General features: G+C 37.6%; 12 protein-coding genes and 1 pseudogene across 19 annotated transcripts; 5 read left to right on the forward strand and 8 right to left on the reverse strand.

Annotated features, from left to right (window-relative positions):
• Positions 1–2,519: 2,519 nt before the first annotated feature.
• LOC116192102 (uncharacterized protein KIAA0930 homolog) lies at positions 2,520–8,544 on the reverse strand. 5 transcript variants are annotated; one of them, XM_031520538.1, is made up of 12 exons: positions 8,330–8,544; positions 7,707–7,896; positions 7,500–7,568; positions 6,552–6,658; positions 6,173–6,233; positions 5,441–5,500; positions 5,283–5,357; positions 5,048–5,200; positions 4,611–4,665; positions 3,566–3,688; positions 3,107–3,339; positions 2,520–2,946 (listed from the first exon to the last, which is right to left on the reverse strand). In XM_031520538.1, exons 1-12 carry the CDS (start codon positions 8,359–8,361, stop codon positions 2,923–2,925), a joined length of 1,182 nt encoding a protein of 393 aa, XP_031376398.1. In that variant the 5' UTR covers positions 8,362–8,544; the 3' UTR covers positions 2,520–2,922. The 5 variants fall into 5 exon arrangements, with proteins under 5 accessions (XP_031376398.1, XP_031376399.1, XP_031376400.1 ...); XM_031520539.1 differs by lacking the exon at positions 5,441–5,500; XM_031520540.1 differs by lacking the exon at positions 5,283–5,357.
• Positions 8,545–9,568: 1,024 nt separating this feature from the next.
• LOC116192632 (protein PHLOEM PROTEIN 2-LIKE A10) lies at positions 9,569–11,930 on the reverse strand. Its single transcript, XM_031521228.1, has 2 exons — positions 11,731–11,930; positions 9,569–11,317 (listed from the first exon to the last, which is right to left on the reverse strand). The coding sequence occupies exon 2, from the start codon at positions 11,291–11,293 to the stop codon at positions 10,025–10,027; it is 1,269 nt and encodes a 422-aa protein (XP_031377088.1). The 5' UTR covers positions 11,294–11,317; positions 11,731–11,930; the 3' UTR covers positions 9,569–10,024.
• A 4,229-nt stretch (positions 11,931–16,159) lies between these two features.
• On the reverse strand, positions 16,160–18,457 carry LOC116193202 (lecithin-cholesterol acyltransferase-like 1). The gene is made up of 3 exons (XM_031521999.1): positions 17,992–18,457; positions 16,945–17,538; positions 16,160–16,822 (listed from the first exon to the last, which is right to left on the reverse strand). The coding sequence occupies exons 1-3, from the start codon at positions 18,378–18,380 to the stop codon at positions 16,495–16,497; spliced, it is 1,311 nt and encodes a 436-aa protein (XP_031377859.1). The 5' UTR covers positions 18,381–18,457; the 3' UTR covers positions 16,160–16,494.
• Positions 18,458–25,932: 7,475 nt separating this feature from the next.
• LOC116192404 lies at positions 25,933–26,737 on the forward strand. Its single transcript, XM_031520950.1, has one exon. It carries the CDS (start codon positions 26,026–26,028, stop codon positions 26,515–26,517), a length of 492 nt encoding a protein of 163 aa, XP_031376810.1. The 5' UTR covers positions 25,933–26,025; the 3' UTR covers positions 26,518–26,737.
• A 611-nt stretch (positions 26,738–27,348) lies between these two features.
• LOC116192402 lies at positions 27,349–32,452 on the forward strand (annotated as a pseudogene).
• Positions 32,453–32,920: 468 nt separating this feature from the next.
• LOC116192403 (serine carboxypeptidase-like 7) lies at positions 32,921–37,507 on the forward strand. Its single transcript, XM_031520949.1, has 14 exons — positions 32,921–33,169; positions 33,665–33,816; positions 34,042–34,121; positions 34,218–34,340; positions 34,647–34,749; positions 34,914–34,951; positions 35,080–35,181; positions 35,272–35,358; positions 35,513–35,677; positions 35,778–35,849; positions 36,532–36,650; positions 36,816–36,929; positions 37,034–37,079; positions 37,223–37,507. The coding sequence occupies exons 1-14, from the start codon at positions 33,012–33,014 to the stop codon at positions 37,304–37,306; spliced, it is 1,443 nt and encodes a 480-aa protein (XP_031376809.1). The 5' UTR covers positions 32,921–33,011; the 3' UTR covers positions 37,307–37,507.
• Positions 37,508–37,628: 121 nt separating this feature from the next.
• On the reverse strand, positions 37,629–55,601 carry LOC116192401 (calcium-transporting ATPase 3, endoplasmic reticulum-type). 4 transcript variants are annotated; one of them, XM_031520945.1, is made up of 34 exons: positions 55,363–55,598; positions 54,976–55,026; positions 54,798–54,831; positions 53,842–53,859; positions 53,248–53,384; positions 52,461–52,535; positions 51,194–51,239; positions 50,182–50,241; positions 50,003–50,083; positions 49,530–49,615; positions 48,973–49,074; positions 48,300–48,353; positions 47,706–47,807; positions 47,366–47,424; positions 46,687–46,831; positions 46,140–46,247; positions 45,218–45,370; positions 45,012–45,116; positions 44,255–44,451; positions 43,713–43,824; positions 42,980–43,078; positions 42,742–42,887; positions 42,494–42,551; positions 41,744–41,836; positions 41,414–41,464; positions 41,162–41,293; positions 40,846–40,947; positions 40,267–40,321; positions 39,736–39,821; positions 39,175–39,323; positions 38,807–38,912; positions 38,643–38,696; positions 38,361–38,409; positions 37,629–38,022 (listed from the first exon to the last, which is right to left on the reverse strand). In XM_031520945.1, exons 1-34 carry the CDS (start codon positions 55,393–55,395, stop codon positions 37,955–37,957), a joined length of 3,006 nt encoding a protein of 1,001 aa, XP_031376805.1. In that variant the 5' UTR covers positions 55,396–55,598; the 3' UTR covers positions 37,629–37,954. The 4 variants fall into 4 exon arrangements, 3 of the variants coding, with proteins under 3 accessions (XP_031376805.1, XP_031376806.1, XP_031376807.1); XM_031520946.1 differs by having other exon boundaries at positions 53,838–53,859; XR_004154057.1 differs by lacking the exons at positions 37,629–38,022; positions 38,361–38,409; positions 38,643–38,696; positions 38,807–38,912 and having other exon boundaries at positions 39,183–39,323; positions 40,277–40,321; positions 55,363–55,601.
• Positions 55,602–63,907: 8,306 nt separating this feature from the next.
• Positions 63,908–64,927, forward strand: LOC116202944 (uncharacterized protein At2g29880-like). Its single transcript, XM_031534587.1, has 3 exons — positions 63,908–64,264; positions 64,350–64,610; positions 64,706–64,927. The coding sequence occupies exons 1-3, from the start codon at positions 63,908–63,910 to the stop codon at positions 64,925–64,927; spliced, it is 840 nt and encodes a 279-aa protein (XP_031390447.1).
• Positions 64,928–67,143: 2,216 nt separating this feature from the next.
• On the forward strand, positions 67,144–73,110 carry LOC116210173 (WD repeat-containing protein PCN). Its single transcript, XM_031543997.1, has 11 exons — positions 67,144–67,576; positions 67,676–67,798; positions 68,248–68,554; positions 68,642–68,705; positions 68,841–68,954; positions 69,076–69,238; positions 69,891–70,041; positions 70,242–70,840; positions 71,302–71,483; positions 71,826–72,086; positions 72,472–73,110. Exons 1-11 carry the CDS (start codon positions 67,409–67,411, stop codon positions 72,782–72,784), a joined length of 2,445 nt encoding a protein of 814 aa, XP_031399857.1. The 5' UTR covers positions 67,144–67,408; the 3' UTR covers positions 72,785–73,110.
• A 403-nt stretch (positions 73,111–73,513) lies between these two features.
• LOC116210182 lies at positions 73,514–74,636 on the reverse strand. The gene is made up of 3 exons (XM_031544009.1): positions 74,033–74,636; positions 73,864–73,939; positions 73,514–73,781 (listed from the first exon to the last, which is right to left on the reverse strand). Exons 1-3 carry the CDS (start codon positions 74,381–74,383, stop codon positions 73,756–73,758), a joined length of 453 nt encoding a protein of 150 aa, XP_031399869.1. The 5' UTR covers positions 74,384–74,636; the 3' UTR covers positions 73,514–73,755.
• Positions 74,637–75,149: 513 nt separating this feature from the next.
• Positions 75,150–79,968, reverse strand: LOC116210189 (putative nucleobase-ascorbate transporter 10). The gene is made up of 14 exons (XM_031544020.1): positions 79,660–79,968; positions 79,395–79,492; positions 79,063–79,239; positions 78,809–78,909; positions 78,587–78,662; positions 78,260–78,319; positions 77,660–77,844; positions 77,472–77,568; positions 77,026–77,112; positions 76,881–76,939; positions 76,669–76,760; positions 76,435–76,512; positions 76,155–76,315; positions 75,150–75,774 (listed from the first exon to the last, which is right to left on the reverse strand). The coding sequence occupies exons 1-14, from the start codon at positions 79,859–79,861 to the stop codon at positions 75,556–75,558; spliced, it is 1,692 nt and encodes a 563-aa protein (XP_031399880.1). The 5' UTR covers positions 79,862–79,968; the 3' UTR covers positions 75,150–75,555.
• A 982-nt stretch (positions 79,969–80,950) lies between these two features.
• On the reverse strand, positions 80,951–84,721 carry LOC116192013. The gene is made up of 2 exons (XM_031520401.1): positions 82,893–84,721; positions 80,951–81,221 (listed from the first exon to the last, which is right to left on the reverse strand). The coding sequence occupies exon 1, from the start codon at positions 84,534–84,536 to the stop codon at positions 82,908–82,910; it is 1,629 nt and encodes a 542-aa protein (XP_031376261.1). The 5' UTR covers positions 84,537–84,721; the 3' UTR covers positions 80,951–81,221; positions 82,893–82,907.
• A 13,315-nt stretch (positions 84,722–98,036) lies between these two features.
• LOC116206467 lies at positions 98,037–99,749 on the reverse strand. The gene has a single exon (XM_031539339.1). It carries the CDS (start codon positions 99,618–99,620, stop codon positions 98,424–98,426), a length of 1,197 nt encoding a protein of 398 aa, XP_031395199.1. The 5' UTR covers positions 99,621–99,749; the 3' UTR covers positions 98,037–98,423.
• Positions 99,750–108,178: the final 8,429 nt, after the last annotated feature.

The raw sequence follows: 108,178 nt of genomic DNA on the forward strand, positions 1-108,178 counted from the left end.
AGCAATCAGACCCAAAATGACATCGTACTAATTTATTTTTAAAAATATATTTTTAAACTATTACAAAAAAGAAAAAAAAAAAAAGGAGAATGGGGGATCTCCGATGGGGCTCCCCCGCCGTGGGGGAGGTGGCCAGTTGGGAGCGATATCCGGGAACTAAAATTTATCATTGAATTAGGTGTGATATTTGTATTAGAGAGAATCGTTATGCATCTCTTTGAAAAGAGAGAGGGCATCACAAATATGCATCAATCGAGTAGAAACATGTCAATGTGATATTAACATATAACTCAATTGATAGAATATAAAGGCATCTGATAAAGGAGAAATTGAATTAATGGGGATCACACATACTATTCCTTAGCATTAGAACTAAAAGATTACTAAGAAAAGGATTATTCCTTGGCAGTTTTCTTTGTTAACATTTGGGTGGCAGTTTTCTTGAATTGGCAGTTAGTTTTCTTTCACTTTTCCTCAAAGTTGCTGAGAGAGAGCCAGCCACACTATAGTGGAGCCTAACATGCCTGCAATTACAAAGCATGCATATACCTATTTATTTTATTTAGTTTTTTTCCCTTAAAAAAATATCTTTCTACTGAAAAAATGACTTCTTTTTTTTCCTTTGTTGGGTTTGTTTCAGTTATGGATCCAGACGAACAGAGAAGTTAATAAAAAAAAAAAACTGTTTCACCTTTTATTGTGTTAATACTGGGAAAGTAGGCTTCATGTGCTGCTATATATATTTTAATAACATTTAGTCTTATTTGACATAATCAGGTCAGATGCCCTCTTGTTCTCTTGTTTGATTTAAGTGGTCACCACCTGCCCTTACCGGAAAAACTGACAAAAAGAAGATATATATATATATATAACGTCTTGCCAATTAGATCATTAATAAACAAAATCACGGGTCCCACGTAATCTAGCGACAACGATTATATTTTTTTTGCTAAGTAAAAAAATATCGCCTTATGTCACGTTGCCACGTCATCGAAATTGTAAGGTCTCTCATACCGTCATATTAATATCTTTATATTTCCAAAATTTTTAAGAATTTTTAATGATATACAAATTAAATATACATGTATCTTCTACTTCATTACGCCAATAATTGAAAAATTAATTTGCACCAGCGAAAAAAGTCAGTTTAAATGGTATCATATACAAGAGATAACAAAATTAATCTATTTAAATACCTAGCTGATATTGAACTCTTGATATACAAATTTTTTTTGTCAATGAAAATATATATGAAATTAAATGAGGTAAAAAATATGAAGTTAGATGAGTATATCAAATACATGAAGATAAAAAAAACATTTAAATGAGCCATATTGTCTAGCTCATGGATTTATAATATTTTTCTCCACCAAAATAGTTAAAAGATATATTTGTCAGCTATGCATGGGTATCAATATAATTTTATATTATAGAGATTATAATATTATTTTTAATTAAATATTACTATGAATAAACATAATAATGAAAAAAATAAAAGGCAAGGATTGTAGAAAAAAGGAAAATGTAAAGAGGGAAAAGAGCAAAAATGGAAGAAAGAGACTAGAATGTGGAAGCAATGGATAATTAATTATATAATTCACTAATATTTGATGGCTCATATAAATCAAATTATATGTAATATGCATATTTTTTTTAAAAAAAATTATATTAAAGGAGCCTTTTCCATTCATAATAGATAGATTTGATGCACCTAAATTTGCTGACTGGGGAAGTGCAATCAACTGGAAGTATGAGTTCGTGCACACATATGACGTTCTATCCATTAGTTCGACCAATGGCCTAACAGACGATGCTCTCGTTTGGTTTCATATCATACTTTTTTTTTTCCTTTTTATGAGTATGATATGATATGTCATTTAATTGAGTTGTTGTTCTTAGGTTAGTTCACTTCATGCCAAACTAGACATACGGGTTGGCCGACTGTTGAGTTCAGATGCTTTCAAGTGTTAACTGAACCCAAAATTTAGTGTTTCTCCATACTAGATGCTGACCCGTGTTACGCATGGACATTAACAATTAAACTAAAATAAAAAGAGTATTTCATTTCTATTTATTTGTGTACTTTCTCGTAACATTAATTATAATGCGAAAATAAAAACACATGCAATGATAACGTAAAATTACAAAAACAAATCTTTTTCCGGCGGGCTTAGAATATTTAGAGACGGCAATGGTAGAAAAACGGGAAGCCAATGGTGGAGAGAGCTTGAGGAAGAAAGATGAAGTAGCGCCTACTTTTTTTTTTTTTTTCGCCATAGTAATGTGTAGTTATTAGAATGATTTTACTAATGTAACCTCATTTTAGTGGCTCAGAAGAGTTGGAATGTATCACATATGGATATTAGTTAAAAGTTACATTAGAGGACTTTTATTTCCCTTTCCAAAATAAATACAATCGACTACAAAATACAGGAGCTAAGGGTTTTAAGGTGCTCGGTTAAGCAGTCGACTATATTCATTTAGCCATCCGGACAGTACAGGTCGAGACCGGATAATAGTATAGATAAAACGCCATATTTCCCGATCGCTGACCATAAACAAGAGTGCTACGGAAAAGCAATTAAATTACGTGTTAACCATTAAGAGAATAGGAAAAACAAAAAAACAAATACAACAAAACTCTCCCCGCAGACCTATCATCATACAGAATCGAGCAAAACATATACAAAAGAAACGTTTTCACCAAAAAAAAAAAAACAAAAAAAAGAAGCAATTTTGGCGACCACAGGTCAGCATGGATACACTTTCGAGACCAGCAGGTGATGATAAAACAATAGACGATGGACAGTCATCGACTAAACCTACAAACAGCCTCAGAGCAGGTTTTATGTGGATCTTATGTGCCTTTAAACTTTTCCTATGCTTATGAAGAAGTTCACTCGTCATGTGCACGAAAAAGGCTCATATGTTCACTGGTGGATTTCCCTGCACGAATAATCCCAGTAATTGCACCAGCATCATTTTACAGAACAGAAACAGAAGTAAAACAAGGGCTATATCCATCTGAAGGCATCAGAAAAGCTGCTAACCAAGCAGGCATATTTTTAAGCTCAGAGATTTTCCATAATTAACCAGAAAATCTTACCTTAAACAAGAGGTCATAAGCAATGTGTTCCCAAGGCAAAGATACAGACATTAAGCAGCACTTGAGGGGTATCATCTCCTCCTCGTGGTTTGTGGCTGCAGATGCTGCTGCATATGCGTGCTTTGCTGCCACAGATGCAACAGTTGCTGCCTTCTGGAAGATGGAACCAATCCCAAAGCCCCGTCTAGACACAGAGACAGGTGAAAAAGGACCCGCATCCTCATGACTTTGATCTGAGATAGATTATAAGATCAAGTTTCAGAAAATGCTCAAGAAATCTACTGCATACTTCACTTTACTCATCAGCATATATGTTTTCCCTGGAATAAAGGCATCCACGTAGCACATACCCAGAAGTCCAAATCGAATGAGCAGCAATTATATATAAACTAAAACTAAACGATATATAAAATTATTTGATGAGGAATTGAACATATATAAAGAAGTCATTACACTAACCAACAACCCCAGAAACAGCGACTTCAACTTCTCCGCGTCCTCCAGGACCTTTCATGAAAAGCCTGTCCGTTTTTCCAGGAGAATGCCCAAGCGAGAGGAGGCTCCCGAACTGAGACTTCCCAGCTGAACAAAGAAAAAGAGATCATTAAGGGTTATATTCAGCATAGCTCAGAAGCAAGATGCATTGTACAAGCTCTAATATTGTTATTCACAGAATTAATCAGAGCAACTAATAATTTACATAATTGAGTGATCTCATCTCATACTTCCCATCAACTTTTTTTCAGTCTTGATCTAATTTGGAATCAACTGAATCATTTCAAACGCATATGTCTACATTAATCCTTTTCACATTTTCAGTCTTGCCATATTAAGTATCCTATCAAAGGACAACACTACGGTGGTGGCAGCATTATGTGGAGGTCTAAGTGAGCCAAGCAGTGTTGAGTATTGGCAAGCAAAAGCGTGGCTCAGGGGAGATACTTGAAGAAGAGAGCTATATGCAATATCCTTCAGAAAAACTATGAAGATTAATACTATTAATTGTTCTCAAATGGCACAGCCTTCACCAATAATTCATTTGACAGTGCAGTTTCAAATTGCCACATGGACCAAAACCTGGTGAGATGAGACATAAAAGGCCAAGAGAGGCCTAGCTAGGATTCTGTATTGCTGAATCACGATGATAATACTTGTGCCAGGATCGTAATAAATCAAGCACAAGCCGCAAAAGCCATGCTTGACTTTCTTTTTCTTCCCTCACTTGAACCATAGGGAATGCATGAATTACCCCACAGACCATTCGATCAGTTATAGACTTGGTACTTATTAGAAGGATACTGCACAATTTGGATGCTACAAATCACATTAATTCTTTTCTATTATATTAGTGCTTCAAATGTATGTTCACAATATCCCGTCCTCCGTTCTTTCCCAATTTTCTCCTTCCCAACACTTTAACATCCTTTTACCACTTTTAACAAGTTTTACTAATGTTGTCTACTTGGCCTTCGCATAGACACAGAGCAACTGGTAGGAAACATACCATTATATGCTTCGAGAACCATTTGATAGCTTACAAATCCTGAGAAAAGAGTGATCTGCAATCATAGCTTAACCAGTCAACATGTTTATACACAATTAACTCCATAAAACAAAAAATAATATTTGATATGGTTATTACCAAGAGACAACAATTACCCAACAAATTCATTTCAACATTTGAACATGAAGTCAGGGTGCACAGAACAAAATATATCAGCCAATGGCATGGCCAAATAAATTAAAATTTTTAATTCAAACCAATTACAAAAAATAAGATAATGAGAAAAACTAAAAGCACCAGATTACCTTAAAGCAAGTCAATAGAAATACAATTTATAGAACAAGAGGAAGGAAGAAAGGAATTGGGGACCCTAAGCAGTGACATGCATATTTCAAAGGGAAAGAGCTCAGAAAGTTTAATTTAGATAGTGATGAAACCTTCTTGCTATTGGAGCTTCCTGGATTTGTCTCGACTTTTCCAGGAGGCGCATTACTAGAACTACCATCACTCAGCTCCTTCACGGATGGAAATGCGGCTCCATCATGTGCATTTAGTAATACACAATAGCAATGATCTGTCGATGACAAGACCTACATTTAATTGGAAAACTGTCATCTACACTTATAATTGGAAGTCCATAGCAAATAAGGATAAACATTATCACATGCTTACCACTGCATCAAATGTAGAATCAAAATCATCAACTGCAAAGCATATATCTGGATATGCAGGAGATGTCTCTACTTCCTAGATATATGGTAGTGACAGTGTCAAATGAAATGAAGCTCAAATACAGCAAAATCAATTATCGAGTAGCATAAAAGCATTGCCTTCTTCGCGTCCAAATGGAAAGTAATACGACTTGGAGATGCATAAACAATCTTCACAACCTACAGAGCAGACCCATGTTTCAGCCAGCAAGAGGAAATTTTCAATGAAATGACTCAATTTCAGTACGGAAAACAGATACAGAGTTCCTGTTTGGAATTAGAATCAACAGACAGAACTAGCCTTTTCTCTTATCAGTAAGAACCTATAATGCATTAAACCAGCAATTACCATCTCACTCACACACAATTCCATGATCTGGTCTCTTTGATAATGGCAAGGACCACTACAAAGATAAGTAGTGAATAGTACTGAATTTCTGAGGAGTAATCTTTGGGTATCTACCAGGACCTTTTGGTTGGCCAAAGAAAAGAAAAGAAAAGAAAAGAGGGGGGAAAGAGAGAGAGAGAGAGAGAGAGGACCTTCTGGTCCTCAGCAGGCTGAAGAAACCCCCTTTATCCAAAATTGCAGAAGTAGTTTAAAGGAGTACATTTTCGTACTACTTAAGGGAAATATTCACTCATATGACATCCAGGGGAGGGGAACAAATGTATACAAACACGCAATACTCATAGATAAAGAGGATAAATATGAAGGCAAATACAAAGAAGAAATTAAGAAATTGACTAAATATTCTGGACACGCTACTTAGAAGATATAATCCGACACTAGTTGCATAAAAAGCTCCAGAGATCCTGACATTTAGTGATAAATTTCTGTGTTGAGCAGCTTACCTTGTATATAGGAGAAAGTTGTGTATCCTGTCCTGCTTGATGATTACGAAGGTCCTGATGGCTGGAAGAAACACCAGAAGAATAGTAATTGACATTTTAATCATTATTGTTTTTTATTTGATGAAACTACCTTCAGGTACAAAAGAAAACAAACACAAATTGGCATATGAACTAGTAATATAGCACAAACAAGAACTAGTACTCTCTCTCTCTCTCTCTCTCTCTGTCTATATATATATATATATGTATGTATCAAAGTTTTTTTTAAAATAAATATGTATTAAGTTAAATGTCTCGCAATTATCGGAGCATCCATATCAAAGTATTAAAGTGATCTAAAAAAAAGTACATAACAACAAAAAAGGAAACCAGAGGTTACCTGCAAATTGCCACAGTAATAGTATATGAAGTGTGTGCAATCAAGTTCAAGTAAAATGAGCGTCTCCAATCAACATCAGCTGAAATGTCACCGACTAGTTTTTCCATCTGGTACACCAAAAACATAACAATTATACCACCAATTGGTAGAGATAAAACTGAATGCAAAGTCTTTGTTTAGTTTAAATAATCTAAAGCATTTTTCTGTCTTGTAATCTCATTGGAATATGTAAAACTTTTCTTTTAGTCTTATCTATTACCACAGGAGTAAAACATACAATTTAATGATGTAAGACATGATCAGTTTGTTGGCTTAAGAACCTTTGATTTTCCGACACAAGTGTTAATTGATAAAATTAATATTTCACGAGCCTCAGCACTAACAAGAGAAACATAATTTATCAACTTGAATTTTCAAGTGAAATTAATATGCAAAAAACATTAACATGAAGCAGGAAAATCCTATTGTAAATCAATTGATCCTACTAGATGCCTATAAATATCAGTAGGGTAAGAGCTGAACCAAGTCATGCATTAATTGAAACTTTTAGCACAGAGAAATTATTCATGGTATTACCAATTATGCAAAACAGAAGAAAGTGCAGTGATCAAAACTTAGAATCATCAAGGTGTTTTAAGACTTAAAATCATCGAGGTGTTTTAGACAGCACCTAGTTCTCTAGTATTCTTGATAACCTTTCAAAACTGCCAGTACACAAGGGATAAGATTAGAAGAGAAAGGTGTAGTAATGCCTCGAAGCTCACACTAAAACCAACTTTCATTCGATTAATCAACAGAATAACAAGACCTTCCGGCTTCTTTCAATGAAAAAACACAATTATTTAACACTGATGTTTTAGTCAACCAACCAGAAGCTCTCAGTACAGCTTAGAGTAGATCAATGCTCAAAAGAGCAAGGCTCAGACATTGTCATATGCTAACTTTTACCTTAGAGGCCCACCTGCGAACAAAGAAGGGAGAGGTGCCCTCTGGATTATCACGATAAGCCTGCGAACTCTGTCAAAACATAACTTTATGAGTAAAGCCTTCCACAACAATCAACAGGGAAAAAACATATCGAATGCATGGTACCGAGTGATTGAAAACATCATGCCATGCATGGAAAAGAATTCAGCAGAAAGCGGAAAGAAGTACCATTTTCCGGACAAGAAATATAAGATCATCGTCCTGTCTTCCCCTGGACTCCTTGCCGCGGACAAAGTACAGATCGAAAACATCATGCCAGAACTGCGAATCCATTTCGACATCAGAAGCATCCTGTTCTTCCACCACGGTTTTACCTATCAGATTCGAGTGCTTCTTCACCATACTCAACAATTCACGCCTGCAAACAATAGTGCATGGATCAATCACTACGATGCCGTTGAGATCACGCACTTGAGTAGTTCAAGTAGAAATTTCATCACAAATTTGAGATGAACAGCAAAATCAAGCATCAAATGGAGTTTGAGCAGCGTAGCTTCAAGCTCAGAGATGTAGTAAACAGCCAGTCAACAATGTAAATAACGCAAGAGGAAGCTTCAGCAATCAACGACCGACTCAACGCGCTTCACTCATATTTCCGACTGAGAGGCAATACAGAGAGAGCTCGCTCTGCCCGGCCGGAGCTCAGCTCAACGGCCAATTCAGTGAGACTCCAAAGATGAGTGATTACTCTCAGACATGCAACTATAGCTTAAAGAAGTTGTCAGACTCAAAAACCGATCGAATCAGCAAACAATTGAGTATCCGAGAGACGAATTCCGATGTACACGGACCTCGAGGGAGTCTCTCCACCATCTCCGATCATTTCTTCTCAGATTTCCGGCGAAATCTATCCTCCTCCCGTTCTGGTGAGTTTGGACTTAACTGAACTCCGTCGGCCTCATTGGAATCAACGATTTCAAGCTTTGCGCGTAGGATCTCGAGAAGGAGGAGGAGGAGGTGGCACTGCCCGATCCGACCCGAGTAACGACGACCGACCCGAGTAGTGCGAGAAATCATGGTTATAAATATAGCAAGAAAAAAATTAAAAATTCTCAAAAATTGAATTTTTTTAGTTTATATATTTCTAAATTACAATATTTGTTAGAGTCTTTATATATGTCGATTTTAAGGAAAAAGGTTTGATTTATTCAGCAGTGCAATTTTCCAAATAAATTTGCAAAGAGTTAATTCTTTTTCCTTTTTTTCTTTTTTGGCTTTGCAATGACAATTGTCGGAAAACAACGTGTTGTTCCATATGTGCACCTACCAATCAACTCATCATTGATTCATTCGTCTACCACTGAGAAACAGGTGCATTTTCGTGGTACTCATACTTGTCTATGATTAAGAGCTTTCGACTTCGATTATTACCAGTCAAACTTCTTATAAACAATTTATGGTATTCTGTCTATCATTTATCGGCTCATAAAATTTTCTCATAATAGAAGAAAAAATAAAAAGTTCATGTTGCATCTTTTATCCGTATAGCATGTAAATGAACATTTGGCGTAAACATTAAAGTGCGTTTCGTCAAGTCGTAACAAATGATAGCATTTTGGTTCTAGTTGAAAATTGATTTCAGCATCACTTTAGCTACTCAAGATTTTAAAAGAGCGACGGTCTGCCTCTCCTATAACCGGGCCCATGTTCAATTTAAGGGGAAGTGAGCATGTACAAGTTACGTAAGTTCAAACATGAGTCAATTCCTTCTCTCCTCGCCAATTTTCACCATCATCCTTCCATCTCCACTTCCCAACCATTATCGGCAAATAGTCGATGCTCGTTAAGTTCATAGTACCATGCTAAGCTGTTTACAGCCTAAGACAATCCCTTCCGTTTCTGCTCGATGATACTTCCAAAAGGACCTGCAACTCATTCCTCAGCTTCAGAACAGAGAGATCCAGTGATGTTAGCATATCGCATCGAGTTAGAAAGAGCTGCTAGTGAAATATTCGGACATGGAAATTGCATAGGAGTTCATGTACATCAGGTTTAGCATTTTCTTGAAGGAATATAGAGAAGAAAGAACATCGAAATAAATGGCATTTGCATTGATCTCGCTGAGAATAATACTTACTCGAACAGCAGCATGGTAATAGGGCCATCTGAAAGCAATCAATTGCCAAATCAAAGAAGCCATCCCATCCAATTTTACTGATTCCAAAGGTTCCTTACTATAACATTCTGAAGTACAGAGATGACAGATCCACTGGACTAATTGCGTGGAACCAAAGAAGAAAACTATCCCCCCATCCTTCCCCGTTCAATTTTGAAAGTAATCAGGATACAATAAATGACCTAAATACTACCTTCTGAGCAGGAGGGACCGATTTGGGGTTGAACAAGAGAGCATTTCACTATACTTGATATACTCCTAAAACTACTGCCACTGAACTAGGCTATGGATAATCTACTATAGTATATTTTTGGGGCAGCTAAAGCACAATTGCATTCGTACAAACAATTTGAGACACGATACCCTAGCTTTAAGCTGTAAGGACAACTCTTGTACCTCCAAGAACATGAAGATATAACGCGAGGCACAGGGTGAAAATAATAGAAGACTTGGCACTGATAAATCTCACTACTTCAAGCCCCCTAAGAATAACCTCCTCGTGCACTGTACCGAGACTCATCCTGATGCCCTCTGATAGTTTCCATGACAGAAACAGCAGAATAGACCGGATGGTCTCGAAGGTCACTCTCCCAGTGACATCAAGCACAAAGCGTCTGTTGCTCGGCACAGCTAAGGTGGATGAAACCTTGTTGGCCCACCCACTGTCTTGTACTTTGGAAACTGAGCTCGGCACCTGATACTTTGAAGGGACTTCTAGCTCAACGGACTTGTCTCCAACAACACTGAGGTCTTCAGTCTGATCAACGATCGAACAGGAAGATTTTGCACCAGAGTCTGGACTTGTCAACACTCGATGAGATGTCCTTATTAGTGTCTCGATAGCACTGTTACAGACTGAAACGAGAATGTCCTGGACCTTGTCCTGATGCTTCGGGTTGGTCAACCCAGCGAGGATCTCGTCATAGGTATTGATGCTCATGGTCTTGTCGAGATAAACAGCAACAGCAGTGCTCACAAACTTCTGTATACAATCACCTATGAGCTCTTTGCACTTGTCATCACAAGCAACATTCAACCACCTCAGCATCCCTGATGACTGAGACAAACATTCCTCACCGTTCGCCTTTAAACGATCCACTGATTCACTACTGGAGTAGAAGCCCAAAACCAAGTTCCTAGCAAAACTACCCACAACCACTGAAGCAAAACCAGTCCCGGCTGAAGAAAGAAGCCTATCCATGACCTTATCAGCGTAATTAGAACTCCGGATGCCTACTTCTGACCCAGTTTTGACACATGAATCTGTCTTATAACCACGAATAATTCCAACAGTAAAGGCCTTCGTCACCCTGCTAACAGATTGGGAGAACTCCTGCGATCTCGCAATCTTTGAGATTTGCTTCAAACTTCTGGGAATCTCATCCGTGTCTGACTGTAGAAACTCCTTCAAGTCGTTGGAGACAAGGCTGATGGTTTCTGCCGAATCAGAGGCCATCTCCAACACAGAAACCAGGGCACCTAACAGCTTCACCAGCCTCTTCCTCTTCCTCGTCACGGACGGCAAATGATAAACCCTGTAGGCAGCATAGCTCGAAATCCCAAACGCGGCGAGCAAGCCAATCCACTTCTTCCTCCTCCTGGCGAAGCCTAGAGACCTCTTCACAAGCTCATGATCCATACGATCAGAAACCCAGCCCTAGAGCTACAAAATTCCAAACCCACCAATCACAAAACTTAATCACAGCTCCAGGGTCCAAGTAAACAAACCTTACAAGATACCACAAAATGAACTACAAGAGAGTGGAAATATACCAAAAAAAGCTAGGGTTTCCATTTCAATTCAGCAGGGTAGTCAGGAAAATGGTCAGCGGAGCACAAATTATCACAATTGGGATTGTGGGCACAAGTGATGGGCAAGGATGAGCAGAACTACAGCACTAGAGTCTTGAATTATTCATTGATTGAAGAAATTCAAAAAACCCTTTTTCCAATTCTGACCATCTAAGAGACAGGCAGCTGAAATTATCCAGCGTTTGGCAAAATTCACTTTAGATGATTCGAAAATAAGAGCAGGAGGCCCTGAGCTCGGTTGCAAGGAGGGAGAGGGAGACTAACCTGGGAAAGAGAAGGGAGGAGATGATGATGATGATGATGATGATGATGATAATGATACCGAGGCGCTGCAGAGCAGAGAGAGATGGAGGATTCCTCGCAATTTAATGAAACGGCCAATTGCTGTTATTCGCGCCCAGAGGCAGCACAGAAAGAGAGAGAGAGAGAGAGAGAGAGAGAGGGAGATGGGCGTTAGTTGGCTACGATTGAAGGCGGGGAGTGGACCTGGAAATATATATATATATATAACTGCCAAAAATTAGGGAAGATATTAAGAAGAGTTGCTTTCATTTTGATCCCTGAAGTTTGCTTCTCGTCTCAGTTTGCCTCCGGGACAAATTCATTTCGTTCCGGCGAAGCCATGACAGCTATTGAACCTTGCATGGGTGTGGGTTGACTTGGAATACCGATCACGAGGTGCTTCCAATGGGCAAAGCACAGGCACTCGGTATGGGAGGATGGCATAATGGATTCTCATTTAAATAGACCATAATATAGAAAAGTCACGTTACATCATTGCTTGATTTAGAAACATTATGAGTATAATTTACGTGACTTAAATCTTTCATAAGTTATAACTCTTCTCGGCAAATCTCCTTAAAGAGTTTGATTATATACTATTTTCGATTGATCGAATATAAGATTAAATTATAAGAGGACAAGCGGGTTCTAGTTCAATCAAACCATATTACTTAAAACCTACTGGGTATCATTGCTCAACTTATTTAATATTTCGATTATAATTTATGTTTGTTTTTACAGCTCTCGTAAAAGAGTTAGCTGCAGTCTTCACTTCCTTGTATGATGGTAAAATCGATTTATTTTTGTCGATAAATTAATATCGGTATTCTAGAAAGCCGAGCCATAGTAAGACGGATCAACAGACCTTGGGACCAGTTCAAGACATAATTGAAGCTCTTGGGGGCAAACTGAGCAATAGTAGTTACTGTCAAGGGGGCATGTTGTAATTATGACAAGTACGGGGGCGAGTAATCACTGTGGAATCGGACCTTTCGGGGAGTGGCGCCAACAGAACTCGCAATCCCCGGCCTTTCTTGTATGCCCCAAACCTCGCTTACCTCGGCTCACATATTAATGAAGGTTCGTTAATGGACGGTGCGATATCAAGCGACCGTGCCATGGGATATCTAATGACCTGCTAAGCAAATATATATGGCGCTTTAATGATGTTATAGAATTTACATATTTATGTCCCGCGATCATTGAAGAAAATCAAATATAATATGAGAGGAGAGAGAGGTAATATCGAAACGTGGTGGCCATAAGCCAAAGCTACAGAAGTTTATTACTTAGACCGACTCATCGAATATATAGAATTACTAGCTTATTTATAGGTTCAGGAAGTAGTCGGACTATGATAGAAATAATATCAAAATACTATTATAAAATCTAAATGCGATACTAGTAAATCATAATGATATCAGTTAACCTAATTGATTGATACAATCTTATTCAAATATTATATTTTCTAATGTGATAAACTAACATCTCCAATAATCATAAACATAATGCATGTAGCCTTTTGAAGTATCGTGACCTGTCTGGTCCATAAAGAATGTCTAAGTAGACGTCCCTCGCGGTAGTTCAAATTCGTGCATCTTGTACTATCGGTTCGAAATACATTTCTCTGAGCTCGTTGACTCACGCAGACCGTGCATGCATGTCATGTTAATGTATATAAAAATCGAGTATCCTTTTTAGCCTTTCTCAATTGGATCTCCTAATAATTTTACAGTGATGAACCAACATGATCTACGTGCATAGTGAACCTATCTTTTGTGGGTAATTATTTTGTAATGTGGGAAGAACTGAACTCCCCCCGCCCCCCTTTCTGAATGGGAGGAATTGAACCTATCTTTTATGGTTAGGACGCAAAAGCAGCATGCAATTATCGAGCCCTTTCTCAGACAATATAATATTATTTCCGACCAATAAAAGATAATCTACACCTCGGTATGGAATTTGATGATTATAACGTTGACGGCCGACTAGCTCCAAGCAATGCGAGCGTGTAACATGAGCTTGTTTTAAATGTTGGGTCAAGGTCAATGTTCATATACAAGGTAATTTCGTGCAATTAATATTGCATCTCTGTAAATTACGAGGAAATCATTCATCAGAGATTCAGACTACATATACAGGGTGTAAGTATGCAGATGTGAGGACAAACAAATCCAACAAATGTGAAAAAAGGATAAGAAAGAGATAAGGAGAGTTCATAAAAGGAAAATTCTAGCATAATAGTATCTTAGAGCGACATAATAATTGATATTTTAGTTTTAGTGTTTAGTATTTAAGTTCAAATATGTAATTGGTACTTTTACTATTTATAATGACACTTGAATTGGAATACTAAATACTTAAATTAAAAATAAAAATAAATAATACTTGTACTAAAAGCAGGAACACTATAACTGAAGTATTTAAATTGAAATATTAAATAATGGAAATGAAAATACCAAATTTATTACTGTGAGTGGCGTAAAAGGGAAATTTTACCATGATTGGTTGCAAAAAAAATTATCATGATGATTTTATTTAGCCATTGGATTGGATTACTTAAGACCCAAGCCGTTTACATGTTCAAATTCCTTTTACTTAAAGATTCACTTCTCAATCTTTGATTTTCGATATTTTTAACCACGCATATTCTCAGTGAGCAGTGAGCGAATCAAATCCGGTTCGATATTAAAACGAACAACAATTTACTGATTCAATTAAATAAACAACAATTTCATTCATTAAAAAAATAATAATAAAACACCAATTCCGATGCTTATCTTTTTTATTAAAAATTATGGACCCTGCTGATGTTTTGCTGATGGGGAAGGTGAAGCGTCCCATGAACTTCCACCGCGAGATGAGAACAACCTCAAGGCAAGCATATACGAGTCTGATTACGATAAATGGGCATCGCTTATGTGTGTTCTTCCATTTACATATGTTCCTAATCTCTTTAATTTATATCTCAAAGTCAATAATCGCAGCTTAATGTTGGAGAGAGTCGAGCATTGTCAGTTGAGTCTTCGAGAATATCGTTTTAATTTGGTTCAAAATTGAACTGGATTTGACTCGTTCATGGACGCGACTGGGCATCGTTGAGAAAATGCATGGTAAAAATAACGAAAGTTAAAAGATTGATGGGTGAATCTTTGAATAAAAGAATTTGGACATATGTACGGTTTAGATCTTACTTAATCCTATCCAATGGCTAAAAAAAGAACAACCACAGTGATTTTTTTAATCAACTGTGGTGGCATCACCCAATGTAAAATCAAATGTGCTTGGTATTAGAGTTGACTTAAGTTGAGTTTTGATTTTAATTGGTTTGTAATGATTGTGTTGTTGAATTATAAGAAAAAGTGTGAAAAAGTAATGAATAGTTGAGATAAAATAATGATTAAGTAATGATTGTGTTGTTGAATTGTAAAAAAAGTAATGAATAATTGATGGAATTTAGTATTAAAAATTGAATTGAATGGTTAAATTTTTTTTTTAAAAAAGTAATAATTGTGTTATTAAATTGAAGATAAGTGGAGTTGAGTTGAGTTAAAATAATTTCTAAATCCAAACACACCTTACGGACTCTTTCCACATAAAAAAGGGAATCTTTTGTTGCAATAGAAGCATAAGTGATGTTGATTATTCCAGAATCGAAGTGGATTTGCTTTTATAAAAAGAAGATATTAATAAACTTCTATGAAGGTTTCAAGTGTATAAAAAGAAGATTTTAATGAACTTCCATGAAGGTTTCAAGGGATTCAACCAATTGCCTTGATCGTGGAATACATTGAGAAATAGGAATAAGAAGATTTCCTGCAATTATTTCTAATATGGAATAAGTCAATCATCCACTTTGGTATCTTACTGAGCAAAAATGGTGATATTGTACCTCCATTGATCAATAATTTCGATTTTTGCGAAGTATCATGATCGTCCAATAATAATGGTTTCAATTTTGTCAAATGAACAATTTGAAGACCTATTGATTCTAAAAACCGATTGTCAAGTTGATCATTTGAACCTTTCCATTCATAGTCGTGGATCTCAGATCTATGAATGGGGATATTCTCGAAACTCACAAAGAAAAAAGGAAGTGAGTTAAAAAAAAAGAAGAAATTTGGATAAAAAAGAGAAATAATTTTGACAAAACGAAACGAAGTGATTGTCATATTAAACGAGCCCTCAATTCAAAAGTTTACCAAAAGTGATCTGATGTTAAATAAAAGAATCAAAAGGGCCTATGCAACTGTCCAAATACCTTCTCGTCACCCCCTCCGTTCATTCATATTATTATCAAAAACTCGTTATATGTTATCATTGTACAGTATCATCAATGGATAAAGGCTTAATCAGTTAGAAAAGTAACATCTTTGTACATTTTTCTAAATATATCATGACATTTAAAAAATAATACACAAAGGTATGACATTTAGATTTAGTTGCAATTGTAGCACATTAAAAAAGAAGATCGTGCCTGAAGACCTTGCATTCCTATGCTAGTTTTTAAATGTCGTGATATATTTAAGAAAATATACAAAGTTCGTGCATTTCCATAATACTATTAAAAGTTGTGCTATAATAATAAAAAAAAAACAAAAGCAGTGTCTTTTCGTACTATTTTCTAAAAGTCATGTTATATTCAAAAAAAAAATACAAAGATCGTATTTTTCTATGTAATTAACTCATCGATAAAAATGATTTTTTTTCCCCTTTTACAGAAGAGCGATTACATCTGTATGACTTTTAAGAGGATGCAATAGCTTTTTTATCGTGGAAATTCAAATAAGATATCTCTTCCATTATCTTTTCGAGCGCACCTCGTTCCTTGAGTATGGATGTATGAGAAACCTCGGGGAGCTTTATAACCTTCAATTCCTGGCCCGTCTCGTCCTTCCACAGTCTTTCTAGGCCCAGCAAGCTCACCATGTTGACCGTCCCATCTCCGTCCCCATAGACCACCTCCGGCTGCCCGTTGAACCCTCTATCCTGGTCATAAAACAGTGTCTCGGGCGTCCTCACCCCGGACCCAACTATGCAAGTCACAGGCACTCCCGGCGCGGCCATACTCAACCTGTTATTAGATTAGAGGATGAAACGCATGTTAGATATGGACTCATGTGCTCATTAGTTACTCGATGTACGTCTATGCAGCCGTAATTAATATTATGTTTTTGAAATTTTTGGACAAACAACCTTTCGGTTAAAGGAACTATTCGGGATTTGTACGGACCGACGCCTTCAGGGAATCCGATGTCGGTGAGGAACTGTGACATGTCTTTCGCGGTGTAAGAAACATTACTCGAAGAGATCACGAGCGGCCTCGTACTTTCGAACACGACAGGATTTGGGAGGAGCCATAAGTTGCTCTCGGAGCTCCGTTGCTCGCCTCGAACAATGAGCGGATCCACCAGGGGCACCCCGAGGGTGTACCCAGAGGCAAAAGTAAGCATCTCCTCCACAGAACCACCCCATGGGGCGGAGAGGGCTATGAAGTGCCTGACGTACTTCCGCCGCCACGAGGGTGGGTTCCGACGGAGGAACTCGAGGACAAAGAGCCCGCCTAGGCTGTGAGAGAGGAGGATCACCGGCATCCCTCCATTGGAGGCGCTGGCTCTCTCAACAAGGTCCCGGAGGTCACCAAGGAACTTGGTACCCACGCGCGACGGGTGGCCATCGGCTGCAAGGCCATACCGGAAGTCGTAAGGGGCACCGAAGAGGGTTTGCCCGTCCACATAGCCAATCCGACAGAGAGAATCCACCAACGGTCCCATGTAAGCCGTAACATGCCTGTCAACATATACATAGTTCAACTGATCAAAATGATACCCAAAAATAAAACTAAAAATGATTGATCAAAACAATTTCAGCACGCGGAGAGGAATTTCCTCACCTTTCGTGCACAATGAGTTTATTATAGTGTGTTTGAGATTACTCAATGTGCCAGAAAAACAAAGTTCTCTAGCTGCCATCTATTAAAACTAATCGATTCCGAGGAAGGGCAGTGCAGTTTTATAAGTGATCGACTTGATTTTCAATTTGGTTCTCGTTAACAAAACTTTTATATGCATTTAATTATTCACTTTCTCTATTCTTTAAACGAACATATATAATAAAAAATTACTGATATCTAAAAAAGAAAAAAACTGATTCCTCTATCATTATTTCGCTTTTCTTATTATTGTTAGGTACATAAATCTCCCTAATAATCGGAAAATAAACATGAGTTTTAAGAAAGATTACTTGAGATGAGGATCCATATATAGAAGCGACCGGGTGGACCCAAAGTGCGGGACCCGGGTCTCGACCCCAGGGGCATTGTAGTAATCATCCTTCTCCGGGTCGTAGTGCAGTGTCATCCGGTGAGCGAAACACTTCGTGAACGGAGCCAAGAGCACGCTCGGGTCGAACCATAGGCGGAACCACCCGCGGCCGCAACACCCGGGTGCCACCTCCCGGCTGCATAGCCAGCTGGGCGGCTTGTACTTCGCCGTTAGCCGCCCCTCCAGCTGGTTCCCGCCGCTCCCGGGGACCAGGATCACCGGGTGGAGGGCGGCTCCGCCGCTTTGGCAGGCGCAGAAGCAGAGCATCGCAGCCGTCGTAATCGTCAGGACGAGTGGGCTCTTCCCCATATCGTCTTCAGTTGATTGAAGAGGCGGGGAGGGGCGACAGGGGAGTGAGGATTTGGCGATTTCTCCATTATCGTGGGATGGGACAGCAATTGTGTGGCGGAGAAAGTGCGACGACGCCGATGGTCCGATTCTCTCAGTCGGGTCGGGTGGGTACTCTGGATAATCGGACACTAATAATTTCGAAATAGTAAACGGGCCGGCCCAATAAGAGCCCATTAAAATAAGTAATGGGCCCAAGGGCTAGCCATTTGGAACTCTCCGAGGTTACGGTGGCCAGGCCGATCCCGTCGACCATCAAAATATTTGTTGCCCTCGTAGGTCGTACACCTCGCAGATAGTTTATTACCCAAATACTGAAATTTGTGGCATTTCCCGTCAACCTGCATGGCTTATGGAGGCAAGAAAATATTATAATTATATGAAAGAAGGATATGTGTCATCTAACATGATACTGAATCACGGTAACACATTTAGTATTTTCAATTCAAATGTCCGATACTTTATTTTACTTATACTTTTAGTTCAAGTAGTACAAGTGTTTTATACTTATACTTTCAGTTCAAGTATTTAATATATTGATTTAAGTATTTTATATTTTGTACGGTCCATCACAAATAGTAAAAGTACTTAAAACTTGAGCTAAAATACTAAATATTTAAATTGTAAATTCCCAATATGTCACACTAATACCATATGAAGTTAGAATTTCAATGAAAGAGACAGAGAAGGCCGAGAATTTCTTTCATAAAATCAAATGTTGTCGATTAAGAATGTCTTTATATATATATATATATATATATATATATATATATATGAAGGACCATGAATCTAAGTATAATAAAATAGAATTCGTAATAGTTAATAAAATGGTATGCATAATTCTATTGAGTATATAATCTGAAAATTTTAAATTATTTTGAAAACATATATTACTGAGCTACACCGTTTTGGTACTGAGAATGTTTTTGTTAATGTAAGCATGCTGCCATTTCTTGAAATTTGTCTCGGCCTTTGAACCACCTTCTTGACAACTGATCAACAACTCCTTTTGTCTCGCAACTTTTCATCATCAAAGAATACTCACCGGTCTACTTGCAGTCCAACACAAGGCTGCTGATCAATCTCACTGCAACCTGCTTATCTAAAGGTTGAAATATAACTTCACTTTTTTACTTTTTCTTTTTTTCTTTCCTTTGCTCCAATGGGTCGATTTCTTTGAAAGAGTTGGACAGGGTCTAAATATTGCGCTCCAATACCACAGGCAAGAAAAGTCAGTTTTACCGATTAACGGTTCGAAATTAAACAATGGCGATAATACGTTGTTGTCTCCAACTCTTTCATCAATTTCAATCAAATCGTAAGGATCTCCTCTCCTTGTTGTATATACGAATTGATTGTCGATCAAATTGTTGTATACGGGGACTCCAATTTTCTGTGCCCCTTCTAGACCTGGTGCTTCCGCATATTATGATTGTCGTTAGCCGATGGTCAAGGCTGAGTCAGCTTTTGAAAAATCTATTCAACCCACGACATTGCAAAAGATTGGACCACGTGGAATCGATATAGAATTTTCCTTGCTCTTCTTCATTTCTTTTCTCATCTCAACAGTTAACTATCTCCAGTCCAGTCTTTATGATAATAATAAAATCGCAGAAATTCTAGCATGCAGTCGTGGATGGCTCAGCCGGCCAAATGATAAGTGCGAATTTTCAGAGAAGTTCTGTATAAGTACGACACAGTTTAGCATTTAAAGAATAACATTCCGTGTATGTGTGAGGTCTGTACAAAACATTATTCTTCCTCTGAAAACTTTTTGGACAACAAAAATAATGTTTTATGAGAATTTCTTCTGTACTAAATGAAAGGACAGTTGTGCAAAAAATTTTCACACTTTAGTTCAAATATTTCATAAAAAAAAATTCAGAACGAAACATTATTTTTTTTTATGCGGAAACTTGTTGGACAAAAATAATGTTTCGTAAACAACATTTTCTCTTGTACAATATGTTGCTCGTCAACCAATTCTTATAGTGTTTCTTCTTCTTGGTAGAGTAGCTGCAATTTATGTCTCTCGAGGAACACTTGATGTATAGCTCTGGCTTTCCACGCGCTTGATCCATAGCTTTGTCTCCCTTCACGTACTCTATGAGCTACTTTTTCCTGCAGATGTCATCGAGAGCTAAGTGAACTTTCTGCTGAATTTCATTGACTGTGTAGTTGATGACTCTTCTTCTCCTATCTTACAAAGCTCGTTCAGTACCCCTTGATAGAGGAGCTAGGATATTGGAGAGGAAGGCTTTCTTCAGGGAGATATCTGCGCCGAGCTCTTATACCAATTCTAGATGAGGCTAAGGAAGTGCAATAGGACTGACAACCTAAGGCTAGAAGAAGCCGATACCAAGCTCTTTGGCGAGCTCCACAGCCTTCTCTTGACAAATGCCCAAGCAAAAGCTCCTTATCATCTTCCCAGGCCCTAGATAATTAGTACTATTGATTCCCTAGAATTACCTCGGATCACATCTAAGTAACTTGTTTTCCGATGTGCATGATCCGCATAAGAGGCTCGTACATAACATACTTAGGTAACTCCTAGTATTGAAGAATCACTAGAATCCTAAGCCCCCAGCCCAAAACGAGAGAATTCAAAAGATCATATTGAGAGAGTGTGTATTGAAAATTTTCTCTGATTTCCTCATGTTGATCAATTACAGAGCGGAGCTACCTGTTATAAAGGTGAAGCTCAATCAAGGTGACAACAAGATATTTTAATGCTTAACTTCCTCAACCGCAACCTCCCAGATATGGAGATGTTCAGTTATCCCACTAAAGATAGGAACTCGGATACTCATTTGTCAAGTTCTTAGAATGATTTTGATCAATCTATCAGTGCAAACAGCTCTTTAAGGAAGCAGTCAAGAGAGTGCCCTTTCATCCTCAGCTGCATAAACACACCATTATTCTGTTCAAGCAACTTTGGAGTATGGTTCCTAGACTTGGAAGATCACCCCGAGCACAGGGAAAACCAGCGGGGTTTCAACTAACCTATTCCTCTGAGGTGTGGAAAACTTTCACCACAAATATCCTAGATCTCGAAAACCAATACCGATAATTCTAGAGGATAATTAGTGAAAAGAATGGAGTAGTTCCCTAGGTCATCAAGCCATCTGCAACCGTCCAAGTCCCTTTGGACTATCCAGGTGACTATCTACTAACCGAGCCCATAATTCAAGGGGCCCTTAAAGATTACAGCAAAGATAACCCGGTTACTCCATTGGACTCCTAAGATCCAAACTCCCTAAATTCAGAGGCCTTCATGTAGCTGGACTTGAATCCACCAGCTGACACCACGACTCAACCACCAGCTCCCGCTTATGACCAACTAGGACCTAATTCTCGCAATAATGATATGCGAGACTCAGCCAACTGACTTCAACCAACAATGTCTGAAGAAAACTGGTGGAAAGATGTGACTAAAGAAGACCTAAACATGAAAGAATAGTGGCCTTGGGAAAAGCTGTGGTGGTACTCACTTGAAGATGACCCTAACCCCGACATGTCACCATTTTATGAGTCGTTTCGAAAATAATGGAGATTCCCCGTTATCTCCACTGACTATTTGAGCTTTGTATTATCAGGCTAATAGAATTATTAATGTCGGCCATTGTATCAAGCCAATAATATCAATCATGTAAAGTCGGCCTCAATCATAATGATAGGCCATGGTATCTGCTGCATTAAAATATCTTGCTATCATTTTGTTCAAGCTTTGCCTATATAACGGTAGCTCGACTCTATAATTGATAAACAAGAGGAAATCAGATAATATTTCTAATACACTCTATCTCAATACAATCTTCTAAATTCTCTTGTTCGGGGCTAAGGGCTTGAGATTCTAAGTAGTTCTGCAATAACATGAGCTGACTTAAGTATGCTTTGTGCTTGTCTCTTATGAGGATCTTGTACATCAGAAAACACGTTGCTTAAATGTGATCCAAGGTAATTCTGAGAAATCAATAGTACTTATTATCTAGGGCCTGGGAAGACAATATAAAGCTCGTGCTTGAGTATTTGCCGAAGGAAAACTGTGGAGCTCGCTAAAGAGCATGGTATCGACTTCTTCTAGCCCTAGGTTGTTAGTCATATTGCACTTCCTTAGCCGCACCTAGAATTGGTATCAGAGCCTAGTTGCTATTAATACTACTAAAACATTCCTTTCCTGATGCCCAGACCCTACTAAAACTCCTCAAACTACCGATGCTACACTCTCCGTTGAGACCCGTTCCAAAAGTTCTTTGGACATAAGTTAGACGCCCTCTATAAGGTTTCCTATCTCAGTGAGGACGATAAGATTTCTACGACTGATCTACCCCTCATAAACCTATACACCGCCTTTTTTTTAAACCGACTGTTTTCTCTTTCATAGGAAGCATTCAACATCTAATCAGTCAATCCCCTCACCGTGTAAAAGAGTACGTTCAATCGACGAGGTTTAATTAGCACCCGATTCAAGCTTCTGAGGCTGAATAATTCATTTCCTTACAGATCCCACCAGAGTTCCCTCGACAACGGATCTTTGAAGGTTACACTCACCTCTACTTCGACGCAATCAGACTTGCTCTCAGCTACCATGGCAGGAAGGGCTTGCTCGTTGTTACCCAAATGGCCCTGCTAGACACCAGGATTTAGGAATACAACACTCACGTATAGGGACAATAGAGACTACCCTCAACACGAAGACAGTCTTTGTCACCCTTTTCCCGAACTTCAACATGGTGCTCTCGGATCCAAGACTACTTGCAGCCCTTAAGGTCAAGCTCCCGATCACTGGAGCCCTACAGGTTCAAGATTCGGTCTCAGCCACCCTCCACTACTAGATGGCCTACTGAGTTCAGAACCATGCTCAGGATCTCTCTGTTCCAGGGTTTGAAGAGGCTCTCATGATTTGGATGGACTCTATGAACGCACCCACGTGTGTCCACGTCACCCGCCAGATCTCCAAATAGGACCTAGTCAAACTGCTCCCAGATAAATGGATAACCAACTACGAGTGTTTTCACCAAAAATGCTCAACCCATCTAGTCATCGAACCCAAGTTCCGCCGTAAAACTAATGGAAATGTTAGGATCACATTTGACCACAAACCTATCCAAAGCCCGAAGCCGTCTACCCCTCATATGTTCCAAACAATGATGATGATGCAGCCAGAAGAAGAAGAGCTTTGGATTCTACATAGTTCTTCAATATAGGAGCTGACCTAAGTATGCATTATGCTTGCCTCTTATGAGGATCCTGCATATCAGAAAACAAGTTGCTCAGATGCGATCCGAGGTAATTCTAAGAAGTCCGTGGTACTAATTTATCTAGGGCCTAGGAAGACGATACGGAGCTCATGCTTGAGCATTTGCCGAGGGAAGGCTATGGAGCTCGCTAAAGAGCATGGTATCGGCTTCTTCTAGCCCAAGGTTATTAGTCCTATTGCACTTCCGTAACCTCACTTAAAATTGGTAAGAAGAATAATGTTTTGTACTGATTTTTTACACTAATGCGAAACACTATTCTTTAAGTGCAAATTTTTTTTTGCATGTGTACGAAATTTAAGCCAAAACTTTTGGCGCTTGTATAAAAAGTTGTTCTCCAAGTGCGCAGAGCTTTGACACTCCGCCGACTGATATTTTCGTGACTAAATGCTAGAATTTCCGATAAAATCATCGAAAAATCATGAGATGTGGTACGGGGCGTAGTGTAGTTGATAAAACTATATTGACAGTGAATTAACCTATAATATAAGGATTTCAAACCCACTGAAAAAGCAAATAGTGACTGATAAATTGATGTGCGGAGAGAAATTAGTTCAACAATATATTGGACGAGGAATTAAACCAACGGAGTCTCACCGAAAATAATAATCATCGTAATTGATCATGACCAAGAAGCGTCCAGGTCGCTTTCGGGGCAAATTATTAATGAATTATTGCTTAATCAACTAATTAGTCTATCTAACAGCATGACCAAATTAAACCCTTTTCTACTAGTACTACGTACCACAATTTTTAATTTTGAGATGTCTCTTTTACCTTAAGTCACACCTTCCCCATTAATTATTGTTATTTCTCTGAGTACTTATATGTGGAAATTGATAATCATAATATTATATGACAGCAAACAGTTTAAGAACATAAGATTTACTCAGTCGAGATTTCTAGCTAGCATGATTATGTAACCTAACAAACTGGGGAGAGTCGAAAACTCATGTTCAGGATCAATCAACTCTTACTTCATGATAACAAAAGTTCTTATCGTTCATGAAATATATACCGTGGCATATCGGTGCAAATGAGAACATTAATGAAAGCTAGCAGGGGGTTATTTATGCAAACCGCGGACAACAAAGTTAGCTGTCGAAAGTTATTATGATCACTCAGTTCATCCTATGAACCAGCAAAACGGGCCAAAGCCGAAACCTCAAATCGGGTATCATAGAGTTACAACACCCATGTCTAACGAGCTGCTCAAGTTGGTTTTCAAATAACCGATCGATTGAATGCTTAAATATGCAGGGCAAAAAAGAATTACCATTTCTATGTACTACGGAAATTCTTCTTGTACATACGATATGAATTTTAACAAGGTCGGTGTAGGGCTGGTGGCTCCTTTGAGATCGCATACGGGCACTAATTAATTGAGGTGGCTTTAAAGTATATAGAATGCTAATTACTACTCAAGCAACTATACTCACACGAAGGATCATTTCTTCCCAAATTTCGGCTGTGTCCTTAATTGCAAAATAATGCTGGAAATATATATATATATATATATATATATATATCACTGTTCTTTGTTCTTATCTTCTCCATATGCTCAGTTTCATGTCGTAAATGGTTTTTTTCTAAACCAACGGGCTTCCGAAGAGAGTCCAAAACCGCACATCGCTTTTGTTCACTCCCCCACTCAATTACTCACCAAACCTTCCTTTGCCCTTTCTAACCCGTACGTCCCATCAATTTCGCTTACCAAACCCTTCCCCCTGATTAGAGATACCTGTATACCATCTAGTATAAGCATACGATTCAACACGACACGCTAACTCGATATGTGTTGTCTGACTTTCCGGATTCAATTAATCATGTTCATTTCTTTTGAGATGTTAACCATTATTATCCAATTAGGTTTTATTTAAATGTAGATTTTTGAACTCATCATAATGGTCACAAGTGATTCGTGTGAAAGTTGAGAGCAATATTGAACCTCGTTTTTCAATACCACTCGATTTTTAAGTTGTCGTATTACATCACCGGTGGTCAATATTTTAAGCAGCCCAATTGTCGAGAAAGTTTTATATGTAACGAGTGTACTATGTGATAATATCACGAGTCAAATAGTATTATTTAATTTCTTTCAATTTTTAGTAGCTCACCATAAAAATGATTGTTGATAAAAATAAATTTTTTATATGTTTGCTGACACAGCACACGTGGTACGTTAAGCATAATACTTTGTATTTTCTTGTATACATCTTTATATATATATATATATATATATGGACATATATAACATTCCCATATTTCCTCTCAAAATATTTCTTCCATATAAAGCACATTACTTCCCCCAAATCCAAGAAAGTAATCACCAAATCAATGCAGGAAGAATGAGACCCAACAAGAACCATCAGAGCATGTTCCTAAGGATCATCAAGGTGCCTGTCAGGGCTCTGTGCAGGGCGCGCGACCTCTATGTCCGGAGCATGGGCAGCTGCGCGGCCTCAATCGGGCATGGAAACGTGGGCTGCCCTGGCGGCCACTACGATGCCCTCCCGAGGAGCTTCAGCATGGGCTCTGGGAGGCTCGACGACACCGACGACTTCAAGGAGCTCCTCAGGGCCGCCTCCATGAAGAGCCTGGGAAGCGATCGGATCGATCTGGATACGTTGCTGAAGGGATCGAAGTTGGACAAGCCGGGGTCGACGATGAGCAAGAGTTGCAGCGTGGGCATGGGACGGATCGACGAGGAGAAGGCCTCCGAGTTCGGCGAAGAAGGGAGCTACGAGGACAGCTTGAAGCCTGCCGAGCTCAATACGTACGCGAGGAGGAGCAGGAGCTATGCTGATGCAGCTAGTCGTAGTAGCACTGCTGTCTTCTGAGTCACCTGGAAGGTGATGATTGTTAAGTCGGGATGCAGTTGGGATTTCGGGTCGAGGTAGTGGCAATTTTTCCCATTCAGCCCTGAGTGGCGGGGTGCCTCGGCCTTGTCCGAGCCAGTCTCCTCTTATCGGGCCGATGTGTTTTGTCTTGATAATTCATGATCTTTCTAAGTGTACTCTTATTAATGATATCAAATTATCATTGATCGCTTCGTACATGCACTCACTTGCCTAAGCCTTAACGGGACGAGGATCCGACCAGTGTTGGGTGCGAGATCACGGTATGGAAATGACACGGCACTAGTGTAACTCAATCGGGTCTATCTCGGTTCGTCATCGAGGAAATATAGCTCCTTATGTGATAAATGTATGCCGTCTGTTTAATCATATCTCTGTAGTATGTTAAGATCGATATCTTGATACCATCTGTGAATCCTAAATACGTAGGTTAACTGATGAATCTTCGTCACTGCCGTCGGCTAAGAATTCATTTGGCTTTCGTGGCAATCCTATCCGATCAAAAGGACATAAATTTTGTAGCTTGAAGTCTATTTTCGGCAGCTCCAAGTGGTAATCTTCTTTGGTCAGAGTTTTCATCCACACAGTTGACTTTTATCTTATCCACCCCACGCCAAATGTCACAGTCTTTCTTACTACCTAATACCAACCGAACATTATGGATAGTAACTCGTTTGAAACTACGATGACTCCCACTTTGTCACCGTCAATATCAGTTTTGACTGACACCGAACATGTCACTCGAACATGACCTCAGAGGTCTCGAAATGAAAATTTCATCGCTTGAAATGATCATAAAAGCTCCCCGTTCCGGTTTATCTGTTAATTTCTTGTCCGATTTTATATGGCCGAAGACAACCGATGCGCGGTCGGTGCCTGGTTGCTACAGTGTGGGCATGGGCCGATCTTTCTCCTTTGGGCTAAATGGGCTTAGTGGGCTTTCTGAACTGTCCGGAAGGTATGTCCCCCAATGTCCAAATTACCAAAACCCCCAAACGATTTCGACAATATTACGATTATACCCTACCGCCACATCATTGATTCGTGGCCCGACCGCTGAGCTTCCCACTTTCAGTGAGCACTCCGATCAGTTCGTCCGAGTCTCAGATTCTCAGCTGAGCTCTCAAAACCCACATTTCTCGATCAAGAAAGCTCGGAATCTTCGTTCTACCAGCTGCGTTGAGTTATGGCGGCGGCTTCGTCGGTGGCGGTGAAAGGGGGCCGCCTGCCAGAGTTGGAAGACGACGATGAGCTGGACGAAGAGCCGGGCGAGGTGATCGAGTCGGCGCCGCCTCTCAAGGTCGGCGAGGAGAGAGAGCTGAGAGGCAGCGGCCTCCGGAAGAAGCTCCTCAGGCGAGGCCGCGGTTGGGAGACCCCCGAGTTTGGAGACGAAGTCACTGGTATAATTTATTTATTTTTGGTCGGAAAATGTATGACTTGCTAATGGTGTGGTCTGGAAGGAGGCTTGACGTGTAGCTTGTTTACATGTCCGTTGTGTTTGGCATGTGAATTTTATGATGTACGTTTGATTCTCGAGATTCATGTGGCTTAACGTTCCCATTTTCGGGAATGTGGTTGTTTGGTTTTACGCAGTGCATCTTGTGGGAACTCTACTTGATGGAACCAGGTTCGATTCTATGAGAGATAGAGATGAACCTTTGACATTTAAGCTTGGCCATGGTAAGAAGAGATCATGCCATTCTGCAAATGTTCCGAAAATTGGTCTTTTATCAGCTCTGAACATTTGGTCATCACCTGCCAAATGGACAGTGTGGTGTCATTTGTTGCATTGGAACAACTAGGGGTACCATTTGTGAAAAGGGAGCTTGTAGGATGTTTAATTAAGTGGCTTGAGAAGTAGTAATGTCTGATTTTACTTCTCCCGTCTTAGCTGTTGCGATGTTTTTATGTTAGGTCAGGTAGTATCGGGACTGGATCATGGTATTATAACAATGAACAAGGGAGAACATGCACTGTTTACAGTGCCTCCAGAATTGGGTTATGGAGCCGCTGGCCGTGACAATGTCCCACCTAATGTTGCTCTACAGTTTGAAGTGGAGCTTGTTTCATGGATTACAGTTGTGGATATATGCAAAGATGGTGGGATTATAAAGAAAATCGTCGACAGGGGAACGAGGGATGAGCAGCCCACTGATCTTGATGAAGTTCTTGGTACAATGTCTGATATACACTCTAATCAGATGCCATCACGTGAATCTCCTTCTGTGTCGTTGTAACAGGGGCACTACCATGTGCCTGAGTAAATTGGATTTCTTGGTAAAATGCAGTTAAATATCAAGCAAGGTTGCTGGATGGTACCATTGTTTGGGAAACACCTGAAGAAGGGATTGAGTTTTATGTAAAGGATGGTGAGTTCATACTTGATATTGGATGATTTGTGGAGTCAATTGGTCTTTTACACGCATGATGCATCTCTGAGTCATTCCTGCACTAATGTTGTGACCTGCTTCTTTCAGGTCATCTTTGTCCTGCACTGTCCAAGGCAATCATGACAATGAAAAGAGGAGAGAAGGTTATATTGACGGTTCAACCTCAGTGTATGTTGCCAAATCTTTTACTCATAGCTCTACTATTTTATATGCTCCAGGATTCTATGTACTCTGTCATTAGGTGGTTTTTTTCCTTTATTGAGGATCGAGTTCTTTTGATGTGCTTATGAACAGGTTTTGATGACAGAAACAATTTGTGTTTCCTCTCTTCAGAATGCAATGAATTTCATGATCTAATCTATGGTTTTTATCATTCCAACTTGAATGACAGATGCTTTCGGTGGGGAGAACAACTGTCTAAGTGGTGCACCTCACAATGTCCCATCAAATTCTGCCCTCTGCATTGATTTGCAATTGGTGTCTTTTAAATCTGTCATAGACATTACTGGGGATGCGAAGGTGTTGAAGAAGATACTGAAAGAAGGAGAAGGGGCAGTTACAGCAAATGAAGGTGCATCAGTAACTGGTAAGTATTCTAACATTAATTTAATTGATTTTAAAAACTGTCAAATTGGATGCTAGACAACATCTAACTTGGTAAGGAGCTAAGGAAATGGAATGCGTCGCGTGATCTTATCGCCCGGGGGGGGGGGGGAGGGAATGCTTGATCATTTTCTTGAGCTTGGGCAACTCTCTGTATGTTTTTTCTACTCATTTGAGTATTTATCTTCCCACCTTCTTTGCATTTTTCAGTGAAAGCTTCTTCTTACCATAATTAAGATGTCATGCCAAAAAGCATGTTAAGGCAGACAACCAGTTATGCAGATAATTTGACTTGTCAATTCTACCAGAATTGTCCATGAGCTCATTTTAGCAGGTTTCAAGCTACCAAAACTGGGACTCATCAAAAATATATAATGATGAAATATTTACGGCATCGCATCATATCATAGGCCGTCTCTTCTGTAATGTTTTGAATTCCTGCAGTTAGGTATGTTGCTCAGCTCGAGGATGGCACTGTATACGAAAGGAAAGGATTTGATGGGGAGCAGCCTCTAAACTTTGTCACAGATGAAGGTCAACTTCTATCTATTACGTCCATAATCCTTTCAAATGCTTTTGTAATGTTATCTTAAGATAATTCTCTTATTGATGGTCTATGTTGCTACCTATAGAACAAGTGATCGCAGGTTTGGACCGGGCAGCAGCTACCATGAAGAAGGGGGAGCATGCAATAGTCAGTGTCAATCATGAATATGGATTTGGTACTCTGGAAGCACAGCAAGATCTTGCCATTGTCCTTCCATGTTCAAACCTAGTGTACGAAGTAGAAATGCTGGACTTCATAAAGGTAGTCAAAAGATATAATATGACATATCTGTGATTCATGCAATTTCAAGGATAGACCTCTGATTAAATTTAGTAACTCGTAATCAAATCTGTGGCTAGACTAGAAGATGCTGCTGCTGCATTGCATGCTTATTTAAAAAATAGCCAAAAATTATAGTTTCTGCCAGTACTATATAAAATCTGGTTCATCACTTTTTTTTAAAGTCGTAACTTTATGGCTGTTTCTTGTTGCATGAAAATTCTCTGAAGTTGGTCTCTCAATGTTAAAGCCTTTACATAAAGATTCTCAAACTTGTAGGATGCGTATTTACTATATTTTTTGTTCTTGGTGAAAAGGAGAAAGCCCCCTGGGAGATGACTGATACTGAGAGAATTGAGGCAGCAGGAAGAAAAAAGGAAGAAGGCAATGTGCTTTTTAAAGCTGGGAAGTATCAAAGAGCTGCAAAGAAATATGATAAGGTCGGTTTTTTGCATCTTCATGATATTGAAGCCTGCTAATTAACCATTTCTAAACTTCAAATCTGGTCAGATATTATTCTACTTCACATGCAGGCTGCAGACTACGTTGGTGAAGATGGTAATTTTGGGGATGGCGACCAGAAGCTTGTAAAGCATTGAGAGTTTATTGCTGGCTAAATGGTGCAGCTTGTAGCCTTAAACTGAATGACTTCAAGGAAGCAATCAATCTGTGTTCAAAGGTGAAGTGCAAAGAACTCCCTCATAAGCCTGTGCGATGCACAATGATATTTTCTCTCCAGCCATATCAAAAGGAAAAAAAAAAATTAATGCGTGTAAAATCATATATGTTCTGTACTGTAAAAGAAAATTTTGTTTGAGATGAAAATTACTAAGCTGTTAGCACCGGAATATCTAGTAAAGAAAATTTTGGTGCTCCTTATGTTTTGTTTGAGTAATTTGGACATTTGTGCGTGATCGAATACAATGTGGAATCAAGTAAAGGGAGTTACATCATTGTATATCTTTCCTTTTCTTCTTTCTTCTTTCCCTTCTTTTTTGGTAGATTTCGTTATATACTTTCATTCCTGTGATTTTCGGTTTTCTGTTTCTCCTGGCAAAAGAGCATTTTTTAAATTTTTAATTTTTTTCGTTTATAATGATTTTCAGGTACTAGATATTGAGTTCCAAAATGTGAAAGCCTTGTACAGGAGAGCACAAGCCTACATGGAAACTGCAGACTTGCTTTTGGCTGAAGTGGACATAAAGAAAGCTCTTGAAGTTGATCCTGCTAATAGGTAAGAGAAGGCCTACATAATCCATCAAAATTCAGATATTCATATAATATCCGGTGATCACGAAATGAAGGTTACTAAAAAGAAATAAACAGTTACAATTATCCCAAAATGGGATTTCTGTTGTGCTCTGACAATTGCCGATAATCGTTGTCTGTAAAGGGAGTTGAAATTGCTTCATAGGAACTTGCAACAACTTCAAGCTGAGAGCAACAGGAGAGATGCTAAGATTTTTGCCAACATGTTTACTTGGACATCGAAGGATTCATCTGCACCATCAAAAGTAAGTTTTTTTAAACTGTATGCGGTCATGGGATAGGTTGGTTTGAGCACACCACTCAATCTTACAAGATCTTTGTATAACCTTTAGTAGTCGAATTCTGTCTGTTCGAATCATAGTGTCTCAAACATCCTAAAAGCAGGTTGTCTCTGAGCCACAACACAGAGTAGCTTAGGGTAGTAAAACCAATTCATCTCTTTCTACGATTTGCTCATTCTGAATGTGAAAAAGGCTGATGGGGAGGCACATTGTTGATTGTTATGTGCCAGAAACTGAAGGTCGAAAATGCATGCAGCAAGGAGGAAGAGGGTGTGCCTGTGGAGATCGAGCGGACTGCTGATAGCTCTGTGCCTGTTGGCAAGGGAACTGCTCCCAATTCCACCTGACATATTTAATAGCTGGAGATACCGAACACAGTTATAGCATCTTTCTTGGTATAGGTAGCATAGCGCAAGTGAGCTCCTCCATATCGATAGTACCTGATAAAAAGGAAATGCTGTATCTAGATAAGATAATCCCCGTGTCTGAAACGTACTTTGTAGAAATTGCATGACCATACCTGATAAAGAAAAAGTTTTTCTGGGCAAGTCTGATGTTCTTACCTTCACTTCCAATTTTTTCCCCGTGTTGTCCCGAGCAAGACCGATGTGTACGAAAGCAGGAATTGCACCCACAAATTTGCCTTCATCACTAATTTTGGCAGTATAGCCATAAGTTAGCCCAACTGCTTGTGAATCACATCTCGTAATGAAGAAAAAGTCGAAGAACAAAGTTCCAAAAGACAAATACAAAGCTGTACAGCCCAAATAGCTATCACTTTCTTTGAACCACTCGTTTCAACTTCCTATCTCAGCAAAATGTCTCTCGTCCTTCTGTTAGTTGCATGCCTCCTTCCCTTTGTCACGTTGCGGTCCTCGTGTGAAAATCTTTGATGGTCCTACCTCGTCACGTGGTGTAAAGAAACACCAATAAGAGTATAAAAAACGTATGAATGAGCTCACTAGTACGTGAACAATGGGCCATAAATTTATATAGAGAATATTCATTTAAAAATTTCTTCCACAACCATACAACGATACGACTCTCTCTCTCTCTGCAATATATGGTTAAAACAGAAGCAGAAGCCCATTACTGAAGGAGGGAATTATGGCTATTGGTAGTCGGGGCAGTGGTACATCAATGCCTGCTTTGCTGCTTCTGCTGCTTCTTCTTCTTCCTCTTGTTCTTCTGCAGGTCGTCTCCCGATCGACAGTTGAGTTTCTTCCTGGGTTTGATGGGCCTCTACCCTTCCACCTCGAGACCGGGTGAGTCATCGTCTTCGTCTCAGAATTAGTTAAAAACCGAACATCTTCTAGACATGTTTTCCAACTGCTAGATACATATGGTTCCTTATGTTTTTGTAACATATTCTTCAATGCCACTCAGCTACGTCCGGATAGAAGAAAAAAAATAAAACGAAAAAAAAAAGAAAGAAAGAAAAACATGGTATAATTTCTTTTGAATCGGGTTGCTTTTGGAAGAGTTTCTCTTAAAACTGATCAAGCGTAATTCGACCATGCTCACTGAATAGTTAGTCGGTTGTCGGTGTTTATCGGTTCTTTTCAAATTTTCGTGATTATAAAAGTTGAATCATCTGCAGATGTTCCTTGTATATATTCATATTTATGTAAATTATTTACTAGCGGATAAATTTATTATAAAGTTGCACAAAAAATTATTTGGTTTAAGAAAGAACAGCGAATTAAAATACAAAATTGAGAATTAATTAATTAACTGGAAATTAAAATGGGAACAAACAGGTATGTGGGAGTGGGAGTGGGAGAAAGAGAGGAGATACAACTATTTTACTACTTCATCAAGTCGGAGAGGAATGCAGAAGAAGACCCTCTCATGGTTTGGCTCACCGGCGGCCCCGGCTGTTCCGCCTTCTCCGGTCTTGCCTACGAAATTGGTAAATATCGATCAGCCGCCATTGAACATTATCGCTGCTCGCCCCTCATGTCTTTGCTTGCTTCTATTAGGAGCAGCAGTTTGTATTGCCGTCTCAGATTCGTATCACTTCTCGAGTTAGCTGAAATGAGTCCACTAATTAGTACAAATTCTTAAGATTGTTTTTTAATGAAAGTTTAGATCATATCTTTGTCTCACCCTGTGGTTTTCAATTTTCGGTTTGCAGGTCCATTAAATTTCAAGATTAAGGAATACATCAATGATAGCTTGCCCGAGTTAGTATATAATCCATATTCATGGACAAAGGTTAAGTATATTTTTGTATCATTGACACATTAGAAGATATAAATACAGTTTACAAAAATTTTAATTGCTTCTTGAATTGGATTTGGAATCTCTTAGGCATCAAGCATTATATTTGTGGATGCACCCGTCGGTACGGGTTTCTCTTATGCCACGAAAGCGTCTGCTTATCGGACCGGTGATTTCGAACAAGTTCGTGACCTTAATAACTTCATAAGGAAGGTAGACGCTATGTTTTCTCTCTGTATTGTAGAGACATTTTACTTTTAGTTATTAAATTTTCTAAAGTTCAATTAAGAAGAAAACTAATTAGATTATATAAATAACTTTATGTCGCGATTAACGGTAACTATTATAAGTCACCCCATGAACTGAATAATAGCAAGAAAAGTCTGAAAAAATCCATGCGTAGCGCGAAATGGCGTCTAATATTGTATAATATAATATACAATTTCTGGTTGATAATTGATATAACTAATCAACACAATCGATTAATCAATTAATTAATTATTTAAACAACACTGGCAGTGGTTGATTCGACACCCGAAGTTCATGTCGAGTCCTCTCTACGTCGGGGGTGACTCCTACTCAGGCTTTACTGTCCCAGCTCTCGTTCAAGCCATTATCAATGGTATTGCTTTATATTACTTGTATGCGTTTGTATATATTATATATATACACATACATATATTCATCACATTGGCCCAAAAGATTTATTCATTTTCTTTCTCAGCAAACAATCGTCAATTTTATGTTACTTTAAAAACTGATTCGTCTTACAATGGCGTGTTTCAGGAAATGAAGAAGGCCGGAAGCCATACGTGAATATCAAGGTTAGTAATTCGATCTTTAGACAAGGTCGGTCAGAAATTGCACCGATTGATCGTTGATCCATTATGGTTAGCGGCTGTGGTTGAATCAGTTTTAAGTTTCGAAAGTACACACATAATTTGTTTTGCAGGGATACTTGCTGGGGAACCCAGTGACGGACCCTGTCATCGACGGTAACTCTCCGATACCATACGCCCACGGGATGGGACTCATTTCTGATGAGCTCTACGAGGTACAGTTGCACTACCCGTCGATCGATCGTATCTTTCATATCGTGAGGCCCATCACAATCAGATCGTGAGAATTTTGTATGTACTCTCAGGCATTGCAGAAAAGTTGCAAAGGGCAGTACAGATTCTTCGATCCAAGCAACGTAGACTGCTTAAGAAACATCCAGTCTTACTATCAGGCAAGGCATTAATTTTATAAAATTTTATCCATATTCTATTTGGCGATAAATATTGCCCGGGCTCACGTCGGATCGAATCCGGTCTTAGTGATTAAATTTGAAGTGTGGTAAACTAGGAATATAATCGGTGTTTGTATCGTCCTTCGCCTTGCAGTGCATTATTGGGCTCCAGACCGCTCAAATTTTGGAACCTCTGTGCGGATTTGCATCCCCGAAGCCACCCGTGCAGGGAGAAGCGCTCGGTAAAGTCAGATTTCTTATTGAGCAAGTCTTCCGCGACAACCCCCCTGCACCGGTTGTTCCCGACTTAGGATGCCGGGTAACTCCGCATCTTATAAGCCATGTTGGGCTCAGGAGGCCCGTCGTTGGTCTTTACATAGGTTGGTTTGAGTCCTTACGTTCCATGTAACGTTTTGCAGGCTTACGGTTACACTCTTGCACCTAAATGGACCAACGATGAGAATGTGCGGAAGGCCCTTCATATAAGAAAGGTACTTATGGATGATGACAACTTCAACTACATACATACATACATATACATACATACAGACATATATATATATATATATATATATATACACTTCGACATGTCATGACATGACAGTGACATTATAGTAAACTAGATGATTGGCTCGTACAAAGCGCTGGCTAGTAACAATAGTATCATAACGAAGTGCGATATTTTTAAAAAATTCAAATTTTTATCCTTAGTGAATATAAAATAATATCAAAATGCCTTAATGTTAATATAATATCGATAATTTTAAATATGATTCTTCGTGTGAAACAATAAAAAATCTACTGACCCGACTAATATTTTACGTGAAGTCTTCTCTTCTATGTATTTTCTCTCACTCAACTTTAAAGAAGGAAACTGAATAGGAAGAATATGAAGATGGATATAACTTTTTACACATTTTAAAAATGTTGTTCCATATTTCAAAACTGATATAAATAATTACAAACGAATTTAAAAAGTTTATGCAAATTAATAGCAGGTTAAAAGTAGACTCTTGGAATTCTACGATGAAGTGGTACCATAACATTTCACCATTTGTTGCATTTTCATTGATCATCAATTTAAAAGTCACTCAACATAATGTAAGCTTCGTCCTACGCAGCGCCTGGGTTAGGCTTTGTAATTTTATATAGGTGGGATTTGTACTATTGCAGGGAAGTGTAGGGACATGGCAAAGGTGTGCTTTTGGGCTGCCCTACACAAGCGAAATCACAAGCAGCTTGCAGTACCATGCTAACCTGAGTAAGCAAGGATGCCGTTCTCTCATATACAGGTGAGATTATTTCGTCTTACGGAGAAATCATTCTCGGTTCGGAACGATTCCCGTCCGAAATAACTTTCTGGCATTTTCAAATGGTGTTTGATGCGAAAAATACCTTGGAAAGGTAGAAAGATAATTTCCTTGAAACGAGTGTGTCCTTGATCATTTTGTCAACAGCGGAGATCACGATATGATCGTCCCATTCCTGGGGACTCAAGCATGGATAAGATCTCTGAACTACTCCATTGTCGATGACTGGAGGCCGTGGATGGTCGGAGCACAGATTGGAGGGTAAGAAAAAGCTCCGGAACCAAGTCCTATAACTTTGTCTCAGTATCGAGCTTTTACCTAAGAAGTTAACTCGACTCTGGTTGTTACTTTCCTGTATTCGGCAGTTACACGAGGACTTATGCCAATCAGATGACATTCGCCACGGTGAAGGCAAGACTAACTTCCTATTAAGTACTGGATTGATACTAGGATTAAGAGCAGCAAACCACCTCACGTTATCGGATTATTGCGATGATGATGAGCTTTTGCTGACATTTCGACCGGCATATTGATTTTTCCTGCGTTGATTGTAGGGTGGCGGGCACACAGCTCCAGAGTACAGACCGGAAGAGTGTTCAGCAATGTACAAGAGGTGGATCTCCGAGGAGCCACTCTAAATCAAACCTCCTGAAGAAACTCTTGTGGTTTCACGGCGACCAAGCTAAGCTCGATCAGTTAGAAACTGTGCCCGAACACATATCAACTCGGCCATTATATCATATATTGCTCGCTCATTTAGAATATGTACCTGAACACATTCCAATCAGTCATTGTATCAAATATACTCCGAAGATAATGCTACCGCACTTTGACAAAAACTTGAAAAGACCCCTGCTTCGTGATGTAATCGTAAAACGAGATTTCTCTTTCTAAATGCCGATTGCACTGCTGCTAGATCGCAGGCAGAGTGAGTCAGAGGGACAAAACTAAAAGGCATCATTATCTATAACATTCTTGATCCAAAATTGAACAAAAGTATCGATTATCTGTGCACAATATTTCCAAAATGTACACAAATACTTTGTAGTTTGTCATGTGATACAACAATCCGAACCGTGCGTGTAATGTTGCTAGACCACTACTTGTAATTGACAGTGACTGAAAAGGATAAGTTTGTAAAATCTTCCTTGTCAGAAAGCTCCTCACACAATAAATTTGTGATGCACACGGAAGTAGACAAGAAGCTTGCGTCCAAAGGCGGCATGGCTGATGTATAATTTATACCTGAGGTGATACAAAATTTCCGGAAGTGCCAGGTAAGTTCCTCATTTGTCGCGCAATTCCTTTTTAGGGAGCAGATCAGGTCGTCTCAGTCTAAATCTGAATCTTAGGCCTGCAAGATGTGGCACAAGCCATGTAAAATAAAACAGCACAACACTATTTGCAAGTTAGGATTCTCCATGCCAAAATAAACCCCAACCGAGAGAATATTGACCAGGGTGGGATATTTCAAAAGCTCACTGACACCATTAGTTCTATGAACTGATTCGAGCATGATTTATATAAGTGGAATCTGCACTAATCATTAAACTAGCAGAATGATGCAACTTGCAAGTGCATCTTTGCTCTGTAAACTCCTAACTCCTCCACTCAAAATGGGCAGCTTCACTTTGAGAAAACCATTTTAACACATCTAAGATGAAGTTAAGCATCATATGACATTGAAGTTACCAGCAGGATTCCTTGAGAAGAACTTCAAGACCTCATCAATGATAATTACCTGCAGTCAGAATAAATAGTGATTTACTGTGAAGAGATAATGGTTCAAAGTTTTCTGTAAAGATGCACTGTACATTCAAAGTACTCTTGTCAATTTTTTAATTTTTACTGAAACAGGTAAAAAATGTCGTGAAAGAACAAATGTGGAAAATTTAAAACTATTATGGGATATGCTGATTTGCAAACATAGAACAGAGAGATTCAAAACCAGCATTGGATAACATTAATACGTACGGGGAAGGAAAGATATAAAACGACACTCCAGTCAGCCCAAGATAGTGGTGTTACCTGCAGGCAAAAATCCAACTTGTTTCATTCAACTTGACTTAAAGAGACCGAAATATACTTCCTTAAACTGAACGGACAAGGGAAATGGAAGAAATGAAAGAGATACTTACAGAGAAAAGGACAGACAGTGGGTGCACATACAAAATTAGTAAGTGAAGAATCATGGTCAGGATGATTGAGGCGACAAGCCATAAATTACTCCATGGAGGGATAACTCTAGAAATTAGGAAGTTAAACAAGTGATTAGTATCATAGATGAAGTTTCCTAAAGCAAAGAAGGAGATATGATCCTAAACACATACTGGCATAAAAAATGAGTAGCTGCGTTACACAAAAATAATCTTCTGAATTTTATTAACAGACTATATAATCATGCCATGGTTTAAATAGCACATGATGGTACGCCAGTTATTACCAGAATTGTGGCAAATAGTTAACTGAATATGAGATAAAAAAAATAAAGGAAACAGATACTCACAGAAGGGACTGATTTTCACTAAGATTATTCAGGGCATTGAACATCTCAACTACAACAAGGACAGTCATTGAGACTGTTGAGGGATGCCGGTCATCGAAGATACTGCAGGGATAGGATGTCTCCCTTGACGAGCAAGTGTCGAAATTCATCTGAAGTGAAATAGGAGAAAAGGATCTCAATACATTATTGCATTAACAAATAAATAGCCCAATCGCGCCAATTGCAAGAATGCTCTCTGAGAAATGTCATCCGATGGATCAATTAACAGTTAATTCTCCATTCACAGGCATGTTTAGAGAATGAATATACAGGTTGATTTTAAGTTAATTGCAGATATAAGGTTTAGGACGATAATGCTTTGCTTGGAGTAACAAATAAGGGTTTGGATGATTAGCTGTAAAGAGAGAAGGAAGCGAGGCTAGTGAAAGCTTTAATTGCTAGTATCCACAGCGGAGCACATGCCAAGTTCAATTTGTGTGAGATAATCAAGAAAAAAGGGGAGGGAACATGTAAGCCACTAATTTCTGGCCCCTAAAGGTCAGAAACTAACAAAACACTTACCAATTCACTATAAGGTAACTTGGGGCCGTCATCTGAATAAGCGAACCACCATATGAATCCCGCTACAGTGGCGAGCCCAACATAAGCTGCACCCAAAAGGGAATGCATCCTATTCAAAATGATGTTCATACATCTTATTGAATTAAATACAAAGCACTATCGATGCATATCATACTACGTACTGCAGACAATACAAACAAATAACCTCAACAAGACACAGCAAGGAATTGATAATCAGTAATTTTTCATTAGTACAATTTCATTTTAGGCAAGCATGGTAGGGCCTCATCTCAGGGTTTTTAATCAGTAACCATTCAAGATAAAGTTTGATGTAGTAAGACGGGGCAACACAGTACATTCTTGTTCAATAGAACCTCTAAAACACAGGATATAAAAATATTTGCAAGTGAATCACCAAGTCAATGGAATGTCACAAAACAAGACCAACAACCATTTGTACACAAGCAGAAAACTTTAAACCATCTATTTAGAACAATTGCAACACAGTAAATATAAGTTTAAAGCAACAACCTCCGATTACCAAATAACGGAAGAACAGCCACCCAGTGACAACAGCTTCACCAACCTGTAAATCACAGCACAATGAGAATCCACAGAAACTGAGATATGACGCATACTGTCCCCAAAAATAACAAAACATAAAACACACAGAAATCCAAGTTTTCGATTGTATCGCATCAATATAAACTATAGCAATTCGGTACAAAGTCAACATTCTCAATTCGCCGGGGACTAAAGCTAGAAATAGTGAAAGGAAACCTCAATAGAACTGCAGAATAGGGAAACTAATACACAGGAGGGAAAATTAATCTATTTGCCATCCACAGTGTTAACCCCTACTTACTTTCATCTTAAGGCTTTCGTGAATGCTAAAGGCTCTAGCTCGACTATCCATGATAGTCAAGTATAAGAAAAGGGGAGATTCATGTGAGGTGGTATGAGATATCAGAATATTATGAAAATAATAGAACCAGAATCATAATCAGAAAATAAATGCGTCGAGGTAAACCAAGCAAGAAATTTCAAAAAAGAAAAGGTATCTCAAGGCAAGAACTAGTGAGCAAAACATCAAATGATTAGGTACGATACCTTACGGGGTTTGGCTTTCATCACATCAGTATCTTGTTTGTTAAAACCAATTGCAGTAGCTGGCAGTCCATCGGTAACCAAATTGACCCACAGTAACTGGACCTGCATCGGTAAATAGCTTTCATATCCAAATGCTCTAGTCCTTGGCGCAAAAAACAAATAATAAAGACTTGCAAAGCATGCAGTTCAGACCAGGGAATTTTAGGTCATGTACAAAAAAATAAATATAAGAGGGGCACCACGTCAAACTGGTCGCCTCAAAGGACGGTCGAGACAGCTGTATTGATCCAATAGCATAGTATCTGAATAAACTTACCGGGGCAAGGGTATCTGGTAATCCAAGGACAGCTGCCACAAAAATACACACAACTTCACCAATATTTGATGAAATCATGTATCTGATGAACTGTTTTGTATTGTTATATATTGCTCTACCCTCTGCAACAGCCTGCAGCCAAATAAATGATTAAGAAGTATTTAAGAGACAAATTACTTTCTTGTGTAGCATCGAAGCAAAAAGAAACATCTAAAGATATCAAACGAGGAGGATGAAAAATGATTTGCCTACCGCAACAATGGATGCAAAATTATCATCAGCCAAGACCATGTCTGAAGCACTCTGCAGGAAAAAAGAAAAACCTTTGTGTTCAGAAAAGCTTCCATCAATTACGGGATGCATATAACTAGAGCTCTCCTACTAATGTATTACTGGGGTCCAAGGACAATATGGTTAACTCAGTATCATTTCACACATCAGGAGTTACGTTAACTGGAAGTGAGACACACAAGCAAAGGGCATATACTATCTGCTTTGAATCAGCAAGAGCTAATGTGTTGGAGTCAAGGGATACTAAGTATGGAATATATTAAATCAGTCATAGAAAGCACTAAACAATACCTTGGCAACAGCTGTTCCTGATCCCATTGCAATTCCAATATCAGCTTTCTTTAATGCAGGTGCATCATTAACACCATCACCAGTCATCGCAACCTGAGAATGTCAGGAGTGAAACAGTTTAATAGGACTTTTTTTTTTTATAAGTAAAAAGCTGTTATATAAAGAAAATGTTACAGATAGGGACAGAGACTGGCCATACAAAGAGAGGTCAACTGAATTGGTGGTCAACTGAAAATATGTTTCAGAGGGGGACAGCTAAGATCCAGGGCACGAAGAAAGCCATTCAATTTCAGAAACTATTCTCATGCAGCTAAGCTTCACCAATCTATTATGAACTCTGTTTACTTCTAATGATAAAATCCATAATGCAGAGAGTAATCAACAAATTTAAGAAAATTAAAAACCCTATTCCTCAAATTTGTTGCTTCTACAAATATCTGAACTTTCTGAACAAGTAAATTCAGATATTCATAATAACTATTAAGTTTATGAATATGACAAAATAGTATATAAACATCAGGAGTTTTATCAGCATGATAAAATAGACATAGTTCTCATTCTACCAGACCTCTTCAAACAAGTACTCCAAAAATCACAGGAAACAGAGGGTCAGAAATTTAAAACTGATTGACCAGTAAATGAACATCCAATCCAAAGCTAACTAAACAGCAATGGATACTATTACAGCCCCTGTGGCATTGTTCTCTTTGCAGTTCAACTTTCAACCAAACATAAGAAAGAAAGACCTACCACTTCATTTTGGTGCTGTAGAGCCTCAACCAGCATCCTCTTATGAGAAGGCTCGACCCTGATGCATCATCAAACAACATCTTTAATTATCAAGAACCTACCAAAAGTGTATTTTTTGTTTAACAGAGTGGAAAAAATTTGATCCATCAGGCACCAGAGCATGTAAAACAAGATCACTAGTCAGAAAAACCGTGAGTAAAAGATGAATTTTATATGCACACTAATATCATTAATAGCATTGGTTGTACCTGGTGAAAAGTGCCATTCGTTGTAGTGCAAGTGTCTGCTGCAAGGCAGGAAGTTCTTCAAACTCAGACGCAGTGTAGGAGTGTCCAGAAAAATCTACCAAGTGATCAAAGGCACCTATCTTACGGCAGAGTGACTCAGCTGTAGACTGAAGCAGACATTTAAATCAGGTAAAGCCTTAATAAAGAATGCGACTTCTCCCCACATATATTGATGTGAAAATTTTAAAATTTCAGTCACCTTGTTATCGCCGGTAACAACAATAACACGTATACCAGCAGTCAGGCATGAAAGCATGGCATTTCTGACTTCTTCTCTAGGTGGATCAAGCATTCCAACCTTTAGAAAACATGAAATAGCCAGTTAGAGAAAAACAAACAAATGAACCAATTAACTTTGAAGTTAATTAATCTCACAGAGAGCCTTAATATTTAATGTCTCAACATAGGATGTGATTAATTGAATTCCATAGAAGAGTTCCCAAAAAAAAAAAAAAGGACCCATGCCAGAAAAGTGAGATGAGCATAATTCTCTATTTGCTTGGATAGTGAAGAGATGGCAGTTCAGGTGGGCATTCTACACTCTTCGTTCAGGAAATGATTAAATTATCCATGCATTTTTCTAAGAGCTATATACAGTAATGCTCTTGCCAATTCATTTAGAAATATGACATCTTTTGTTTATTTTAACCTGAATTTGCAAAAGCACGGGCCTAGATGCCAGTGAAGAGCCAATAATTTCATTAATGAAGAACACGCCCTAATAGTAATGCAGTACTCTTTCCAATAAACGACAAGAAAAGGCAGCAATAATATTGAGGAAGATAAAGGACAGATCATCCTATTCGAAGAAGACTATAACCTAATTTCAAAGAAGCCTAATTAGTGTTCAAAGTAATACACCTAACCCTTGAGCATAACAGTGGGTTAATGCAAAATAACATCTGTATCATAAACGTAAGAACAAAGCATACCAGCCCAATAAATGTCATCTCTTTCTCATCATCAAATGAGAGGGTTTGTTGGCCCAAAGGCATCCTTTTCATAGCCAAAGCCAGGCATCTCAATGTTTCTTTTCCTGCAAACCTTAATAATACAAAATAATTTAGAGGACAAAGTACAGATAAATATATATATATATATATATATATAAACAAGCATGAGAGAAACGATTGTCAATAGAGTGACATCATTCAGAAAGTTAAGTCACTGTTGTGGTATTAGTGGTCATCAGAACATGTTTCGGACTTTTTCTTTAGTCCAATTTTAAAAAAACTATGTGCATGATTAATCATAAAATAATTTATGTATCTAAATAAAGGTAAAAATTATATAGATATCTATAGTAATTGTAGAGTGAAAATTGGTGTTATTTGCAGAATTGGAAATAGAAACTTCTGGAAACAACATCAAATAATTCATATTAAGTAAACTAGATGAAAGTATCTATTAACTGACTGTTCAAAATAATTGAATATCAAGAAGGAAAAGGAATTGGATGAAAGTCAAAGCTAACCTGATGAATCTTGCCTCCAGCTCAGCTCGGACATCAGGGGTCAGTGGAACAGTCGAGCCATCTTCATTGCAAAGTATGCTCGTACATCTAGAAAGTATACTCTCTGGAGCACCTTTAGAAAACATTAACTCCATATGCTTCCGGCTACAAAGAACACTCATCATTTTGCGATCCCGAGAAAATTCTAAAACAGAAACCTGCAAAAGAACTATTCCTCAACTTGTATTTCAGATAATATATAGTCATAGAGAGAATATTGTTCATGCATACTCAATATGACCTTTTAAATTTCTGCAATCATAGAGACAAATTCAGCTAATCTGATAGCCCAAACACGAAGAGAATAGACTTCACTTACAAAAACCAACTGACCCAACAAATTTTCCAGATCTATGAGGAGTGCGTGAAATTAAGAAATCATTTATGGATTTCAAGAATGAATTGCAACCTTCAAATGACCTAATGATGTGACATCACTTCATGAAAGAGACTGCCTGCTGTATGGCCGAAGGCTCAGCAAGATATGAGTGGAAATTTGAGAATCTCTTTTTTTTGGTAGGAAATAAAAGATGCTTGATAAAGATTTGGCAACTGACCCTCGCATACAACCAAAAAGTAGGGAAAGACTAAATTCTGTTTCTCATGTGTATGGAAGTTATCGTTCAACTAGGGAATGACTAAATTATCATATAAACTGAGGTCCCAAGCTTAAAATGAGTAGCCAAAAATATCCAGCAACAATCATACAGGAACCAACCTTCTTAAACTGGTTTTCCCAATAGTGATTACAGTAAGAAGCACGATCATGCTTGCTCAAAACATTCAACGCAGTAGGCATAGAATCAAAACCAGGAAGGCCAACCTGAAGAAAATGCCGAAACTCAGGAACTGGTATTGTATAAGTCTGTAATTTTTATACAGGAAGAAACTGGATAAATAAAATTTTATGGCACAAAAACCTACCTTCTCCACCAAAACACGGAGGGCAACTTCTGTTGACTCACCAATTTTTTCATAATTTTCCTTGTCTGGATTGTACTGTAAAATAGATTCATTGCACAAGGCAGAACACATTGCTACTTGGAGAAGAGAAGGGAACTGTGCAGGAATTTCAAGCTGCAAGATAATGTTGTAGAGTAACGTTAGCCAACATGGAAGTCCAAAAATCGGCAGAGATTAAAAAACCTATACCGAGGCAACAATTTATAGGTCATATTTAATGACTATATCTAAATCAATTTTAAAAGAGAAAGTAATCACAACATTGATATGGAAACTTATTGCAAAGTGCTTCCTTGCTATGAGCACTTGTACAACAAGACTCGATAATCAAAAGAGTTGTAGGTTCACATCCATATAAGTACAGGGCGAACTATTCTTTCACCTTTTACTAAAGAGTCATAAGTAAGAAATGCAAATTTTGTGCTAGGTTCCAGCATCAAGGTGAAGACCCAAATCTGTGGCTATGAACACTAAGACTGTGACTAACTGAGCATATTTTTTCAATCATTTTAGCTTAGAGAAATATCCAGTCAAAGCAACAGCAACACCAATACCGTACATCATATCTGATGTCAGAACCCACAAATCTTTTACCAACGCCAGAAAAAAGTATGTGAGGTTTTGAGAAAGTCGAAGATGCTTTGATAAGCTAAAAGATGTCAAGAGGAACTGTCAAAGACTACATCATAAAGAATTCATCAAACCCAGGATTACACATTACGTAAAGTTGTCTTAATTCCAATTTCACATCACAGGATTGACTACTATTATAACCCATTTCTAGTATTCAACTATGCATACATTCACGTTTTAGATATTAATCATCCAGAAGATCTACTCGTCCTCATCCATTTGATGGTGCTAATTACTTGTTATTCATTACCTTGGCACCATTATCGTTGAAAATAAATCCTTCTGGGGCATATGTTGTCCCACTGACGGTGTACTCGGCCATAATAGGACCATGATGCACCGATTGAACTGCACAGATCTGACCAATTAGACAGAGTAAATATTATGTTACTGAGACCAGACACACATATTGCAGTAGCAAATGAAGAGACACAACTGTTAAAAGAAACTACACAAAAGGATAAAACTATATTTGCTCATATTTAAAGGCAAGAGCGGATGAACAATGGGCTTATTATTCCTTTAGGAGAGAAAAAGTTGTAAGAAGAATTTCTGGACGAATTTATTATTAGATACTATGTTGACAACAGACTGCTTCAGTTATTCAGTAGCTATATTTGGAAACAGCTCACCAGAAGGAAAGAGGAAAGGAGAAGAAGATTTTCAGAAATCAGAGTAAACTTTCCTCTTTTCTCCCTTCCCTCCTTCATCCTCGACCAATACAACATACAAATCAATGCTTAAAGCACAATTGAATATCAACACCACGAGTGCCATCATCTATCTGAGCTGGATACCTTTGATACAGACATCATGTTCGTCGTCAGAGTTCCAGTTTTGTCACTACAAATAACAGTTGTGCAGCCTAAGGTCTCTACAGATGGCAAGGATCGGACAATGGCATTTAACCGGGCCATTCGCTTTGTTCCAAGGGCCAAGCACCTAACACAAATTTCCACCATCAAATCAATTAAAACACAGTAAATTCTAGTTTCACCTTAGATAAGAATGCACTTTGACTAAGAGGACATAGCTACAAAATAGTCTTGTAGAAATGCAACACAGAGTATCATAATGTAAAAGATTATCCTTATAACATTAGCAATCTATTACATGCAAAAAAAAAAGTGGTCGATAAAAAGCCTTCTTTAAGTTGAATTAAAAGAATAATATTTAAATCGATTTGGCTAAAAAAAATTATAGATTTATTAAATGTTTACACTATCCCTATATATCCAATAAATTTTACGAAAAATGAATCACAATAGTAGAATTATTATTAAAAAATAAAAATATTGCTCAACTTCATCTTCCGGTGAAGAAATAGATGTCCAATAGGGAGATAAGAGAGGTGAGAGACAAATTTGTGGCCTTTAATATGGAGATATAACTGACATGGGTAATATGGGAAAGTGAAAGTGAGACAATTAGAGAAATCTCTTGCATTATATAGTAGTATAGATACAGGGATCTTACGTGGTGACAACAGCAGGAAGCCCTTCTGGAATTGCTGCAACTGCAAGAGCAACTGCAATCTGCAGGCAAGAATGATATGAGAGAATCAATGTCAAACATGCCAAAGAAATATGATCCAGTGCTGAAATTGATGTATAATTAGCACCAACTGCAAGTGGCACGAGGGTTGAATCACGTATCATAAAACCAATAAAGCATTACAATTAGTGCCTACAAGAAACCAATCAGCTGAACTCAAATCACTTTCTTATAATAGCATGTTATTTCTCTGGCTAATAAATGAACTCAACAGCAAAAAATAATCACTAGGAAGACTTGAAATCTTCACTCAGAACAGTACCTTAAAATAATGAATGGCGCCGCGCAGGAATCCACCATGGGAAGGGTCACGAAAGTGGCCAATGTTGACAACCCATACCAGCACGCATATCCCTGCAATGACCTAGGAGTGCAACAGGTGTCAATGTCAATGATCTTCTATGAATGATATTATCCAGCAGACTTTAACAGCTCAAAATTTTAACTGGACAAAGAAAAGGGCAAAAGTAGATAAAAAGTATCCCTCGCAACAGATAGCCACATTTCACGATAGAAAACAGGAAGAAGGAATGTAATAGCAGCATATTCTACTTGGCTCTACTGAGAGAAATAACAGGAATAAATTAAGCCAACTGAGCAAGATCAACTAAATAGTTTCTGATTACACTAGGAGAAGCACTCGAATGGAACTGCCTACTTACCAGGTTATATCTAGACCCATATTATGACCTTTTATAGGGACAATACCGAGAAGTATCACAAATATAAGGCAATGGCAGGGCAACTCCAAATAACTGGTTTTTGTCAAATTATTAGGAAAATAAATCCAAAAATGAGCTGATTCATGTTTGCACAGTTTTTACTTTAGCTGTATAAGTAGATCTTTGGAAATTACCTTGGCTAGAAAAGTACCAAATTCGTCCAGCTTCTTTTTCAATGGCGTCACTTCCTGCAATTCATTGGAAACAAGGAAGTTAGCCACAATGGACAGTATTTTTCTATAATATGCAGTCTCTTCAATTCTCATCTGCAGTTGATTACAATTAGCAGAAAAATTCCAAAGCTATGAGAGAACAGAGAAGGAAACAAAGCTAGTTACCATTTTCTGACAAATTACATTACCAATTAGAGAACTAAACCAAAGTTCAAACCACCTGGTCATAAACAACTACAAAGGTTTTTCACATTTGGCAGACACCTTTCACCATATGACCATCATTTAATAAAATTACATCTCTTTCAAGTAGTATATTAATTCTTATGACGTGGTTTGCCAAATTTTTTCAGTTTTCTATTACATGAGTGCTTGATCTCGAACTATATTTGCATCACTGCTGCTGCAGCAGCTACCCTTGAAAAAAATGTGAGTTAACTTGTATATCCCTTAAACATGATAAGCACTCTTGCAGACAGGAAATTTGCTCATAAATATGAAATAGAACTTCCAGGAAATTGTTAGGAAAGAACACAAGCTTTGACGAGGTATAACTGTACTATTCCAGAGATGGAATCTACGAAAGAAAATAATAACAAAACAAAGAGGACAACTTAGAATTTAAAACACTTACATCCCCAGTCCGCAACATGGAATCACGTATGCTACCCATAGCGGTATTAGCACCAACTCCAACCACAATTGCTCTTGCCCTACCAGCAACCACTACAGTACCCTGGCAATCAAATCATTTTGGTAACCTTGCAATAATAGATTTTACAAAGGGAAAGAGACAACAGTAAAAAGATTTGAGACAGATCAAAGAGTAAAGAAGTTCAGTAATGTAAACATTCCCGTCTATCAAAGAGAGAACCAAAAGAAGTTAAAGCAAGAGCAAGACACATGCGCCAGCTTATATTCCAAAGAGTTGCAATATATATATATACAAGACATCTTATTCATATAATTCCAAATTAACAGCATTCATTTATAGCAAATAGCCAAAGCGCTAAAAGAATCATACCATGTTTTCTTCATATTTCAGAAACGCAAATAGGAAAAAAAAAAATTAGGAGCTTTTAGCTCAGATGCTCCTATTCCATTTTTAGACTCAGTCAATCCAAATTGCTACCTGACTAATTTATTAGCAATAATACACTATGATTGGTAGCTACATAAGTAAGCCTTTACCGAGAAAAGAATATTTGTCTTGTCTTGGTATACAGCATTGGTTGCAACAGTGGATTCAAGCTCTTTTTCAACAGAGGAGCTCTCACCTAACATCATCAAACAAAAATTTCAGTTATCCAGAAGAACGAATCCTCATGCAGAAACTTCATAAAAGAAAGCCGTGATATCGCATGAAGCAAAAAAATAAAGTGAATATGTGATTGCCTAGCTAGTCTTTCCCAGACGATTTCTTTAGCTAAGATGTCAAGCATCTCTCTCTTCCTAGACAGGAGATCTTTCTACAAGCTGTCTTTTCTTAGTTGTCTTATCATCATCTCAAAGCAGACTTTGCCATACAAAAGGACCAAAAAATAACTCCTAGAACTTGAAACAAAATAATTATCTTCTCTTCTTGTTTTTCATTTTGTAGGATAGATTCCAATGATGCATCTAAACCGAATCAAACTACAATTTCACAAATGATGGAAAATTACCAGTAAGAATGGCTTGATCCACGCGTAATATGTCACTTAGCTTCTCGACCACTCTCATATCAGCTGGGACCTTGCAGCCCACTATTAATTTAGCATAACAAAATTAAAGTCAACCACTAAAAAAAAATGTACTAGATAAACCAAGTGTGTAATTTTATTTAATGCTTCCGCCAACTGACCACTAACTTCTACAATATCTCCTGGAACGAGCTCTGTTGCCGGAAGGATAGAGAAACAACCTGAACAGAGAGTTTTGTAGGACGAAACAGGTTAGAAGAAAGATATTAATTGATTAAACAAATTCATCCCGCCATAAAGCAAAAACCCATTTGAAAGTAATCTGTCATCAAAATTATAATATTAAAAAAAAAAAAAGAACCAAGAATGATCTTTATCAGTCCAGAAATGCCCATCTAAGTAGAATGTGAAAGTTTTATATGTCACCTATATTTGGCTAGATATCATAACCATCAACAATTGGATTTGTCATGAAGTAACAACACAGACAAGCTAAAATGCATTTCAACTCAAATTGACACATCTCAAAATTCAGCCAACAATCATAACAATAATATTCATAATATATCCCGTCTCACAGCAAGGAAGTAGTAATAATAATAATAAAGTAACCTATATGAATAACGATGACACAATCCAGATAGTACTTGCAGTTGGTTTCAATAGCAAGCTAATGTCAATTTTAAACTAGCAAAGAAATTCTTGAAAGCAGCCAAGCTGCATAACTGCGAAACAGAGAGGGCAAAATAGAACATCACAAAAAGGTACAATATATGAAACCTATGAAAGCATGATGCGCAATTAGGATCTCTTAAGTGCCAGAATCAAAATGCAATCCTCAGAATTAGAGATAGGATACACAGAGCTAGAGGGATGAGTAAGATTTAGGAAACATATCTAAAAGCAGACCTTATCAGGAAACATAGGTACAATCCACAGCAAAACGACAAACTATTCAATTGCAGTATGAATACTTGAACTAAAGCTCTCTTGATGCTTCAGCCCAGTCATGTTATTCCATAATAGTTCATTTGACCTAAAAAGATATAGCTCAGAATCTCAAGGACGAAGCTTGTGCATGTGACCATGGATGGGGATTTAATCCTTAAGAATCCAAGTACAAACATTTATCTGCCCAACACCCCAAAGAGCAAATTCAGTGGTGATTCTTACCATTTCTTAACACTGTCGCAACATCAGCTTGATAGGCACGTAGCTCCTACATTAACAAGGATATTGGTCAAACATCATATATATCAAACCCAGTACGAAAAGCTTCTACAAATAGGTTTCATGTTTTGTAAAGTAAAACGTAACAAAAGAATAAAGGTCATTGTTAATTCACTCCTTGCTGAAAGAGGACATGCCATAGAGCAGAAATGGAGCAAATTAAGCAGTTCCACAGTTTGATCAATTTCTTTTGAGATGCAACAAGCTTTCTCGACTTTTAATTATGATATTAATTGATAGCTTTAAGAGTCATCTGATAACTCACTCTGAATTCTGATAAGGGTAGGGACTGAACAATTGTCAATGGAAGTCAGTCAAAGTGTGCTTGCCCATCAATAACAAAACCACATACATATACACTGAAAAAACATGATATAAAGAAACATTTGCCAAAAGAAAAGCAGCCACTGTTTCATCTTCAACATTAGATAAAAAGCTTTTTTTATAAATTAAAGAAAAAAAACAAAAAATTGACAAGAGATATTGATATCTCAATCAAGAGCTCTTGCTGTAATATTTGATTTAAAAAATTCACATTATGTGAGTAAAATGTCGCACTAAGCACTAGTACAACTTGATGCTACAATTAATACAACTGTATATCTTCAACTTTTGTAAATAGTTTGTATATCCTTTTGTATACAGGTTCGAACCCTCTCGGTACTATTATTACTACAACTAAACCCTTCTATCAGAGAGAGAGAGAGAGCGCACTAGTACAACTTAAAACTGCCATTCTCCATCCACTTCTACCAGATGGTACCGCCATCAACATCCTTTTCTGTCAGATAGAACGTTACTGAGGCACCAAGGAGTACGACCTCAATCACTTGGTAGCTCATAACTATCCTTTGGCAAAAATAATTGATGAATATAACCACTAACTCCCATCAACTCCAAGGATGGCCAGTAAAACCAACCATTGGAAATTCCTCATAATTCCAAACACACCGAAAACACAAGGAGATCCAGAATAACCAGTCTTAACCAATAAGAGCAATATCTCATCAACACAGTTACATTTAATCTGAATTTTTCTTTTCTTGGATGTGTTGATTTGATGGATAGGTGATGATTGAAACTAGATGTCTCCACAGAAGGTTTCCAATTAATTATGCAATCGCTTTAGCCCAATAGAAGTATAACAAAAAAAACGAAAGAATTATATATCTATCATAAATAGCATCAAATGATGGACCATAGAACTAACCTCGAGTGCTTTCTCAGCATTTGTTTCTGTAATTACTCCTACTGCTGCATTGGCAGCCAATATCATCAAAATAACCTGTTCATGTGATTAAACCAACATCTATAGCAAGTCAATTCAAACACAAAATTAATAGGAACTCGCTGTCAATAGAATTTCCTTTGATTACATCGAAAGAATAATTTTCAAACCACGAGCCAACAGTAGCATTATTCTAAGAGGAAGATAGGAAGAATCTCATAAAAAAATTTCCACTTTCTGCTTTTTCGCTAATCAGTGGGGATAAAAATAAAAGGTGCTTTCAATAGCTCAGACACCAATCCATCACACCATGTAGATGGAGAGAAAAGGGGAGGAGGAGGGACCTTTGGGGTCAGTTGGCATTGGGTTAATGAAGCCCATTGGTCTAACGGATCATTCAGCTGCCTTATTGATTCACTGCTTCAACAAACTCCAACTACTTTTTAATGCTACTACACACAGTGTGAACTATGACTTCTAAGTCCAGAGGATTAAGGACTCATCTCTAATGAAGGTCTGGAGTCCCAGGTGGTCACATGGCCATGAGCTTGGTAGAATTTTTCTCTATGGGATATGTATTGTACCTATTGGCTTGTGCCCCTTTTCTACGTGTGAATACATCCTCCTCCTAGAGTGAAACTTTTGCCTTACTTCTCAAAAGAGACTGTAAAACTCGATGTACCAAAATGATGTATTATGGAACAGGGCAGCAAGCTTCAATTAGTAGAAAAGAGAAATAGATACTCAGAATAATAGTATGATGTCTTACAGAAGGCTCTAAAAATGCTGCTAAGCCTGTCTCTCCATTAATCAAAGCCAAGATAAAAGAAATAATAGCGGCGGCAATCAGTATCTTCACAAGCAAATCATCGAACTGTTTTAGAACCAACTTCCAGAAGGGAGTCCCTGCATAAAGAACAAAAAGAAGCAACAAGGCTTTATTCCCAATAGAGGATAATAAGAGGTCTAAGGATCCAAGAAAAAATAGCGTCGAACCCAAAATTTGAACAAATCCTCTTAATGACAAAAGTTGGAAAAGTAAGAAACATGGCATAGTTAGCTAAAAATGGCCATTAATAAATCCTCTTCTACAATATCATAATTGCATGAAAGAATAAAATTTGAAATTTGAAAGTAAATTAATACATATATATGACTAAAAAAAGAACTATCTGGTGAGTTTGAGAAATCCAAATAATATCAACATTCATGCATTAAACAATTAAAACTGCAATATAAGAATAGGATAATAACTAAATGCCTCAACCTTCATGTCTTCCCGAGGTCATGCGTGTGCTTACAAGGAAACTCATGTGTACGCGTGAAAAAGGAGGGGAGGGGAGAGGGAGAGAGTTCTACTTACTTTTTTCTTCCGGAAGCACTGCATATCATTGAAGACCGTGCAACCACACAAGAAAAAGAACAATTAGCGGTCAAACCAAGACAATATCTAAGGATATAAATTCGTATAGTGAACTTCAAAAGCGAAAAAAAAAAATGACATCATGTTTTAAACAATGGCATCATAACTGACATCTTAATATCTCGCATCATGCACAAAAATTCACCAAACTACTATCCAGGTACTTAACATAACCAGAAACACAAACCATGCAGTATCAGTACCTATGAGAATTTCACCTAGAATAGTTGCTGAGGAAATCAAAGTGCAAATGAGATGAGAAGTTACTAAAAAGAGAAGCTTCTTTTTCGATGATTTTTCTTCTTCCTTTTTCTTTTTTGGGCAATTAGAGAGACATTGGCTCACAAAGCAAAACAATAACAAAGAAATCTGAACAGGAAGTCCTAAGACTTGCACAATGATAAATTCCAAAGCAGATTTTAATTCATTCGGAAAATGTAAGAGTCCAAAATTAGAAATTCAGACACCAACTTCCCTTAAATGCTAATACTGTAGTAAAATTGAAGACGCTCTTAGATTTAACCCATTGTTACCACCTAAAAGATCCTGCTTTGGAAGTCTCATATAATTATGTTAGGCTCCTCTCCACTGAAGCAAATTAACCGAAAATTCTGTTCAGCACCAATTATATGTCCAGCAGCTTCATATTGTTAACCTCATGTATCAGGTTCATGTCATCAATTATCAATGTACTTCATCTAATCCTGTCCGAAACACAGAAATGTTTTGAAACTCACTTCTTCTGCGGGTCCAATCCCGTATAATCATGTCAAACACATAAATCATGAGAGAAGGCCAATACTTGATTATCCTAATTAGCGTATTTATTTCACTAGACAAATTAGAAGGCAAAAGTGGAAGAGTCGCCACTAGTTCAACGAACAAAAAGCACTTACCATTTCTGCCGTAGAGCATTCCATGTCTCAGAACCTGCAATTAAAAAGTAATCAGGACGTTGATAATAGAATTTCATCAGCCCATGTGAAATTAATATGCATGATATGAGCTGTAGATTGCCTAGACTGTCGGCAGTACTGCTCAGAGTCAGATAAGGGGCAAGGAGGAATCACGCACCTGAGAATCAGCAAGTCCTTTGCTTGGGTCAACTCCGAAGAAATCTAATACCTGACAGAGCATACAGATGTTCAGAAGTACAGCAATAGCATAGGATGAGCATAAGGTGAAAATAACCAAACATTCCATCTCGTCGTCAACTAGATGAAAGCTGCGGACAAACAAGTAGGCATTTCAACTAGCTAGTGCTTCTCTGAACAAGAAGCCACGGAAATTAAAATGGCGTTCAGGTTCTGGAGAATTGTCCAGCTTCTAGGAAGAGCTTCAGAACCATTTTCTCACATCAACATGACGAGACGAGGTGATAACTGAGTAGAACTCATCGTGCATGAAGAAGACGCGATCAGAAGATTTAGTTCCGATCGAGCTCACAGCTGAAATTTTTACCTCGGAAGCGGATCTCGCATACGCATCCTCCATTGCGGAGGCGGCAGAGGATCTCCCGGCGGCTTGCTTGGATCCTCCGGTGAACTCAACCTCTAGCTGTGTGGAGTTCAGGAGCAGGAGGTTAGAGGGACGAGAAGAAGCGGAGGAGGAGTGCGATGGTGATGGAGAGACGATATGGGCTCCATGTGAATTGTGCTGTCACCGCCCCAGATCTTCCATCAGTGAAACCCGGAAGGGAGAAGGAGAAGGGGAACGTGGCTTGGCTTGAGACGTTACGCTCAAGTAACGCCGAGAGCAAGGCCCACGACACGAGATCGCAAACGCGCGGCCCACTTACAGCTCGGGCCGGATGCCGTATAAGGACCAGGCCGGTTCCTCCCAGCTGAGAAGTCATTTTGCTTTGTTTGTTTTCTTGAATTATAATCAAACTCTACTCGCCACAACTCTATTCTTTTTTAAATTCAATAATATAATAATTACTATTTTACATTTTTCTTTCATTTAATAATAGAGTGAATTACATATGTCACACACTACTTATTTATTAGCAACCGTTTTTACCCATGACATATTTTGGTCACCAATTAGCCTCAAACATTGACATTCCGTTTAATATTCATATCTTTCCGTTAACCTCCCTGACAAAAAATTTATGTACGACGTTATGTTTTCCGTTACTTTTCCATCACAGAATGGTATAAATGCTAGACAAAATGTCAACGTTTGGACTAATTGGTGGCAAAAATATGTCATTGGCAAAAACGGTTGCTAATGAATAAGTAGAGGGCGACAGTGATAGTCTACTATTTAATAATACTTTTTCTATCATACTTTTTTTAATCATTTTTTAACTTCCATTTAATAATACTTTTTCATAACCATTTTTAAAATCAATTTTTGAATAATAAATTTTTCATCTACTTTCACATTTATACATACATATATATATATATATATTCATATATCAATATATTTGTCAATATTTACAATCATTACACAAAATCAAGTTGAATTTGATCACATATCCAACTCAAAAACCAAACGAGAGCTTAATAAGTTATATCAGTGGGGGAAAATCATCGATGATTTCTATAATTTTTTTGTCTATATGTTACAATAATTTTGAAATAAGGATATGATGATACTCATATATATATATTTCAACAGGTGGTATTATGATTTTAAAACTCAACTAGGTGGAGGTCCATGCATTGCGTGGTGTGTAAAAAAGGTAATAGAATTTATCTTATTCCATTTTATGAAAAATGTTTTAATTTATACGAAGAATTTTTTAAATTGTTTTTAATGTTTAATATTTTATTCGCAATGGCTAAAATTATAACTTTTTTTAAGAAAATACTTAATATCTTCTCAATATCCCATATACGAGAAACTTGCATGAGGATTCCCTTTGATAACGTGGTTAGATCAACTCTTATAATTAGGCCATGAGCCATACGTCCCGTAAATGGAAGAAATTATTATTGTAAAAAATACCTGCAAAGTACAAAATTGAAAATTATCTTTCTAATTAACGATTAATAGAGGCAAGTTCAAAATCTCAATAGATTCAACAACTATCTCATCTTAGGTTTTTTACTAGTTCTCGTACCTCTACGTTGCATGGATCGTTTCACTTATTTAACTTTTTAAGTGAGTTTAAAATTTCGATTGAAAATTTATACCGATTTTGGGTATATAATATTACTTTATTTCCCTTGCATATTTTATACAAATCAACGAACATGTAACCATAATATCATGATAATTATTTGGTATAATAATTTCTAAAATTTTTCAATATCAGTTGAATTGTTCAATCATGTAATTTTTTAACATCTCTATTCAATTTTTTTATACTTAAATGCATAATAACAATCTCATTCATTCCACAAAATCGTTTATGTGGAGTCAATATTATAATCAATAATTCATCTAACTTTTTTAAAAAAGAGAAAAAAAAATACATTTTCAATTTTTAGAAATTATTTTTCAAGAGCAACTCATTAAATAATTTAAATTTTATTAAAGATAATATTTAAATCTTTTGCAATATATAATTATCCGAATAGTTTGTGATTTTTTCCAAAGAATATAATTAACGAAACTTTAAACAAATTATTTTCTTTTTACTTAAAATTGATAAAAGGGATTAATAGTTTTTGTTCTCTCACTTTAGTGTTTGCTAAGAAGACATACATAATTGTAATATAAATTTAATATGAATGTTTATATCAGTGGGATTCACTATTATAATTTCAAAATCTCAATATTTTATTAGTTGAATAATCTCTTTATTATCTCCTCCACCATCTATATCTAAAAGTAGATAAATTCTAAAGGAGTTAAAAAATTGAGACAAATTATCAAAAGAATGTGTAACGTAGTGCCACACACTCTCCCATGATAACTAAGAGGTTCTAGGTTCGCTATTCAATGGGATTACTCATACTTTCTTATTAGATATTAGAGTTTTATATCATTATACTAGGCTTATAAACTTCCATTATAATCGAAAAAATCCAATCAAATTTGTTAATATAAATATCCTTGAATTTTTACAAAAACACTTGAGCAATCTTGTAGGATAATCATCTTAGTATCTCCTCCACCGTCTATACCTAAAAGTCGATAAATTCTAAATGAGTTAAAGAATTGAGACAAATTACCAAAATATAATGTAGCGTGGCGACACACACTTTTCCATGATAATCAAGAGATTATGGGTTCGCATTTAGTGGGATAACTCATACTCTTTTATTAGATATTAGCAAGCTGTTTGGTTTCAGAGTTAGGTTTTAATTTAACTTAACTATAAACTTTTAAAAATTGAATAGTAGTCCTTCAATTTTTCATTTTCAGAAACATACCCCAGCTCCTTTTTCTCCTCTCCATCACTACATTGTTCATCTTCTTCCTCTCTCTCCATCACCGCACTGTTCATCGACGTTGCATCTCCACCGCCGCCACGGCAGTCTATTCTTTCCTTCTCCACGGAAACTTCAAATTCTGACAAAACTCCAATATTATGCCCCATATCCCACAATCGCGTACGCCTAACCCATCAGTCAGGACATCTATGTGCAAGACGAAAATGGCGGTGGACGCCATGGAACCGAAGCCCTCGAGCATGGCGAGACCGTCATCCTTGAGAAATTCGAAATCTTCGTCCCTAGGAAGCAATTTCACTAGCATAAGCTTCGCCGGTTACAATTCCAGTCAAAATAATTACTCCTAAAACTCTTCCCTCTCAACCTAGCCCTCTCTCTCCTGCCTCAAGGACCAGCTCTTGCCTGAAAACCCAACATCTACCACTTCTACAAGATCCTCGCCGCCACCGACGGCCTCTTTGCCCGACGATTCTCTTTTGCACGGATTCGAAACCTAATCGAAGCTCTGGTGTCTGTGTCCATCTCCAATGCCTTGAGCCAAAACCTAATCGAAGCAACAAGGTTTCGATTGAAGCCTTGCTGATGTGATTTGAGGTAAAGAGTGCTTCGATTGAATGAACATGCCGATCACTGATCTCAATCTAGCTTCGATTGAAGGAACATGTCGGTCACTGATCTCTAGCTTCGATGAACAGTGCGGTGATGGAGAGGAGAGAGGGGAGCCGGGGCATGTTTCTGAAAATAAAATATTTGAGGGACTACTATTCAATTTTAAAAAGTTTATAGTTAAGTTAAGTTAAAATTTAACTCTGAAATCAAACAAATTATATTATATCATTGTACTAGACTCATAAATCTTTCTTATAATCGAAAAAACTCAGTTAAATTTTTAAATATAAATATCCTTAAATTCTTACAAAAACACTAGAGCAGTCTTGCAAGAAAGCTAGTGTGCGTGTATATATATGACATTTGGATTTTGATATATTTTTTAGGGGTTTTTACCTAAAATGGCACATGGTTTACCCGTTTTGTCAAATCTATCATATACTTTTTTTTGTCAAATATATCCCATGGTTTACTTTTTGCATCAAATCTATCACGGCGTTATCTTTTCCGTCAACATTTAACGGCCGTGCTGACGTAACACGTGGAGAGATAGTGGGCCACACTTGCCACGTGGGCGCCACGTCAGCACGACCGTTAGATATCGACGGAAAAGATAACGCCGGGATAGATTTGATGCAAAAGGTAAACCATGGGATAGATTTGACAAAAAAAAACATATGATAGATTTGACAAAACGGGTAAACCATGGGCCATTTTAGGTAAATTCCCCTATTTTTTAACTATTTTGAGTCCCACATTCTATGAAATTATCAAGTATACTCTTAACAATGAATAAATGTGTATATATATATGTATTTGGTTGTATATGGTGCAGCTTAAAATTCTAGTTAGTATGAAAGGAAGACCTAAAGTTGGAGATTACCAAAACCAAACCCCCCCCCTCCACCAAAAAAAAATCCAAAGGAAAAAAAAAAAGGAAGCTAGAGTTAGTCATCTGTATTGGAATTTTATTAAACCACCACCAACTGAAACCTAAAGTTAGTGGCGGTTCAATCATATTGCAAGCTGTATCAATTGGCTTCTTCAATTATAAAAGTCATGATTATTGGTTGTATAAATTATAAACAATTAATTTATCAAATTTTCTTGGTATGTAGGTTATTTTAATTCATCTAATCAGAGTTCAGAAGTTATTTTATTTTTAAAATCTGGTATTAATTATTTTATATACATTTGGAGAAAAAAATTGTCTTTTGTATTAATAATGTCATATACATATTTTTACTTAAATATTATTAAATCCAGAAATAATTTTGGACTTTTCGTCCAAGAGTTTGACATTTATATTGGATTACTTATTTAAAAACCACCGCATTACCAAATCCAAATCAATGATTTCGAGTTGAGTTGGAAATACAGTAGGAGATTTCATAATCACTTTCCCTTATAATTTTAAGCAGATTTGGTGTTTGGCGAGAGTTTTCAAAACCATGTGTTGGATCAAAATTGTGGTTGCAAACATAATTTTCTCAAGTAGGTTAATATGTACTTACCAAATATGTTTTTGCTTATTTCATTTCTAGTATTAATCATTGCCTTTTTTATCTTCAGCAATTTTAAATTAGTTTCTTTCAAATACTTTAACTTATTCTGAAATCAACACTTATTTTTCAGCAATTTTGTTTCAGTACTTCTCCATCAATAATAGTACTCCCAAACCAATCCTTCATCGATAGGTTTTAGCTATGGTAATTATCGTTGAAGAATATCTTTTTTCGGTGTGTACCTTGGTATCCAGAGCCCAATGGGGTCTGACTAATGCAGTCGGGAGATTGAGCATTAAGGGCGTGTTTGGTTCGCAGGATTAGGTCGGACAAGGATTAGTTATTCTGTACGTAATAGCTAATCTAGCGTTTGGTTCGCAGGAATGCGAAATAAGTATTCCGATCGGGCTAACTTACCCTATTTATATGAGGATTAGGTAAGCCCCCCAGCATGGTTCGGATTAAGATTTCCGGATACGAAAATGGACATGAAAGGACAAAAATAGCCCTCGTCTTCTTCAAGTAATTACAATCTCATGCCATCCCATAAAACAGCTTCAGAGGTCGACATTTCTCCCTTTCGTCTGAACATTCGAAACCCTAGCAGAGCGCAAGCCAGCAATTTCTCATCAATTCCTTACGTTTTGGCAATCGATTCGGTCGTCTCGTAGAGGAAAAGAGTTGCGGTGTTGATCTCCGCCATTCCACTGCCGGTCAGAAAGTCGAAGGAGAGACGGAAGCTGGCGGACGTCCCTTGATCCAAAGAAGGTAGAGTTCAAATCTCTGGTGATTTCTTCACTTGCTTTTGCAGTGTTGATTGCTTCTTGTTTAATTCGACCCGTTTGACTGATTTTCGATGTTTATTTTTGTAGGAGAAGCCTCTACTAGCCAAGCCGTTTCCGTCCCTGTCCCGGTTCCTGACTCTCTTTTATACAAAGAGGACCTCCGATCGATCTCTCTCTAAGTCGACAGCTTCATCCTCAGCTTCATCATAGGTATTTTGTCGACAATGTCAGTTAGTTCCTTCCATTTTGATTTATGTTAGGTTTGTGCTTGTTCTTCCTGTATTGATGATCACAGTTTCTTTTATCCTGTTGGTATTTGGGATTAGTTCAATCAAACTTTTGTTGAGTTTGAATTTGGATTCTTGAAATGATGTCGAAGTTTATTTTCTTCATTGTTTGGACAATGTGGTGTGAAGAACCGAAGGTTTTTGAAAATTTGGTTCCTTCTAGACTTCATGCCTTTTAGTTTAGTTGATAGCAAATGGAATTGGTTGAATATGGTTGATCTGTTAGCTTGTGGATAGGAATTTTGGCTCCCTCTGACAGATGGTTGAATCGAGAGACGGTGAGTGGAATTTTGGCCTGTTTGTAGCAATTTTATTTCTCTTCTTGATTAAAAAAAAACAAATGGTTAGACCAGCGAGTCAAACTTTCTCATCGCTCAGCTGAGTCGGCTTGGTCCTCTTCTTCAGAAACTAGAAGCTTTTGTCTGTCTGAAAAAATGTTGATTTGGGTTTTCCGTTTGGGTTATTCTTCTAATAGGCATATCTTCGGTTTTGCTGACTTAATAGTAACTAACTGAGAATTGGGAGTAACTGACTGATAAACATGCTTCAGCACATTTTTATAATTATTAAATGTTGCCGAGGATATGTATTTGTTGATTCAATTTATATGTGTTTGCTGATTGAACTAGGATATGTATTTGTTGATTCAACTCGTACTGTGTGTTACTAATTGTGTTTGCTGATAGAAGTTGTGATATGTCTTTGCTGATTCAATTGGGGATATGTGAGTTGTTTGCTGGTTATACTGTAGTGTTATCTTACATAGTTGATTTGAAAATACATGGGTTGTGACTGAGGCTCTTCTTGTATGACTCAACTTTGCAGTTATGGATCAGTTGAGTTTGCAGAGTAAGAGCAAGAAGAGGAAAGTCGTTGCTCTAACTTTCTTTATTCAAATGTGTACTATAGTAAGGGGTTTGATGGGAATAATGTTAGAATTAGCTGCTCTATATGGTCCTAAACCAAGCAGTAGGTCGTACGAGTTAAAATTTATAGGAGGGATCATATTAGGAGGCTTGTGTATGCGGATGATGTCACTTGTACTGAACAACTAAGAATGGATAGGAATGCATTTTTCAAATTGTGTCATATGCTTCAAGAAATTGGGGATCTAAAAATTACAAGAAATATGCATGTTGATGAACAAGTGGCAATGTTTTTATATGTATTGGCTCATCATTTTAAGAATCGAGTCATTAAACACCAATTTGGTAGATCGGGTGAAACTGTAAGCCGATATTTCCACAATGTTCTCAAAGCAACTTTACGTCTACAAGTTCATTTGTATAAGAAGCCCCAACCAATAGCTGGTAATTCAGAGGACCAACGATGAAAGTGGTTTAAGGTACCTAAACAAAAGTCAAATTTTGTAAATTTAGGGAGCTAATATGGTGCTAACATTACATTTTGGTTCAATATAGAATTGTCTAGGTGCTCTAGACGAGACGTATATCAAAATCAGAGTGCCCGAGGTTGATAGGCCTAGATACAGAACTCGTAAATGTGACATAACAACCAATGTGTTAGGAGTTTGTACTCCAGATATGCAATTCGCATATGTTCTTCCTGGATGGGAGGGTTCTGAAGCTGATGGGAGAGTATTACAGGATGCTCTTTCTAGGGAACATGGACTTAGGGTGCCAACTTGTGAGTATAATAATTTTTTGACATTCTTAATATTTAAAATGAAAAGCTTAATAACATACAAAGTAATATAGGTCTTTTTGCTCTCTTTTTTAATATAGGTTGTTATTATCTCGTTGATGCTGGTTATACAAATTGTGAGGGCTTTTTGGCACCCTTTAGAGGTCAAAGGTATCACCTCAACGAGTGGCGTCAAGGACATCGACCGAGAAATGATGATGAGCTTTTCAATTTGAGATATGCATCTGCTCGTAATGTTATTGAAAGGTGTTTCAGCTTGCTTAAGATTCGATGGGCGATTCTTAGAAGTCCGTCATTTTATCATGTTAGGGTTCATAATAGAATTATAATTGCTTGTTGCCTACTGCATAATTTCATTATGAGAGAAATGGCTTTTGATCCTATGGAAGACCAACTGAATGAAACGGTTGTTGACAACCCTAATGAGGATGATGATCATATTTTTTAGATTCAAACATCAAATGTTTGGGGCAATTGGAGGAAAGAGTTGGCAACTGAGATGTTTAATGAGTGGAACTCATCCACTACTTAGATAGATGTTGTGATTGGGAATTGTAATGTAAACTTTGAGTTGTTTTTCATTTGCTTGGGATTGTATGTTGTATTGTCATTACTTTCTAAAGACGATGTTATGAATCTATTTCAATGCACTTTGGGTTTGATTTTCTGAAAATCTTATGTCCCATTTTATATGCACATATATATCCTTTTTGCATATATTTAGATAAATGCAGGTTCTTATTGCCATTTATTAAGTCAAATAACCCTTTATATCATGTATGAATGTGTTATTGGTATAGAAAATGAAAGGCAGTTCTGCTTCAGTTACTTTCCCAGTGAACAAGAGTGGCAAAAGGAAATGGTCATTGGCTGAGGATGCGGTCCTCATCTCTTGCATGATTGACCTACGAAATATGGGCACCCACAATGCCGACACAGGGTTTAAGTCTGGTTACTTGCTAGAACTTGAGAAAATGCTATTGGAAAAGCTCCCGAATTGTGGTATCAAGGCGAGACCTCACATTGAATCTCGATTGAAGACACTGAAGAGGGAATGGGCTATCGTGTATGATATGATGCTTAATACAAGTGGCTTTGGATGGGACTCAACACGGAAGATGGTCACGGCGGAAGACGATGTCTGGGAGACTTATGTAGCGGTAATAAAGACATCATATATTTATTTCGATACTCTATCGTTATGTTTATATGTAATATTACTAACACTATTCTTTCTATTTTTAGACTCACAAAGAAACTGTTCCATTTAGACTGAAAAGTTTTCCCCATTTCGAAGAATTATTTATGATATATGCGAATGATCGAGCTACTGGAAAAGATGCTCAAACTATTGAAGATATTCTGCAAGAGCTTGAGATTGAAGATTTAACTGGAGTAGCCGAAGAAGCGGATGTGAATCATTCAAACCCAAATGAATCTGCCAATGCTAATACCCTTACACCGGGAGATGGTTCGCACGCTCATCAACCACCTATAAATGCAACGGCAAGTGCTTCTTCGGGAAAAAAAAAAGGAAACAAGGTGAATCCGACTTCTCCACAATTTCACATGCCGTGAATACAATGGCAACCGACATGAAGGAGGCTTGCATGATGCTATCAAAGAGTGTTCACTCGGACATCGTTCAAGAGAAGTTCCTTGAACTTCCGGGAGCTCTTCGCAATGTTGATGGCCTGACTTCAACACAAGTTCGCATGGCTATTCAAAAGTTCAGTAACCACCCGAATTATATCTTGCTTTTCTTTGGTACCGATCCTGAATACCGCTTGGAAATGGTTCAGGATTTCATTGGAAATCATTAAAGCAGACAACAAGATAAACATGTTCATGGAGTTTTTTGGGAAAGTATGACATTTTGGAGAAAAATCGAATTGTAGCTATATTGTATTTGAATGGGAGGTTGATGTGTAATTATATCCAGTATGGATGTATTGGGATATTTATGTGTATGTTTTCCAGTTCTAGTGTTTAATATGTACTGAATATGTCTTTTTGTTTTTTTGGATGAACGATGAACTGTATTTGTTAATTATCAAGCAAAGTGTAACATTCCTCGTTTGTGTTTGGTTTTCAGGATTTTGATAATTATGCTTATTAAATTAATAAAAATAATTAATTTTATTAATAAGTACAATTTTCAGTAATTTAATTACCAAAATTAATTTATTACATTTTATTTAAAAATCTTCAATATTTTAATTATTTTAATTCTTTATATATTTGTGCTTACTAAATTAATACATAATTAATTTTATTATGAAAAACAAATTTTACTAATTTAATTAAAATAATTAATTTTTAAAATTATTTCATAATTGAAATATTTTCAATTAATTCAAATAATTAATTGTTAGTAACTCAATTAAAATAATTAATTTTCAAAAATTATTTAATTTTTTTATTTTTTTAATTAATTAAAATAATTAATTTGTAAATATTATTTACTTTTAAATTATTTAAAATGTTTTTTGTTAATTATACAAATAGATAATTGCGATTATTAAATAATTATTTAATTATTTTTATTAGATAAAACTATTTTTAGTAAGTCAATTAAAATAATTTATTTTCAAATATTATTCAATTTTTTAAATATTTTTAATTAATTAAAAATATTAATTTTATTAATAACCGCAATTATTAGTAATTTAATTAACAATATTAATTTTTTAAAATTTTTTACTTTAATTTATTTAAATTATTTATTAATTATTAATTATTAAAATTATCATTAAAGTTATCTATTTATCTTATAAAACCCATTAAATTTAGCATGAAGGGCATTTTTGTCTTTTTACTATATTCCCGTTCTTTCCCATTCTTTATTCAAACCAACCAAACATCAGAATTACAACTCCCAGTTTTGTTATTCCCTCCAACCAAACAAAAATATTTCATCAGATTTTTTATTCTATTCCCTGCTTATTCTATTCATTGTCTATTCTATTCCATGTCTATTCATATCCAGCGAACCAAACGTAGCCTAAATGTTATTCTCCCTCTCAACAAGTGCGTTTCTCGGGGTTCGAACTTGTGTTCTCCTCCTTACGGGGGTGAGCTGTTTACCACTCAACCAACACTTTTGTTGGTATGAAGAAGATCTTTTTACTTCGGATAATTATTTAAGATCGTGAGTTTTCTATATTTTAAAAATTGACACATCATCTTTTTTTCTTTTTAACTTAAAAATTAGAGTAAACTATAAAAATGTCCTTGAAGCTTGCATTGACCACCGGTTTGGTCTGCAAAGTATTGTTGCAACTAAAATTTACTATGAATTTAAATTCTCCTCAATCAAAATAGTCCGACGTTAAGTTCAATTAATGCAAATATTATAGGGCAAATTACACAAAAAAACCTAACTTTTGTAAAAAGTCTCGGTTTTGTCATAAATTTTGTTTTGTAATAAAAAACCACATGTTTTGAGAATCGTCTCAGATTTGCCATCCTATTATCATTCTGTTAAGTTTGCTGTCTATTTCCTACGTGGACTTCATGAGACCGGTATAACTTCGAATCGTTTTGCTAGATCATGTAATTTTGGTTTAGGAAACGAAAACCACCCTTGAAATCCGGTCTTAATTCATAATATATTTCTCTTGGTATATTGAATTTTAAAAATTACTCTATGTTATTAAAAAATTAAAAATTAATCTCATACAACGCGCCAATTCTCACCTGGTTATACTTTAGTTAATTGCCTTACACAGTCGTAGCCAATAAACTAGTTCTCTTACTAGGCCAAGTGGCCAACTGAACTCCCCTATAACCGAAAGAAGTTAAAATTAATATTTTGTGCCAAATTCTATTTTATTTATTTATTTTCTAAATGTACTCATCTATTAAAAAAAAAACGAAAAAGCTAAATTAGACCCATCTTACAAAAAGCCCATAAGTATCTTATGGACCTGAACTCTCGTCCCCCTACGGTGAAACATTTGAAGGCCCATAAGCCCATTTTTCTCCTCTCCCCTAAACCCTCGTACTCCCCCTGGCCGCTTCGTTTCTTTCCTTTCATATTCCCTTCTACTCCCTTTGTCGTTTTGGTCGGCGCGCTGTTCTACTGCGCTTTGGCCTTCCACTCTGGCCGCCATTTTCTAGAGTTGTGTGTTTCGCTGGTCGTGGTTCAGGGGAAAAGTTGCGATCTTCTCAGCTGGGCATGGTGTCAAACTGCTATATGTATGTGTGTGTGTGTGATTTTCATCTGCCCTAGTTTGTGCCCGTCCTTGCCTCCGCAGCCTCCCTCACCAAGCGCCTGTTAAGCCTCTGCCGCCGCCCCCAAGATGCTTGAAGCCTATAGGACCAGCTCGCCCTCTGCCGACTGGAGGCCGTCCCCGGTCGCCGCCCTCGCCACCAGCCCCGATGGCTCGAAGGTCGCCGCAGCCCGCGAAGACGGCTCGCTCGAGATTTGGCTCGTCTCCCCCGGTTCTGTCGGCTGGCACTGCCAGCTGGTAATCGCTGCCGCGCTAAATAACAGCAAATTTCTTCTTTTACGGTTGAGGATGAATTGCAGTTGTTAATGATTGTGTCTTGTGGTTTTCTGGTTGTAGACCATCTTTGGTGACCCTAACTCCAAAGTGTCATCACTTGTTTGGTCGCATTCTGGAAGACTCTTCTCCTCGAGTATCGATGGCTCGGTGTCGGAGTGGGACCTCTATAACCTGAAGCAGAAGGTAGTTGATGCTTATGCTCTGCTCTCCTTTTGGACGTTAAATAATGGAGCAAGTTCTAGCTCATGGACGTATCCTTTTTGTCATGTCATTAGAGAAATCGAGATAGTGCGCGCTTACACCCGCTCAGAAGTCTTGGCATTGCTACAACAATCTTTATAATTAATATGAACCTCCCTTTACATTTGGCTAGTCAAAAGCTCCTCCTTTTTAATGTTTCTAACAAATTGTTTTACGAGTCTCATGCAATGTAAGGTTATGATTTTACATAGACCAGCATGAACGCATTAGGGCAGTTGAGCAAGAGCAGCCTTAAATTTTGACCTTTTGGAGAGCCCCATACGGCAAGGCTTACTTTATTTTTGGGGTGGTTTCTCCTTTGTGGATGTTTATTTTCCGTATAAGCGCAATGATTATTCCTCATGTGATGATGTTTTTGTGCATCACTGCAGACTGTGCTGAAAACTATTGGGGTCTCAATCTGGCAAATGGCTGTGGCACCATTAAGTAATTCACTTCCTCACAAGGAGCAGAAGGCAGGGCAAATTGAAAATGGGCATGCTGATGAAGATCTAGATAATGGTATCGGTGATGTTACAAGTGAAAGTGACGATGATTCTGACTCTGTTGAACTTCACGAGCAAATGGTGACAGAAAGTGAACGCCTGGCATTTGGCTGTGATGACGGTTGTATTCGGATATACAATATATCAGAGTCACACGAATTGGTATACAGTAGGTCATTGCCCAGGGTCAGTGGTGAGAGCTCTTTACCATCATGATTATTCTTTGATTTTGTTGTTGATTATCATTCTGCATACTTTCTTACCCTGATTTTAACCCCAGGGCGCGTTTTAAGTGTGACTTGGAGTCCAGATGCTAGTTTGATATATTCAGGAACCAGTGATGGGTAGGTGTCTTTTAAGCCTTTAAACCTTCTTCTTCTTTAAAAAATGCTTTGGTGTGTCCAGTTATTGTTCCAAGTATCTTTGAGTCACTGCAACTTAACCTGCGAACGCCTTCTCATTACCTTGATTTTCTGCAGGTTCATAAGATGCTGGGATGCTAAATCATGCCGTGAGATTTATAGGATCACTGTTGGTCTTGGAGGTAGGGGTAGTGGACAGGATCTTTGCGTGTGGTCGTTGCTTGCATTAAGGTATGAAGAAGTCTTAAACCCTTGAGTTTTTTATAAGAAATCTAGGGACATCTCTGAGGATCAAGTTTAGGAGATGGAAGCGAGCTTCTCAATGATGTGAATTTGTTATCATCTGTTTCAGATCTGGAACACTTGTGAGTGGTGACAGTACTGGCAGTGTTCAGTTTTGGGACAGTCAGCATGGAACGCTTTTACAGGCTCATTCCTTGCATAAAGGTGATGTGAATGCCCTCATGGCGGCTCCTAGCCATAACAGGGTGTTCTCTGCTGGTTCTGATGGTCAGGTATGGCAATGTTAATCGTATCTTGGAGGTGAAAGATATGTTTTTTTTGGAAGAAATTGCGCTTTCATTAGGAAGTTCTATCTGTCTGATGTAAGTTTACAGCTATCCTACACGCACCAAATGATGGACCTTGTATCCACAATTGTCATAGTTTAGTTGATGGATCTGAGAGTCCATAGCAAACTCTTCTAGTTCTCCACTAGTGGAAATATAGTCGGTTGAGATTCTTCACTAGTCTTATGTATCTAAATACCGTGCCACCTAGGGGCTCATGGTATGATTTTCTTTTAAGTTTCCCTGCTATATTTACTGGATGCTTTTGGCGAGTGGCAGTTTGGAATTAGCACGTTAGGACATTATTACTGTATTCAATTTGAGATTCTTTTGGTTGGAAATAAATCTAATTTGGAGTATTTTAGTTACATATATAGATCACTGCATACTACCTAAATATTAAAATATTAACATGTTGATGCGCAAGTGGTTGCTGAAATTTAAAGATTGGCTTGAAAATTCAAATCCAAACTGAGGGTCTGACACACAAGACCTAGATTTTACTGGTCTCTTTATTGCTGGTTCAAATGACCATTATGTCTTGTCTTATCCATTTGATATTCTAAACAGCCTTCCCCTTTTTATGTCTAAATTGTAGGTTATCCTATATAAGCTTTCCAATGAGAGGCTTGGTGCCAGCAATGACAAATTATCGACAGTGTCAAAGAAATGGATTTATGTTGGTTATGTTAGAGCACATACACATGATGTCAGGTCTTTGACAATTGCAATGCCAATTAGTCGTGAAGGTTTGTCAAATCTCACTATTCACAATTTATTTACCATGAATTAATATTTTATATTAAAAACTGGCGCACGGTGGAATACATATAGTCTGAGGTATATGTTTGGCACAGATTTCCTGTGGATTCTATTTGTGAATTCAACATCTTCTTGTCCTTATTAACATCAGAGAATGCACCACTGATTGCAGTTTTGTAGTTTGCAGATCCCTTGCCAGATGAAAAATTTAAACGAATGCGTCGTAGGGAGAAACCTGTTGATTTTAGTTACCGGAAATGGGCTCATACAGGAGTCCCAATGCTCATCTCAGCTGGTGATGACACAAAGCTCTTTGCTTACACTGTCCAGGAGTTTACCAAGTTTGCTCCACATGATATCTGCCCTACCCCTCAGAGATTGCCCATTCAACTGGGGCTTAACTCAATTTCTAATGCGAGTTCTTTGCTTTTAGTCCAGTCGCCTTTCTGGTTGGATATTCTCTCTGTGCGGACAGAGAGTGGTGCCTTTCGTGGTACCAGTTCTGGCCCTGCTGGGGGCAGGGCAGCTACTGAGCTTCTGGCTCGAGTCAAGAGCAAGGCATCTCGAAGAATCATTTGCAGTGCCATTTCTTCTTCAGGAGCACAATTTGCTTATTCTGACCATACAAAACCCAGTCTTTTTGAGTTAAGTAAAGTTGAAGGTGGCAAAAGTGCGTGTTCTGTGAATAAAAAGCAACTTCCTCAGAGATTACCGTCTGCTCATTCAATGGTTTTTAGTTTTGATTCAAGTCGGTTGATCTTGGCTGGGCACGACCGAAGAATTTATGTAAGCTTTTTTTCTAGTCTTTCTTTCTAGTCTTTCCCATTATTTTGCAGATATTCTCCAGAACTTAATTTTGCTGTTACAATGAGTTACCTCTGTTGGATATGCATGTCAAATGAAAATTTGGAATGTCGAAGCTTAAAACCACTGATTTTGAGTTGAAATTTGGATGGCAGTTTTTTTATGCTTTTTGCTAGATGATATATTTGAAACACAAGTTTTGGTTTGGCATTTTATAGGGTGGATGAGTTTTTTGCTAAATGCTTGAATAATGCTCCTGGAAATTCTCCTAACCACTCTCAATAACATACAAGGGCATGGAAATTATGTGAGAATTAGGAAGATATATTTGTGAACACATTTTAGGAGAATTAATTTATATGTTTTATAACAACTATTCCATGTGGATCACTTTCCAAAAGATCTGAAGTTAAATGTAATCTATTTGAACGTTATTATTTCAGGTTATTGATGTGGGAACATCAGAACTACTACAGACCTTCAAACTCTGCCGTGATGAGTCTACTGGGAAGTTAGCTCCTGACGAGCCTCCGATAACAAAAATGTTTACCAGCTCTGATGGGCAGTGGCTAGCTGCTGTCAATTGTTTTGGAGACATTTATGTCTACAACCTCGAGATACAAAGGTGCGAGACGGAACCTGTTAGTGTTTATTCAGATATTATATATATGAAGTTTGAGGCGAGTTCTCAATGGTCCCATGTGCTGAATAATTGATGCTTCTTTTTAATTTGTTGGAACTTATTCCTGAGCAGTAGTTTAGTAGCCTCTTGCAGGCGCATTGTGTCTTCCCATTAATTTTATATTCTGTTTGTCGACAATGCCCGATCGATTGCTTTCTACGGTGTCAAAACTTAAGCTGGTTGTCTAATACTTGATGCCTCAGAGGCTTTGCTGTTTTGAGGGGCTGGCTTCATATCTGTTTAAGTCCATATTCTGATTGAACGCTGTACTTATCTTGAGAACAGGCAGCACTGGTTCATCTCAAGACTGGACGGTGCATCAGTTACAGCTGGTGGATTCCCTCCTTCAAACAGTAACATTCTGGTAGTCACCACATCATCAAACCAAGTGTATGTATTCGATGTCGAGGCAAAGCAGTTGGGAGAATGGTCAACACGAAATACGTTTGCTCTACCTAAGAGGTTCCAGGAATTTCCTGGAGAGGTCATTGGACTTTCTTTCCCTTCCTCATCGAACTCATCATCCATTGTGATTTACAGTTCCAGGTAACCCTCCAACATTTCCTGTACAACTCATGTTAAGGTTTTCCTTTTATGGATAATGGAACGCATTTGCGGTGGTTCTTTGAGAAACAGGAGGGATCAAAGAAGATAAGCTTCCATAATGAGATCTGAATAAGATACTTCTGGATGTCATATGGTCGTCTTAATAAATCTCGTTTTTCTTCACTTTTGTTTGTCGGTCAACTGCTTTCCAGTCAAGCTTACCAAAAGTATGAATTTATTCTCTGCTCATGTTAAGACGAAATCCGTACTAGGAGTTTGGCTGCGGGGATAAATAATCTCTGTTTTCCCTCTTTGAAGTCCTTTATTAGTTGCTTGTTTGGGGCATTGATTACATGTTTGGTATTAAACTGCTGCTTATTTCTAGGTCTATGTGCGTAATCGACTTCGGATTGCCAGTGGACCGGGAAGAGGATTATGATTTCAAGGACGATAAGGATTTGGCATTGATGAAGTTACAGTACCCCCATGTAAATGGGAAAAGGAAACATAGGCACGAACTTATAAATAATGCTAAAGTTAGCAATAGGAAAAACTTTGAATTTTTCGGGTTCCGAGACCCCGTTTTGTTTATTGGGCACCTCTCAAAGGGCTCTGTCTTGATCGTAGACCAGCCATGGTTGGAAGTCATTAAGAAGATGGAATCAGCTCCAGTACACAGACATATCTTTGGGACATAAAAGCAGCCTGCTTCGAGGATAAGATGATTTTGTCGACGTGAAACAGAGTCAGTTCGAGGATGAAGATGGTATTGTCTGTCATACACAAGCTCGAGCTCGAGAGAGGAGAGGCTCGATCAATGGTCGGGTGGTGCCTTGTTAATTGAGGTTTTTCCCTGGGGTCTTTAGTGGCTATTAGCATGTTGTTCTTTGTATCACAATTCTTTCTTACAACCAAAATTTTGCTTCGTTCTGTCCTGTTTTGTTTTGTTTTGTTTTGTTTTGTTTTTATTACCTTCTTCTAAACAAATCCCATCTATTATGATTCATCGGCCTCATTTTGCTCATTGGCATGAATGTGGAGCCCGTCGGACAACTTTTTGAATTTCTGAGATCTCCGAGTATCGGGATCGTAAGGCAACGAAAATTGTCACTGTACATAATAAATGCAGTGATTGTCCTTTCCCAACAATCTGTGCATCATTGAAAACGGGATACAGTTTTTCGATGGCAGCCCCACTACGATGGAAGATTTTAGGTGATATCAACCAAAACATAACTAATCATTGTACGAATCCAATATTATTTGTAGTGACTTATCAAGTTTCTGTTGAATGAGTTAGACTGGTGAGCCTTCCTTCGTTCCGCAAGTAGGAGAATGCAAGGGCAATCACTTTTCCTAAAACAAAATATGAACATGGTTCTTTCCTACTGTAATGGCGATGAAGGTGGAAGCTGAACGGCTCAATATGTTTTGAAGGGTTCAAGCCATTAATTAATGTATAATATTTTGCCAAGACATTCATCCAGATAAGGTGATAAGAAACAACAAATGTTGCTTTTTCATAAACTGGTACCGATCGATGCAGATAATCCTGAAATCAAGCCGAGCGTTGCCGGTCATCAGGAGAAAGAATTTTAAGTAACTCTTGATGTCTGCTATTCTATGCGCACAGGAGCCTGTATTACAGTTTAACCTTGTCAGCACCGCATCACTTTCTATTGCCCTTGGAACGACCTGCGAACAGGAACCAGATGCAACTGGTCTGGTCAGGATTTGAAGGAGCAGACCAGTCCAATCCTAGTATCTGGATGCTAACCTGGTTTTCCAGAAGCTGCCTTCCCCGCAATCAAGGGCGGTGTATCGTGGCGGTAGTTCATGAACTCGGATTTCCCCTGCAGCGAATTCACAGGCGCAGCATGATATCAATAACGGAATGTAGCGGAACAGTACAAACGGTACTTTCTGCAGATGCAGTAGTTACTTACATGGAGTGAACTAGAAGTGCTCCTTTTCCCACCATTCTTGTTGGCACATTTGTCCTTCTGCTGGTTTTTCTCATTACGTGTCTTTGCATTAGTACCGGTTGAAGCGAAGAAAGAAGAGGAACACTCGTTCTCGTCATTGCAGGAGTCTTCGGACTTGCAATGTGGAGGTCCCGAGGATGCATCAGAGACCATTGACAAGTTCTCTTCTTCATGTTGTTGCTCTTCTTTTTGCCCCCCAGAAAATCCTGATCTTCTTTCAGTCCATCTTTCAGAAGCTGAGGATTCATCCAAGTACTTAGTCCAACTCGACTCATGCCCTGTGCTGTGATCCGAGTTCGATCTCCTACTCATCTCTCCACCAGTCTCAATTATTACACATTGCAACTCTTTAATGGACCCTTTTTATAGGCAACTAATGACAACGAGATGTGATAAAAAGGCTCGGTGTGAATCACACTTCCTATACTTACTGTAACAACGTGGACGATGACCCCTGCTTTTATAATAGGACACCGACCGTGTATGAGATCCGACCTATCTGTTGCAACGTCAGCGTAACCACATTTGCCTCATTAACCTCACCACATGGCAGCCTGCCACGTCATCATCGTACGGGGGATGCCATGTGGTTAGCAATGCAGCTGATCACACAAGGGACTACCTGCACAATTCCGACGGATTACAAGGAGGGCTGTTCACGGAGCACAGGTCAGTAGTATAGTTCGATTAATTTTCAGCAGGACGAGGCGGAATCTTCGATGGCTTTGCTGTTGTTGGTTTTGATTTTCCCTATGGAAAGGGATAGGAGAAGAGACTGAGGGCAAAAGACAAAATAATCACTACTCAAATGATTTGATTTCATTTGTCCTTTGCTCTATCCTTTTCCTCATGCTATAGTACCCAAATTGAGAATAGATCAAAAATTTCCCAGTTGGCTCAGTGCATTAATATTCTCTGTTCCTTGAGGAAATGTAGCAATTGAGAGGGAGAAAGGGACTATATTAGCTGGCCATTCCATATAGTGTGGAAGTATTCTCCAAATAGACGAAACCACCCCTCTCCATCCTCCTATCAAGGCCCTTGGATCCTTCTCGTCGAGAGCCCCACGAAAGGGACCCACTTTGTGCCCCGTCGGTGACCATTGGATCGATGAACACCTATGTACAGATTAGACTCCACCAAGAGGAGTTGTCTTTGCTCGCCATTGTCCATGGTCCAGTCGACAACGACATTTATGTACTTATGGATAGACTCTCATATTGTAGACTGCAGTAATTGTTGAAACTGGACCAGATACTAAATTGGCCTAAGACTTTCAGCAAGGGCTGGTTAGAGATAATTTGACGTCATTTATGAAAATGTACTGCACTGATTAGGTCGTGGAAGAAAAATTTGCTGATACGGAATGTTTCCAGTCATTCTCAATCAGAATATAGTATTGTATGTATTACGAGCACTTAATTGATGTAAGTTTACAGTCTATACGAGATTGCACTGGAATTAATAAGAAACATCATCACGGGTTAAAGAGACGGGAAGAACTCGTTGAGGCAGCATGGAAGTGCGTAGAAGTCATCGCTCCTTATATCCGCCCAGTAGAGATTGAACTTCTCCCACCAATGCGTCCCGCTGTCCTTTCGGGCTGAGTCGGTCCTGGCTTGGAGGGTACAGTCCAAGAGAAGAGCAGACAGAGCTGCCACTGTGGCGTGAGACATGAAGATGATGATTGGGATATCCTTGAACTGTAGTCCGATGAAAAATATGTCGTTAAGGTAAATACATGAAACCGATTGCAGTATAAAATTCGATTGTTTTACATGGTGACACTATCTTATTTGCCTTCTTCCATATGAAACATGCTGCAAGACTCCCCTTCCATTTCATGAACTAGCAAAGAATATTTGAAAATGGAGAAACCTAAATCAACCGATCAGTCCTTTCGAAAAAGTAAGTTAGGCTAGTTTAGTTGATATAATGCAATGGAGCATTCCTGTGTCCCCCAGTGGATGGCGAGCTCATATCAGTGCGAATTATTTGATGCATGTGCAAACTATGGACAAACTCATGAGACCGACCGAAACTTGAGGAAGAATTTTGTCACAAAGATAGTCGAGAATCTCACCCATCTAGAGCCGCCTTGTACGTGCCCAGGCTGAGGACCCATGACATATTCTCTGAAGTATTGGGGTACTGAAATGCCCATAAAGAAGGAGAACCCGAGTACGAATTTCGTCCTGAAGCTGTTCAGGTTACAGAACTGGAGGAAACCAAGACCTGCAGAAGCTGAAAAGAACATCAACCGATACCGATTGGATTTAACCATTCAGTTAAACAACTGAAATCTTTTCTTACTTCTTTTGTCTCATAAGAAACAAACTACGAGTAGGGCTCAAGGTACCTACCGGCATATCCACAAAATACACAATACAGAGCGGCCACAATTGGGAGTGGTATCGAAGCGAAAACTGCTCCAAGTTTTCCTAATCAAACCATATATTATTTGTGCACGCAAATGAGCTCATCAGAAAAGCCGAACTGATAACAAGTGCTTATCTTTTTCCTCATTTATCGAGCCACGCATTAAGCTCAAGTTGTCTGCCTGCTATGACTAAGATAATTTTTTAGTGGGAACTTACCAAATATGGAGAAGAAAATCATGAAACAGGCAGATACTTGGATGACTCTTCGGCTCCCAACTCTTGTCATTGCCAGCAGCCCCGTGTTCTCTCTGCAACCCGGACATATCTATATAAGTTGGCCTCATGTCGAAGCAACTCTCATTTCTTCCAAGGTAAGTGTAGCAAGAGCAACGAAAAGAAAGACTGTTTATGAGTGTCGTGTTCATTACACCGAGGCAGAGGAGCCAGTCACTGAACCAAGCAAGCCATTGAACAGAACCCCGAGCCCCTGGAAGTTGCTGCTATTGTTAAGATTCTACAATAAATTCTTCACAGAAACTGTAAAATCGGCAAGAATTATAATCTTATCATTACCAGCCACCCAATGCCACGGCTAAGAACCGAAGGTGGGACAGGGGTGGCACTCCCGTATCTCGCAGCCGCGAAGAAAGCACCGCTAGACTGCAAAACATATGCAAGCAAGTTACTTCTTCTCTAAGCAAAAGAAAAACAATAAATATAACAATCGCACTTTTAATTACTTAATGAATGCATTGGGAGACTCCCAAGAATCTAAAGCTCTTGGTATCGTTAAGAAGCAAAAGAAGATGCATTTATGATACAAAACAAGGACGCTTTAATGGGGATGATAACTTTGCATACGAAAGTCTCAGAAGATTTTATGTTCTAAAAGCATGTGTTTGTTTCCCGTGATGATAGTGTTGGCCCTAATAAGATGAACCATTGACTCTGATATCATTCACTATCATTGAGCTATGAGACTAAAGGAGGTTAATTCTGCTGACGTCCGGAAAACGAACCTCAAACAGAGTCACCAAGGAAGCGGCCATCATTGCGAACACTTCTCCAGCACTGAATGTCGGTCTCCCCCACTGAAATGGATATGGCACATAAATCCTGCACCAGACAATAACAACGCAATAATGTTTCATGGTTTTATGAGATATTATTGCAGCATATGAGAAGTATGAGATCTTAGTACTCTTACCAGGGAGTGGAGCTGACCAGTCCCGCACGATCAGTTCGGCAGCTATCCTGGGTGGCCTCTGGTTTGCCATTGTATGCTCCAGTCGAGGTCAGGATCTGTGCATATAACCACACTAGTGGAACTGAGAGAAGCACGGCATACCGATCGCAAATGGGCCTCTTCAATCCTACAAGACTAGGGAGATGCTGCGGAAAAAGGCACGGCTAAATAGTCACAGTAGGAAACTTCTGGCACAAGTAACATATCTGATGGCGTTTGTTTATAATTCTTGAACTGAATTTGCAGTAAACGTTTCTCGCATGATCGGTTACTTGATTCATGAGAGTGCAGAGAGTATGATAGCCTCAAACAATTCGTCTGCTTAAAATTAAACTATGATAAAATATTGAACGCTACACATCAGGATGATATATATAATCACCAGAACTAGTTGACATCGAACCGAATTCTACGTCTGGCTCTCATTCTACGCCGGAACTTCCGCATTATGGAAGCAAACGTGAAAGTACGTAATTTTTTTTCCTTTTTGGGCGATTACCCAGAGGAGAATACATAGTTTAGGTGGTCAAAAGAAGGATCAGGAGGGAAAAGATAACTTGCCTGGGAAATGAAAACTATAGCAATCAGTGCTGGAATCCCAACTTCAATACATTTTGCCATCTACAAAACATAAAGGAAAATTATAACATTGATAAATAATGAGGTATTATCATGGCTAATGGATGTGAATGATAAGTGCCATTGCCCTTAACCATCCTCAGTTGTGACACAACTAATAATTCGAGATCCGAACTGCTTATACATTGCAAAAGTTTTTCTTCTTGTTTTTTTTTTCGAGTGTACATACTATATAATAATCAATCATCAAATCGAACATAACCCGTTATAATAAATAAACAATAATGAAATATATTATTATGTAATTACCATTGGGAAGCCGAGATAGTAAAGCCCAAGTCCTGTACATGTTACAAAAGGAGCAATTGACAGAGGGGTAAGCAACCTGCATTAAACATACGAATCAAGCGGTTGATTTATACAATCATTAATTCTTTACTTATTAATTGTATTGTTATTAGAGATAATATTAGTCATAACAGTCATCTTTAATTACGAAATTAAGTTTGATAATGTTTGCATTTTACTCACCTTGCAACATTCCTCCACAAACCTAAGAACCCAACGGCTATCTGAAAACATCCGGCAATGATCATAGCACCTTGTACTCCCCTCATTGTCGCCTTAAACCTCTAAATAATCAATAACACAAATTAAAAATAAGAGATAATTTACCAAAAAAAATCATCGTAAAATATTGCAGAGTCTTATCAGTATGAGGATCGTGGTTAACTCAGAGTTCGTAGTTTACTCGGTTGACGGGCAAGAACTAACTCCGGGCATACCTCTTTGGGATCAGTGATCGATCTGTAACTGCTGCCGAGGAGGATGGAAGTGACCGGTAACATGTAAGCACAGGAACCTACTGCGACGGATGGAAGCCTTGTCCCGAACAGGGTTTGCAACAGTGTGCTGACTCCGGACGCGAACAGCTGGGCCTGTATAACCGTGGCCTTCTCGTCCTGCAGGTCCCAACACCACATTCACACCCCAACAGTATAATTATTTCAAAATATTTTCAGAAAAAATAGAATAAAAAATTTAGATTGACGAATTACTTAATTGATAAATGGGTGAGAAAATGAACCAAAAAAAAAAAAAAGATTTGTGAACTCACATTGCCACCTCCCATCTGAGGGACCAGTAAGCTGGGAATCAGGACTGTGATGCCCAGTGTTAGGATGTAGTGCTGGAATCCCAGCAACACAGCTTCGGCTGTAATATCGAAAACTCGATATTATTAGCAAATCTACGACATCTTTGTGAAAATATTATATTCTTCATTGATCGTCTATATAACATTATATAAATATTGAAAAAGATTACGGTTCTCGTTCCATAGCCAGTGAAATGTATCATGGCATGGGAGAGAGTGCACTTACGCCAGGGAGGAGGACTATTGACACAGAACTGAATTCCGGGGAGCTGCTCCTTCACTGGATGCGGCTGCAGCTCCGCCTTTACTTCAGCAGCACCGCCGCCACTATTGCCACCACCGCCAGCAGCACTGGCAGGTTGGGGTGGGTTGTTGGCAGCACCGGCACTGCCGATGCAGCCTCCTATGCAAGAGGATAAACGAGGCATAGTATTGATGTTCTCTTCGTGTGGTTTTCCGGATCGCTAGGACGACTCAATGATGTTGAAAGGAAAGGCTTGGAGAGGAAGAGTGCCGAAGTGCCGCTGGCAGTGCTTTGAACATGGTCGTTGGAGACTTATTATATGATGGAATTCTCTTTGAGCTGTTAAAATTTGTAATTGATTAACTGATACAAAATTATGGATTTAATTTGAAATTTGTGAGAATTTATTAGAAATATTTACTGTCAGTTAATGCAAATTAATTTATGATTGATTTTCAAGGATTGCTCTTAAACCCACAATTCATACTCCATCCTTTCCATTCCCATCTTCTTCTTTCTGATTTTGAATATAGCTTCTTCTTCTTTTTTCGATGGATGAATATAGCTATTTCCACCCCCTTAAATAGCTAATTCATCCCGTTTACAAATTAGCGGACAAAAATACCCTTAAGTAAACAGATTTATCTCAGTTACCCATTTCTGGAAGATAAAAAATGCTCCTTGAGGTCGCTGGTCCTAGAATCGGTATATACTCTGATATTCAAAATGTCAATGAATCCCGACGAATTCAGTTCGAATCGGATCTATCCATTAAAGGATAAAATTTACTCAATCCCTTCGGGCTCCCTGCAGGACTCGAAATTTAAAGACCCACTTAAGTTCTCCAACAAGGAGACTCAATCCAGTGACTTCTCATGGAAAGTCTCCTTTCTTTTCTCTTCACCGATTGTCTCTCGCCAAAATTGCACTCTATCAAGAGGGAAAATAGCACAGTGATGCACCTCTCGCCTGGTGACTAAGAGGTGTCGGGTTCGATACTCAGTGAGATTACCCGTGCCCCTTTATTAAATATTTAGAATTTCTATTTCAATACACTAGACCCATGAATCTCCCTTGTAACCGAAAAAAAAATTGTGTCTCTCTTTGTTTAAATTTCCCAACTGAATCTGCCATATGTTGGACTTTGCTAAAATATATATCTTTCTAACATAATTTGTCTTGATTCTTACTTTCGTAATTTTCGTTGAGCATCTTATATCCATTTTTAAATAATGATTAAGTCCTCAACCGATGAAAAAGAACCCATGACTCGTGAGGATAAAATGATTAAAAGCTTTATACAGAAAGTTAAACATCAAAAGAATATTTCCAATTCCTTCGTCATTTCAAAGGAAGCGAAAATACCAATATATATCCGGACAGTCTAATGATAATATTAAGGCATGGCTAATTTTGCATTTACAAACAATCCACATGTTCTAAGAACAACTGTGTGCGTGCTAACTACCATCAAGGTGTGATGCCTCCAGAGTCTCGATTAACTTCAAGCTCTTCTCGACCTAGAATACGATTTTCATGCAAACCTGCGATAAGATCAGTCTCTATTTAGTCTTCGAGTAGGTGAAAATTAGTAACCAAAGTGGATCTACCGGTATTGTCATTCGCATAAACACTAAGATACCTTGACCGACAACTAATAAGGCAAACAAAAATCTGATTAAAATGCACATTAGATGGTGACCAAGAAAACTCAATCTACATGCTCATTCCAGGTGAACGAGATTATGAAATCCCCATATAAGCAGATAATTGCAACGATGTTTTTCCTTCATTTCTCTAATAACGAATATCTGTACCTTCTAGACAAGGACAAAGGAAAAGAGATTTCCTATTCTATAATTTGTTTTTGCCTATATTTTCGAGCAGCCTACATTGTCTGAAGACACTCGATCCATCCCAAAACCATCCATGACAAGAATTAGAAATAACTAGGCACTGCTGCTACATAGATGCAAATGCATGATCAGAAGTCCAGCAATCGAAGTATAGCTTTGATCTTTAATATGTGGGATGCAAATAGTACTGCGATTAAAAAGTGTGGGGTCATTGAACGTAGACTTCTGGACAAGCAGAACACACAAGTTCATGTTTAGTACGTAAGAGATACCAAAATCCTGACAGTTTTCATGCATAGAATCGTGCAGAATTTGCTGTAAAAGCAAACATCTCTCTCAGAAGTAAAGGCATTAAGAAGTTTGTCATGGATCACCAACTTGCAGAACTGACAGATTGCAAGGCATATGATCACCATAAAATTCCTACATGGCTCTAGCCCTTCAGAGCCACAATTTGGTTTCCTCGGCTCAAATCTGGTTTTTTGACATCCTGTGATGACAGATATTGTGATCTACCAACCCAAACTCCTAAGAAACCAAAACAACTAATACCAGAATAAGCACATGCAAGCTACTACACGATGCGGTACCCCAAGTTATGATTTCAACATGAAAATCATGATTAAGCACTTTAATATGTTCTTCGTCCATTTTGGAGAGTTCAAGTGACACATCCATGTTATTTGCAGGGAACACGTCAATGTATTTGTGAAGATTATATCAACATTTGCATTGTAAAATGATCTGACTGTGCTTTAGCATGATCTAAAATAGTGAAACAGCTACATATTCCACATCGACAACTTTAGAGAGACCTGACAGCCTTGACCTCAAACAAGGTATAAATTCCATCAAAGGTCTAAAGACGATCTCATTCATCAAAGTTATGCAGTATTTTATCAACTAACCGGCCAAGACCTTTTCAACACCCAAACTATTATGGCAACAACTTAATAAAGAATGTGTAAAGAATTTTTGACATTTCCCATTAAATAGAGTTACAGAGTGCTTGGGTTCCTGCTGTCTATCTTTGTACTTTATGTATCCTAAGCACTCTTTCTCACATTTAAGGCAATAGCCAGATTTTGTTCACTGCCTAACAAGAAATTCTCCCCCGATTACTCTGCTAGAATTGCTTTGAAAATCAATAACAAAATGAAAATCATCCGTAAAGCAACTCCAAAACCATTCTAGCTAGACAGCTTGACATCAATGCATCATCCAGTAGCATGTACCAGTGAATTATCACAAAGAAGAAACCACACAAACACCCAGGTCTGCGTAATGCAAATAAAGACATGCATATATTAATATCAAAGGATGCAATGCGAAATAATATGGTACGTATAGTAATCTCACCAATCATGCAGATTACTAGTCGAGCCACTCCAGAGAGGCACTTGAATGCCGACTTGCACCACCAGTAGCAGTCTCCCCTTTCTTCACCCAAACCGTTTCACAACTTATCTGCTTCCTCACATCCTTCCGCCCCTTAGACCTCCCATGAGAATCCCTTCTATACCTGCGATCTTCCATCCTTATAGGCCGACCAAGTTCCCCTTTCCGATCATTATCCTCTGTCGACATGTGACGGGGCCGCCACTCAACCTCAGGTGCCATATTGACACCAACCACATCCCTGATTCCCTGGCCAGCTTCCACCTCCATTAACTTGCTCCCCACAGATACATCCTTCTCGCTCTTACTTTTCCAACACTTTTTCCCGCTCTTCCTTGTCTGAGCACTCTCTTTAGCTGCCTCCTCTGGCAGCACCAGCCCATCACCACCTGCCATCTTCAACTGCACAAACGTGCTCCTGTTCTCGGTCCCATTCCCATCTTTGATTCCTTCACTGGAGGAAACTTCTGCCATCTCCACTTGATCCTCCTTGACTATGTTTTTGTTCTTCGACCTAGACTCAACCCTCGTGTCCTTCCTCAACGGAACACTCTCTCCAACAGCCCCTTCTGCCGGTGCTTCGCCATCCCCTGCTGCCGCTGCTTCACCATCCCCTGCTGCCGCTGCAAACCCATTCTTCACAACCTTGCCCTTGTTCTTCGACCCAGACCGACCTCTCATGTCTTTCTTCGATGAAGGACCCTCTCCAGGAGCACCCTCTGGCTGTGCTTGCCCATCCTCTGCAGCCACCTCTCCATTCTCCACAACTGCCCTCTTGCTTTTCGACTTAGACGAAGGCCGCCTGCTTTTCCTAGAAAAAGAACCCTCTTTTGCCGCCTCCTCTGGCGGCACGTCCGCTACACCATCCATCTGCTCCTTCCCCATCCCCTTCTCGACAAGTGAGCTGCTGCTTTCGGGCCTGAACTTGTCTTGGACGCCCTTACTTGAGGAGACTCTCCGCCGGGGCGTCCCCTTCGATGGCTTTTGCGTTCCTCCTATTGCCTCCTTAACCCCTTTCCCTCCCAGAGCGCCATTGCTCTTAGGCCTAGACTCATCCTTCTCAGCCTTCATCAACGGAGAGTTCTCTCCATCCGCTTCCTCCCTCGGGCCATCCACTCCAGCACCTTCCGCCTCCACCGCATTCTCGTTAACCAAGCTGTGGCTCTTCGAGGCAGGCTTCTTCCTGAAGCCCTTCCGCGACGAGCCACTAGTTTCGCAAAGCTCCGCCCCGTCCGCTCCCGTCCCCACCCTATTCTCCTCCGCCTTCGCAATGATCCTCCCCTCCTTATCGCTCCACCACCTCCCACTGCCACCAAGACGGGAGAAATAAGCCCGGGGTGGTTCCCACCCGATGCGACCTAGCTTCCCTGCACCACGGTCGGTCTGCACGTGCCCCGAGGTATGCGGCGGCTGGGACCGCGATCGCGATTCCGGTTGTTGCTGCCGCGCCTGCTTCGTCTCCTCATCTTTCCCGGATTCCTGCTTCTCGGCCTCGAGCTGCTGCTGCTGCTGCTGCTCCTGCCTCCGCTTGAGCCACCGCTCCTGGAGGTCCTTGATGGTCACGAAGTTCGCGGGGAGGGACAAGGAGGTGCCGTCGTTTTCCATTGGTGAGGGGAAAGCGATCGATTGCTCGAGGAGGAATGGGGAATGTGGAGGGTTCGCATTGACGGGGAGATCGTATATCAAGAAGAAGAGGAAGCTGGAAGAAGAAGGAGGAGGGCACAGTTGCAGAAGAGGAGAGAGCGTACGGAAATATCTATATATATATATATATATAAGAGATATAGGTATTTAATTTAACCTCCCCAATTTCGTGCAATTAGGTGCCTCGACAATACTAATCATAGATACTGTCCCGGGGAATTAGATGGAGTCTCTGATATATCCCTGGAAAGGGAAACGATCATACGGTGATGATTAAGTTTATTTAGTTGGGACAGTCACAACGAATTAATAATCCGACTTACTCTTTAATTTAATAATAATAATAAAAGATATATCCCAAGGAAGAGGTGGAATTAGATGGACTCTATGATATCTCAAACCAGGTTTCTTCAAATTCAAGCAGTTGTCTGTTGCTTCGGTTGAGCAGCTCCTGGACATGCTTTTGTTTCCGTCTTTGGTGATTCCAACCAAGAACACTGAAAAGAATGATTTCAGTTAGGTCACTCTCTTTGCTATATGAAAATTGATGACTTGCATTTGGAACTGTGAAAGAAGTATGAAGATGTCTCGGGTTATTATATTGACTTGTTTGGTTTTAAAATGTGATTTTTAAAATCACATTTTTAACTTAATTCTATCTATGATAAAACAAAATAACTCATACAAAGTCAAAGGGTGGGTCCCATTTATACCACTCTTTTTTTCATAACAAAACAAAATAATTCATACAAAGTCAAAGGGTGAGTCTCATACATAACCATTTATACAATTCTTTTTTAAAATTAAAATATGATTTTAAAATCTCACTTTGAAACCAACGCAGTATAAAATTTTTATTTAAATTCTAAAAATTCCCTATTTGGTAGCTCTATTATGTTCCGGACTATGTCGGATGCCCTCGCAATACGACCTAATGCCTCAGCTCCCTATGCTCGATAGCTCCGAAATAAGGTTCTTGAAACGGATAGCAAATACAGGCAACATATATCCGCTATGTTGCTTTACGGAACACATATACTCTTTCATCGGAGGAAACACATTAAAGGAATTCTCTACCTAAGGGGAGTAGTATCAACAAAATTTCTACAATGTCTATATAACTACTCGATCGCATTACTCATTATCGACCACCAGAAACCCTATCAACACTTCATTTCGATGCTTAAGTTCGACGATAACAGAGATGCTCTCAATCTTTGTCATTCCAATATGAGGGCCATGTTGCCACAGTATTCGATCGACAATCTGTCACTGGCATTCAATTCCCCTACTATTGGAATTACAATTATTACGAAGTTCTGGATAAAAACGACACACGGATTGTATGTCCAACATGGGCTATGGACATTGAACTTTTTAGATTCAAGGTTGCAAAAATATAACTCTTGCTATTACTAAATATAAGATGACCCTATACTTCGTATCTCAACAAATGAAATAATACATACGAAAATATTACGTTTTATTTTTATATAGTATATTTCATATTTCAATTTCATATAACTGTTCATATTAAAAAGTACATTCAATTTTCCTAAAAAAAGCAAATACTAATATATACTTCAAATCTATATTACGTTAATTAATACATAATACTACATGTATGTATTATAGTTTTAAAAATTCAATTATTTATTTACGAGAAAAACGACCAAAATAAAATTTGCGCATGATTGAATACTAGTTTTGGTAATTTCGGTATTTTTGGAGGAAAATTGGACAAAGGAGGAAAGGTGGGGGGAGCGTATGTTAATAACTTAATATTAATGACCTGAGAGCTCTACAGCTGACCATATTCTCGAGCTCAAAGGTTGAATTCCATGACACGCCAAATCGACTTCGGCCCTTCGGGTTGGGTTCGAAATCGACTGGAAATACTTCGCAAACGAGGAAAAGCCGATACTTGAACAAGTTAGTCTTAATTACTAGACCGAGAGCATTAAATAACTTCACCAAAAGATTGATTTCGGGTGAGATTAGCCATATTCAGGTCAATTTTGGATGGAATTTTCTTGCTTGCATATTGACATCCCATGATGACAAAATGCTTCCATGGGAAGTTATTCAATTACTTTTCTTTTCTTTTTTAATGTGTATTATTACCTATCATTCAAAATCCAATAAATTCCGACTAATTTAAGTTCTAGACAATCTCCTTAAGAAATGGATGGTAAACCGATTCCTTTCAGTCAAACAATAACAATTGGAATGTTTAGTTTTACTTTTCATTTTATTTGAAACAAACTAAAATGGCTCGTAAAATACCTTTCCAATTTACGGATTTTATTAGTATGGTATGTCTTTGAATTAGCTATTGAGATTTCTATTTTATTATACTAGACTCGTTAACTTTATTTGTAACGGATAGAAGACCTTTTCAATTTACCGATTTTGTCAGCAATTTTATTGATTTATTGCTCACCAGATAGGATTTCGTGACAAACAAAGCTCGATCAAAGCCCAAATTGGCAGGAAAGAAAACAGACTGAAAAGAAAAAAGAATAAAGAAATGAATAAAAAGAGGAATAATAAACAACTCATTAGCAAAAAAAGATGTCATAATGACTCGATAATTCGGAATGCCTATTTTCATGCCTTCATGTCGAAGCTCTTGCATTTTGCATTTCTTATAGACATTGACAACATGAAACTAACAATAATCAAACCATAATAATAATATAATCAATTAAAATGATTTCTCAATATGTCTACGGTCAATTGTCTCTCTTTATAATAAATGAAAGGTCCTTAATGAATAAGTAAAAGACTGCGAGGCCGACCGTCGGAAATCATATAGAAAGATAATCGTGTAAAGAACATCATATGTCTACATTTGGAACTCTCATCAAATTCTATAGCTCCTTGTCCATCGAAAAAAAAAAATCTACAGCTTCTTTGGTATTGATGAAAATCCTACGCAAAGTATTTTTTTGGAATGTAGAAATTTATTAGTGTAAAAATTTATTAGAGTAACAGAAGCAAATAATTTACATGCCTCTCGAGGGGAAAAGGAAAAAAAAACTTAAATCACTTGCGAAACGAACATCTATAATCTAATAATACATATGTAAAGTAATTATGTATTAAATATACATAATTAATTTGATTTTCTATTTAAATTTTATTTCCTAAGAAATGATACATAATACAAAAATATTGAAATTTCATGCACCAAATAAATACAACTTTTTGTTATGAAAGTCCTTCAAAATCTAATTTTTTTAAAATGTAGTTTTTTTTGTTCTTATTAATATTGTAGCGTTTCTATATATATATATATATATTGCATCTATAATATAATAATGAGGAAATTTGTATATACATAATTTATTTAATTTTATTCTTATAGTTCATTATATAAATTCAAAATACCAATAATTTTTTTTGTAGCAAATTTACATATGAAATGTTACTTGAATATCGTATATAAGTCATATTATAATTTTGGGAGAAGTGCGGCAGAAGTCTTACAAGTTTGGATTTTTTTACTTCAGTCCTATAAGTTTTATTTTGAAATTTTCAGTCCTATATGTTTGTTGCATAGAACACTTTTGTTCTTTTTTGTTAACAACTGTTAGGGAGCTACTCACGTGGACATAACACCATCAAATCCGTCCTAGATGGCTATTAATTATCCATGTGATAATTTTTATTGGTTGAAAATTAAAATGCTAGAAAATAAAAAAATGCATAAATTAAAATAAGAAGTCCACATGGAAATTTTCTATTGGCTGAAAACATTTAAAACAAAAAGAATTAAAATTAATTATTTTTAATAATAAAAAAATATATAATTTTTTTTAAAAAAAAATCAAAACAGGGGGTGATGGTTGGTGGTAGGGCCTCGACCCCGGCCACCACCCACTTGATTGGAGTCGTCGGTGACCACAAAGGTCATCGACGACCTCAATCCAGGTGGTGGTGGCCGAGATCGCGGCCTCACTCGCTGAAATCGAAAGAACCCCCAAAGTGAGGTTTCGATCCTAGCCACCATCTCCCAAATTGTAGTCGCCAGTGACCACAGAGGGTGCCTAGATCCCAACCATGGGATCAAGGCCCCTCTTGCCGGGATTGGGAGAATTCTTAAATGACACTCTATGTGGTCACCGGCGACTCCAATCGGGGTGGCAGCTGGGATCGAGGCCTATATTGCCAGCCATGGCTCTCCAAGCCATTCTTTTTCCCTCTTTCGATTTTCTTTTTTTTTTTTTAATTATTTTAAAAATTTTCCTATTTATAATATCTTCAGTCAATAAAAATTACCATCAACCAATAGAAAATTGCCACGTGGATTTCTTAATTTAATTTATAAAATTATTTATTGATTTTCTAATATTTTAATTTTTAGCTAATAGGAAATTACCATGTAGACAATTAACAGCCACTAGGACGGAAAAATATAACTCTTGCTATTACTAAATATAAGATGACCCTATACTTCGTACCTCAACAAATGAAATAATATATACGAAAATATTACATTTTATTTTTATATAGTATATTTTATATTTCAATTTCATATAACTGTTCATATTAAAAAGTACATTCAATTTTCCTAAAAAAAGCAAACACTAATATATACTTCAAATCAATATTACGTTAATTAATACATAATACTACATGTAAACCATAAGCAACATGTATTATAGTTTAAAAAAATTCAATTATTTATTTACGAGAAAAACGACCAAAATAAAATTTGCGCATCCTTGAATACTAGTTTTGGTAATTTCGGTATTTTTGGAGGAAAATTGGACAAGGAGGAAAGGTGGGGGGAGCGTATGTTAATAACTTAATATTAATGGCCTGAGAGCTCTACAGCTGACCATATTCTCGAGCTCAAAGGTTGAATTCCATGACGCGCCAAATCGACTTCGGCCCTTCGGGTCGGGTTCGAAATCGACTGGAAATACTTCGCAAACGAGGAAAATCCGATACTTGAATAAGTTAGTCTTAATTACTAGACCGAGAGCATTGGATAACCTCACCAAAAGATTGATTTCGGGTGAGATTAGCCATATTCAGGTCAATTTTGGATGGAATTTTCTTGCTTGCAGATTGGCATCCCATGACGACAAAATGCTTCCATGGGAAGTTATTCAATTACTTTTTTTTTTAATGTGTATTATTACCTATCATTCGAAATGCAATACATTCCGACTAATTCAAGTTCTAGACGATCTCCTTAAGAAATGGATGGTTTCCCAATAAGGAAGAACTAATTTTCCTGTACAGGAAAATCAGAAACCGATTCCTTTCAGTCAAACAATAACAATTGGAATGTTTCGTTTTACTTTTCATTTTATTTGAAACAAATTAAAATGGCTCGTAAAATATCTTTCTAATTTACGGATTTTATTAGTATGGTATGTCTTTGAATTAGCTATTGAGATTTTTATTTTATTGTATTAGACTCTTTAGCTTTATTCATAACGGATAAAAGACCTTTTCAATTTACCGATTTTGTCAGCAATTTTATTGATTTATTGCTCGCCAGATAGGATTTCGTGACAAACAAAGCTCGATCAAAGCCCAAATTGGCAGGAAAGAAAACAGACTGAAAAGAAAAAAGAAAAAAGAAATGAATAAAAAGAGGAATAATCAACAACTCATTAGCCAAAAAAGATGTCATAATGACTCGATAATTCGGAATGCCTATTTTCATGCCTTCATGTCGAAGCTCTTGCATTTTGCATTTCTTATAGACATTGACAACATGAAACTAACAACAATCAAACCATAATAATAATATAATCAATTAAAATGGTTTCTCAATATGTCTACGGTCAATTGTCTCTCTTTATAATAAATGAAAGGTCCGTAATGAATAAGTTAAAGCGTCGGAAATCATATAGAAAGATAATCGTGTAAAGAACATCATATGTCTACATTTGGAACTCTCATCAAATTCTATAGCTCCTTGTCCATCGAAAAAAAAAAAATCTACAGCTTCTTTGGTATTGATGAAAATCCTACGCAAAGTATTATTTTGGAATGTACAAATTTATTAGTGTAAAAATTTATTAGAGTAACAGAAGCAAATAATTTACTTGCCTCTCGAGGGGAGAAGGAAAAAAAAACTTAAATTACTTGCGAAACTAACATCTATAATCTATAATCAATAATACATATGTAAAGTAGAATTGGTACATTAGTTATGCATTAAATATACATAATTAATTTTATTTTTTATTTAAATTTTGTCTCCTAAGAAATGATACATAATACAAAAATATTGAAATTTCATGCACCAATTAAATACAACTTTTTGTTATGGAAGTCCTTCAAAATCTAATTTTTTTTAAATGTAGTTTTTTTTTCTTATTAATACTGTAGCGTTTCTATATATATATATATATATTGCATCGATAATATAATAATGAAGAAATTTGTATATACAAAATTTATTTAATTTTATTCTTATAGTTCATTATATAATATTAAAATACCAATAATTTTTTTTAGCAAATTTACAAATGAAATGTTACTTGAATATCTTCTATAATTTATATTATAATTTTGGGAGAAGTGCGGAAGAAGTCTTACAAGTTTGGACATTTTTACTTCAATCCTGTAAGTTTTATTTTGAAATTTTCAGTTCTATATGTTTGTTACGTAGAACACTTTTGGTCTTTTTCGTTAACAGCTGTTAGGTATCTGCTCACGTGGGCATAAGACCATCAAATCTGTCCTAGATGGCTATTAATTATCCATGTGACAATTTTATATTGGTTGAAAATTAAAATATTAAAAAATAAAAAAAGAATTTTAGAAATTAAAATAAGAAGTCCACGTGGAAATTTTCTATTGGCTGAAAACATTTAAAACAAAAAGAATTAAAATTAATTATTTTTAATAATAAAATATTATACAAAATTTTTAAAAAAGAAAATCAAAACGGGGGGCGGTGGTCAGCGGTAGGGCCTCGACCCGGCCACCACCCACTCGATTAGAGTCCTCAGTGACCACAAAGGTCACTGACGACCTCAATCTACGAGGTGGTGGCCTAGATCGAGGCCTCACCCTTCCGAAATCGAGAGAACCCCCAAAGTGGGGCCTCGATCTTGGCCACCATTCCCCAAATTTGTGGTCGCCAGTGACCACAGAGGGTGCCTGGATCCCAACCGGGGGATCAAGGCCTCTCATGCCGGGATTGGAAGAATTCCTAAATGGCACTCTATGTGGTCACCGGCGACTCCAATCGGGGGGTGGTGGCTGGGATCGAGGCCCATATCGCCGGCCATGGCTCTCCAAGCCCTTCCTTTTCCCTCTTTCGATTTTTTTTAATTATTTTAAAAAATTTCCTATTTATAATATTTCTAGTCAATAAAAATTACCATCAACCAATAGAAAATTGCCACGTGGACTTCTTATTTTAATTTATAAAATTCTTTATTGATTTTCTAATATTTTAATTTTCAGTCAATAGGAAATTGTCACATGGATAATTAATAGCCATCTAGGACGGATTTGAAGGTGTTAAATCCACGTCAGTAGACCACTAATTGCTATTAACGGAAAGAACCAAAAACGCTTTACGGAGCAAACATATAGGACTAAAAATTTCAAAATGAAAACTTATACGACTAAAGTCCAAAAATGTCCAAATTTATGGTATTTCTGTTGCACTTCTCCCTCATAATTTTCGGTATGTATCTCTAAATTTATAAAATTTACATATCTATAAATATTATTGTAATGTAAATTTTAATTGGAAGAGTTAATTTCAGAAAAGTTTATAATGTATAATTTTATATTTACTAAGATATTTGTATAAAATTAAATTAAATGTTTGTAGGATAACTAGTTTATTTATGCAGATATGTCTGCCTTTCATTAGAAAAATTACATGGTGAAAGAATTAAAAGTAAATTATTCATAATTGTGCTCCTCACGCATTTATTTATGATCTTACATTAATTCTATTTATGGCCTTAATTTTATTAAAACTATTGGAATATGAAATTATCAAAAAGCGAAAATTTTAATCATAATATTCATCTTTTAAAAATATTCTAGTATATATTTGAATGTAATAAATTTATCAACGAATTCGTGCATTGCACGCGTAATAGACAAGTTTGATAAAAAATAAAATCCAATCAAGAGCTCAGTTAGCATGAAGGAAACTAAAAGGAAAAAGGAAAAAAAAGGAAATCAATAACTCATGAGCCAACAAGATGCCATTAATTAGATTCACAATTTTGGCATGTGTGTATTTGTCTCTGATAAGTCTTCGTGTATCAATTGCAAATTGATCACTTCAAATGAAAAGGGAGCTGTCTGGCTCGAGGGCTTCGACCCGATTCGGATTTCCAATGCTTATGTCAAAGCATTAATTTTAGAGTTAGAGAAATCCGAAAAGAGAGAATAAATGCGCTGTAATGAGAATTAATTGTTTGGCCAAGAGGGATTCCTCTTCGAATATTATTGAGGATGAAGTATAATAGTCTCGTTCATAGAGTGAGAGTAGTGTCAACATACCGCACCCACACGCATCCGAGAATACTCACCACACTAAACTGCATTACTTCTTAATTAGTCGTCCCATACATATAAGTCATCGTCAAGGTACTTGATAGGATCTTGGTTTTCGAACTTTAATCACGTGCAAACCACGAGTTTCGAGTGACCTGCAAAAAAGGGGAAGCACGGGGGAATCCTAATTTCCCTCTCCGATACTTAAATGAGAGTGTATCAAAGAAATATTGAAGAATTGAACATCAGGTTTAAGGGTACGAAGAGGTATTCATAGAAGTCCCGATATATCTGTATCAGGATATTATAATATGTTTAGAATATTTGATAACAAATAATAAGTAGATGTACTTGCCATATAAAACGTTAGAGATATGAAATAATATCTCGTAAATAAGACATATACATCAATAGAATATTCAAGAGATAATATCAAAAATATTAGGAGATATATGAGAGATAATTGTGGAATAGATATATTCACAAGATATTGTTACTGGTTCGATGTATCTAGGTGGACCCCTGATGGTAAGTCGAGCCGGATGGGTCAGGCTGATTTTCTGGTCCCTAACATAGTCCCCACTCCTCTGAGCTTGAAAGGTCGCGGGGGTAGATCAAAGTCACTTGTCGTTATTATCACATTATAAGCGATGCCTTTGCGTTATCAAGGCTCTTTATTTTGGAGGTGTATATGATACCTGGGCTCCAGGAGGGGGAGATGTACGAAAAATTACCAACTTGACCCTTAGCTCAAGCGTTACATTTGGTTATTTACTAAAATCGCCCTTTGGGAGAGAACGATGAATTGTTAGTGTGGACGGTTTGGAAGATATAATTGGGGGCATGTATGGTTAGGTTCTCGCTCTATTTTTGTATCGTTGATGATATATATCATAAGACCTACGGGACCAGCAACTTCTTAAGCTCAGGCATTTGCTTTTCTAGTTAGAGTCCAACGTCTTGGGGCAAACGTGGGATCTAGAAATATTTAAAGAAGATAAATATTTATTAGGGTTTTAGGTAAGTAAAAAAACAAAAAGATATTTTATTTTATAAAATTATAAAAATTAAAATTAAAATAAATTAATAAAAAATTAAAACAAAAACTAAATGAGCAAAGTTTTTACTTTGAGTAGGTTTCTCATCGCGTTATAAGCGATGGCCTCGTTATGAGAGGTCTTTATGCATCGTGTTATGAGTGATGGCCTTGCAATGAGAGGTCTATTAAACATCGCACTATGAGTGACGGTCTCGTTATATGAGGGTTTTAAACATCGAGTTATGAGCGAAGACCTCGTTATGAGAGGGTTCTAAACACCACGTTAGCAAGTTAATGTTGAAATAGATCATGCTGTTGTATAAGCCATGCAATGAAAGCTGAAATTTCCTTTAAGAAACATATAATCATAACGTGATTGAAAACATATTAAGTACTGAAAATAAATTTCCTAAAAGAACAAAAATCATAAGCATTAAAAAGTTTCCTTTTTTATGATATCTTTCAAGGAATAACTCCACTTGCAAAGTCCTCGAAATTTGCCGCATTCTGAGCGATATTGATCGGGCTCCTCGCGACGCGAGGGACTCCCACCATGGCAAGGGCTTTGAGCTCTATCTTCACGGCCTCCCTTTCAAATAAAGGACCTTAAATGGCCAGCTTGAAGAAGCCTTTCAATGTCTACTTTTAGCATCTTGCAATCCTTGGTGTCGTGGCCCCAAGCTTTATGGTACATGCAATAACTATTTTGATCATTACCTATATCTCCCTTCTTCTTCACTTGTGGAGGTGTCCCAATACCGAGCTGGTCAATCTCATTAAGAACAATCGCTTTTAGCGCATTAAGAGGCCCAAATTTCTCCATCCAGAATGACTGCTTTTGTCCTACGTGATCATCTTCTTTTAGGTGATCTTTCTTCACTTGGCACATGCTCGTGAACCTCTCTCGGAAAAGCTCCTTCATGTAACACCCCCAATCTTACGTCGACGGGAGAAGGATTTAATGAGTATTTAATAAGAACCAAACTATGAGATTGCTAGCAACTTGGGCTAAAGCATTTTGGGCCAGTGGTTAGGCTCCTTGGCAAGTTATTATGCCATTCTTAAAGATTGGGTCGGGTCGTTACGATGGTATCAGAGCAGTGCACCAGCTGAAAGTGTAGGAACTAAGTACTATGCGGATAAAATGCTACACCTGATGGACTTGGTGGGAGCCATCTTTTGAACCACAAGAGCTACCTCTAGAATATTACATGCCTGGTGAAGTGTCTTGGGTCTGGTTCTAACTTGATGGGGACGTCAAGCCTTCGAGTGCAGGATGTTGTAACACCCACAATCCCACATCGATGGGAGAAGGAGTTAGTGAATGGTTAATAAGAACCAAAGTATGGAATTAGTAGCAATTTGGGCTTAAACATTTTGGGCCAGTGGTTGGGCTCCTTGATAAGTTGCCAGGCCAGTCGTATAGATTGGGTTGAGTCGTTACATTTGGTGTATTATACATACATGATGATCATTGTGCTCTTATCTTTCAATTCATTGTGAACTGGAGAAAGAGAGACCCACCTCTAACAGTTGCGGCCAAGGATTCGAAAAAAAGGAATGCTGCCACTTAAACATGGGAACCGGAGTACTCACATAAAGCAAACTAGCACTGCACGCTTCATTGGGCCCAGACATAGCAACACGTACACTTTGTTTGGTTTCAGAGTTAAAATCACAAAAATTTTAATTTTAACTTTAACTCAACACACTACACAACAAAAACACACGTTTCCCAAGTCAAATTTATAATCTCATCTCATTTGTCATTTTCCACAATCAAAATTAAAGTTACTTTAACTTCAAAACCAAACGCACCGGTATATTCTTACTATTCGTTCTTGTTCATGTAACAAATGAGACAGATCATCAAATATCTTTGAGCATAATTGGGTGAATAGCTATTGATATCATGCTTAATATATATCTATACTACACTACTCATAATATATAAGTAACTTGACAAGTTTGCTTTTGCATCTTACTTATTTGCCTGCTACTGAAGTTATCAAATCAATAAAAATAACAATGCTATTTTCGATGATTTAAAATAAAATTTTCAATTAACAGAACAGTTTTTCCTACTTATAGGATAAATTTTGCCCCTTTTTACCTCTACATCAAATTAATTACAAAAACTAACTGAGAAGCTAAATGTGATTCTTACTATGTTCATATCGGCCACATTGCAGGAAAAGAGAAGCTGGCCAACGAAGAACACTCGAGTGGAAATCAACACCAACTTAAGCAGACTTTTCACACAGGCAAGCCAAAACGTGGTCGAAAAGAAAAATGATTTCGATCAAATCTGACTCTGTCTCAGAACTAAAGCAACAACAAATTGTGTCCGACAGAATAGGCAGGTCAGCAGGTTCAGCTCTAGTATTATTGCTTAAGGTCAGCTCTATATCCTTGTGTGCATTACCATATGATGGACTCACTTGCTTGACATGTCCATTTGAGACACAATAAGTATTATCTTTCAGCAACACTTGGTTGAAGCAAGGAATTGCTTCATTGAAAATCGCTGCTTGAATCTTCACACCCATTATATAATAAGAGAGCAGAGTATGAACCATGTAGGAAAGATCATTGGAAGGACCAAAATAGATAAGGGGACTGAATCAAGTCGCACATCAGGAAGGATCATTGCCCAAAGAGTTGTGGAAGAATGATAAATTCCTTGCTTGAGAAAATTAGTTATAAATTCAGATGTTTTTTCTTTCTTGGGATAACTATGGCGAGTGACTGTCAAGTCATGAAACTCAGTCATTTTGATCAACATGGCTGCAAGTGGACTGGGTTTATGTGTTTACATTGAGATGTTATAGTGTTTTCTATGAAGAATTTCATTGCTTAAATAATTTTTTTATTCTCTTTCAACTGAACTACTAACTGCCCATAGGGATAGAAACCATGCACTCGTGGCCATCCAACTAGTTCAATAAAAAGTAATTGTATAGTCTAAAAAAGGGAAAAAAATTAAAAGTTATGTCCCCAATTCTAGTTGATATTATTCCCCAAAAATAATGATTTCATAAAATGGGATTAAGTATGTATTTTGTCAACGAATAAGTAGAGTGTTGGCAAAATAAGTAGAGTATTGTTCACCCAAAAAAAAGAAAATAAGTGGAGCGCATCTCCTAACTTCAAGGGAGGTTATTGAATTCGAGACTTTACTTAAGTGAAATAAGTGCCGAATCGCTTAAACCAACTCACGTTGATCTCGAGGGCCTTTTTTTGGCTCCCATTAGTGAATGAAAAAAATATTCGATGAGCATTACATTATCACGTAATTATAAGAATAAAACTCAATCGATAAGTGATATATACATTTATATATATATTAATACAATTATAGTTCATAAAATTTTTCTATCTTTCTATTTCACATACGTGGTTGTTAAACTTTATATATATATATATATATATATATAATTATAGTTCATAAATCTCTCTTTTATCTATCTTTTTATTTTCACATACGTGGTTTTTATAATCACGTGACTGTGTAATACTCACTTAATATAATCTACTCATTTAATATTTTCTCGCCAATTTCTCCCTGTGTTTCCCTAGGGTGGGAGTTAAGAGGAGAGGGATGTCAACTATGTGATTCAAATTGGAAACCTGCAATTCGCATGGGGCGACAGCCTATTCGAGTTGCTATGCAATGTCAAGTATGTGATTCTTGATATTGGATATTGTGCAGCTAGCTCGAGTGTGACCGCCCATTCGAGAAAGTATCAAAAACAGAGACTACCAATTACTTTGAGATGCCCAAACACCTACACCACATAAAATGGCTTATACCGTTATTCCATTCCACTCCATTCTCCATTCTGCTTTTCCAATTGTTGAAATTAATCTCCATGTCTGTTTCCATCTTTATAATGTCTTCAATTCAACTAAGATCAAGACAATGGTGAAATATTGACATGCAGACTTATTATTCCAGTGGACGGTCCACCAAAAACCTAAGATATTATTGGGAAAATTTACATTGCAGAACATCTCCATGCATCCATTTACTTACATATACACATTCCTTTTCAAGAAGAATAAGGTTCAGGAGCTTATATAGTTCGAATATTTTTATATTTCTATTGTTGTAACCATATAGTACTACTTCTGCATGTACTCTACGCACTAACCTTACTCTTGATATTCTGCATATATTATATATATATATATAATATATATATATGTAAAGGTTGAAAAACAAGGGAATGAGGAAGAAAAGGAGATGAACTGCAATTTTAACTACAAAAACTAAGTTCTACTCGCGCTCTCATGCCGGAGCTCGGAAACTAGGCAATGGGACTGAGACGTGGTCCTTGGGAAGCCAAAGCCCGTGATCTGGTCCCGGTGTGGAACCTCCATGTAAAGTGATAGTCCTTCGACTCGCAAGAGAGCTTACTCACCTCGCAGAACGCCCTCACCGAGCTCTTCTTCCCCTCGACGTTCCCCCACTCGATCCTCACCCAGCACGAGAACCCGTCCGAGTAGACCGGCAGTTCCTCTCCGGACGAGAACCGCAGCATCACCTCCCCGCCAATCCTCCTGCATGACGGGCCGCCCTTGTCCCCACCGCAGCTGCCCCCCACCACCATCGATTCGAGCCATGAGCACTCGGGCTGGCCCACCATCTCCTTGTAGGCCGAGTTCGCCAGCCTCACTTTGTTGTTGGAGTCCGAGATCACTGCCGGCAGCTCCTCCGACTCCACCTCTTCCTCCACTTCCTCCCGCTTCCTCGGCACCCGTGGCTCACTTGCGAGCCTCGGGCCTTTGCTGATGGACCCTACGCTTATGCTGGAGCCGACAGGCCGGAGGGGCTGGGGGGCTATGACGGTGCCGTTGTTGGTCGTGTTGCCGGCTTCTTGAAGCTGCCGCAGGAGATCCTTCTCTTCGGGTATTTGGGTGACCATGCCAGTGCTCAGGTTCAAGTCTATGACCTGATCTTCTCCACGGGGGAGAATGCCGCCGCGTTCGGGGGCACTGATACGGTCCTCCGAGGTGACTGGGGCAGCGTTGGGGCAGGGGAGGAGAGGGAGGGTCACCAAGCTCCTAGGGCTGGCTGTTACCGTCTCTATGCCAGTGTTAACGGCCGGAAGCAGCTGGTGGGTGATTGCGAGACCGGTGAAAGCCTGAAAGGAGAGGCTCTTGCAGGCGTTGGTTGTTGATGGTGGAGGAGGAACGGGCTGAATCCCAAGGGAGGCCGACTGGGTCCTCTGCCGCTTGACGGCAGGCGGTGAAATGGCGGTCCGGCCTCGCTTCCGGGTCCTGGTGGGCCTGGCCTGGAGCTGGGGCCAGAGGTTCCTCAGGTAGGGAGACTGCCTGATCTTCTGGGACATGGAGGAGGGAGGAGAGGAGGACGAAGAAGGAGAGGTGGGGCCATCGGTCGCGGGGATCTCGGGCTTCGGAGCTATGGGACGGTACCTGGACAGGATCTCGGCAGTCTTTGAGGTTGTTGCAGCTGAATTGTAAGGGCTGAGTGTCTTGATCATGGCAGCTTAGCTTCTTTGAAAATGAAAAGCACCTGAGTGAGAGAGAGAAAGAGAGAGAGATAGAGAGAGAGAGAGAGGAGGAAGAGGAAGAGAGTTAGCGGGGTGCAGGAGGAAGTGCAAGAAGAGAGATTGGTGGGTTTATAAGGTGAGGAGGATGGAAGCGCTAGAAAGAAAATTATCTTGAAATGATAAAGTGCGGTCCAATCGACGAATTAAATTATTATTTTTTTTGTTTTTCAAATGATTTTAAGTATTCAATTTACAATCTCTTAATTGATAGACGAAAGTGAGCTTCACACTCTCATTGATACAATAAATGTATAATATCGAAGTGTGATGCAATTGATAAATAATTAAATTATCTATAGACGTACCTTACTGGCATAACAATTACTTAAAAGCTATTGAAAATATCTTGAAACCATCGCGGTTGATCAATAGATTTTATCTAAAGGAGCGCTGATGGATCTTATCTCATATTTTCACGGAAAACACAAAATTAATTTTACGAAAAATAAGTTTTTTACGTCATTTATATATAAAATAAACTACAAATATCCTCAACTTAATTGACTAATATTAACGATCCAATAGGCTTTATCTATTGATTTTAAACTCTTATATCACATATAAGATTTGCATATTATAATATATTTAAAAAAATTTGTCTCACTGAGAGCACAATTAGCTGTTGCGGCATATCCTCGTGATTGATACGGAGTAAATTTATCTCGTGATCCAATCTCGTAATGTGTCAAGAGATACTTGATATAATTATATTCAAAGTCGAACTAGGAGTGGGCAGCCAATGAGAGGGTGGCAAAGGGGGAGAGAGGGGAAAGGAGGAGGTGACACTTGGGACGGATTACGGTGGGGTACGTGTACGAGGGGGTTAAGGAAAAGAGGGACATGTGGGTTCAGGAGAGGGTGAGAGTTGGGTCCATGCATGCCTACACCTATAGATATATTCGTCGGAGTCCCTTTGACAGCTGATGAGTGGAATGAATGGAAAAAGATGGAAAACTGTGAACCCGAAAGAGACAAGTAATAATTGGATGAGGGAGAAAGAATTATTCATTACATTGGCTCTTTGTGAATTATTATGACCCACTTCATCTTGAATTGGACTACAAGGCTATTCCATAAGATTGTTATAGTGCGTAAATGATAAATCCCGTCGTTATCTAATCTGATGTTTTAAAATCTTCGCGCTATGTCAAATATCTTTTAGAACATGAAGTAGGTAGACGTAAAGGAATGTCCGGTAATAATATTCAACCACATGCACGATCTTAGGCCGAGTTGACATGTCTCATACTTGTAGGGTATTCATGTGAACTGTGAGAATAATTGAGCAAAATTTAGACACCCTCGTTATTAAAAAAAAGGTCATATAAAGGTTTTAGGGAATAGAAACCTGCATTAGTGAGATGTAGCTAATTAGTGAACTCGAACCTCTATTATTCTGGCATCTACATAGCTCACGGATCGTCAGATATAGTCCCAAAAAAAAAAAAGGTGATTCAACCATCTTGGTGAACTATCTCTTGACGTGAGAAAGTTCCAGACGTTTGTTTGTGTACCAAAAAATGCTAAATCCTTCTAAATGTTACGAATTATCCTCTTATATATAATATGTATGTCAATGAATAGTTTTTAATGACCTTCCAACTAGTATCATTGTCAGGCGATAAATAGAATTAGAATGATAATTATGAGGACATGGCAGCTTCGTGCTACATCAAATAGGATGTAATCGACCAACATCAGTTGGTTCAAGCGATTAGGCGTTTATTTCGCTTAAGTAAGATTTCAGTTTCGAATCATTGTGAATACAGAAAATTCAAACTGTGAGAGTTTTACCACTTTGTGGACCGACTCGGCTAGACTGGATTAGTCACGACTCAATTGGACTTTCGAATACCATGATTCATTTCAAAAAAAGATGATATAATCAACGTGGATTGATTGAATCGGTTCAGTGTTTGTTCTACTTAACTAATGTTTCATGTTCAAATTATTTTATCTCATTATATAATATAAAATTCAGGAGTCTCTATTATAATGAGAAAAATATAGAAAATAAAAAGGGAAAACACCAAAAGAGAAAGGGAAAATACAGAAGGTATTCTATGAGTTGATGGGAGTGGAGGCTACTGCTCTGGAGAGCCAACCACGTCTCAGGCCCCAAACAACCAATGGGCCACATCCATAATATAATTTATCTATTTTTAACTTTTTTTCCCCAGAAAAAAATTGTAGAAAAAACATTGAATAATTAAAATCAAATTAATTATGTAATGAATAAATAAAAGTGGGGAAGGGAAGCCATTGCCATTGCCATTGCCATGCAGAGAATGGTCTGTGGCAGTAACACGTGTGGATCTGGCTATCCATGCGTGAGCACACCTATCAGGATTGCGCTCCCTCCACCCCTTTGTCCCCGGGCGTGTGCTTTTACCATAAAGCCCCCGTCCTCGGTCGGTCGCCGCCGACGTGTCGGGCCCTGGCGGCTCGATTGACATGCAAGGGAAGGGGATGGGGTTGGGGCGCCCGTGATTGGCTGGCGAGGCCTCGGGAGGAGCTAAGAGGATGCACGTGGCAGCATCTCAAGGCGGCTGTTTAAAACGTGGGCTTTTTCCTTGATCGGCGTGCCGGGCGGCATCGGTCTCTCCACGTCGTCGGACTTGAACTGAACTGAACTGCCCCCTTGGGTTCTGCTTACGTTACTGCCCGTTATTTCTTCGACTCGCAGTCGCTGGTGAGTGTGGATGGCTGGGATTAGTCTACCGTTCTTCAGATTGAACAGATGATTCGTTGCAAAAATTATTATGAAGTGAAAAAAAAGAAAAAGAAAAAGAAAAAGAATCCAACATTCAGCCGTAAATGAAACGAATCGGACGAGCTGGCTAACCTATAAAGACAAGTGGACCTTAGACCCGTGCGTGGCTTGGGTGCTCGTGATTTTTTTTTTTTGTTAATTGTCGTAAACAAATGAATGAAATCTTTTTATTTCTATGACTTATTATGTTTATGGCTTATATGTTGTGTTATATTATATATTAATAGATATAACATTGATTAAGAGTATAAACTTATTATTTTCATGTTACTCTTTTTTTAATTGAAAATTTTAAATTTATTTGTAATAAATTTGTATAGATTGGTTTATTTATTTTTCAAAAGAATTTATTCAGAAATAGTATATGCCATAATACTAAATCCAATAAAACTTCAATATGAATAGTTATATTAAATAATTACAAATTTCGTTTATTGATATTAAAAAGATAGGATAATTCGTATATTTTGTGTTAATGTGAGTTACATATTTACAACTCTGAGTTTTAAAAGTTCAATATCCATATAACAATTGCACGTATGATATGTGTGTCATTCTCACATTTTAAAAATTTTTCATTAATTACTTTCAGTAGGTTACTAAATTAAAGAATGTAAAGGAAGAGATACTCAACTAATCAACCAGGAGTTGAGGAATTGCTTGAAAATTCTACGTGAGAGACTCTTATCGTACAAATGAAGAATCCTTATTGTACGGGTTTGAAGAGCCTAATTTAAATGTCTATAATAAATAGATAGATAGATAGATAGATATGATGAGATAAATTCGAATGGCACATGTAACTCGAAAAGCCAAAAAAAGTATTACATATAAGCTTCGTTTAGTTGTCGGATTAGTGATAGGGTTAAGGATAAAGCGAAATGAGATTTAAATTGCTATTCTAACCACGTATTTGGGGCATATCAGGATTCGGGATCAAAGTATGGAGAAGATGACAAATATGCCCATAAATGATTATTTTTTAATTTTTTTTAAAATAAGTTACGAAATAAAATGATTTTTTTTTTATTTTTAAATACAAAAAATGTTAAACACTAAAAGAAGAAGATGATCAGTCGAACAAAATTGAAATGGAGGGGGCGGTGGTCGTCAGATGCCGACTAGGCCCCAGCGAGGTGGCCAATGACCTCAATTGAGTGATGGTGGCAAGCATTGAGCTATCACCGCTCGGAATTAAAAAAATGCAGAGAGAAAGGAGATCGGGACTGTGGTGACTTGACGCCGGCCACCACTGCCCCAATCGAGGTCATCGATAATTATAGAGGTCATCGGTGACCTCAATTGGGGCGTCAGTGGCCGGCGTCAAATCTAATCTCTCTACGCATTTTTTTTTAAAAAATTTCATGCAATGGTGACCTGACATTAGCCACCACTTCCTAGTCATGGTCGCCGGTGATATCTAAGGTCGTTGGCTACTTCGGTTGGGGAGGTGATGTTTGGCGCTGCGCTATCATCCCCACCCTTTTCATTGCCCCCAAGTTCGAAAAGTTGCAACTGTGACATAACAGAGTTTGAAAATTTGACAACATATCAAGGTTATTTTTGTCCTTTCAAATATATTAAGATCCCAATCTGCCCTTTTCCTACCCCTTCAATTGAATAATTTCCTTAATACTTTATCCTACGTTATACCAAACTCAAACCCATTCCCAGTGTGTCCTTATAAGATAAGGATTTTAAAATCCTATCCCACATAATATCCCAATCTCCAAACATGACCATATATATAACATCAAGTTTTTTTGGGAAAAAGGAGAATTACATTTACCTTTTATCTATATTATTAACTCATGTTCGGTACACGGAAAAAAATTGAAAAAAATGATAAGGAATGGAACCGATTTCATTTGAAATGTGATTATATTGGGAAAAAAAGATAGTAATTTTAGATTGAATTAGAAATGTATTTAATTGGATGATTTTTTTTTAAGATATCATTCTATATATTTATCTTTTAGATATTTAAAATTAAATATATATATATATATATAATGCACATAAAATTTGTTAGAAATAATGGAATGAACATTCCTTCAATTTTTTGAAGGATTAATTATTTTATCAAATGAAAGGGAAAATATCTTTTAATTGAAATGATAATTCTAACTCATAATAGTGTCTTGTTATCATATAAGAATATGGAATGAACTGATGGAATCTTTATTCTATTCCATTACATTTCATTTCATTCTTGTGTATCAAATGAGACCTTATATATTAGGCAAAATTAGGGATACCAACGGTGCAGATACGATGGGAGTTCTATGAAAACCGTATTCGTACCGTTGTCTAAAACCCTGCACCATATCCACACCACATTCGCGGCAATAGTGAAAATTGAGAACCACATCTGCACTACTTAAAAACCGCAATTATCCGCACATCACCACATCACAATTAAATCAAATAAAAATCTTATAAAAATATAATAAGATAAATTAAGAAGTCTAAAATTCAACCATAAAGCTATATCGAAACATCTTAATACATATAAAAGAAAGTTCATAGTTCACATAAATAAAAATTAAAATAATTACAAACTTATGTACGAAATCTCCTTACATAAATAATTTTTCATGAAGTGGGTTGGGACAAGCAATGGATTTTTTTTATTATTTGAGCAAAGTGGACTTTTGTTTTTATGTGTTAAGGCTAAACAATATGTTTGTCTAAGGATTGGACTAATGTAAAAATATGTTAGACTATGCAGTGCAGGTTTATTCGCGGTTTTTTTTGTGAACAATGTATCCGTACTGCACCGCGATCATTTTTAAAATTAAAAACCATATCCATACTATATCCATTTAGCGTAATTATGAGGTTAAAAAAATGGTGCAATTATCCGCGGATACAACTCTTTATATGCACCATTGCCGCCCCTAGGCAAAATGTGAGGAGTTTGGTCTCGCTTTTTTATTTCCACTATTATCGTTTAAAAATTTATGCTAGCCAATTGAAAAGTAGGGAAATGATGGTAAAACCTCTAACTCTCCTAAAAACACCCCTACAATTCCTTCCCTCACCACCCCCCCCCCCCCCCCCCCCCCCCCCCCCCCCCAACTACCTACACTTAGAAACTATCCCCTTCACCGAAATAAATAAATAAATAAAAACTTGCCTTACGCGTCATTTCTTACTTTGTTTTATTAATTTGATTTATCCTCTCGGTTATCGGTTTATGTCGATTCGCATAGCCCGAGCGTATTCACTCTACTACTCAAGCTAATTCTATTTCTCCAAATTACTATTTAATCAAGTCCCTTGCTGCGGCTTATATATCTATCTATTATCTATATCTATCTATATATTAAGTTAATGAAGGGTTCCAAGGGAACTCTCTTTTAACCAAGGTATCAATTAAAGGGAATGAAAAAAAAAAGTATTTTTAAACTTACCTTTCCTCTTCTCTCTTCAATGTTAATAATAAAAATAATAATAAACTCTATGTACCCAAAAAAATAATAAACTCGCGATACAAGATTATTTTTTTATTTCCATATTCTTTTTTGAGATCTAAATTTTCAAGAAAAGAATTTATATCTACATCTATCTAGAAAAACTGCCATAGTTAAGCCTTTATGAATAGCGTAAATCGAGAGAATTATTGTACAAAGAATTTTTTAAGTTGTTTAAATTGACCAATGCTATATATATTTAATATGAACATATAAATTTTCTTATAACATAAATTATTTATACGAAGTTACAAACTCTGATGCCATACTTTCATTATTAAGTTAGCTAAATGAGTCAAAGAAACTTTAAATTTAGTCAAAACAAAAGACCACTACTTTTTTAGTGGGAAAATATATACTCGCTAACGAATACCACAGCAATAATATCTTAATTTTATCGTAAGGTTTAATTTTCAGATATGTGCTATGACATATATTAAGTCAGAATAATCCGGAAAAAATGATGTGGTTTGCCATAAAGTGGGGGTCTATCACAAGTATATATAAAAGAAGACTCCTTCCATTTCATCCCAGGAGCTGGCTGTAGGTGAAGTTCTATTAATCGATGGAAATATAGAAGTCTTAAAGGTAATCCAAGATTACTTACAAAAGATAAAGATAATATAAGAATTAGATAGTTCATGTATAAATAATTATGATATTCTGATGCGTTATTTAAGTTATAATGCCTTGTATTGACAAGATTCTAAATGGATTAATCTCCACATAGATATTCGTAAACAAGGTGTTCAAATAGCAGTACAGTGATGAGTTGAGTTAAAAAAAAAGGAAAAAGAGAGAAAAAGTTTTTAATATTATATCTATATTTACTTCAATTTAGAATGGTAATATTTTAGATTCAATTCTCGCAAGTATTTACTAGACTTAACTTGCGTATACCGTATGCCAACTGTAATATATAATTTTTTCCGATACTCTCACGGGTGGATAGATTTGGAAGAGGATAAAAAAAATAAAGGGTCTAAAAACTAAAAAATAAAGATTTGGAGATAAAATTTGAAAAGAAATAAAAATAATGTCACATAATATTAGATTAAGGCTTGATTTGAGAGTGTTATTGCTGATGGAGAAGTACTGAAATAAAATTACTGAAAAATAAGTGCTATTTTCAAAATAAGTTAAAGTGTTTGGAGGAAACTAATTTAAAACTGTTGAAAAAAAAAGTAATTATTAATACTTAAAACAAAATAAGTAAAAGTAGATTTCATAAGTACCTATCAACATACTTGAAGAAATCAAGTTTGCAATCGTAATTTCGATCGAGGCCATAGTTTTAAAAACTCTCACTAAGTACCAAATCAGCTTAAAATTATTTGAGAGAGTAATTATGAGCCTCGCTGCATACCCAAACGAATTCTAGAGGTTAGGACAAAGAGGAAGCACAACAAGAAAATGCTGACAAGTGTGAAGAAAGATAAGGGAAAAAATAATATTAAATAAACAATATTATTCATCATCACCTATTATTTACTTTAGGATTAATTTTGAGAAAAAGATCATAGTTTAAGTTTACTCTCTTTTTCAAATATACCAATAAATGAAAGTTTCCTATACTATTATACTCAAAGCACGTTCTTTTGATATATTTTTTTCTTTTTTTATAAACTCTTGTAATTTCCGTTAACTTTTTCATGAAAAAATATATTGTTTATTTTCAGGAACAGTTATAAGGGGCCTTAGCCTGCCATGGTACACGGTAACACTCTACCAAGATTTGCAAATTTGTCCAAATGAAGAGAGGGAGGACGATATTTCAAAAGTGTCCGGCCGAAGCCGGCCAGCACTCCCTAAACAAGATACCGACAGCGTCATGCCCCCATTAGCCTTTGCTTATTCTTCCTCCGTTATTGTGTATGTTTTTGTTTTTATTGATTTATTTTTGAATAAATAACATCACATGTCACAATTTTTTTAGAATTACGTCATAAATTCAAATATTTTCACGAGATATCACATATTTTCAAATAATTTTTATCATGCGTCACATCGTCAATATTCTATTAAAAAGTAGACGGAATGCTGACGTAACTGTATTTTTGCACAGCTCTTCCTTATTTTCAGGAACAGTTATAAGGGGCACAGCTCTAGCTCCACCTCTTAGCCCGAGAGTTTCCACCATTGGCGAGAGCCAATGATTTTCCGGGAACCTAATGATGTTGGTGCTGGTGGTGGGAGTGGTGGTGGTGGACAACGTTGGTGGATGAGGAGACACAGTAGGA

Source organism: Punica granatum, chromosome 1 (assembly GCF_007655135.1).
Source record: "Punica granatum isolate Tunisia-2019 chromosome 1, ASM765513v2, whole genome shotgun sequence".
Classification (NCBI taxonomy): domain Eukaryota; kingdom Viridiplantae; phylum Streptophyta; class Magnoliopsida; order Myrtales; family Lythraceae; genus Punica; species Punica granatum.

What these genes read in the sequence shown, in the direction of transcription:
- LOC116192102 (XM_031520538.1), bottom strand. Translation starts at nt 8,361, where the DNA reads ATGATCGGAGATGGTGGAGAGACTCCCTCGAG. An exon ending in ATTACTGTGGCAATTTGCAG is followed by an intron (nt 6,234 to 6,551) that starts GTAACCTCTGGT and finishes TGTTTCTTCCAG; the next exon opens with CCATCAGGACCTTCGTAATC. An exon ending in CTTATGACCTCTTGTTTAAG is followed by an intron (nt 2,947 to 3,106) that starts GTAAGATTTTCT and finishes TTATTCGTGCAG; the next exon opens with GGAAATCCACCAGTGAACAT.
- LOC116192632 (XM_031521228.1), bottom strand. Translation starts at nt 11,293, where the DNA reads ATGGATCATGAGCTTGTGAAGAGGTCTCTAGGCTTCGCCAGGAGGAGG.
- LOC116193202 (XM_031521999.1), bottom strand. Translation starts at nt 18,380, where the DNA reads ATGGGGAAGAGCCCACTCGTCCTGACGATTACGACGGCTGCGATGCTC. An exon ending in TATATGGATCCTCATCTCAA is followed by an intron (nt 17,539 to 17,991) that starts GTAATCTTTCTT and finishes ATATGTTGACAG; the next exon opens with GCATGTTACGGCTTACATGG. An exon ending in ATAGTTCCTTTAACCGAAAG is followed by an intron (nt 16,823 to 16,944) that starts GTTGTTTGTCCA and finishes ATCTAATAACAG; the next exon opens with GTTGAGTATGGCCGCGCCGG.
- LOC116192404 (XM_031520950.1), top strand. Translation starts at nt 26,026, where the DNA reads ATGAGACCCAACAAGAACCATCAGAGCATGTTCCTAAGGATCATCAAG.
- LOC116192403 (XM_031520949.1), top strand. Translation starts at nt 33,012, where the DNA reads ATGGCTATTGGTAGTCGGGGCAGTGGTACATCAATGCCTGCTTTGCTG. An exon ending in ATCCATATTCATGGACAAAG is followed by an intron (nt 34,122 to 34,217) that starts GTTAAGTATATT and finishes GGAATCTCTTAG; the next exon opens with GCATCAAGCATTATATTTGT. An exon ending in TGCCGTTCTCTCATATACAG is followed by an intron (nt 36,651 to 36,815) that starts GTGAGATTATTT and finishes TTTTGTCAACAG; the next exon opens with CGGAGATCACGATATGATCG.
- LOC116192401 (XM_031520945.1), bottom strand. Translation starts at nt 55,395, where the DNA reads ATGGAGGATGCGTATGCGAGATCCGCTTCCGAG. An exon ending in AGACAAATATTCTTTTCTCG is followed by an intron (nt 49,075 to 49,529) that starts GTAAAGGCTTAC and finishes TTTGATTGCCAG; the next exon opens with GGTACTGTAGTGGTTGCTGG. An exon ending in TGAAAGCCAAACCCCGTAAG is followed by an intron (nt 40,322 to 40,845) that starts GTATCGTACCTA and finishes TGTGATTTACAG; the next exon opens with GTTGGTGAAGCTGTTGTCAC.
- LOC116202944 (XM_031534587.1), top strand. Translation starts at nt 63,908, where the DNA reads ATGAAAGGCAGTTCTGCTTCAGTTACTTTCCCAGTGAACAAGAGTGGC. An exon ending in TCTGGGAGACTTATGTAGCG is followed by an intron (nt 64,265 to 64,349) that starts GTAATAAAGACA and finishes TTCTATTTTTAG; the next exon opens with ACTCACAAAGAAACTGTTCC. An exon ending in AACCACCTATAAATGCAACG is followed by an intron (nt 64,611 to 64,705) that starts GCAAGTGCTTCT and finishes ACCGACATGAAG; the next exon opens with GAGGCTTGCATGATGCTATC.
- LOC116210173 (XM_031543997.1), top strand. Translation starts at nt 67,409, where the DNA reads ATGCTTGAAGCCTATAGGACCAGCTCGCCCTCTGCCGACTGGAGGCCG. An exon ending in CTGCTGGTTCTGATGGTCAG is followed by an intron (nt 69,239 to 69,890) that starts GTATGGCAATGT and finishes TCTAAATTGTAG; the next exon opens with GTTATCCTATATAAGCTTTC. An exon ending in TACAACCTCGAGATACAAAG is followed by an intron (nt 71,484 to 71,825) that starts GTGCGAGACGGA and finishes TCTTGAGAACAG; the next exon opens with GCAGCACTGGTTCATCTCAA.
- LOC116210182 (XM_031544009.1), bottom strand. Translation starts at nt 74,383, where the DNA reads ATGAGTAGGAGATCGAACTCGGATCACAGCACAGGGCATGAGTCGAGT. An exon ending in GCACTTCTAGTTCACTCCAT is followed by an intron (nt 73,940 to 74,032) that starts GTAAGTAACTAC and finishes AATTCGCTGCAG; the next exon opens with GGGAAATCCGAGTTCATGAA. An exon ending in GGCAGCTTCTGGAAAACCAG is followed by an intron (nt 73,782 to 73,863) that starts GTTAGCATCCAG and finishes TCCTGTTCGCAG; the next exon opens with GTCGTTCCAAGGGCAATAGA.
- LOC116210189 (XM_031544020.1), bottom strand. Translation starts at nt 79,861, where the DNA reads ATGCCTCGTTTATCCTCTTGCATAGGAGGCTGCATCGGCAGTGCCGGT. An exon ending in GCCGTGGCATTGGGTGGCTG is followed by an intron (nt 76,940 to 77,025) that starts GTAATGATAAGA and finishes AGCAACTTCCAG; the next exon opens with GGGCTCGGGGTTCTGTTCAA. An exon ending in TACAAGGCGGCTCTAGATGG is followed by an intron (nt 75,775 to 76,154) that starts GTGAGATTCTCG and finishes ATCGGACTACAG; the next exon opens with TTCAAGGATATCCCAATCAT.
- LOC116192013 (XM_031520401.1), bottom strand. Translation starts at nt 84,536, where the DNA reads ATGGAAAACGACGGCACCTCCTTGTCCCTCCCCGCGAACTTCGTGACC.
- LOC116206467 (XM_031539339.1), bottom strand. Translation starts at nt 99,620, where the DNA reads ATGATCAAGACACTCAGCCCTTACAATTCAGCTGCAACAACCTCAAAG.